This window comes from Ochotona princeps, chromosome 10 (genome assembly GCF_030435755.1).
Source record: "Ochotona princeps isolate mOchPri1 chromosome 10, mOchPri1.hap1, whole genome shotgun sequence".
Taxonomy (NCBI): Eukaryota; Metazoa; Chordata; class Mammalia; order Lagomorpha; family Ochotonidae; genus Ochotona; species Ochotona princeps.
The window spans coordinates 15,040,753-15,159,302 of NC_080841.1; the positions used below are offsets into that span (position 1 = coordinate 15,040,753).

The 118,550-nt window shown below is 56.1% G+C and overlaps 5 protein-coding genes across 18 annotated transcripts; 1 reads left to right on the top strand and 4 right to left on the bottom strand.

Moving 5' to 3' along the window:
* The first annotated feature begins 17,672 nt into the window (after positions 1–17,672).
* SOX13 (SRY-box transcription factor 13) lies at positions 17,673–55,072 on the top strand. 8 transcript variants are annotated; one of them, XM_058669056.1, is made up of 15 exons: positions 17,673–18,206; positions 45,390–45,594; positions 46,422–46,533; positions 46,804–46,890; positions 48,459–48,631; positions 48,921–48,989; positions 49,264–49,378; positions 51,412–51,497; positions 51,604–51,778; positions 52,111–52,220; positions 52,357–52,453; positions 52,606–52,749; positions 53,518–53,734; positions 54,010–54,137; positions 54,274–54,414. In XM_058669056.1, the coding sequence occupies exons 2-14, from the start codon at positions 45,391–45,393 to the stop codon at positions 54,092–54,094; spliced, it is 1,674 nt and encodes a 557-aa protein (XP_058525039.1). In that variant the 5' UTR covers positions 17,673–18,206; position 45,390; the 3' UTR covers positions 54,095–54,137; positions 54,274–54,414. The 8 variants fall into 8 exon arrangements, with proteins under 8 accessions (XP_058525039.1, XP_058525038.1, XP_058525035.1 ...); XM_058669055.1 differs by having other exon boundaries at positions 54,010–54,133; positions 54,274–54,410; XM_058669052.1 differs by lacking the exon at positions 54,010–54,137 and having other exon boundaries at positions 54,274–55,072.
* A 2,758-nt stretch (positions 55,073–57,830) lies between these two features.
* Positions 57,831–73,543, bottom strand: ETNK2 (ethanolamine kinase 2). Its single transcript, XM_004578734.3, has 8 exons — positions 73,013–73,543; positions 71,419–71,678; positions 68,861–68,983; positions 64,241–64,383; positions 63,096–63,179; positions 60,971–61,116; positions 59,515–59,588; positions 57,831–58,325 (listed from the first exon to the last, which is right to left on the bottom strand). Exons 1-8 carry the CDS (start codon positions 73,268–73,270, stop codon positions 58,253–58,255), a joined length of 1,161 nt encoding a protein of 386 aa, XP_004578791.1. The 5' UTR covers positions 73,271–73,543; the 3' UTR covers positions 57,831–58,252.
* A 1,748-nt stretch (positions 73,544–75,291) lies between these two features.
* REN (renin) lies at positions 75,292–82,805 on the bottom strand. Of its 2 annotated transcripts, XM_004578733.2 has the most exons (10): positions 82,726–82,805; positions 80,766–80,916; positions 80,169–80,292; positions 79,512–79,630; positions 78,750–78,950; positions 78,217–78,221; positions 76,590–76,709; positions 76,150–76,294; positions 75,908–76,006; positions 75,292–75,596 (listed from the first exon to the last, which is right to left on the bottom strand). In XM_004578733.2, exons 1-10 carry the CDS (start codon positions 82,803–82,805, stop codon positions 75,435–75,437), a joined length of 1,206 nt encoding a protein of 401 aa, XP_004578790.2. In that variant the 3' UTR covers positions 75,292–75,434. The 2 variants fall into 2 exon arrangements, with proteins under 2 accessions (XP_004578790.2, XP_004578789.2); XM_004578732.2 differs by lacking the exon at positions 78,217–78,221 and having other exon boundaries at positions 78,754–78,950.
* An 11,973-nt stretch (positions 82,806–94,778) lies between these two features.
* Positions 94,779–112,283, bottom strand: KISS1 (KiSS-1 metastasis suppressor). Of its 2 annotated transcripts, XM_058669067.1 has the most exons (5): positions 112,217–112,270; positions 101,451–101,518; positions 99,154–99,205; positions 97,046–97,189; positions 94,779–95,200 (listed from the first exon to the last, which is right to left on the bottom strand). In XM_058669067.1, exons 4-5 carry the CDS (start codon positions 97,146–97,148, stop codon positions 94,824–94,826), a joined length of 480 nt encoding a protein of 159 aa, XP_058525050.1. In that variant the 5' UTR covers positions 97,149–97,189; positions 99,154–99,205; positions 101,451–101,518; positions 112,217–112,270; the 3' UTR covers positions 94,779–94,823. The 2 variants fall into 2 exon arrangements, with proteins under 2 accessions (XP_058525050.1, XP_058525051.1); XM_058669068.1 differs by lacking the exon at positions 99,154–99,205 and having other exon boundaries at positions 97,046–97,149; positions 101,455–101,518; positions 112,217–112,283.
* On the bottom strand, positions 97,051–112,357 carry GOLT1A (golgi transport 1A). 5 transcript variants are annotated; one of them, XM_058669063.1, is made up of 6 exons: positions 112,217–112,357; positions 104,644–104,735; positions 103,562–103,740; positions 101,455–101,518; positions 99,154–99,280; positions 97,082–97,283 (listed from the first exon to the last, which is right to left on the bottom strand). In XM_058669063.1, exons 1-6 carry the CDS (start codon positions 112,239–112,241, stop codon positions 97,219–97,221), a joined length of 552 nt encoding a protein of 183 aa, XP_058525046.1. In that variant the 5' UTR covers positions 112,242–112,357; the 3' UTR covers positions 97,082–97,218. The 5 variants fall into 5 exon arrangements, with proteins under 5 accessions (XP_058525047.1, XP_058525046.1, XP_058525048.1 ...); XM_058669065.1 differs by having other exon boundaries at positions 97,110–97,231; positions 99,154–99,205; positions 101,451–101,518; XM_058669066.1 differs by having other exon boundaries at positions 97,198–97,283; positions 99,154–99,205; positions 101,451–101,518.
* Positions 112,358–118,550: the final 6,193 nt, after the last annotated feature.

A 118,550-nucleotide genomic window follows, 5' to 3' on the forward strand; every position in this document is an offset into this window, starting at 1 on the left:
GGCCAGGGACACAGGTGTGGCTGAGCAGAGCAGTTGTGGCTCAGACTTGTAACCGGGGTCTTTTCACAAAAGTCTCAGCCAAGGTTGCAGTCCCCAAAGACTCCACTGTGGCTTGGGGACCTGATTTTAAGCTCAGCCATGGGCAGAAGGCCTGCTCCTTCCATGAAGACCAAGGACTGCTTGATGTGGCAGAGTGAATGACCCAGCAACCCCTCTACATTGTGCAGCCAGACGTGCCACACACTGCAACTTTTGCCTTATTCTTTTCATTACAGCACAGTCTTGGGGCAGGTATTTAAAGTTGTGATGAAGACATTTCTAGAGATGCTTCCCTCCCCAGATTGGAGGATCTGGGTTCAAGTCCCTGCTTCACTTTGGATTCCAACTCATGCTCATTATAGGAGGCAGCAGTTGGTGTCTTAGGTGATGGGGCTCTGGCCACCCACGTGGGAGACCAAGATGGATTTCCTGGCTCCTGGCTTCAACCTGCCCTGCCCTGGCTGTTGTGGATTTTTGAGGAGTGAACCAACAGATGGAAGATCTCTGTTTTTTTTTGTTTGTTTGTTTGTTTGTTTTTTAAAGATTTATTTTATTTTTATTACAAAGTCAGATATACTGAGAGGAGGAGAGATAGAGAGAGGAAGTGGAGCTGCCGGGATTAGAACCAGCGGCCATATGGGATCAAGGCGAGGACCTTAGCCACTAGGCCACGCTGCCGAGCCCAAGATCTCTGTTTTTTAAAGACAGAGCAAAAAGCAACTAAAACCACAAACTGTCTTGATTCATTAGAATGGAGTCAATGATTCCAGTTCACACTCAGTGGAAAGGATTACACAGGGTCAAGGGCACAGGCATCAAGAGCCTGGGCTCATTGGGGGCCCTCTCAGGTATATTATAGATACCCTCCTAGACTGGGTACAGAGTTAATAATTAGGAAGCTTAAGGACATTGAGATAAAAAATGGCTACTTCAGGTCTGCGTTATGGTGTAGCCAAGGCATCAGCATCCCACATGGGTACCTGTTTGAGTCCCAGTTGTTCCACTTTCCATCTAGATCTAATGCACCTGGAAAAAAAGTAGAAGATGGGTCAAGTAGTGTTTGGGCACCTGCACACATGTGAGAGACCCAGCAAAAGCTTCTGGCTCCTGGCTTTGATCAGCACAATCCCAGCCATTGCAGCTAATATGCGCCCTGGGTGGAACCATGTATGGTGTTCAGGGCAGCCTTTATTCACAGAGGGGCAGAACTGATGGATGCTACCCGCCAGCCGCTAAAGCAGTTGCTGAGAACGTGGCTGGGGAGGGTGGAAATGAACATGGCAGGGGTTGACCTGAGCTCTAAACCAGTAGGTATAAATGTGAAAAGTAGTGTTGGTAGTAGCGGCTGCAGAGAGTGGCTGGTGGGAGGACTCCGCTACTGAAGGTGTGTCTTTGGCCACATATATTTTTCAGCTCACATGGGCAGATGGCCAGGAATGATGGGATCAAGAAAGGAGCAAGCACTGAGACACAAAGTCAGCGCTTCAGGGCTCCAGACGCTGGCCTTTGGCTTTAAGACAGACACCTGCAGGAGACTGCCTTAACATCTGGCAAGTGCCCAGGAGGATGTGCTGCCAGGGCTCCAGGCTTGGCTCTCCAAATGAGACACACCTAGGGGAGAAGGGGCTCAGCTGCTGTAGCAAAGGCAGGGCTGCCCACCATGCTTCTTGCAAGGTTACGGGTTATCTGTCTCTTGTGCTACTGGCTAAGTTTATGAGCACTGGAGGTCTTCCCCGGCACTCTCTGGCTTCAAGGACACAGACTCAGCACCCTGGTTTCTTTCTTCTTTAGCTTCTTTTCTTCTACTTGAGATGCAGAGAGAGAAAGAGAAAGCACTCCCACCCACAGATTCATTCCTCAGACACCTGCAACAGCGAGGGCTGGGGGAGGCTGAAGGCAGCAGACAGCAGGGCAGGAACCGACCATTTGAGTCATTACCTCTTGCCACCCAGGGTACATATTAGTGGGAATCTGAGGTTAGAAGAACTGGGTGGCTGGCATTGTGGGGTGGCTTAAGCCTCTGCCTGCGCCACTGGTGTCCTGTACAACTACTGCTTCAAGCCTCAGGTGGGGGTGAAGCTGGCACTGTGGTATAGTGGATGAAGCCACCATCTGTGGTACTAGCATCCCACATGGTTGCCAGTTCAGTCCCACGGCTCCTCTTCCGATCCAGCTCCCTGCTAATAGGCCTGGAAAAGCAGTGAAATATGGCCCAAGTGTTTGAACCCCGGGACTCATGTGGGAGACCCAGACAGAGTTCCTGGTTCCTGGTTTCAGTCTGGCCCAGTCCCGGTTGGTACCGCCATTCGGCAGATGATTAAGCAGAAGGAAAATCTCTCTCAACTCTGCCTTTTAAAAAAAAGAAATAAACCTTTAAAAAATGAAATGGGGGATTCTTCTTTTTTTTTTTTTTTTTTTTAAGATTTATTTATTTTTGGGCCTGGTGCCGTGGCCTAGCAGCTAAAGTCCTCTCCTTGAACGCACCAGGATCCCATATGGGCACCGGTTCTAATCCCAGCAGCTCTACTTCCCATCCAGCTCCCTGCTTGTGGCCTGGGAAAGCAGTCGAGGACGGCCCAATGCTTTGGGACCCTGCATCCGTGTGGGAGACCTGGAGGAGGTTCCTGGCTCCTGGCTTCAGACTAGCGCAACACCGACTGTTGAGGTCATTTGGGGAGCGAATCATTGGAAGGAAGATCTTCCTCTCTGTCTCTTCTCCTCTCTGTATATCTGACTTTGTAATAAAAATAAATAAATCTTTTTTTTTTTAAGATCTTCCTTCTGATGATTCGCTCCCCAAATGACCTCAACAGTTGGTGTTGCGCTAGTCTGAAGCCAGGAGCCAGGAACCTCCTCCAGGTCTCCCACACGGATGCAGGGTCCCAAGGCTTTGGGCCGTCCTCGACTGCTTTCCCAGGCCACAAGCAGAGAGCTGGATGGGAAGTAGAGCTGCCGGGATTAGAACCGGCACCCACATGGGATCTCAGCATGTTCAAGGCAAGGACTTTAGCCACTTGGCTACCGCACTGGGCCCAGGGGATTCTTTTTAAAGTGAAATTTCCTGCTACCACACTCATCCTGATGGGCAGGATGGTCACTGGCTTGGTCTAGGGTGTCTCAATGGGACTGTGAGACTTCCAAGTATGAACCCGCAGTGTTCCTGTGGACACACAGGCTGCCTAAGTTCTCTGCTGTCACATGGGAGGGCTGGCCTCTCTGGGCTGCCAGCAGTAGGGCCAGTAGGAGCAGACAGGGCATCCAGGTCCCTCAGGCAGGGGCCAGGCTCAGCCAGGAATCTCTTCCTTAAGGGCCTGCATTTCCAGCCTCCACTTGTAATAACAGAATTGAAAACAGTAAATAAATAAATAAATAAAAATTTAAAAAAATATCTGGAAGATAATACAACAGTCAATGAAAAGATAAATTGAGAAGAAATAAAATGATGGTTTTAAAAAAAAGACAATAAAAAACTAAAAAAGGAGGGGGCAGCAGGCAACCAAGTGATAATAGAGCTAAAAATAAACCAAATAAGCTAAAAAGAAATTAAAAGATAGAACAAAGACATGATAAGGCAAAGGTTAGAAATAAGAGAGAGAGCATGGAAGAGATAATACAATAACAATAAATCTACAAGATAACATGAGATAAAAGAAAATTGTATAAAATAGCTAGAAGACAGACAAAACTGAGATTAAAAATGACTGAGATAAGTAACATCGTTAAAACCAGAAAAATAAGAGACTAAGGGGATTAAAACAATAAAATGTGTTAAACCGATATAAGAAGAAATAAAAAATTTAGAACCCTGGGCTGTGAGGGGAAGCAGTAAGAGATCAATTTTATTTCAAGTTGCAATAACATTGCAGTGTGAGTACAGCATCACCCCCCAACACACGGCCGTGTTCTTTGAGTCAGGTGTTCCAGAAGACCAGCACACCTCCCAGCTCCTAAGCACGTGCATGATTTGCCAGGGACCCCCTAGCAAGGTACCACAGAGCAGGTGGTACTTTTTCTTCTTCCTTTTTTTTTTTTAACCAGAGCAGGTGCTTAGTGCAATGATTATGTCACCACTTGGGATGTCCGGGATGTCTGTGCCTCATCCCTAAGTGCCTGGTTCGAGTCCTGGCTCCTCTACTCCTGAACCTGTTTCTTGCTAATGCTTGCTCTGTGAGGCAGCAGATGGGGCTCAAGTACTTGGGTTCTTGCCCCCACACGGGAGATTCAGATGGAGCTTGGGGCTCCTGGCTCAGCCCAGGTTGTTCCAAGCATCCGGGACATGAACCAGTCAGCTGAAGATCTTTCTCTATGTCTCTCCGTTTTCCTGTATGTTTCTCTAACTTTTGGAATACAATGAAAACAAAGCCTTGATTTTTCTCACAGTTCTTTGGGCTGCCATGTTCACGACCAAGGTGAAACCCTGCTCTAGGCCCCTTCCCTAGGCTGGCGGAGGCTGTCACCCACACAACGCTCCACGCTGTGGTCTCTGTGGCCACATTTCCTCACCTTACAAGGATGAAGCAGGCCACACTGACCTCTATAAAGACCCCTGCAACCTGAAGTTGTTTAGTTAGGAGGTTAGGGTGCGGGGCACACAGTTCAGGCAGCTGGCGGGACCTTTGACCTCTGGCCTCTGATGCCGCAGGTTCTGCCCCTCTCCTTCACTTTAGTGTGGAATGAATCTTCTTCCTCTCACGTGGATCCAAGGGCGAGAAGGTCGGGCCCTACCAGGAGGCTCTGAAACCCTAACCCATTTTCCCCTTCAGCGCTTGAGTTGCTGGGAGCAAGACGGGGGCCGGCAGCAGGTAGGGAACCCCACCCTCACTCCCACCCCCCTAGGAGCTGTGGATAGAGGCGCCCGATGCAAGATCCTTCTGAGGCCCCCAAACTAACAAGATTCCCAGCAGGTCCGGGGGCTTAGGTGCCCCTTCTCCTAACTGGGTAGGCCCTCAGTTCGAGCCAGCATACAATGGTTTTCTTTTCTTTTTTATTGGCAAGGAAGATATTACAGAGAGGAGGAGAGACAGAGAGGAAGATATTCTGTCCGTTAATTCACTCCCCAAGTGATCACAATAGTCGGAGCTGAGCTGATCCAAAGCCAAGAGCCAGGTGCCTCTTCTGGGTCTCCCAAGCAGGTCCCAAGGCTTTCGGCCATCCTCAATTGCTTTACTAGGCACAAGCAGGGAGCTGGATGGGAAGCGGGACCTCTGGGACACGAATTGTCGCCAATATGGGATCCTGGTGGGTGCAAGGTGAGGACTTCAGCGGCTAGGATACCGTGCCAGGCCTTCCTTTCTTTGAAAGATTTATTTATTTACTTGAAAGGCAGTTACAGAGAGAGCTTTCATCCACTGATTGACTCCCCAAATGGCTGCAATGGCTGGGCCTACTGGTCCAAAGCCAGGAGCCAGGATTTCCTCCAGTTCCTTGAAAATGTGGGTGCAGGGACCCAAGGACTTGAGTCATCCTCACTGCTTCCCAGGCACATTAGCAGACAGCTGTACTAGAAGTGGAGCAGCCAGGACTTGAACTGGTGCCCACATGGGACGCAGACGTCGCACGTGGCTTCTTAATTTGCTGTACATTGGGCCTTCTCCCTCATAGTGCCTTCTGCATGTCCTCACATGGCAGAGCGACAGACAACTCCTGCGGCCCCTGCCCTCCCATCCCAATCGCTTCCTGAAGCCTCCGCCTCTTAACTACCCCCCCCCTTGGGGGATGCCAGCACACACACTTTGGGTTCACAGGAACATCAGATGAGAGCACGCAGATGTGTGTGCAGTGGAGACGGGCCTGCAAACCCTGTTCCTCTCACTCTGGAAGGCAGGGCAAGCTCAAGGTCATTTAGCTGAGGATGCAGAAGTCCAAAAAGGAAGCACTGACCCTACCGTGCGCCCCGTCCTCACCCCCACCCTACTGCCCCAGGTACACACACACACACACACACACACTGAACAGTCAAGCAGAGCCTGGGCCCACAGCTGCCCCCTCCAGGGCTAGCATTGTCGGGGTGTAGCCAGTGCACTGTACCCAGGAAGGCACTGCCCCTGACGGACAGCTCTGCTTTCATCATCCCGATGTTCTTGGTGGCACTGGAACTATGGGCTCCCCATTGCGTGTTGTGCTGGGGCGGGGATGTCGCCCAGGCAGCCCTGCCTCCAGGGCCAGCGGGGACATCAGCTCCACGGAGCTTTTTCTGACTCCCCTGCTCGTTGGGGCAGGTATGTGGGAGTTGGAGCATGGATCTGGGTATAGACAGGCTCTAAGGAAAAGGAGAAAAGGACAGACCCCAAGGCCTCCTCTCTGGCTGTGCTTGGAGTCAGCCCCTCAGCCTCAGGAAGTCTCAGCCCAGCCCTGCGGGAGCCCCCAGAGGGGAGGGAGGACAGGGGTGAGAGACAGGTGAACACAGCAAACCCCAGAGGCCTCTGATCTTCCTCCTCCTCCTCTGTCCGCCAACCCGCCCCGCCGTTGCCATGGAAACCAGAACAAAGCTGCCCTTTCCCCTTTTTTTCTGGATTGTTCATTGTCTTTACTGCATGGTGCCTTTGTTCACTATTGTCAGTCCCTCCCAGGATGGGGATCTAGATCTCCTCCAGACAGGAAGAAGGGTTTAAAAAAAAACAACTTCCGTGGTGGGGGTGGGGCATGATAAGCCAGGCTGAGGGTTGGTGGGAAGCTGCGCTGACCCAGGGGGACAGGTTCTGCAAGCATCAGGACTTGCTACTTTTTTTTTTAAAGGCATGTGCTGTATTTTCATTCTCACTTGAAAGAGATATTCCATCTGTTGGTTCACTCCCCAAAAGTCCACAATAGCTAGGACTGGACCAGGAGCCAGGGGTGGCAAGGACCAAGGTGCTTGAGCCATCACCCGCTGTCTCCCTCCCAGGGTGCATATGAGCAGGAAGCTGGATGAGAAGCAGGGCAGGCATGCGGGCACTCCCAACAGGGGGTGCAGGTGTTCCAAGCAGCAACCAAGCTGCTATGCCAAATACACACCCTGTGCTGCCCAGTTCCTGGGCCAAAGCCTTTTTCTCTGTACCTCGTCCTCCTCCCAGCTGGGTCCGAGAGTCCTGCTGTGAACCCCAGCATCTGGGACTACTGATGAGTAAAGAGTGTGCTGGAGGTTAGAATGACTACTCCAGCTCGCCCTTGGTCACCAAGACTGGAGTGGGGCAGTCAGAAAAGGACTGAAGGCCCCAGCATGAGAACAGCCCAGGCACAGGTGTGTATTGGAAGGGGGGTACTGTGGGTTGGGTCACCTGTCCTTGTGCCCCCACACCTGTCCAGCAGAGTGCAGGAGGCTGTCCCAAGAAAGCAAGGTGTTTGTGCTTCTGGGGTTTGGACTGCAGTTTGGGGTGTTGTGCACACTTGGGGGCTGGTTTTCAAGGCTCATGTTAGGGTCTCACACTCACACACCCACCCCATCTCCTCACTGGGAGGGACACAGTGTGGTACAGCAGCCAAAGCGTGCTTGTGAGGCCCAGAGAACCTGGGCTCAGGTCGCACCGTGCTGTGGGCTCACGTGGAAAGGCGCCCACCTTCACGAGGCTGCTGGCAGGGAGCTCTTGCTGTAATGTGCGGGCTTGGACACGACAGCCCTGCTCTCTGCCTTACTCTGTGCTGCTGCATGGGGCAGCGTGGGGGTTGGGGGGAGATGGTTCTAGAAGTCTGATTCCTTCCAAATCCAGGATTCGCAGATTCTAAGAGGCCAGCAAGCGTCCTTGTGATTCAACCTGCTCCCCTGTCGATTAGCTTCCCTACCTGAGGGGGACTCCAGAAACACCCACCTGGGGTCAGTCTAGGGGCAGCACCTGCCTCTGAAAAGTGGCCCAGGTGGGAGACACTTGGCTGGGGGAGCCTGTGAGCTGAGCACCTCCAGCTGCCATGTCTGGGAAAGCACCTGCTCTGTCAGGAGGACACAGGGCGCCACCCCACGAGGTCCACCAGGTGGGGCCTACCCTGACCTGACCTGACCCTTTCTGGACTGCATAGAGAAGGTGCAGGTGCAGGTGGTTACGGGGTGGGTGGGGCGCAGGCAGAGCCCTGAGGCCATCTGCCAAGGTGTCCTCCAGTGTCCCCAGTGCTGTTCAGTTTACTTTCTCTCTCCTCCCCTGCTCCTGGGCCAGGAACAGTCATTCCCACCATTCTGTGGAGGCAATCCTTTTACAACCTTCCCTTCCCTCCCTCTCCCCAGTATTTGCATTTTACACCTTGCCTTCACCTTGGAGGGGAAAGGGAAAATGGATCCCAGCACACCCAGCACGCCAGCCCTGCCACCCCCAACCAGGGCCTGACACTGGTCTGGGTTACTCTTCAGGGTTCCTGGGCATCTACTAGGGCAAGGAGATAAAGAACAGGGTAGAGGAACCTGGCCTCACTAAGCCTCCTGTGCGAAGGGGAGCAGGAAAAGACTCAGCAAACAGAATGGGCATTTGGCATAGGTTAAAATGCTGAGTGGGACAGAGTGCTTGGGTCTGAGTCCTGGCTCTGCTTCCAATAACCCAGCTTCCTGCTCAGGTGCGCCCTGGGAGCCAGCACATGACGGCTCACGGACTTGGGTCTTACTGCCCCTGTGGGAAACCTGGAGGAGACCTCGGCTCACTGCTTCTGTCGGAAAGTAAATCAGCAGATGGAAGATTTCTCTCTACCTTTCAAATAAAATAAATTTACTTTTTAAAAAGTTTATTATGTATTTGAAAGGCAGAACAACAGAGAAGGAGCTAGAGATTGTCTATCCACAGGTTCATTCCTCCCCTCAAATGGCCACAGTGTCCAGGGCTGGGCCATGCAGAAGTCAGGACATCTGAGTCGTCCCTGCTGAGAGCGGGTCCTAAGTAACTGGACTGTCATTTGCTGTCTTCCCAGTGCGTTATCACGATGCTAGATCAGGAAGCAAGAAGCCGAGACTCACACTGGCACTTGCATATGGGATGCTGGTGCCAAAGGTGGCGGCTTAACCTGTTGCCCCATAAAGCCTGCCCCCCAAATAAATTTTAAAAAAAATTTAAATTGAAATGGAGGATACAGTTGTGACAGTGGATCAGACCACTGAGACACCAGCATCCCTTAGGAGGGTCATTTTGAGATCTCAGCCATTCTGGTTCCTGCCCAGTTCCCTTCTAACATATATGGGAAAGCAGTAGAAGAGGACCCCTATACCCATGGGAGACCACATGGAGTTTCAGGTTCCTGGCTGTACCCTGGCCAGTGCTCTCCATTGTGAGCATTTGCAGGGAAATAAACCAGAGAATGGGAGGTCTCTCTCCCTCTAACTCTGCCTTTGAAACAAATAAATTTTAGGCCTGGCGCGATGGCTCAGTGGCTAAATGCTCACCTTCGCACACACCGGGATCCCATTTGGGCACCGGTTTGTGATCCAGCTCTTTCACTTCCAATCCAGCTCCCTGCTAGTGGTCTGGGAAAGCAATGGAGGATTACCTAAAGTCTTGGGACTCTACACCTATGTGAGAGACCTGGAAGAGGCTCAGGGCTCCTGGCTTCAGATCAGCTCAGCTCTAGCTGTTGCCATTACTTGGGAAGTAAACCAGCGGATGGAAGACCTTTCTCTCTGTTTCTCCTTCTCTCTGTAAATCTGCCTCTCCAATAAAAATAAATAAATATTTTTAAAGACCTTTAAAAAAAGAAAGAAATGTTGAAAGAGACAAAGAACCAATCCTATAATGTGCTACAAAGGAAGCAAATGGCAGGTGGAGGGGCGGGGTTTAAGAAATAAGGTGGGAGGAGGTGGAGAATAGAGAAAGTGATGTATCCGAAAGAAACCCTTTCCAAGATCTTTTTCTTGAATATAGAGATTAAAGGATGGGAAGGAGCTGGTTTTGGGAGAAACAGATGTGGGGACGCACTTTCCAGATGAAAAGATATTTATTTATAAGGTTTCAAGTCTAGTTTATTGCTGTCCCTTCAATATGAAAATTGATGGGACTGGGCAACATCTGTGCCATAAAGACTTAGGATTGCTGGACACAGCGAGGGGAGAGTCTTGGAAAATAAACAGTTGATAAGCTCATGGTTTGCCTAGTTAAACAAACTATTGTCCCGGGAAGGGGGCCATTTAAGCAGGCTATTGTTCAGATAAATTGATTTTCAAGAAGTTCCCAGGCAAATAATGAAGTTATTTATTGGTTTACAGTCTTATCTTCCTGGGCAAGAGGAAGGAATATTAGAGTCGTATGAATGTAACAGGCTTGGTTGCATGGTGTGGCTGCCCTAGTCTCGGCTCTTGGAGGAGGCAGCTGCTGCAACACAGTCCAGCAATGAGAGCAGCCATTGCTGGTGTGGGGACGCTGGGGACAGAGAATTGTATGGATCCAAATATATTTTTGGAATTGGATCAATGACAGTCACAAAACCGATCAGACAGGGAGCCAGGAGGAACCAAGGCTTGCCTGTGAGGCTTCTAGCTGGAGCCATGGTTAGCTGGGGTATCGTCTACTGACATAGGGAAAAGTGGGTACAGGTCATAGCCAGGCTTGCTGGGAAGCGGTCCAGGGTGCAGGGTGGGAGCCTGTTGGGGTCTGTGAGGACCTTAAGTGGAAATGCCGAATGCAAACAATCGTTAGAAGAATCATCAGCATAGAGCACCTAAAGCTGCAGGCACAGTAGAGGGACGCAGGGTTGGGGCAGAGTTACCTGTGAGGTCAGAGGGCACAGGAAACTGACAGGTGCTCCTGGGAAATGGGGTCGTGGTGTAGAAAGGTCTAGAATCTGCAGGCAGGAAGCTTCCTCCCTCTACCTACCACCCATGATCTTAAGCTTCATCTTCTCCCATCTCAGCTGGACAGATGACATCAGCTCACCACACTGGGGTAAGGTACAAATAGGTATGACTCAGGCCAATGGCACCTGACACACAGCAGGCAGACACCTGGCATCTTCATTCCGTGGCAGTGGCTGGGGAGGAGTGAGGAAGATGCTGGAGCAGCAGTGGAGAGAGGGGAAATCCTTCTCACTCCCCTGCTCTTCTGTCTCCTTCTGCTGTGGCCTGAAGGCTCCCCCTTGCTGACCAGGAACATGGCCCACGCCGCCAGGCCGTCCAGGAGGAGGTAAGGCATGGTGACCCCTAGTGACTCTTGTCCGTTTTCTGAAACACCTTTAGCCAGGTACCCAAACACCAGACCTTCCAGTGTGAATATAAACTGCCCCCACTACCTCTTCATCTGTTACTCTCCCGTCCCTAGTGTAGTCCAGCCTGCACCATTTCCTTTATTATTTTTAAGTGGGAGAAAGGTTGCAGAGACAATGGTGCAGCCTCACCACGGTAACACAGCAGGTGGAGAGTGGTGAGCCAAGAGCTGGGGCTGTGGAGACCACAGTGGAAATCTGACATAAGAACCCAGACCTGGAACTTGCTGGAGGTTGTGGCACAAGTGGCTGTAAGCAAAAAGTTGTGTACCAACAGCAATAAGTAAAATCACATTGTAGACCTGTGGCTGACACAGCTTAGAAACCTACCCCAAGGAGAAGACTCTGCTAACCAGAAGTACAATGACCAAGAGCAAAAGAAGAGACAAAGGCACAATGAATATTGCCGAAAACTCTCCTGCAAGGGAGCAAAACCCTATGCCAATCTCAGAGTTAACTGAGGAAGACATCGAGAAAATGGGGCACACAGAATCCATAAGACTCATTTTAAAGATTCTGATCAACAGGCCTGGCGGCGTGGCCTAGCAGCTAAAGTCCTCGCCTTGAAAGCCCCAGGATCCCATATGGGCGCCGGTTCTAATCCTGGCTGTTCCACTTCCCATCCAGCTCCCTGCTTGTGGCCTGGGAAAGCAGTGGAGGATGGCCCAATGCTTTGGGATCCTGCACCCACGTGGGAGACCCAGAAGAGTTCCTGGTCCCGGCATCGGATCGGCGTGTACTGGCCCGTTGCGGCTCACTTGGGGAGTAAAACATCGGATGGAAGGTCTTCCTCTCTGTCTCTCCTCCTCTCTGTATATCCGGCTTTCCAGTAATAATAAAATCTTTAAAAAAAAAAAAAAGATTCTGATCAACAATGAGAAGCTCATGCAAGAGTTCAAAGAATTTAAGGAAGCAATAAAGCAAATCAAGGCTGGTATATCAGAAATTAAGAACACAGTAGAGCAAATTAAGAGTACAGTGGAGAGTCTCCAAAATAGAATGAAGCAAGCAGAAGAAAGAATCTCAGAATTGGAAGGTATTTCCTGTCACCAGGGGGAAGTAAACAAAAAGCTGGAAGCAGAGCTGGATCAGGCCAAAAAAAGTATTCAAGAATTGAAAGACACTATTAAGAGGCCAAATCTAAGAGTTATGGGAGTCCCAGAAGGTGCAGAAAGAGAAGCTGAGTTTGCAAATGTATTTAATGAAATAATAAAGGAAAATTTCCCTAATCTAGAGGAAGAATTGGGAAACAAGTTCCAGGAGGGGCACAGAACTCCCAACAGGCTTGACCAAAAGCGATCTTCACCACGACATATGATCATCAAGCTCTCTTCAATTGAACATAAGGAAAAGATCTTTAAATGTGCACGTGAAAAAAATCAATTGACATATAAAGGAAAGCCAATTAAGCTCACAGGAGATCTCTCACAGGAAACTCTACAGGCAAGAAGAGAATGGAGTGACATATTCCAGATTCTAAAAGAAAAAAATTGTCGGCCTAGGATAACATATCCAGCAAAGCTTTCTTTTGTCTTTGAAAATGAAATAAAATTCTTCCACAGTCAAGAAAAGCCTTACAAATGATACTTCAAGATGTTCTCTTGACAGAGAAGAGGAATAGCACCTACCAAAACCAAAGGCAAACGGGAAGGACATCCCAGTAAAATGACAATAGAAGACTAAATCAATGAACAACCCATTCCTAAACTGACAGGACCAACGTAACACCCATGTATATTAAACTCTGAATGTAAATAGCTTAAGCTTAATCAAACATCATAGAGTAGTACACTTGATTAAAAGACAAAACCCATCTGCTTATTGTCTGGAGGAGACACACTTCAACAAAGATTAGTGGAAACTGTATCACATGGGTTTTGTTATTCTCTGTTAGTTTCATCTCTTCAAAACACTTCCTTCTGATTAAATCATTCAATGACTTGTATATCATACGGTAGCATCATTTTCTTCAAGAAGGTTCTTGATTTTCATTTCTTCATCAACACATTTAATAGCATGTTATTTAACATTTAATAGCATGTTATTTAACTTCTTGGTGTTGTAAATTTCTTTTTTCTTCCTGTTGTTGATTTTGTTTTGTGGCTCTTCATTTAAGGGGATGTATAGTAGCTGGGTAATGGAGACTGTCATATCTAGTAACATGTCATTTAACTTCAGGCATTGTAAATTTCTATTTGTTGATTTTGTATCATGACTTTTCATTTAAGCAGATGTACAGTAGTTGTGTAATGGAGACTGTCATATCTAGTAACATGTCATTTAACTTCATGGCATTGTAAATTTCCTCTTTTCTTTCTATTGTTGATTTTGAAACATGACTTTTCATTTAAGGGGATGTACAGTAGCTGTGAAATGGAGATTAACATTCAGATGTGAGGATGTAGTGTGGTATGCATTTCTGCTTCCAGACAAAGATGGACTTACAATGAAACTGTTTACTATATCTTGACAATAGGATTCTGGACTCTCTGCCATTGTCCAGGCCCGCAATGATGGACATATGACTGAGTGTGAAAAACTATATGTTAGTAATGATATAGAGGAACTGGGGGGGAGGGAACTAGGGAGGGGATACGGGAATATGGAACTGTATTATAAAATAATAAGAATAATAATAAAATGTATATAAAAAAGAAAAATAATAAATAAAAAGTGACAGCTCTACAAAAAAAAAGAAAAACTACACACTCAAAAAAAAATTTTTTAAAAATTGTTTTTCTTTAAAAAATGTATTTGAAAGGCAGAGTTACAGAGAAGGGGTAGAGACAGGTCTTCTCAGTGCTTACACCAACCTCTGCTGCTTCTGCAGGTGCATCAGCACGGAGTGGGATGCCAAATGCCAGCCCTAGGCTGCATGGTTTGTGTCCTGGTCCCCAGACCCCTCCTTGCTTTCGGTTGTTAGGCCAGTCTCCCAGGAGGCCTTGCTCAGAACCCCCTCAAAAGGAGCCGGTGCTGTGGCATAGCAAATTAAGTTGCAGCCTGTGCATCCCCCTTGGGCATCTGAGTCCCGGCTATTTCTCTGCCAATTCAGCTCTCTGTTAATACACCTAGGAAAGCAGCGGAAGCTGGCCCAAGTGCTAGCACACCCAAACCATGTGAGAGACCTGCAAGAAGCTCTGGTGGGCTCCTGGCTTCCTCCATTGTGACCATTTGGAGAGTGAACCAGCAGATGGAAGAGATCTCTTCCTCCCTCTCTCTAACTCTGTTTTTCAAATAAATAAAATAAATCCTTAAAATAATAAAAAATAAAAAGACACCTAACTCCTCTGTCATGATGCAGTCCCTTTAGGTGAGCACAAAAACCATGGAACAGCCAGACCAGGCCAGGTTATAGTACCTGCTGGCATAGTGTGTGGGTCAGGTCTGGGGTCAGGCCAGGCTGGCCAGTTCCTAACACTCACTGGCAGATGTGAGAACCAGGATTGGGTGCAGGTTAGGCCTGGTCGTGCTACACCACCAACCAGTTCACATTAGGACTGGGACTGGGGCCTGGCTGGGCTGGGCTAGGCTCCAGCACCCACCAGTAAGAGCTGGAATTGAGTGTAGACTAGGTGGGGCCAGGTTATAACACCTGCCAGCAAATGCTGCAATGAAGCAGGCCATGCCACATTGGACTGAAGTACCCATTAGTACATGTGAAACCCAGGGAAAGGGGTGCAACTATAGTAGGGGGGCAGTACAGGTTCCCCTGCTGGGCCACTGCTCCCCTTGGTGAGTATGAGAACAGGGACTGGGGGCAGACCAGGCTGGGCAGCGCTATAACACCTGTTGGCCTGCATGTGAACTGTGTTGGGGGAGAGCCAGGCTGGGCTAATCGGCTGTATCCACTAGTGCGTGCATGAGCCAGAGTAAGTGCAGGCTGCCTGGGCTTTGCCACAGCATCAGCTGGCAAGTACTGGAACTGGGGGCAAGTCTTGCTAAGCTATACTGCAGAACTACCTGGACAGTGCGGGATCTGGGAGTGGCCCCAGTGGGGAAACTGTGGGCACCTCTCTGATGGGTTTCAACTCCCACTGGTAAGCATGAGAACCATGGCTGAGGGAGGGCCTGGCTAGACAGGCAGTTGCACCCGCTGGCATGATGTGGGCTGGTTAGTGGGGTCGATTGGGTTGAACTAGGCTCCAATGCCCATTGATATGTATGAAAGCCGAACGGACTGGACTAGTCTGATGCACAGACTGGCAGGCACAGGAACCAGGGCTGGGGTTGGGCCTGGTGGGGGATAGTCGGGATCACTCTAACTGGTTGCAACTCCTGCTGGTGTATGTGAGAGCTGAATATGTAGTGGGCTAGGTAGATCTGGGCTACAGTAGTCACTGGATTGTGTAAGAGATGGGGCTGGAGACAAAACTGATCCAGTAATTGCAACTCCAGTGTGTATGTAGGTTGATATGGGTGACAGACAGAGCCGGATCCCATATTGACAAGCACACATAACAGTCAGGTCTGTTTGGGGATTCTCCCAACTGAACTGCTACACTCAGAATTCCAACCGTGAGGAGAACTGCAGGATTGGTGGACTAACCGTAGACTGCATGTGTCAGAACTGGGCCTCCTCAGTGGGAAAGACGGAGCAGTGGACGGCATGCCCAGAGGCACGTGGAGGATATGGCAGTCTATTGGGGCCTGCAGGGAACATCTAGTATCATAGTGGAGGAGAGATAGCAGAATGAATTGATCAACTACCATGTCCAAGCATTGACAGCAAGTGTCTGGGTGAATGGAGACTGAGGTGGACTGTCTCAGGCAATGGGCCTTAGAAGGATTTCCTTATCCAGTAAGATGGACAGCATTTCAGAACTATCGAAACCACTTGAGCAGAATCCTGAGAGCATGCTCCACATTGAGGATCCCGGGATGACAGCAGGTGGCTGTTCCCCATCCCCAGGTACTGAGGCAGTTGGGAGGCTGGGTGTGGCTTCTCCCTTCATCTGCCCATTTCCCCAAAATTAAGGAGAAAGAAAAAGAATATTTGGAAACAATGGTCTCACCCACTTTCCCCTGACCCTTGGTCCTTCCCACTCTGGTCAACTACGTAAACATCATCAAAAATAAAAATAAACTAAAAAAAAAAAAAACCCACTGTCCTTTCTCTTCAATTTACCAATCAATTAAAATGTGCTTAATTGGGGCCTGCAGGTGGCCATGTCCTGAACAGGCTCAGGGAGGGCACCAGCCACACCACTGTCCCCATGTGTGGAGTTCACGGTTATGGGATAGAGGGAGGCAAGTGGTAGCAAATGGGAACCACAGCACCTCGCACTGGGACTTCCAGAACACTTGACCCAGACATGGCCATTAAGGAAGACGCCCGGAGGATCGGAAACTCAGGCTGGAACCCAAAGCCTGTATTAGGCCAAAGGAGGCCTTGGGAGGCATCCTAACCACCACGCTGGCCACTCACACCAAGGAACGGGGACAGGTGCAGTTCCCGGCCGTTGTCCCCGGTCCTCCCAGACTCGGTTCAGGTAGGCTAATTTCCAACCTGGTGCCCCTGGTGGTGGTCCCCGCAACTCCCCGTGCCTGGTCTACAGGTGCACACACCTGGAGTTGTGTGTCCCCATTCCTCCCCACCAAGAAGAATGTAGGAAGAGCCCAGCTGATCCTGGCATCCTCAGCACCCATCCACACAGGCCTGGCATATGGTGGATGTTAAATATTACCATATGTTGCCAGCTAACTGCAAGAAAACAGGGCTGGGGAGAACACAGGACTTGCCCAGGAGACTGCACGTGGCGGACCTAGGGAGTGGCCTGGGCCTCTGCGACGGCAGGAAGCTGCACAACTGCAGGTGGAATAGTTTCCTAAAGGAGAATCAGATTCAGGGTTTTTGTAAACCTCAGATCCAGGTTGGTGCTGGGCTTTTTTCTTCCTTAAGATTTATTTGTTTAACTTGAAAGTAAAAAAGTTAAGAGATCTTTCCATCTGCTAGTTTACTCCTCAAACAGCCACAAGAACGGCTGGAGCTGAGCTGATTCGGAGCCAGGAGCTTCTTCCGGTTCTCCCATTTGGGTGCAGGGGCTCAAGGACTTGAGCCATCCTTGGCTGCTTTCCCAAGTAATAAGCAGGGAGCTGGATCGGGAAATGGAGCAGCAAGACTTGAACCGGATGCCGACATTGCAAGCAGAGGGTTAGGCTGATTTGTCACCCGCGCCGACCTAAGATCCCCTGCACCCGCCTTAGGGCCTGAGCTGCGACAGCAAGCAGGATCCACCTGCTCCCTTCTGCCTTCTCCACCCCAAACTTTACCGCCGACTGCTCCACTCGCGCACGCGCGCGTGCCCGCTCACCCGGCAACCCAGGCTCAGCCGGTCCCAGCGAGGCTTCCAGCTGCTGATGCCTGGCCGGACCCGGCGGCAGGCAGGAGGAGGAAACTCTCCGGCCCTCCCTCCTCTCGCGTCTCCCCACCCTCCCTCCTTCCCTCCTCCCCCTCCCCGCCCGCTCTCGGTCTCCCTCTTTCTCCTCCGAGGCTGTCGAGTGGCCTCGCAGCAGCGAGCAGCGAGCGCCCTGCTTCAGTCCCGGCTCGGAACTTAAGTGTGCGAGCGCGGCTCCAGGAGCCGGACGCGGGGTTGGCGAGCCTGGGGGTACTGCACCCCGAGTGCAGGGGCTAGCTCCGGAGGCCCGATCCGAGGCGCGGAGCCGCAGCCAGCCGAGCGGGCCGGGCGCAGCGTCCGGGCGGTCCCGGAGCGCGGCCGCGGAAGGCGGGGAGACGGCAGCGAGCCGGGGCAGAGGGCAGAGTGCAGAGAGCGGCCTGGCCCGGCGGAGGGCGCCGCCCGGCCGGAACACAGATCGCTGCCCGGGACGGCGGCCCCAGCGTGGGGTGCGCAGACCCGGGGTGGCTGCGGGGCGGGAGCGATTCCTTGCCGACGGCGGGGGCGTGCCCCCTCCCAGCCCGGCCCGCCCGCCGGCCGCGTCGCCGGGGTATGTGAGCGCCCAGCCCAGGCTGCCAGCCGCGAGGACCGCCCGCAGCGGGAGCAGGAGCCGCGAGCCCAGCGCCCGGCGGAGTAGTAAGTGCGCCCTAGCGCGCCGTCGCGCCCCTCTCCTCCCATACCCTCCCAAGTTTGACACTGACGCCCCCACGGACCCCGGCACGCGCCGGCTCTCTTCCCTCCGAGTTCTTTTCCTCGGCAAAGTTTTCCGAGCGGGGACAGACCCTCACCTGTCCCCGACAACGCCAGCGGACCCAGTTTCTGGTGGAGAGGGGTGGCGCCCCCAAAGCCGTGGGTGGCTTCACGGGCGCGCGCCACGCGAGCCCTGCTGGCGGCCCCCCTCCACGTCCGTCTCTTGCCTATCCTGCTGCCTTGGGTCTTTCTGGCCAGCCCGGATCCTGCGCGTCGGGGGCGACGTGGGCGCGCCCCGGTTTGGGGATCGGGTCGCATAGCTCTGGTCCTCGGGTGGGTGGGCGCTGGGGACTCGCCGTTCACCCCTCCCCAGGTTCCAGGTTTATTTTCCGGCGGAGCTGCTGGGCGCCGCCTCCTGTTTGTTTTCTGCCCGCGCCGCTCGGGTTCCACCCCCGCCCCCACAGTGGCTTCCTCTAGCCCCCCCACCTCCGGCCGGCCACAGTGAGGGCAAGCATTTCTCCCCATCCCCTGGAGGAGTAAATCGCATCCAGAGGCAGCGGACACAGAGGGGCCGCGCGGCGTTTGGCCGCTCGCCATTGTTGTCGCGCCCCGCACGTTCCGGACGTAAACACACACACACACACACCCGCGCACGCCGTGCACACGTGTGTGCCGCCCGCGTCCCGCAGGAGGAGCTGGGCTACCTCCGAGCTGCGCCTGGGGGAAGACTAACACCAGGCTGCGGGAGTCCCGGGAGGGGCCGTGAGCCGGCCGGGCGGGTAGTGGACATGCAAGTTCAGTCCCTGGACCTTTCCGGGAGGACTCGGGGCGCTCGCGCTACCATTCCGCCCCCGCGGCAGCTTTGAGCACTCGGCCGGCGCGCTTGGCAACCGCCTTCGTGACAGGAGCTTGGAGGAAGCCGTAGTTTTCCTGGGAAGTTTGCTTGGGTTTGGTGGGAATTTCCGGGCAAGGCTCTTTGGCGCGGAGCGCGCTGCCAGGGAAGTCGCGGCTGCTCAGGGTGGCTTTTGCAGAACCCCTGGCGCTCACCATGCTCCTTGTGAATTGCCAAGCCCGGGTGCTTGGACACAACATCTGCGAGGTCTCAGTCCCTCCCATGGGTGATGTGAGTGCGGGCCAGTGCCCAGACTTCTCCTCAAGGCTTACCTCCCCGCCCCATGGTAGGGGGTCCAGTGGGCAGGATATGAGCCTGCTGTAGAGTGACGCGTGAGGGGGGCTGTTTCTCAGAGCTGGAGCCGTAAAATGGGAAACCGCTTGCTGAGCCCAGTGAGAGCCAGGTACAGTGCAAGGAATCCGAGTTGCATTCCAGCTGCTGCTGCTGACTTTGTAACTCTGGGCTCCGTCCCTCCATTTCCCGGTCAGCGGGGTTAGTGAGCCCAGTACTGACCTTGCGGAGCTGTCCTGAAGTTGTAGTGTTCACGTGATGCCTTGCACACACAGGTGCACCTGTGGCTGAGCTCAGAGCGTTTGGGCATTGTGCCCCCTCGGGTAGGATAGGTGTCCATTCTGCTAGGGGAGGGGAGAAGTCACATCGCGCACTTCTTGTCTACTTCCTACTGCATAGTCTTTTCCTTCCTCTCGCCCTTGGATTTTGTGAAAGTGCTTCACTGTTGCCTTTCCTCATTGTCAAAAATCACTCTCAAGGCCCAGCTGCAAGTGGCTCGGGTGGAAGTCAGATCCCGGAAGGAAGTGTCCGGCTGGGTGGCTGCTGGCTGCAGATTGGGTGTGCATTTGCGTCTCTGGGGTGGTGGGGTTTCCACAGCCAGGTGTCTGGGCCTCCCCCTGGGGAAAGTAGCAGGTGGGACCGGCCGGGCTGTTCCTGGAGAAACACCTACCAGTCGCTCTCCCTGGGTGGTGTCTGCTGGTTGCGGCTGCTCTAGACTGGTTGTAGGATTTGGGGTAAGTGGGGAGCAAGGGTTGGGTTGTGTCCCAAGTGCCAGAAATTGATTGTGGACCCTGCAGATGCACCTGTAGGATGGGCTGCCCTGTCCCTGCCCAGCCCTGTGCTCCTTCAGCTGATCCTCTAACCCCCGCCCTGGGGCTGGGTTTTGGTGCTTGGAGTTTCTGCAAGGGGGCAACTTTGCCTGATGACCCGCATGTTCATCCCTGAGCAGCCCTCGTGTGCCCGGCCCTGTGCTATGTAGTGTGACTATGGATGGAGAGACAGACAGGTGGCACCCCAGTGGTCTAGCGGTTGTCTTTCTAATGGGGAGTAGAAGCCCAGGAAGTGAAGTAATCCTAGTGCTGTCCGCCCCTGCTTGGTGCTTAGAGACAACCCAGGGAGTGTGTGGCGCTGGGGGGGTTGGGAGGGGCCTGTGTTAGGGAGGGGACAGCATTGCAGGGGGGCTCTCTAGGTAGAGCCCCGAGGCCACAACACAGGCTGCTGGGGAGAAATCCCAGGCGGTCAGGCCCTGGTGTGGCCGCACCCACCCAGTAGGACTGGTTAGGGTTTTTAGTGCAGGGGATGGGAAGCCATTGGTCAGTGATGCGATGTGATAGATGGTTCTGCAAGATTACTTGGTGCGTAAGAGGCGGTGGCCTTAGGTGCCGTAGGGAAGGGCGGCGGTGACCTTGGGATGCGATGTGGACCCTTATATTTGTTCCCAGTGTAAAACCTCATGCGGGTATAAACTGGATGGAGGAACCAAAGCTTGTAATTAGCTCGGAATGGCTTCTGTCCTAGGAAATAATTTCTGAAAAGGAGAGAGGAGGCAGGATCTAAGGCCACTGTGTGATTCATTGAGAGAATCCCAAGTGTGCACATGCCCGTTGGTGACAGATACAGAAAGAAGGCCAGGAGGGTGCCTCGCAGTGGTCACAGGGGTTGACTCTGGATGCTGGGCACACGGACGACTTTTATTTCCTGCTTTATCTTCTGTTTATTTCCCCACACTTCTCTCATGACCACTTCTCTCATGAATTACTTTTATACGTGAAGAAAGAAGGCTGTAAAAAAATTAGAGAGAGAGAGAGAGAGAGATGGCTTTGGCTGCTGGGTGGATTGGCTTGCAGGGGAGCAAGACTGGCTCAGAATAGACCAGGGGCTGGCTAAAGAGGGTCGGGGAGCGGGGGGCTTCTTAGGAGGCTGTTTGGGAGCTGGAGTCCCACTGTCTCCCTGTTGCCTCCCTCAGGAGGACACTATAGCTGTGGTGGGCAGTGCCAGCGTTAGAAATGCACAAGGAGCAGGTTTCAGTGCTTTGGGCTGGGATGACCAGGAGATTCAGAGACAAGATAAGGAGTTGGCAGAGAGGTTCCTTAAAGCAGGTTCTCTGCGTGTCCATTTTCCCATCTGCACAATGGAATGGCAGGAAGCTCCCTCTGAAAAACTAGGGCTCTGTGGGATGGAGGCTGGACCTGTGACCTCCCCTCACCCCCATCCCCCAGGGAGCTAGGTGTTCTGACCTTGAGAGCCTGGCATGGGTGTAGGGGGGTCTGCAAAGTCCTTCTTTCCAGAGTGCTGCCTCGTACTGCATCTGTGTCCAGGAAGTAGGCAGTGGCTCCCAGGCAGCTGGGCTGGTGTGCCCCCGCCCCCAGCCACATTCAAGGGTGAAGCTGTGCATGTGAAAAGAGCTGTGTGCTGGGGAGGCCGGCCAGGCCCCCAACGAGTGGCGCTCTGAATGGGAGTTATTTTTGTGTACTGTGTTTGCTTAAGAGGGCCGGCTCCTGCCTGAACTCGCCGCGCCATTCTCACCCTCGGCTAGTCCCTTTCTGGAACCCGGATGTGTTAGCCCAGGAGGCTGTCACAGTGCCTGTCACCCGCTGGGGAAACGTCGCCCTCCCAGAGGATAGCTGCCCCGTCCCTGGCCACCTCCCTGGGATCTGGGTGGTGGGCCTTGCCACCCCACCCCCAACCAGGGATCCTAGTTTGAACTGCCCCTTCCTCACCTCGGTCAGGCAGGTGACTGGGAGAGCTGCTAAGGCCAGCCCCGCAGGCCACCGCCTGCCTTTCCCATTGAGGGGGTGGAGTGGCTGTGATCCTTTTTAGATGCAAATGCTTTGAGCACCTGGTCTGTGGTGGTGCCCTCCTCGGAGGGTCTGTTCAGTGCCAGGAAGCCAAGGAGACACGTGAGTCTGCCCTGTTCTGCATCCCCATCTTGCAGGAGCTGCCACCTGCACCCCTGTGCTCCCTGGAGGCAAGGACCCCAAGCCCTGAGCACCACCACCCCTCACTGCTGGGGAGAGCTGAGGGGTGAGGTCAGGGAGGCCTTGGCTGGTCACAGAGATGGGACAGTGGGGGAGAAGGGGAGAGGCTGGCGTGTCCCCAGCTTGCTCCCAGGGTCGTCGTGGGTGAACCGGGGGCTGGGATGTGCTGGGTAGTGGGGGAGGGCGTGAACTAGGACAGGAGCTGGAGCTACTCAGATGGGAGAGGGGAGGAAGGCAGGCAGGCGTTGGGATGGACTCCCCAGCTGCCACCCTTCCCCCAACTGAAATGGCCTTCCCTGCCCAGATCCTTGGGTCGCTGGGCAGCCATCAGATCTGGAATAGTCATGTGCCCCTGGAGGGAACAGTATCCACAGGCACGCCACTGCCCTCCCCCAGCCAGGGCCTTAGCATTTAAATGGCCTTGGCACAAAGCCCCACAAACTGCCCTGGAGTTGGGGGAGGGGTCCTGGTATGGCCCCCTACAGTTTCTCTTGTATTTTCTAGGGCCAGCCTGGGCCAGCAAGGAGCCTGAGGGAAGAGAGTGGGTGGCTGGGCAGGGGTACTTCTGGCTCCCTGTCCCTGCGGTTTTGGTCCTGTCGCCCCTGCCAGGCCTGCAGCTCCCTGGGGGATCCGCCCCAGAGGCCGTTGGACTCCTTCCTCCTCCTCTTCTTACCTCCCCCAGCTCGGGATGGAATGTGCGGACTGAGGACTGCCCTGGGTGAGAATGGCTCCCAGAGGGCCATGCTCTGGCACCCCCATCCCCGACAGAGGAACCCTGTGCTGCCTGAGTGGGGCACAGCCGGTGCCCTGGGCTCTGGATCTGCCAGGCACAGTACCAGAGGGCAGCTTCCCACCAGGTCCTGTCCTGGGCCAGGGCCCTGCAGACAGAGTAGCCACAGGCCCTTTTCTCTCTGAATCATAGTGTTATTTTGTAAATTGGGGCACCTATTTACTTCTTCATGCAACAGCCAGTGTTGCCTCCAATCACAGGAAAGGGGAAAAGCATTTAGAATAACCCAGAATCTGGCCGGCGATGTCAGGTTTGTTCCGCTGGAAGAGTAACTGGGGAGCTGTGAGCCCACCCTGGCTCCCTGGGATGTGGGGGCCTGTGCCTAGGGCTAGGTGGGAAGGAATCCGACTTTGGACTGGAATGAACCTTTGTCTGGACCCCCAGGTGGCCGGGGCAGCGCCCAGGGCTGGTGTGTGGGCTGCATGCTTTCAGGCAGACCCAAGCCCTGTTGCAGGAGCCTGAAGTCACCCAAGTGTGACTGGAGACTCTGGAGCCAGGGCTGCGCCCATAGGGCTTGGCATGGGTGAGGGCAGCAGCGGAGTGACAGGTGAGAGGAGGGGTTGCAGGAGCCAACCTGGCCCTGCTCTGCCGCGTTGGGACTGGGGGGATGGATTAAGAGCCACTGGAGGTTCCGGGAGCAGCTGGCCAGGTTCTCCAGGGTGTACACACACAGGTGGCAGCCCTGGGGAAGCAGATGGGGCCTGTGGGAACTTTGGGGAGACCTGGAAAACTTCAGGCCAAAGTCAGGAAGGCAAGAGTGGTTTGGGAGCCGAGCTCACCAGCAGTGCAGTGGGGAGGAGCCTCCTCTCCTGCCCAGCCTCCTTCCTCCAGTGCCCCAAGCAGGCTGGAGTTTCAGTTCCCGGCTACCTGGGTGGGGCGCCTGGGTTGGCCTTCCGCCCTCCCTTGTGTGTTCACTTTCTCTGCTGCTCATGGAGAGCTCAGCCACCCTCTTACCCTGGAGGAGGAGAGGAGTGGGCCCAGCACCCATGGTGGGTCCCCTAGCTGAGCTAAAACCTCTACCACCTAGGTACCCTAAGCCAAAACTTCTAGGGACCAGCACAAGAAATGAGGTTGGAGAAGAGGAAGGAGGGGGTCACACCTTGGCTTGGGGAGAGAGGTAGGCAAGGCAGTCCAGGACCTTTTCTGGTTGCTGAGGAGTGGACTCGACAGCTGTCGGCCAGAGAACGGTAATGAATGCTTAAGTGCAAGCGAAGGGTGCAGCGCGCAGACTGTGTGACTGCTCGGAATGGTCTCTTCTCTCCCACCATCTCTGCCTGTCGTCAGGCCCATATTCCCCACCATGGTGCCCCTCTCGTGGCTACTGCTATTACTTTCTTCTGGGCGCTGATGCAGGTGGAGCTTGGGGAACCGGAGATGAGGGCCTATGGGTGTGTTGGGTGCTTTGTAGGGAGAGTTTTTTTGGAGCCGCTGTGTCCTATTTAGTCACAGGTGATGTGGGTCTTGCTGCATTTGAGTCTGGCTGGGCTCTCACCTAGGGCAGACCCGGAAGCAGGCAAGGTTCTACCTCACCTGCCCCCTGCCCTCTGCCCAGGGCAGGACATGTCTACCTGTGCCTGGCCTCTGCTTTGTGGTGGCCACCATTTTCCTGCCCGTGTTCTTCAGGGGTCTCCCTGTTCTTCATGGTCCAGGAGATCCTCGTTGTTCCATTTGAACTCAGCTAGGTGTGTGGCGAGTTAACGGGTGGTCCCAGATGTGCGTTAGCCCTTTCCCAGCCACGGGCCTTGTTAGTCCAGGGATGGTTTAAAGATGAGCTTGTGCGGATGGAGAGAAGTCAGTTGGCTATTCGGTCATCTGCTCTGTAGCTCCCTGGCGCAGTGCTGGGCAGCGAGGCCAGGAGGCCACACTACAGGTATGTGTGGAAGTCGGATGCCTGGAGCTGGTACTTGAGGAAACATACAGGAAGGACACCCAAGCCAGGCTTGGGCAGAAGGGGAAGACTCCCTATAAGAGGACAGACATAGTGGCTTGAGGATGGTGAGGACATCTGTTGGGAAAAGAATGCGGTAAGGGCAGACCCTACCCCTGCCCCCGCCCCCAGCTCCCACATCTTCTCGTGGGGCACCCTCACCCCTGATCCAGGGCACATCATGGTTGCTTGGGAAGAGTGACTGGTGAGTGTTAGAAGACAGGTATGGGTCTCCACAGGATGTGGGGAACACACAGGTGTGCTGCCGCAGGTGCAGTGCGCAGAAGCTGGGGTGGTCTGTGTGGCCCGAGCCATGTGGGCTTGACACCCCGAGCCCCTGGCAGCAGCTTCCAGGGGTGCCGGTGGCCAAAGCCCCTTGTGAGTGACTCAGGCTGGTGGCATTAGCTGGTGCAGCCTCCCCCACCCCAGCCCTCCCGAAGACCGACAACTGTGTCAACAGCAGGCTGATTGTGCTTGGCCTGTGGCCTCTGGGGCTGCCAGCATCGGGCAGGTGCTGGCAGGGGCTGCGGGAGCCCCACGCTGGGTGCAGGCCGGGCCTGGCTGCCAGGGCTGTGCAGAAACAAGGCCGCACACAGGCCGGGCCTGGGTGGGAGGGGAGAACAGGTGTCTCAGGAGCTCTGTGGACACAAAAGGCTCCTTGTCCCCCCCACCCCCATCCCTGGGCCCTGGTGTTGCTCCTCTCCGGCCAGCGGCCAGGTTGGGGAGGGGTTGGCGGGCTGGTGGTAGAGGGAAGCTTGTAGACTTTGCTGCCTTGGGAGATTTATTTCTTGATTGGGGGTGTGGGGTTAAAGCAGCCTGTGCAGGGTCTGAGGGAAGAGGACCTGTGAGCAGGTCCCCTGCTGGCCCCCTGGCCTCTGGGACACTCAGTTTCTCTGCTGGAGAGAGAGATTGGCCTGCCCTGCTGGGGCACTGAAGCCAGAAGTGGGTGGCAACTGGGAAGAGCACCTGTGGCTTCTGGGCAGGAAGAAGGGCGAGATGGCAGGAGCCATGGCAGGTGAGGTGGCCAGCAGGGAGCCCTGGTGGTGTGTGTGTGCGTGTGTGTATGTAGGGCAGCCCTCTTCTGCCCCATTTGTAACACAGGCCTTCTGTGTTACGTGGTACCTGCCGTGTGCCTCCCACTGCCCTGGGGACTGGGCGGCTGAGCCCTGAGGAGCCCGATCGCCTGTCTGAGTTTCTGTCTCATCCAGATGTTGTGGGTTACAGCTCATGGGATGTTGTAATGATGAAACATGAAAGTGAAAGTGATGTCTGATGTGGAAGAAGGACGGAAGAGGTGCCCACTGCTCTCCCTGTTCCCCAGAGAGTGACAGGGGCTCAAACCCAACCAGAGCCAGGGAGGTAGCGGGGGAGTGAGCTGCAGTCTACCGCAGGGCCTGACCAGACACGTGCAGGTTCTCCAGGGTAGCCTGAGATCACCAAAAAGGGATTTCCTTGTTAATGATATGTTGTATTTTCATTTGAAAGGCAGAGTTAAGAGAAAAATGATGAGACAGATAGATCTGTTCACTGATTCGTTGCCCAAATGGTCACAACAACCAGAGCTGAACTGATCAGGAGCCAGGCGTTTCTTCCTAGGCTCCCACAAGGGTACAGGGGCCCATGGGCTTGAGCTATCATCTGCTGCTTTCCCAGGCCATAAGCAGGGAGCTGGATCAGAAGTGGAGCAACTGGGGTTTGAACTAGCACCTAACAGTAGCTTTACCTACAACATCACCACACTGGCCCCAAGTGGGGTCACGTTTGAAGTAGGAGTGCAGGCAGAGCTTTCCAGGGAGGTAGTTGTGAAGGGGCATGTTGGTGCCTAAAGCCAGGACAGTGAGGGCGAGACTGATGCTGTGGCCCTGACCCTCTGGGCACACCAGGAGTTTCACAGCAGTTTTGGTCTCTCTCTCTCTCTTTTTTTTTTTAAAAGATTTATTTATTTTATTACAAAGTCATATAGAGAGGAGGAGAGACAGAGAGGAAGATCTTCCGTCCGATGATTCACTCCCCAAGTGACCATAACGGCCGGTGCTGCAGTGATCTGAAGCCGGGAACCAGGAACCTCTTCTGGGTCTCCCACGTGGGTGCAGGGTCCCAAAGCTTTGGGCCGTCCTCGACCGCTTTCCCAGGCCACAAGCAGGGAGCTGGATGGGAAGTGGAGCTGCTGGGACTAGAACCGGCACCCATATGGGATCCCGGGGCTTTCAAGGCGAGGACTTTAGCCGCTAGGCCACGGCCCAGTTTTGGTCTCTTGATGTCCCTGACCGTTTACACATACACACACACACTCACTCACACCCTGGGAGCTGTGAGCAGCTCAGCCTTATCAACTCTGGAATATTCTTCAGTTTATAGGGGGTAAGTGGAATGAAAGCTCTGTGGGGATTATTAAGAAAACTCCAGATTGAAGCTGCTTGGTTTTGAGTCCTGATACTTCAGCCGTTTTGGCCTTCCCTCCCACTCCCATGCTGCCCTCTGGGTTCCTCGGGCAAGTGGTTTGGTGAGGCTGTGGTGGCAGCCCTCATTCCAGTTTCTACTGTGGCTTGAGAATTCAGCTGTGGAGTCAGGTGCATTGCCACCCTCCCGCATTGGTGCCTTGCTGTGGCTGCCATGGCCACTCCTAGTGAGTCCTAGTGAGAACACCTGTTGCTCACTCCCCACCCTGCCATTCTACAGATGACGGTGTTGAGGCTCCCAGACGTGGGCTTCTGTAGTTACACTGGCTGTGGATCTCTTGGGTTATGCAATGCGTCTGAGTGACTGCTCTCGGAGCCCCTGGGTCAGCTGCCCTGTCATTGTGCAAAGATGGCTGGCATGGGGAGTGTCCATTGGGTCTCAGATGGCCACCAGGTGAGCCAAGAACCGGAGAGCAGTCAGTGCCAAGGGAGATACTGAGAGATAGGGGTGGGTCCACCCAGCCAAGTGGTCAGATGCCTCCCCACCATCCCAGGTCATCCTGGGGACTGCCAGAGCGAGAGCAAGCCAGTGAGTGCAATAGGGTGGTTTGGTTTTCCCCAGGCCCTTGGGCATGTTTACATGCCAATTTCCATATCACCAACACACTGAACACAGTTTGATCATCTGTCCCCAGGCACATGCAGATTTGCCTTTTATTATTATTGGTTGTGTGCGTGTTATTTGAGAGGCAGACTGGGGGAAAAAAAAGAGCATCCACTGGTTCAGTTTCCAGACGCCCACTCCTGCTGGGCTGCGGATAGAGCCAGCAGCCAGGAATGAAATCCAGGTCTCTCCTGTAGGGACAGAACCCCAGTCCCTGGAGCCATCCCTGCTGCCTATCAGGGTGGGCGCTGGCAGGAGGGTGGCAGCTGGAGCTGGTGCTGGGAACTGAACCCGGGCAGTTGGGGGCACGCAGGTGTCTTAACCCAGGAGGTCGAATGAATGTGTGCATTTGTCCTGATTTGCCTTTGGGTGTTATCTTTCTAAATGTGGCTGCTTCAGGCTTCAGGACTTTTGTCTGTATCTTCATTCCTGTCCCATTTCTCTCCTTGTGAAACGTGTGTGGTGGGGTGGGTGACTAGGAGCAGGGTCAGCTTGGAATTGTCCTGGGGTTAGCACAGAGGACTGAACCAACTGAGGATACCACAACTTGTCAACAGGAACATGCTGGCCCACCCCAACAGCCGCCTCTTTTTCACCTGTGTGTTGGAGTGCAGGCATAGGTGTGCGACCCTCAGCAAGGTACTTTGAGAATAAAGCACAATTAGAACTGGGCATGTTGATAACACAGGCTCACCGGATGCCCTCCTGGGGACTTGCTGGCTTTTGTGCCCAGGCAGGGGGCAGCTGGGTATGGGTGGGGTGGGCCGGAGTCCTGAGGAGGCCTTTCAGGAAACGGTGTCAAGGCTGAGAGGAACAGAAAGGAAGAGGCAGGCCACTGCGATGTTGATTTCAGGTCGAGGTTGTGGTGTTAACAATTTATTGCATCCGGGTCTTCAGCCAAGCACGTTCTGTTGTCTAGTGCTGGAGGCAAGCTCTTGGTGAACACAGCAGGTGGCTGGACAGGGCAGAGATGCGCAGTTAGGGTCCACTGGGTGGTACCGTGGCCCATGCTGTGGGCACTGTGTGCCCAGCTCTGAGTGGCTAGGGCCTTCTGAATGGCACATGGCCCTGGAAAGCAGGCATTCCTCCCACACTTAGCCTGTTGTCCTTCCTTCCCACACCCCCAATCTTGAGCTCCAGATCCCCATCTGTGAAATGGGGTCAGGGCAGTGGCTCTTCAACAGAATCGTATTTCTTGAGACAGAGGACCTGGGAAGGGGATGGGGGTGGGGGAGCGGAGGCAGGATGACCTCCCCTGTTGAAAGAGTGGTGTGGGAGTGAGATGGCGAGTCTTCAGGAGTGCTGACCCGGTGGGATTTCCCTGGCTGGCAGTGAGATTGGGGCAGCTGATAGACCTGCACAGACACGGGCTGTACGTGGCAGGCAGGGGCAGGTCCAGGAAGAGAACAGAGAGGGCAGGGCTGGCCCCTCTCTGCCAGGCTGGCCCTCATGTTTCCCAGCACTCCTTGCTGTTCCCAGTTCCCAGGGGGGTGAGTCTCCCTCCTCAAGGCATTTCTCAAGTGCATTGGCCTTGTCCTTCCCATTTCACCTTGTTTTGCCGACTGCTCCATGTGGACAAATAGTTTCCTTCTCTGGGGCCAGCATCCCCCAAGGCCCTGGTGCCACAGGGCAGGTGGAGCCTGGACTGGCTTCCCTCGATGAGGCTTGGGACCCTCATTTGTGTTTTTCACCTGGCCCTGCAGCCAGCCCGCTTACCCCTACAGCTGGATATTGGGGTCCACTTCACCTTCTTGTTCAAGACTCCTGGCAGGGGTTCCCAAAAGGATGAGTAGCTGTGTGTGTGAGCAGGTTTCTGGGATCCCTCCTCAACTTACATGGGTGGGATGTGGGGGTCCTCTGTGCTAGCCTGGGGAGCCCTGCTGGGATGGGGACCCCTCCAGACTGTGGAGCTAGGCACCTCCATTGACAGTTGGGTGTTGTGATGTTCCCAGAACCTTCAGAATAGCTGGCTGCTTCATTCCGGCCCTGGCATTGTCCTCGGAGATGTCCCAGCAGAACCCTTTCTGGTGCTGTCCATTCAAAGACCTGTTTGCCATCTTCAGATGGTGCTGAACTGCCTGGTACCTGAGATCAGTTGGTCTGCCCCACGGGGCCTGTGGGCTCCCTGGAGCATGGCAGAGATGAACAGCCAAGGCTACTTGTTGTACTGCAGGTCCCTGTGGAGGGAGCTGACCTCTGTGGTTGAGATGGAGACCACGACTGTTCGCCAATGCCTTTTGGAAGGCTTCGGTTGGGTGTACTTTTTGTTTTTAATATTTATTTTTATTGGAAAGGCCTTTCCAGTTTAAGAGAACCCTGTGGGGCAATAGGATATGTAAGCGGCCTTGCCTTGGGGGCCTGCAGTCTTTTTTTTTTTTTAAAGATTTATTCATTTTATTACAGCCAGATATACACAGAGGAGGAGAGACAGAGAGGAAGATCTTCCGTCCGATGATTCACTCCCCAAGTGACCATAACGGCCGGTGCTGCAGTGATCTGAAGCCGGGAACCAGGAACCTCTTCTGGGTCTCCCACGTGGGTGCAGGGTCCCAAAGCTTTGGGCCATCCTCGACTGCTTTCCCAGGCCACAAGCAGGGAGCTGGATGGGAAGTGGAGCTGCCGGGATTAGAACCGGCGCCCATATGGGATCCCGGGGCTTTCAAGGCGAGGACTTTAGCTGCTAGGCCACGCCGCCAGGCCCGGGGCCTGCAGTCTTAGAAGGCGCCAGGGAGAAATCCTTCATGTGGAAGGTTTGTTGAGGCTTCTCCTGGGGTGTGTATGGCTATGTGAGGGGCAGCCTCTCTGTGGGGTTATGAATGTGGCCCCTAGGGCTGACCTGAGCAAGGAGGAGAACCTCCAGGGCTCTGGGGTAAGGTGGGAACATACATCCCTGCCTGGGGTGCCTCCCTCAGCCTCCCACAGTTTTCTGTTGCAACAGAAAGTGACTAGGTCACTGGCCTATTGCATCGCCCTGGCCCTGTGACTTGGTATCCCCAGGCTGTGGTTTTCAGAGCTGTCACTTGTGACTGATCACAGCACGTTGGGTTGGGCTAGTGTTTTGGCATGTGAGGCTTTACCCAGGTATGTGCTGTAGGCTGGACTCACACCAGGGTAGGAACTGCTGTCCCTGGGGCAGGTGTGTGTGCTGGGGGTACCTCCCTGGTGCTAGTTCCTGGAAAGCTGCTTCTTCCTTCACCCTTGGTGATGATGCTGGGCTTGCTGGCTGTCCCCTGGGCTCCAGCTCCCATGGGCCACCAGAGGAGGTCAGTGGGAGTTTGGTGTGTTCAAGGCAAGTATTGTATTCTCAGAGACCCCTGTGCTATGGTTTTATGTTCATTTCATTTGAGAGACAGAGAGAGAGAGAGAGAGAGACAGAGAGAGAGAGACAGAGAGAGAGAGAGCGAGCGAGCTAATGTCCATCTACTGGTTCACTCCCCAAATGCCCATGCCATGCTGTGCTTGACCAGACTAAAGCCAGGAGCTCTGTCCGAGTCCTTCCTTGTGTGTGACAGGGATTCGGTATTGGTACCGTCCCCTGCTACCCACCTGGGGAGGGAGGATGACACGGGATGGGGAGGACTAGAACCCTGGCTCACCGAGGGTGTTGGTCCAACAGTAGTCTTGGCCCCCTGTACTGACCATCTGCTCCTGTGCAACGGTTTTGGACTTGGCACCTGGCAGTCTTTGAGCTCAATTCCAGCCTTTTTTATTGTTTTATTTTCTTTAAAAGGCAGAGATGTCTTTCCTCTGCTGGTTCAATTCCCCACATGGCCTCAAGCTGCAGAGCTAGGGTCACGGCCCACCCTGTGGTGGTTTGTCTCTGCAGGGAAGGAGAGGGTTAAATTCTTCCAAAGCAGCAGAGCTGGTTTGAGCCGGGAGCCTCTGGTGACCCTGTAGCTGACCCCCCTTCCCTTGGGTCAGGTCTGCAGGCTGTGGGGGAGGGGAAGCAGGCAGTGAGTGCTGCTGGCCCAGTGGGGGCTGGGGCAGGCCTCTGCCTCGCCAACCCCCCCTTAGGATAAAGATGAACAAAGACCTTGCTGGCTCCAAGGGAGACTCCAAGGCCCCCTCCAGTGGGTGGTGTCCACCACAGCCTCTGTGCACAAGAGGGCCGGTGGGATTAGGGCAGGCCAGCCATGCCTCCAAGGGGAGATGGCCACAGAAACCAGGGTCTGGGCCCTCTGGTGGAGCCTCCCCTGCACCCCCGCCCTGGGGTGGGGAGTTGTGCTGCACTCCCCTCTGGGAGGGACTGGACCAGAGCACCTCCAGGAGCCAGGCGCCCACCACCTGGGGCCATCTGGGAAGACCGTGAAAAGCCAAGGGATTTTTTTTTTTTTTTTAGAAAGATTTGTATGTTTAGGAAGAGGGAGATTGTCCATCTGCTGGTTTATTCCCTAGATGCTGGCAGACAGCTAGGACTGGGAGAGGTCAAAGCAGGAGCCAGGAACTCCATCCGGGACTCCCATGTGAGTGCAGGGGTCCAAGCACTTTGGGCCATCCTCTGCTGCTTTCCCAAGTGCATAGCAGAGAGCTGGGTGGGAAGCAGAGCAGCTGGATTCCAACCAGCGCTCTGATGTGGGCTGCCTGCTTCCGGTCTGTGCACCACAGCACCGGTTTTTAACGGAAGATGGCACCTCTTTCTCTGGCTTCTTGCCCCTGAGGTCCATCATACTCCCTGCTGAGGGCCCATCAGTGCCCTTTGTCTCTCTTGTGCAGGTGGAAGTCTTGAATTTTTGCAGGGCACAGCCTAGATACTTGAGTTTGGCTGGTGATTACAGTCCTGTGAGCCTGGCTCTGCTGGGCCAGCCAGGCTGCAGCCCTGCTGCGTTGCCCCCTTCCTCTTCAGGCCCCTTCCTCCTCGCACACCCTTTGTTTTGCTCTTATCTGTGAAGGGTTCCACACACCTGTAGATTACTCGTGGTTTCCTGCTGTCCATTATAAAGGGTACTGTGTTAGAGCGCATGCAATGGAAAGCATTCTAACCAATTTATAGCGTGCAGCTCAAGATGGTCTGTGTGGTCACTGTGTCATGCAGCAGTCACCCCACTCACCCACCCACGGGAGTCAAGAGTCCTGCCCTGGAACTCTGCACTCGCTAAAACAACCTCTCCCGGTCCCCGGCTGCTTTCTCCCACTACCTGTTTCTGTGCCTGACCTTGGTCTGAGGACCTTGGTGGCTCGCATGGGGCAGCGGCTGTCCTTCTGTCTCAGCTCATCTCCCTTGGCAGAATGCCAGGTGTCCCCAGGCATCGTCTGTGTCATAGCTGGTGGCAGGATTTGTTCCTGGTCAGCTGATTGTACTCACGCCTTCTCTGTATGTGTGCATGCACGTGCACACAATAAACACATCTCATTGATTCATTCGTCTCTTGGTGGACAACTGGCCATTTCCATCTCTTGGCTGGGTGAGTGAACAGAGAGCACCTCAAGATGCTCCCTTCCATCTGGGTTCCCACACAGAACTGGGATTGCCGGGTCCTAGGGCAGGTTTAGGGTTAAGTTTCCCGGGAGCCACCTTGCTGTTCTCCACAGTGGCCATACCATCTTACCGTCTCAGCATCACAGTCTTAGTATGGTGTCTACATTATTTTTTTTCTCTCTAATTTTTTTTTCTTCGATTTGAGACCCCAGCACAATGGCTCAATTGGCTAATCATCTACCTCCAAGCACTAGGATCCCATATGGGCACCTGTTCATATCCTAGCTGCTCCTCTTCCTATTCAGCAGCCTGCTTGTGGCCTGGGAAAGTAGTGAAGGATGGCTCAAAGCATTTGGGACCACGTACTTATGTGGGAAACCCGAAAGAAGCCCTTGGCTCCTATTTTTAGGTTGACTCAGCTCCAGCCATCGCAGCCATTTGGGGAATGAATCAGTGGATGGAAGATCTTTCTCTCTGTCTCTCCTCTCTGTAAAGCTGACTTTCCAATTAAAAATAAATAAATCTTTTGTTGTTGTTGTTGTTGTTGGAGAGGCTGAGAAAGGGGAAAAAAAAACCCAAACTCTGCTTTCTCACTCCTCAAGTACCAATAATGACCAGGAGTCCGGGTCTCCTCTGGGGTGGCAGGGATCCAGCTGCTGGAGCCTCGTTGTTGCTTCGCAGGTAGCTGGAATTGGGAGCCAGGGCTGGGTATAAGACCCAGGTACTCTGCTATTGGATCCATGCATCTAAATTGGTATCTCACCCACTAAATGCTCACTCTACTTTCTTGCTTTTCATGTTCTGCTCAACAATGGGAAAGAAAACCTGGAAGAGGAGGGTTGACAGGAAGCTGCCACATGGTTGTCAGTGGCCCCCTCCAGCTTGCTGGGAAAGGGATGCCTTCTTCTTCCTCCTTAGGCGATTTTAAACTTTGCAGATTTTCTGCCGTGAGCACACACTGCTCTCCTGTTTTAGCAGATAAGACTGAGGCTGTGCCTTGGGTACATGTGTCACAAGCATGCAGCTCTCTGCACCTTGCTGCTGAAGGGTCAGGGGTGGCGGCTGGGAGCAGGTGGCATGGAGGACTGGCAGGAAAACAAAGACATCGGAAGCATGTGGCAGGTCAGGGCCCAGTCAGCCTTGTGCCCTCTGGAGCGCCTTACCTCAACTGCACCAGGACCCTTGACCCTCAGCGTGAGAACATCACTGGCCACCCAGAGGAGAGAGCTGTGTGAGAGGCAGGTGACTCCCGCCACCCTTGTGACAGGTGGAAGAGAAGCTGGTGTCATCTGGCATTTCAATGAAGGGACTCATCCTTCAGTCTGTGGATTCAGGTTCTTGGTCACTATTCCCTGGCCATGACTTTGGGCAGTGGCCCAGCCACCTGCAGCTCCCAGGGAGTAGTAACCATTTTCCCTGGTCTGATGATGAAACTAGAAGGTCTGGAGCACTGTGGATGGCCCCTGGCAGGCTGTGTTGAGCTTGGCTGTTGTCTGGGTGGGAGTCGAGTTCTGTGCTTGATGGTCCAGCTCACAGCTTGGCCCATGGGGTGACAGTTTTGCACATTGGTGCAGCTCAGCCGGTTGTCAGTGGCTGGCATCTGCCACCTCCAGTCATGTGTTCGGCACCTGTTCTGCCTTTACTGACGCCTTCCTTCCTGCCCTCAGTCACCTGCAGCAAGAACACGGAGCCCCAGTCTGCTGTGCACCTGGCTCTGTGCTAAGCAGTTCCAAGGTGCTGCATCCTATAGGGAAGATGAGCAGTTTGTATGAAGAGGTCGTGCCTCATCCTTCCTCCTCCTGAAATGAAATACAAAACCATCATCGTCACGGGGCAGGACGAGAGAGCCGAGGATGGTAGCCAGTCAAGGAAACCAGCTGGGGTTTCTGGGCCTGCTCCAGGGTCAACTTGTGTTCCCATGGTGCAGTCCACGTGGGCTGGGTAGACTCCCTGACACTGGGGAGGGAGGGAATCCTGGCATAGGATGACTGCTGTCCAGCCTAGGGGAGCTATACTATGGTCTGTCATCCTTCAGCCTGTCTGTAGTCACCTCTCCAGTCTAGGGGACCACAGGGGGCAGTCAGAGCTCCCCACTGAGGAAAGAGGGGGCCTGTGAGTCCTGCAGCACTTGTGCTTGTCAGCAGGGAAGGGAAGGGAAGGGAAGCGACGGCACCATGGCATGTGGGGGGCCAAGCTGTCCCCCCTTCATTCACTCTGTCTACATTGCCTGGGGCCTGAGTACCCAACTCCAGAGGAGAGACCAGGGTCGTGGGGTGGATACTGCAAGAACAGGGGATGGCAGTAGTCTTCCAGAGAGCGTGGGGAAGCTTCATGGGGCAGACAGAGAGGGTGGTATGCCCATTTGTCCTTTGGGTGTGGATCTGCAGCTCATCTGTCTGTGGCAGGGTGTGGGCGGCAGGGACTGACTTCAGGGTTGGCTCTTTACAGACATTTGCTGTCAGTGAGCTTGGTGAGGCTACAGGTGTTATGGTCCCATTTAGAGATGGGGAGGTTGAGGCTTCAAGCACAGGTGCACATGATGATGAATCTCCACTCTCTGATAACATCAGAAGACCACCCCACCTCACCCCACTCATCCCCAGCCTCACCCTCAGAAGGGGCTGGAGGACTGCAGACAGAGGAATGAACCTGCTAGTCTCACAGGCCTGTGGTCCCCAGGGCAAGGGCGCAGCACTGCCTCTCCACACACATGCTTCAGGTACCTTTGGTGAGCCCCAGGTGGTTCTCCCTGTGTCTCCTGACCCCCTCTTTTCACATTGCATTTCTTTTTTCTTTTTTTTGTTTTTATCTGAGAGACAGATAAAACTCTCCCACTGCTTGCAGGGGGCTAGGCCTGGGCTGACACTGAGGTGGAAGCATCCCTGCGGTCTCCTGGGGTGCGCCTTCGTGAGCAGGGAGCAGGGTTCAGCACCGGAACCCAGGCACTGTGACCCGAGATGTGGATGTATGAGCTGGAGGCCCAGCACTTAATCTGTTGTGATGGACTTGCTATAGCCGCTCATGGGGTTCTAAGAAATGCTCTTTATAAATGACATCCCGTAGGGTACAAGGGACCAGAGCACAGAGCAAGGTGGGGTGGAGCTTGGGGCTTCCTGCTCTCTCAGGCTCTCAACCCCCATGCTCTTGGTGTTGACTGATGTCCTTTGGTGATCCTTGGGCCTTCCCTCACTCTCCCTTCCCCGGGGGTGAGGTGGGGAGTGGAGCCTTGGTCTTCCTGGTATGCTAGCTCATTAGCATAAGGCAGGAAGAGGATTTTTAATGGGAGACCCAGTCTGCATATCACTGGAAGGGAGAAGGATCCCTGCTTCCCTGTAACCACACTTGGATTGATTAATTTGAAAGGCATAGTTCCAGAGATGGAGACAGCACTATCTTCTGTCTACTAGTTTACTGCCTAAATGACCACAACGGTGAGTGCTGGCCAGGCCAGAGCCAGAGCCAAGAGCTTTGTCCAGGTTTCCCACACCGGCGGCAGGAACCAAACACTTTGGGCATTTTCTGCTGCTTTTTAGCACAGAGCTAGATAGGAAGTGGAACCTGGGAACTGGAACTGGCATGCACACGGGATGCCTGTGTTGCAGGGGTTGGCCCAAGTTGCTGTTCCAGGGCACCGGCTGCTAGCTGACTCGTCTGATCACAGAGCAGGTGTTGGAAGCTGAGGTCTAAAGATGGGCTCTTTCCCCCACAAGCTTTGCTTTCTTCTGGCTGATTTTTGCCTTGGCCATGGACTTAATTCAGAAACATTTGGAATCCTGAGGGTGGGGGCAGTGGGTTGTCAATCACTGCTGGTCCGTTTCCTGTAACAGGTCAGGGGAGGATGGGCTGGGCTCAGACCCTCCTCCCTGGTCCAGGCTAGGTTGGGCATTGCCTCTGAAGGTGGGGGAGGCCAGGCTCACTCCCTGTTTTTGGCTCCAGGCTTAGATCTGATCCTTGAGACACCAAGGCTGGAGGTGGAGGTGGAGGTGGGGGTGGGGGGTTGACACCTGCCTCCTTGCAACAGAGGGGCACGGAGTGCCTGTGGACCTTAGGAGATGCCCATGGTGCTGGCTACCCCAGCAGCCCTTTGGAGCTGTTTCTATCCTGACAGCTTTAGAGGCCGAGGCCCAGGCGGGAGCAGCTGAGTCCTCCCTGGGCCCTCCTTCCTTCCTACCTGTGGTCTGGGAGGAGTCTCCTTGTCCCAGCTGCTGTCTGCTGCTGTGTCTACAAGGTGAATGTCATCTTGGCCCATCTGCAAATAGCCTTGGGAGTGGGAGGGTTGGTGTGGTTCCCCTCCTGGGCTAGATCAGACCCAGTCAAGCCGATTCTGATAGGCGTGCCTCCCTCCTCCTCCCCGCCAGGCTGGAAGCCATGAGGGTGACTCCAGAGAAGCTCTGGAACCCGCAGCCAGCCTAGCTCCCAGCTCTGAATAAACATTAGTGATAGGATCGGGCGTAGCCAGGAAGGGTGGCAGGGTGCGGCCTGTGAGAAGAATGGCAGGATGTGGCACCGGGGCACCGTTCTGGGCACCCACGCCTTGGGCCATTGTTCAGAGCAGCCTGGGGCTCTGGGACTCTCTGGGGCTTTGGGAGGAAGTGACATTCCCAGGAGACTCAGAGCCCTGTCCCGCCCAGTTTGGGATCATGTTCCAGGCCACACCTCCTTGCGCAGTCCATTCTGGGCAGGCTTGCCGGGGAGGTAACAGTGGCAGTGGAGGGGGTTCCTTACGTGCCCAGCGGTCCTCCCTGAGGGCCTCCCTGCTTGCACTGGTGGACCTGAGCCACCATTGTGCTGTGATGACTGGGGCTTATCTGTCTTCACTTACATCTCAGTGTTGGGGAGGAGAGGATTGAGGCTAGGAGGGGTTAGGCTGGAATTAGTAGGGGCTCCTGTCATTGTGTATCCAGCAGTGTTGAGGCAGTGGCCCATGATTTAAGAGTAGAGGGGCTCAGTGAGTGAGTGTGCGCCCATGGGCAGGTGAAGGTCGGGCTCAGAGAGAGAGAATGCACCTGCCTTTAGCTTTGTGGCACCTGGTGGTGCTTTGAGCACTGGCCTTGGGCAAGGCAGGTGTCTCTCTGTACCCCATCTTAGACGCAAGATTTAGGGGCTCCAGGACCTAGCAGGTACCACGTCAGAGACTATAGGCTCAGCCCACCAAGGGTGAGGATGGAGCTCCGTCCTTAGGCGCCTGTCACCTGGAGGGATGCTTGAGGCTTGGGGGAGGGCAGGTCACGGGGTGGGGGGTACCTGCTCATATCCTCCACCTGCTGTGAAAAGCTCCTCTAACTCTACCCTCCCCAGCTGACCTTTGCTGGAACTCAGTTTCTCTGTAAAATACCGGTAAGGTTGGACCTGAGCCAGGAGGCAGGGCCTGCTAGAACACTTTGTGCCTGGGGGCTGCAGGGGGGTGAGAGCTGGCAGGCTGACCTCTAGACGGGGACTTGGGGCTTCAGATAGGGGTATAATGCAGCTGGAGGAGGCAGGGGGCTGGGGAGTAAGAGGGGAAACTGGGGGCAGGTTTAGGGCACTATAGGTGCCACAGGTGGGAGCCTGCAAATGCCAGGAGCAGCATTTGTCTGATAATGTTGGTGATGATGAAGATGGCTGTCCCCCCTGCTAGGCCCCATGTCTGCTCCTGGTCCCTTCTCTCATTGTACAAATGCTTATTAAGCAGCTTGGATGTGCCAGGCACTGTGCTGCCTCCAAGATGCTCCGGCTAGGCTCCCTGGTGAGTCAGAGAGAAATCCAGCAGGTGGGAGTATCATTACCAGCCAAGATAAGGCGTTTGAAGGTCAGGTGCAAGATGCCAGTGAACCTGTAAAGCAGGTGCACCTTAGAGAGTCTGGGCGGAAGTCCACCTCTTCATGTTGGGATTTGGAGATCAAGTGTGTCTGAGCCCTCTCGGCACCTCCCGGTCCCTGTGGAGCTTCATGGACCCCTGTGAGGTGGGTTACTGTGCCCACTCTGTGGATGAGGAGACTGAGGGTTAGTTTACTCACCTGGGTTCACATGAGTCTGGAGGTGGTAGGGACCAGTGCTATTGCGTCTCAAATTAATCCTTCTTCTGTGGCACCAGCATCCCGCAGCAGTGCTGTGCGATTCTGGCTACTCCACTTCCAACCCAGCTCTCTGCTAGTGGCCTGGGAAGGCAATAGAAGAGGGAGTCTGCCTCTTGTGCCCATGAGGGAACCTCAGAAGGTCCTTGCTTTGCACTGGCCCAGCTCTGGCTGTTGCTACTTAGCTGCCCATTTGAGGAGTGAGCCAGCAAATGGAAGATCTCTCTGTAATTTTGCCTTTCAAATAAAAAAGGTTTATATATTTGAAAGGCAGAATGACATGTGGGGAGGAGGATTCCAGTTGCCTGTGTCCCTCAAAATACCCGGGGAAGCCCATCTAGGTGTCCTTTGTTGGTGACGGGGGCCCAGCGACCCAGCCATCATCTGCTGCCTCCTAGGTGTGCATTTAGAAGGAAGCTGGATCTGAAATGGAACCAGTTCTCATACACAGGATGCTGGCATCCCAAGTGGCAGCTTGCGTGCTTTGCCAGAGCCCCTGCCCAGGGACCTCGTGGTCTGTGAGTTTGTCCTCTTGACCTTCCCCAGTATCCTTGCTTTTCAGACAAAGCCTGCAGGGGTGAGCAACCAGTGCTGGACACAGGGCTGCAGGGTGACCGCACAGGGACCCCTTCCCAACTACTCCCACTTCCTCCAGGTGACTGTTCCTCCCCCTCCTATTTCTGCAAGGTTGGGATGCAGAGACCGGCCCCCTCTCCCCGGAGAGATGTAGGGCCCGTGGTCCTAGGCAGGGTGTGGGCAGGGTGGCTTGGAAGGGCTACTCTTTTCAAACAGGCCTGTGCTAGACAAAGCAGGGAGGGCAGCAAAAGAGGTGCCCATGAGCTGAGCTGTCACCCCTCCCTCCACAAATGGGACCTGTGCCCAGTGCCTGCAGCTGAGTCAGGCGGCCGTGCCAATGGTAGGCCCCTCATCTGGGCTCAGAGTCTGGCAGGGTTATCTGGTGGTCACCAGGTGCCCCATGTTTCCTTTGTGCCTGGTGCTGTGCTCAAGGCTGGCAAGCTCCCCCACAGTACCTGCTGGACAAACCCGGGCACAGGGCAGACAGAAGATGCCCTGTCTGCTGGAGAGCCCGGGGATGAGGGTGCGGGGGGGGCGGGTGGGGAGGTGGAGAGGGAGGCGCGGGAGGTCGAGGCAGGTACTTAGCAAAGTGTGGCAAGAAACAGGTGTGGGGGATTTTCCTGATCAGCGTTTCCTCCAACCAGGCCCATCTCAAACGCTGCCATTCCAACCTTGTGGTGAGGAAGCAGAGGGTCAAGGCCTGTCCCTGGGGCTTCTTGCGGTGGGTGAGCCTTCCCCTTGGTCTCCCCCTGGGCTGGAGGTGGACAGACGCCCGTGCTCCCCGCGGCTGCCACCAGGGAGGTCTGGGGCCTCGGTGGGAAGAAGAGTTTGGAGGTGGGAGCTGTGAAGGCTGTGGAGCTGGGGCTGAACCGGAGGAGGGAGTGTTCAGGACCCGAGCCGGTGGCCCGCGGCCCGGTGGGTGTGGGACGAGGCCGTGCGCAGCAGCCTTGGATCAGAAGCCCGCAGGCCGCATTGTGTGGCTGTCACACTTCCTTTGGCTTTATTGCTTTTGTCCAGCACCCTATTGTCTGGCTTCCTTTGTCCCCCTTTCAGGGCTGCTGCCTTTTATTTTCCAGCCAGCCTGGTTGTTTTCATTTCTTTTGTCTGAAGTTCCTGAGAGGAAGGTTTTATTTTCAGCGGTTTGATTAATTCACAGCTTGAGCCGGGGTTGGTTGGTTATGTAATTGCTGCTCTCAGCTTCAGGATAATACCCCCTCCCTGTCTCCCCAGCCCTCCACCCCTGTCCTTACCCTGGGGGTGGGAGTCTGGCTCCTGCCCCTCCCAAGCCACAGAAGGGAAGGGCTGAGCCACCTCCTCCAAGAGGCACTCCAGGAACCACCCCCATCAACTCTCCTCCTCACTGTGGTAGTTGAAGACCCCCTCTTTTCCTCTAAGTGGGGTGGGGCCGACATTCTCAGGGTCACTCTGCAGTGCCTGGCCTGAGTTCCATGCTGAAAGTTGGGTGGACAGCAGAATTAGTCTGATGGGTTCTGTGGGTGGAATCAAGTGGAATAGCTGTGCTGACCTCATGTGGTAACAGCACACAGAGTTACTGCCTCCAAAATGCCAAGTGTGTGCTCTTGGTGCTGGGTGCTGTGACCACACAGGGCACACATCTTAGGCAGCATTTGGCAGGCCTTATGTCTACCCAGCTGCCTCTGTACCCCAGTGGGTCCCATGCCCATGGAGTAAAACTAGACCCAGTGACAGCGTGTACTCAGCAGGTACAGAATTGCCCTTATTCCCTAAGCCAGGGAATGTAGCTTTCTACAGGGCAGCTATGCTGTGTGGGACATTAGAAATAATCTAGAAGAGAGAGGCCTGCTTGGGATGCCACATCTCATATTAGAGGCCTGGGTTTGAGTCCCAGCTGCTCCACTTCCAATCCAGTTTCCTGCCAGTGCACCTGGGGAGGCAGTGGATGATGAGTTTAATACATGGGTTTCTGCCACCCATGTGGGGGATCTGGGTGGAGTTCAGGGCTTCTGACTTCAGCCTGGCCCAGTCTTGACCGTTGCACTATTCAGGGAGTGAGCCAGCAGATGGAAGATTCCCCACCACCACCAATACCACAACTCACCATTCAAATAAATGAGAAAAGAGGACATGAGGCATACAGAAGGCTACATGGGAATACCATGTGTTTTATAAAGAACCTAAATGGCTGCAGATTTTGGTGTGCGCAGGATACCGTGGATGGCTACACATTCATCTAGTCCCCGCCTTGTGTGAGATTTAGTTACCTGTGGGCCACTTGGGACAAAAACATGAAACGGAAAGTCCCAGAAGTAACTCTCAAGTTTTATGTTTCACACTGTCCTGGGCAGCGTGGTGAAACCTCACACTGTGCCTGCTCCATTCCACCTGGGATGCCACCCTTCCTGTATTGGAACACCTGCTACCCACACCCTCCTGCCACCATTGCCACGTCCCTCGGTGGCCCTGTTGGTTTTCAGACCCTCTGTGGTGGTGGTGGTGGTACAGAGTGTATGTTCTAGCAGCTGATGCTTTACTTGGCAAGGGTGCTGAGCACTGCCAGGGAGAAGCTCTGAAGGGCTTCCTGCCCATGGCAGGTGGAGGTTCTGGCCCTTGTGGATGACGAGGTTGCTAAGATCTACAGAAAGAGTAAGAAGGGGAAGGGAGGCCAAGCCAGTGTGGCAGGTCTGTTTCAGACTGTGGCAGTTTCGGCCCAGTCTGGGATGTGTGCTGGGGTGGCATGGGACAGGTGTGCCGTCTGTGGGCAAAGAGCTGGGAGCAGCATGCACTGCTACTCAGTTTTGCCCAAAGGGGCACCGACTCCACTGCACCCAGCCTGTGGTTTCACTCAAAATCAGACCCGATGTGATCTGGATCTGATGTTTCCCCAGAAGCTGGAACCCCTGGGCGCCTCACTCCTTTTTGTGCTTTATTGCGGAATAGGCCAGACAGGACATCTTTAAAATTGTACCTGTGTGTCTTTGAGGGGCACGCTGGGGTAGAAGATGGCTGTGGCGTCCAGGTGTGAAAAAGCCCACGGCCACCAGTGTCTGGGGACAGCAGCCCTCTGCCTTGGTGCACTGCCTTGGCCTGACTGGGCAGTGTAGGGAGAGCAGATGTCTGCTTAGCGTCCTTCAGGCATCGGGCAAGGATCTTACTGACTCATTCTGGGACAGAAAGGGGGAAGGGCAAGGAGTGCATGCCCCTTCTCAGCATAGCCCACTTGCTGACCTTGCTGCCCTGAGAAACCCCAGTTAAGGGTGTTAAACTGTGCCAAGTGGGGGCACAGGGACAGAACCCTCTAACCTGATCACCACTCATCAGGCTCCGCTGCCCTACAGCCTGGCATTGTGGGTTAAATTTCCAGCATGTCAGAGTTGAGGGACACATTCAAACTACAAGATTGTGAGCAACTCCTTACATGACACTTGAATGGTTTGTATAAGGTATTGGGGATTATGTGTAGGGGGTACTATAGCATTGTACTTCTACACAGTGGCATCCTTGGGGGTGGGAGGCTTAGAATCCGTCTCCACAGATACCGGGGACTACGGCCTGCAAGTCCAACAAATGCCAAGTGCCTCAGGTTCCCCTCTCCCCCACCACAGGTTTATTTGTTTGAAAGGCAGAATTACTGAGAGAGGGAAAAATACAGAGGTGTCTTCATCTACTGGTTCACTGCTCAAATGACCACAATGGCCGGAGCCGGCCAGGCCAAAGCCAGGAGCTGGGACTCCATCCAGGACCCCAGATGGGTGGCAGGGGAGCAAGTACTTGGGCCATCTGCTGCTGTTTTCCCAGGCGCATTATTAGCAGGGAGCTGGATCAGAAGTAGAGCTGCTGGGACTCACAGCGGTATCCATATGGGGTGCTGGCACTGCAGGTGGCAGCTTTACCTGCCCAGCCTCAGACCCATGCCTTAGGCTTTCTACTCGTAGTCCTCACAATCTTCCTGTAAGATTAGGTCTCTTGTGCTGATTTTATAAATGGGGAAGCTGAGGTGTAGAGGGGCTAAGCAACTTGCCAGAGGTCATGTTGTTGGTCCAACAGCCAAGGCAGGAGGCACGTGTAGCCACTCCTGCTGCAGCCCTGAGCCTGTGTAACCCTATTTGGAAACGACTCCCTGAGATGCTGAGGCTGCTCAGCTCCTGTCTGTGTCCCAGTGATGAATGCAGCAGGTGCAGTCTGAGGAGCCTCTTCCAGGTGCCTTGATGCTTAAAGAAGGGGCTGCAAATTCAGGCGGCCACAGAGCCAGACATCAGAAAATGGCTTTCTTAAAGCTAGTCATCTCTTAGCCTGTTACTTTTTTTCTTGCTTTTGGTAGCAATATGTAGGCAACATTTCACTTTTATCTTTAAGACCAAGGGAAAGAAAAATAAATCAGTGGCTCATAGAGGGTAGTGGATCCCCTCAGCTTCCTTGGGGGAGCAAGGCCTGCCAGCCTGTAGCTGCTACTAGTTCTAGCCAACGTTTGCAACAGTATGGATCTTGTTTAGCTTGCTCTTGGCATCTGTGCTTGCCAGTTGAGATTGACTGCCACAGGGCAGATGTTTGGTGCTGTGGTTCAGGCACCACTTAAGAGTGGACGTATCACATGTGAAGGTGCCTGACTTCAAGTCCAGGCCCTGCTCCAGATCCCAGCTCCTTGTTAATACACACCCCAGCAGGCAGCAGGTGGTGGCTCAAGTACTTGGGGTCCTTGTCACCCAAGTGGAAAACCTGGATAGAGTTCATGGCTCCAGCCTGGACCAACCTTCACTGTTAGGGGCATTTGGGAGTAAGCCAGAAGATGGAAGATCTCTCTCTGCATGCACGTGCACACACATGCCATATTTCAAATAAGTGAACAGATCAGATAAAATTCAACAAGCAGGATAATCCCTAGCTTTCTTGTTGTCTCCTGCAGCCTGACATCCCCACATTGCAAACAAACAGGGGCCTCTATTTAATCACCCACACAGCCTGAGGGACAGAAGGGCCTTGGCTGGTTTTTCTGCATCTTCCCCTCCCAACAGTTCTATCTGATGAAGCCTGCTCGAGGGGGAAAGAAGTGTGTGCCAGGAGGCACTGGTGCAGAGGGAGGCTTGCTGCCCTGTCCTGGGACCCCTGGGGTGGATGTCTGTACTTGACCACAGGTCCTGCTCACTCTGCCCTCCCCCGCCCCTAGGATGTCCATGAGGAGCCCCATCTCTGCCCAGCTGGCCCTGGATGGCGTTGGCACCATGGTGAACTGCACCATCAAGTCAGAGGAGAGAAAGGAGCCTAGCCACGAAGTCCCCCAGGGTTTGGCCCCTGAGGAGGAGCCCCAGCCTGCAGACCCAGCCCGGCCCCCACAGCCACAGGACTCTGTTGATCCCCAACCTCCAGCCCAGGTACTCCCCCCCAGCCCTGCTTCTATGGCTTCCCTGCATCATGCACCATCACCGACCTCTCCCCAACTGGGGATGAACTGGGAGCAGGTGCAGCCAGATGTGAGCCTCGTTGGAGGCATGAGGCTGGAAGCCAGGTGGCCTGTTAGGTCCAGAAGGAAACTGCTCTTGCCCTGCCCCCACCTGCTAGTGCCAGGTCACTCCCATGTCCCAGTCCCTGCTCCTGAGGTCTCATGGGGTGGGTCGGGGTACACGTGCTAGAAGGCTGGTCTTGGAAGCATCTCCATAGGGTTTGAGAAGAGCCAGCTCTGTAACGCACCCAGTGAAGGAATTGGATTCTGTGTCCCATCCAGAATTCTGTGATGCCAGGCAGGAGGTAGAGGAGAGCAGGGCATGAATAAAAGCCAAGTGAGTGAATATGTGGGTCTGGGACTCCCAGAGGAGTCTGGCTTAGATGGAGGGGAGTTGCGGGGGGCGGAGAGAGAGTGTTGGAGGTGACCAGGAAGGCTTCCTAGAGGAGGAAGACCTCAAGCGAGGCCTTACAGATAGGGGAGCCTGGTCCTGCCCCCACAGCCGTGCCTATGGTTCTGTTTTCAGAAGAATGAAGGAGGAGGGGCTCATATGGGCTCAGGCACCTGTGAGTCATTGAGCCTGCACTTGAGGACCAGGGTTCTACCGGGAAATACAAAGCTGAAGCTGGGCAGGTGGACACCTGTGGCCCTGCCTGGTGGAGTCAGGGTCCCCAGGGTGAGCAGCTGGGGTGCTTGGCCCTCCCTGTGGTCTGTCCCCTTTTCTCTCATGGCACCAGCGATCTTCACTGTGTTTTGCAGGACAGTGGTTCCCAAGAGAGCAATGGGTCCCCAGAGCCCAAGAGACCAGCAGCCTCGGAGGTTGCATCTGGAAGCCAGGAGAAGCTGGACTTCAGCCAGAACTTGAAAGAAGGTGAGATGTGGGGCAGGGCCAGGCAGATGGGTGGGACCAGGGCAGGATGGGGTAGGCAGAGCTGGGCAGGATGGGATGGGTGGGGGCCAGGGAAAGGTAGCATAGGTGGGGTCAGGGCAGGATGGGATGGGTGGGGGTGAGGGAGGGGGACCAGGGTAGGATGAGGTGGGCAGGGTTGGGTCAGGATGCCATTGGATGAGGGAAGGGGGCAGGGCAAAGTGGGGTGGGTGGGGCCAGGCCCTGACTGCTTATCCCTTTGCGGCCTGGCAGTGGTACCAGCCATCGAGAAGCTGCTGTCCGGTGACTGGAAGGAGAGGTTTCTGGGAAGGAGCTCCATGGAAGCCAAAGATGTTAAAGGTGAAGGCTGGGAGGAGGGGCAGGGGGAGATGCTTGAACCCCATTCTCACTGCTAGGCCCAGCCAGGCAGACTGGGGGCTGTGGGCTGGTCTGGGGCATGTGACCATGTCCCTGGGCCATGGGACTCCTGCCTGGCTTTCATTACCATCATTCTGGCACATGCCCATGGCAGTGGGGAGGAGGGGGGGTGGAATGAACTTCCCTGGGTCTGGTTCTGGCCTCTTACTGACCAGGGACCTGTGGCTTTGGCTATGTCACTGCTGTTTCCCGGGCCAGCTGGAAAACGAGTAGCCCACTACCATTCCGTTCCAGGAAGGAGGCCTAGGCCACCAGGGCACCCCCGAGGAATCAGGATGTGGTGACACAAGGCCTGTAGCCTGTGTGGTCAGTCACAGCCACAGAGGGACTTTGCCATAATGCAGATGCCCAGGCCACTCCCTACACGCCGAATGAGAACCCCAAAGGTTGGGGGCTCCTCCTGCGTTGCCCAAGAGCTGTGCTGTGGCATGGGGCCATGACCTGGCATTTGCTACCTGGAGACTGAGCCTTCCAGCTTTTAGCACCTTTATCCCCTGCGCTGATGCTGTATGGTGCTTACAAAGCTACTGCAAAAAGTGCTTCAAAATGGAATGAAGATGTATACATATTTTATATGCATATTTTGCATACTTCTTCCATAACACGCAATTCCCCTGAACTTGTGGAAAGTCACTTACAGGCATGAATTCCTAACATCTTTGCCCACCTCTTATCTTGATAGTGCAGCAGGTTAAGCTGCTGCCTGTAATGCTGGCATTCCGTATGAATGCCGATTTGAGTCCCGGCTGCTCCACTTCCAATCCAGCTCCCTGCTAATGCTCCTGGGAAAGCAGCAGAGAATGCCCAAGTGTTTAGGTGCTGAGCTCTCCTGTGGGAGACCCAGATGGGAGTTCCTGGTTCCTGCCTTTAACCTGGTTCAGCCCTGGCTGTTGCAGCCATTTGGAGAATGAGCTTGCAGATGGAAGATCTTGTTCTGTCTCTCCCTGTCTCTTTCTCACGGTAACCCTCCCTTTCAGAATTAATGAATCAGTCGTAAAATTCTTGCCTCCAGACAGGCTTTTCTATTTCCCACAAGTTTTTAACGTGTTTCCTATTATTGTGCCTGCTTGTGTGTTTAAAAACGCGGGCATGTGGACAGCTATAGCTCATCTCACACCTCTCTGACAGGGCGGGTTTGTGTGGGAGTTTGAACCCAGACCCGTCAGACTGCAAAGCCTGAGGGTGCCCCGCTGGCCCCCACTATGGGACAGGTGTCCACCTCAACCTTGTGGAACTGGGCACTTGGGAAATGGAGCTGAGATGCCCACTGCTGCCCTCTTCAGGGCCTGAGGTCATGAGTGAATGGTGGGGACTTTATAGGCCAGCTTTTTGTGCTGTAGCAGGATGAACTCCCTGCCAGGAAGTGAATCGGGGGTTGTCATCTCTGTCGCTGAGCCCCTAACAGGCATCTAGGATGCAGCAGGTGCTCAGTAAATGTGGGATGGACAGGTGGCCAAGTGAAGCAACCTGGTACTTTGGCCGTGGAGCAGGGACCCAGGAGAGCCTGGCGGAGAAGGAGCTGCAGCTCCTGGTCATGATCCATCAGCTGTCCACCCTGCGCGACCAGCTGCTGACCGCCCACTCGGAGCAGAAGAACATGGCGGCCATGCTGTTCGAGAAGCAGCAGCAGCAGATGGAGCTGGCCCGGCAGCAGCAGGAGCAGGTGGGCCCTGTGCAGCCATTGGCTTCCCTCCTGGGAGGGGCAGTAGGTGGGGACATTTGGGGTCCCCGTGCAGTCATCGGCTTCCCTCCCGGGAGGGGAGGCAGGCAGGGACATCAGGGGCACCTACCTGAGGCAGGCCCAGGAGCTCCCAGGAGAAGGTGATCTGGGCTGGTGCTGAAGGGAACTGGGGGACGAAGCTGCTGCTCCCTGCTTCCTGCCTGGGTTTCTTGGAGGCTGGGTGCTCGTCTTGGAAAGCCGAGCCCCCTGCCCACCGATCACTCTCTTCCAGATTGCCAAGCAGCAGCAGCAGCTGGTCCAGCAGCAGCACAAGATTAACCTCCTCCAGCAGCAGATCCAGGTGACTCGCGGGGTCCCAAGGGACACAGGCCTGCAGAGGCACTGGCACGGGGAAGGCTCAGGGGGACCAGACTGCTCAGGCCTGCCTTTGAGGCAGGGGGCTTTGGTTTGTGCTTCTCTTTAAATGGAGGGTTCCAGAACATTCTCCTCCCCAGCTAAGACCCGTGGGCAGGTACACAGGGGCCTGTGGAAGTGGCAGTGGGTCAGGTTGGCCCCATGGACACCGTGCGCTGGCCCCAATTGTGGGAACTCACCCAGGTTTTCTCTGCCTTCAGCAGGTCAACATGCCTTATGTCATGATCCCAGCGTTCCCCCCAAGCCACCAGCCTCTGCCTGTCGCTCCCGATTCTCAGCTGGCCTTGCCCATCCAGCCCATCCCCTGCAAACCAGGTGAGTATGGGGCTGGAGGTTCAGCCACAGAGACCAGGGAGGGAAAAAGAGGTAGTGATCACCAGAGAATCCAGGAAAGCCTCCCGAGGTGGCATATGGCCAAATGCTGGGAGAACAGATGGTTAGATCAGGGGTGCTCACAGGCCAGCCCCACTGCCTCTTGTCCCTGCCTGGTGACAACCAGGTACTGCAGGGAGGGCTGGAGGGGTCAAGTGTGGCTCACCGTGGGCCAGGAGATCTATTGATGAGGGACCAGTGTTTGTGACAGTTGTGGCAGCTGGGAAGTGCACAGTCAGGGTGCAGGGCATGCCTCCTGCTCCATGGTCTGGCATGATCTAGCTGGGCCTCTTAATTAGACAGGGATAAGGCTCCTGCAGGCCACTTTGTAAGAGGACCAGCTCCTGGCCCCTGGCCACCTCCCAGAGGCCCCATCTCCTATCACATCACCTCGAACAGTAGTAACCTTCCACATGGGGATTTTAAGGAGACTCCCATGGTGTAGGGTCTCTGCCCCCAACCTCGAATCCTCATATGTAAATCACACTTCATCCTTCTCAATAACTCCCAAAGTCTTTTAAAAAAATGATTGGTTTTTAATGGTTTGAAAGGCAGAAAGAGAATCCTTCATCTGCTAGTTCACTCTCCAAATATTTTCATCAGCTAATGCTGGGCCAGGCAGAAGGTGGGAGCTCACCCCTGGCCCAGGTGTTCCCAATGCATGGCAGGGACCCAAGACCTTGAATGTAGCCCACTGCCTCCCAGGGTGTTGCCTTAGCAGGCAGCTGGAAATCTGCAGCCAAGCCGGACATTCTGATTTGGGATGCAGTCTGGGCCAGACACCTGTTTGCTCTCCCTTCCTCCCAAGGTTTGCAGGTGCCAGGCTCCAACATCTACTCCGTGTAGATGGGCCAAGTCTTCTCTTGGGATCTCCATGATCTGATGTGGGGGAGACCATGTATGCGGGGCAGCCGGGCTGTGCTGTGTTCAATGGCCTAGCGAGGGCTCTGCACCAGCCCTTAAGAAAGCTCTTCCAGTAAGGTGGGATTGGGGTAGGGATGGGAGCCTGGTGGGCAAGGAGGCGGCAGCTCAAGAGCCCAGAGCCAGTGGGGCAGAGGCCTCCCAGATGTGGGGGACAGCATAGCGCCTTCAGGAGCAGCAGACAGGAGATAAGCTGGCACTGCCACCTGCTTGCTTACTCTCTCTTGAATCCTGGCAGGAAGGGTCCTGTGGTGTGTCCCTCATTCCTCCCTCAGCCACTGTGACCACATAGAGGCTGAGTTAGACAGGGGCCTTGGGGCCTTGGGGCTTTGGGGCTTTGGGGCTTTGGGCTATCATGCTCCCTCCTTTCCGCCTGTCTGAAGCTGTACTATCCTGTGCCCACCCTCCCCCCCTGCCCACTTTCCCAAGGAAACTTGCCCTCGGCACTCTGAGCAAAGTCCTCGGGCACACTGCCCTGGGCATCACCTGCCATGTACCCAGGCTTATCTCACTACCTGAACTGTCAACTCCTGGATGCTGAGCCTGGTGGGGGAGGGGCAGCGGGGGGTGGGGCTGGGCCAGGTGGAAGGGAGAGGGAGGAGGGGGAGGTTGGGCTGTGGAGGCCGGAAGACGTGGGTTTGAATCCCAGTGCCATGTTCACTGTCTCCTCTGGCAACCCACTAACACCTAAGGTCTTGGTTTCTTTATTGGCACAGAGGGTTGGTGCTGTGGTGGGCACCACACACAGGCCAGATGGCTGCTTAAGTGCTCTGGGTGCAGCAGGCCTGCCTTGGATACATGGGCTGTGCCTACTCCCCCCAGTATCATTAGCAGCCGCTTCAGAGTGGGCTGGGAAGTGCAGGGCCAGGTTAAAGGTGGCTGCTCCTCAGTGGGCCGGTGGACAAGCAGGTGCAGGAGGCCCCCCAGCAGGGTTTTGGGGTGTAGAATGTGACTCCCAGCCTCTGCTGGCCTTCAAGGCCGGGGCCTGGTCCAGCGGCCTCTGCTGTTTTGTGCTCACCCATCCAGGACTTCTCTCCCTGCCACCCTTTCCACAGTGGAGTACCCGCTGCAGCTGCTGCACAGCCCGCCTGCCCCAACCATGAAGAGACCCTCGGCCGTGGCTGCCCACCTCCCCATGCAGGTATCATGGACAGGCAGGTGGATGGGGAGGGGAGCCTGCTTTTCCTTCTGGCCCCGGGAGGGCCGGGCTCAGGTTCTGTCTGTCCCTCCATGCTCCCTAACCTCAGGGTCTCCCCCAGGAGCCCTCCCAGCCTCTGAACCTCACAGCCAAACCCAAGGTCCCTGAGCTGCCTGGCACCTCCAGCTCCCCCAGCCTGAAGCTGAGCAGCTGTGGACCTCGTCCGCCCAGCCACGGGGCCCCCACGCGGGACCTGCAGGCCAGTCCCCCCAGCCTGCCTCTTGGTAAGCATCCGACAGGGCACATGATGGGACCTTCCTGTCTCTGGCGTCCGGGTTAATAGAATGAGGGACTAGACTATGTGCTGGTCTCAGGATCAGGGTTGCAGGCTGCTGGGTCGCACAGAGTCCTGGGATTGCAAACTGTTTCTAGACTGCATGCTCACCCCAACCCCCAGATGTGCACGTTCCAGCCACTGAGCATGCACATGCCCCTGCTTCCCGTGGGTGTGCTGTAGTTGCTCCTGGAGCCACTAACTCCTAGCTCCCGGGAATGGTGAAGCGAGTTCAGGCTGAGACCCTGTCACCCCTCAGCTCTCTGACCCCCTCCTCCACAGGCTTTCTTGGAGAAGGGGATGCAGTCACCAAAGCCATCCAGGATGCCCGGCAGCTGCTGCATGGCCACCCCGGGGCCTTGGAAAGTGCCCCTGGAGCTCCCTTCCGTAAGGTATGGGTTTCCACAGCCTTCCCACCCCCATTGTGAGCAGGAATAGATGTGGCAGGGAGGCAGGATACCAAGCAAGGGGCAGGGCTGGGGGAGGCCTAGGGCTGCTGCAACACCTCACCCCTGCTGCTGTCCACAGGACCTCATCAGCCTGGACTCATCCCCAGCCAAGGAGCGGCTGGAGGAGAGCTGTGGGCATCCCTTGGAGGAAGCCATGTTGAGCTGTGACTTGGACGGTGAGCGTTCCTGCACCCTGCCTGCTCTTGTCTGCTAGGGCTCCCACCTCCCTTCCCCTGGCTGCCAGCTGTGGGCACCTCCTAGTGGTCAAATAGCACATAGCTCTCTGGCGGCCCCAGAGGACTTTGCTACCCCAGGCTTCTGTCCCCAGGCTCCCGCCCCTTCCCGGAGTCCCGCAACAGCAGCCACATCAAGAGGCCCATGAATGCCTTCATGGTGTGGGCCAAAGATGAGCGCCGGAAGATCCTCCAAGCCTTCCCGGACATGCACAACTCCAGTATCAGCAAGATCCTCGGTAAGGGCCGGGGAATGGGCCCTCCGGGTGGCCAACAGGACCTGGCTGGCTGCACTTGGGGACTTGCCTGGTGATGTCCCTCACCAAGCAGCACTCCCGTGGAGTCTAATGGGGGTTGGAGTTGGGCAGGAGGGGACAGTTGGGCTCTGGGGTCTTGCAGTATGGCTAGGTACCTGTTCTTAAGATTTCATGGGGGAGGGAAGGGAAGAGAATGTACAGCCTGATCTTTCCCTAGCCCCATCCCACCTGCCTGGACCCATACAACTGGCCCTGGCAGCAAATGGAAGAGAAGCTAGTATTCTTGGTCTGACAGTGGCAAGGTGTTTAACACCCCAGATGGGAGGCTGGAGAAGAGAAGGGAGGGAGGACGGAGCAGGCAAAGACAAGGCCAGCTGTTTTCAAAGCTGGGCTCTTGGTGACTGAGCCACCAGGTGTCTTGTTCTGGGCACGGAGCCCTGCCTGGGGGTATGGGGGAACTGCTCTTTTGTTCATGCAAATCGGGCAGGCCAGGGACCTCTGTGGTTTGGGATGTGGGTGACTGCTGAGCCCTGTGCTGGCAACGGGGTATCTCCTGTACAGGCTGACTTCGTTCATGTATCTGCTCACCAACCAAGGCGTATGCCCCCGGGAGTCAATCCCTTACTAAGTGCTTGCATTTTTACTGTCTTGGAATCCCCTCCTGGGGCACGCCAAGGGGGCTGCAGCTGGTCCTCAGAGGGCAGCACTGACTACCTGTCCTCTCCCACCCCCTCCCTGGCATGGGGCCAGGCTCCCGCTGGAAGTCCATGACCAACCAGGAGAAGCAGCCTTACTACGAGGAGCAGGCACGGCTGAGCCGGCAGCACCTGGAGAAGTACCCTGACTACAAGTACAAGCCGCGGCCCAAGCGCACCTGCATCGTGGAGGGCAAGCGGCTGCGTGTGGGCGAGTACAAGGCCCTGATGCGTACGCGGCGCCAGGACGCCCGTCAGAGCTACGTGATCCCGTGAGCAGGCCCTCCCTGCCCACCTGCTACAAGGCCTCTGTGTGTGTGCGTGCACATGGCTTCTGGGGGAGAGGGGAGGGGATGGTGTGTGTGATGGCAGAGCCTGGCCCAATTCGCACACCTGGGATCCCAGTTCCTGGCAGACTCAGTAACCACAGAGGGTCTAAACACTAGGGTACTTATGTACTCAGAGTGACCACCGCATTTGACCCCCAGTGACTTCCTTTAAATCGAAGTCCACAGGGCATTTAAAATATGCAATTTTTGAAAATCAGATTGATGTGCAATCCTCCGAGACTCCTCCCTCTTGCACGCCCCACCCCCGGCCCTGGGTCTGCCGAGCCGTCTCCGCGGCTGTAGCTGAATCTGGCAAGTGGAGAGCAGAGCAGGAGACCCGGGGTGTGTGAGTCCTCCTGGAGCCAAGAGGAGGGGGTCGGTGGGGGGAGCCCGCCCGAGGGAGGCCCGGCAGGGGCAGGGCTGGGGTGCCAGTCAGGCCCCTGGACCTGTCTGTGACCACACCCCTTTCTCTGTCCCTGCAGGCCACAGGCCGGCCAGGTGCCGGTGAGCTCCCCTGAAGCCCTGTACCCACGGGCGGCTGGCATGCCCCTGGCACAGTCACTGGTAGAGCACTACGTCCCCCCGAGCCTGGATCCCAACATGCCCGTCATCGTGAACACGTGCAGCCTCCGGGAGGAGGGGGAGGTGGCTGATGACCGGCACTCGCTGGCCGAGGGCGAGGCATTCCGGTACAGCGAGGAGGAGGACTCCGAGGGTGAGGCCAAGAGTGATGGGGAGCTGGTGGTGCTCACAGACTGACCTCCTCCCAAGCCACACAGCTGGCCACCCCAGGCCACGCTGCCACCTGGGCGGAGCTGTGGTTGTAGATAAGTTCACAAGGGAGACCCTTCCCCACCACGCCTCCCAGCACCCCCAGGGAGGCCTGTTGGCCCAGGTAGGCAGGGCCTGCCACGTGGGCCAGGGCCCAAGGGGCTGAGCCTCTGACCCCTGGGGGCTCATGGCCAGGACAAGCCAGAGGGTCTGCCCACCTGCGCCTCTGACAACCGCATCGCCGGCACCCTGGGTCACTGCTTTGCTTCCTCTTGTCCAGGCTGCCCCTGGCTGGTGGGCTGTCTGCCAAGGCTGCTGTGTGATGTGTGTGTGTGTGTGTTCTGTCCATTCATTGCACAAGATATTTATTGCGTGTGTGCTGTGGGACAGGCGCCTTGCTGGCTTCTGGGTGGAGAGCCTGGGACCTGTCTCCGTGCTCCTCTTTGTCCCAATGCCTACCTCCTTGTGGGTCTGGGATCTCAGGTTCCGTGGTCCTGTGTGTCTCCCTTGTCCCTGTGCGGCTCTCCCCTACCCCTCCCTCCTGGATTCCCAGCCCCCTCAGCCTTCCCGGCCTTCCCTTCACCCCCTCGCGGCTCTGCCAGCCAGTTCCCAAGGAGCCATTTTTAGCCCAACCTGAGTCCCAAGAGTGGGACTGGGAGGATTCCTGGTGACCCCCCCAATCCCCACCCCGCTTTCTGGGAGTGGCAAGGGGCTGCAGGGCAGCTGGTCTCCACTGCTCCCCCTGGGCACGGGGTGGGGGGTCCACATCCACCGAAAGGGGTGAGCTTTGTCCTGAGACTGGGCTCGAGTTCTTTCAAAGCCCCTGGCACCAACTCCAGGGTCGGGGAGGGGACTTGGGAACTGAGGTCTGTTAGTAGGGAGGGGGCAAGGGGTGGAGTCAGCCTGCCCCTCCCACCCACTGCTCTACACTTTTCTACACTGTAAACATAGATAGTGCTTTATTTTGTTAATAAGATGATGAGTAACTTAACCAGCACCTCTCTCCTGTTTACACTGTCCGGTGGGGTGGTAGGGGAGGGACCTACGACGTTTTGTTTTCTGATGATGAAATAAAGACAGCTCTTTTGGACTTGAATGGGGAGCAAAGAAGCTGGGCTTCACCTGCCCCCTTCTGGTGGCCTGCAGGAACTTCAAGCGTGGGCCTGGGCGGAAGGGGGCAGCTGGGTAGACCCAGGCCCAGTCCTGCGTGGAGCCCAGGGCCAGCAAGGGAGGGAAGGGGGGGGCGGGCCTGGAGGAGCCATCCAGCCCCACCGGCAGTGGGGAGCACTCTGGCTGGTGGGGGTGGGAGGGGAGGTCACTGATCTACCCTGTCTGCATGTGGTGTGAAGGGGCATGAAGCCCATGCCCTGAACTTATCCTGTCATGGGATTCCTGAAGACACCCCCAGGGGTTCTCAGGTGCACTTTAGGTGCCACTGGATATTCGGAGCATCAGGAGGCCCAACAGGGACAAACTCTAGCAATGCCCTGGACACATGGGAGCCCCTGTGACCATGTGAGGCTGGCCCTAGTCCCAAAAAGGCCACCTCTAGCCTGGAGGGGCCCGGGGTAGGGCCTGCTTGGAGCATGGGTCCTCAGGCACCAGGGCCCAGTCTGCAAAGTTGCCAGCCAGCCAGGTGCCCTGGGTGGCCCCCGAGGCAGACTGTGGCTGAGCTGATCCCTCTAGGGCCAGCGTTTCTCCGAACATGAAGGACAAGGTTGGAACAAGGCCTGGGAAGGACGGGACCCTCTCCACCAAGGGATTCAGGCCACGAAGCATGCACTCATGACCACAACCTTGGGAGGCCATGCGAGTGAAGACTCCCCAAGAGCTGGAGGTTGTGCCGCTCCAGCTGTTTCCAGCCCCAGGCCCTAGTGCCTTGGGCCTGCCGGGGCAGCTGGAAAGCGCCCCTGTGGGGAGGACTCTGGCTGTCCATGCGCCAGCCCTCTAGTGGCCACCCAAGGGAATGGCTCGCTTCAGCTCCTGCCCTGGGCTCCTCCACCATGCTCCCTCCGCCCCACCCTCTGGCCCCTGGGAGGCACAACAGGGACACAGTGTCCCAGCCACTATTAGGAAGGCTGGGCGGCAGAGGCCAAGGGTCAGGTGCAGGGGGCTGAGCTCCTGCAGAGGGTCCAGGGAGGGCCGGCAAGGGGGGAGCCCAACCGCACTGGGACTCTGGGCCTAGAAGAAATTGAGAATGGGGACTCCAGGCTGTGTGCCTGTCCCCCTCCCCCCAACCCCACACACCTGCCCACTCACGGGCTGCCTGCTCGGTGACTCCTGTACATATAGTGGCCTGTGTCTTGAGGGCCCTGTCCCCGACTCCTGCCTCAGTTGCAAAGCCCTAAACTCCAGGAGGCTGGACAGGAAGCTAACTTTGCCACTCGGCTGCCGTGGCTTCCCCCCACCACCACCCATGCAGCACTGCCACCTGACCCCATGAATGACCCCTGGGGGCTGCCTACCTGCCTTCTCTGTGTGCACCTCCCCCTCCAGAGGGTCATCATGACCTCGAAAGCTCCAGCCGCTGGTGCCTGCTCCCATGGTTGCCATGACGCCCTGGCACTTAAGCAGACCAACAGCAAACAGCCAGAGTTCACTGGGCACGCTTCTGCTCCCTGCCTTTCTGAGAAAGGGACCGCCGGGCTCCAGAGGTCCCCGCGTCTGCCCGTGTCTGGCCCCGCAGCCACCTCTCCCTCCCTCCGGAGCTAGCACTGCTCTCGGGGCAGCAATGCCAAAGGCACGGGAGCCATGAAAGGGCAGGCCTCCCCACCCAAATACCCCCCCAGACGACTCACCCTCCCCACCAAGTCCAAATCTTGGCCATCAGCAGGGGCACACACAGCAGTTCAGAAGTGAGCATCTTAATGCAGAAAACCACGATAATTTACAAATGAATCATGTGACAGAGACCAGAGCCAGTTACCCACCCCTGTGCCCCTCCCAGGAGCTGTGAGGACAGAGGAGGAGGGGGCTGGTGCCCACCCCAGAGGCAGTACACTGTCAGTACTGTCACAGAGCCTGCCCCTTGACTCCTGGTCACCCCCACTGCAGGAAGACCATGGGGTCCACATCAAAACAAAGTAGAGGTGTAGATGCTTGGGCAGGAGGCTACTGGCACGAGCCGCCATTCCCTCCCCAGTCTCTGCACGGACCTGCAGGGGAAGGGGTGTACTGGATCTGGCTTAGAGAAAAGTGAGGGGGCTGCTGGGGAAGCCAGGATGTCCCATCCCAGCCCCCACCCTCCCCCAGGATTGGTACATCCGTTGGTCAGAGCTGGCTGATGCTGGTGTGGGCCACGTGGGGTGGGGGTGGGGACAGACTGGAGGCTCAAGGCGCTAGAGGTAGAACGGAGCCCTGTCCCCAAGCCAGGAAGGGTCAGAGACACGTCTAAGGCAGCCCAAGTTCCAGCAAGGGCTGGGATGGGGAGTGGATTGGGCCTGGCCCTGGCCGGCTGCAGGCACTTCCTCCTAGCCCTGGTGAGGAGACGGGGACTCCCAGAGCTGGGCCCTTCCAGTCCCTCCCAACAGGAGAATGAGGTCTTCCAAGGCAGCCCATGGGGGCTGTTGGCAGGGGGCCCAGCCTTCTCCCCAGACACCCACTGTGCCCCCCACTCCGACCTTGTCCAAGGGTGAGGGGCCCAGGGCCCGGTTCTGCTGGACGGGTGTGGCCAGGCAGGGCAAGAGGTGGTCACTTTGGCATCTCCAAGGCCAACACTTGAGGCTTCACCTTGAAGTACTGGTTGAATCGGATCACCGCGTACCTGCAGGGAGGGAGGGAAGGGGAGCTGGGAAGGAGCAGGGGGACCAGGGCAACATCCCACCTACTCCAAGCCTGTCCAGTTTGAAGTTTTCAGCTGAAATTTTTCTGAGAGTGGAATACTACTCTTGGAAACATTTGATTCTAGTGAAATGTATTCACCATGTTGTGCATGGAGGGCCGGAGCGATTCCATAAACTGTACTCAGCCCCACACCCCATCTCCCCTCTCCCTGCCCTGAAAGAATCTCCGTGCTACTTTCTGTGACTGCAGATTTGACTACCCTTTGTTAGCAAACGCCGTACGCTCAGTAACATCCTCAAGGGACAGGCCCGCCAAGGGCAGGAAAGCTCGACTGTTGGTTGTACCCAGGTGTCTGTCATTCATTCTTTCATCTGGCTGTGCCTTTTGGCTGCTATGAATGTTGTTGCTACGAATGTGAGTACAGAGAGCTCTGAGGAACCCCTATTCCAGCCTTCCAGATGGGTACCAGATGCAGGACCGCTGAGCCACACAGAAATAAGAGTGTTAAGTCTTTGAGGGACCATCCTACCCAGGTGCTTCGATTTGTGGGAAAATACAATGAGAAGTTCATGTTGCTGCAAGGATTATAATCTGTGTACATGGAGGAAATGCACAATTTCATATCTCCAAACCATTTTTTCCCCATGAAATTTCAAAGTCTCTGGTGCTGTCTGCCACAGCGGCTGCCCCATTAGACACTGACCATTAGCAGACCCAGGAGTTCTGAATCCTCTGCATGCTCGTCAACACCTGTGTCCGTTAACAGCCACCCTGACAGATGGGGAGAACGGAAAGGTGCCCCATCTCAAGCTGTTCAAGTCAGATGCAGTCTGAGGGTGCTCCCTGTGGAGCCCCAGAAGCTGGCTGACTCCCAGGCAGCAGGACAGTGCTAAACAGCAAGCTGCCTCAGGAGGGTGCCCCTGTTCGCTGGGTGACCCCCTACTGCAGACCAAAGGCAGGACTCACCTGCTGACCGCCACCATGTGCTAGGACCGGGACTGGACACAGAAGCTGGGGGAAGGTGTGCCTTAAGTGACAGGTGGCTCTGCCCCACCGGGAAGGGGATGCATTTAGAGGGAGAGGGTTTGGCTGGCTTTGACATGACAGCCTGGATAGGCTCAAGGCTCTTTGATCTCCACTCCCCCATGTCAACTGGGCCCTGCACCCACCTGAGGAAGTCAAAGTCGATGGTGGAGTACTGGTTCTGGATGAGAGCCCAGAGTGCCCAGAAGAAGTGAGATGCCTGGAACCAGAGCAGAGAGGGTCAGCCTGCTGTGACACCGCACCTGCTGGAGACCCTGTAGAACTGGTGGGATGTGCAGGTGCCTGGGTGGGCACCACAGGGATACCGAGGCCAGCTTGTGGGGCCTGTGAAACTGCTCAACCCAGGTCCCCAGCCCCAGCCCGGGCAGCCCTGGCCACTCCTTTCCCAAGGGTATCTTTAGACCAAGATGAAACCCTGGGAGAGCGCTCATGTCTAGGACAGGAGAGGGGATGGCACTGCCCAGCAGGGAGGAGGAGGAGCGACAAGTTGCAGTGAGTGCCAGAGCCCGGGGCCTCCTGGATGATCCTTCAGCTGGCTTTTGCCATTCTGCCCCTGCCTCCTGGATCACATCTGGGCACAAACAGCCCTGAGTGTGGCATTCACTGAGAACTAAACTGCACTGTTTCTGTCAAAGTACCCAGGGGATCGGAACACCCATCAGCAGCACCCTCCACTCCCAGGTGAGGGTCCCCCACATTGCAGCTCCCCATCCCACCCACTGCTCATTCAGGTTGGGGGCAGACTGCCCAATGAGGAACAGCCTAACTTTGCTCATGAGGGAAGTACAGGCATGGGGGAGTCGGCCACTGAAGGCCACAGCAGCCACTCACATGTGGCTAGACATTAGTGAGTCTGGCCAGTGAAACTGTGGGCGGCACTCAGCTGACGGTGCAGCCCTACTGAAGGTAGGCAGTCAAGGAAGGCCTGGAAGAGAGTTGAGGCTGCAGCGGGAGGTCAAAGGAGGACTTGACATTCTCTAGCTCCTCCAAAGGCCAAGGATGAAAAAAGAGAGTTTCATGAAAGGCTGAGGTCAGAGCGTGGGAAGGATAAACAGGAGGCCTGCTGAGATAGGAGCTGGCATCTGCGTAAAGGCGAGGGGCCTCTCCACGGGCCACGGAAGGAAAGCACGTCCATTTCAGAGCAAGAAGACCCTGAAGCCTGTGCATGGGACAGCTGTCATAGTGGTGGGGGACACTCATGTCGCTGCTGAGGGCTCCACTCCATTCCAGCTTCCTGCGGATGCTTGGACTGTGTGGGTCCCTGCCACCCATGCAGGAGACCCGGATGGGGTTCTGAGTCCCTAGCTTTGCCTTGGCCCAGCCTTGACTGTTGAGGACACTGGGGGAGTGCACCAGCAGATAGAAATACTGATCTTTTTCTGCTTTCCAAATAAATAGGGATTTAAAAAAAAAATCATGCAGTGTTTTCTCCCAAGACATTTTCTATGAGCTTTTTTTCTTTTTTTTGACAATCCTTTTCATGAGTGGATTTCAAAAAGCACCAAAATAAAACTCTTGCAATTCCCTCTTCTGTGATCTCAGCCCTGCCCTGAGGCTGGGCCCCGAGGCCCGGCCACTCACCAGCGCAAACTTGTTGACTTGCACGTAGAGCCTCTCCACCTCCCTGGGGGTCACGGCTGAGCCCTTCTGTGCCTGCAGGTAGTAGCGCAGCCACTGCAGCTGGGTCTCCCGGGCCGGGTACCGGCAGTAATCCACCTCATTCACACCTGCCATGGGAGGACACAGCACATGGAAGAGAGAAGGGGACCGCTCGGAGGGGCTCCTCCAGTTCAGCAAGGACTCTGCCTTCAGTACACCCCGCGTCCTTCCACCTACAGGCGGCCCATGGCGTATGGTTCTCCCTGTGCCCCAGCTGGGGTCACTGCCACCGTGTGGCATGGAGAAAAGCGGAGAAGGGTACAAGCTGTGTGAGGGTTGGGGGTGATGCAGTGACCTGGGAGTGTCAGGACCCTCTCCCCACACACACCTTGTCCAGACAATGGCACAGAGAAAGCCCTTGTTGAAACCACAGCCTCAGCAGCCCTGGGCTCTAGTTAGCCTTGGAAATGCCCCCCTTCCTCTCCCTGGCCTACAGGTCTCCATTTATCAATGGGGAATGGGTGGGTCCTGGAGCTGCCTACACTGTCAACCATGTCCTGGCCACCTATGACAGGACTAGGACTGGGCTACTGTCCCCAAGCTCACTTCCTCCCTCTCCTCTTGTCTGGAAGGACAGCAGAGAATGGCCCAACATCTCGGGACCCTGCACCCACGTGGAAGGTCTGAAAGGCTCCAGATTTCGGATCGGCTCAGCTCCCACCACTGTGACTATTTGGGGAATGACCCAGTGAATGGAAGATTTTTCTCTTGTCTTCTCTTTAAATCTGCCTTTCCAATAAAAGTAAATAAATCTTAAAAAGAAGAATCTTCCCTCCTGTGTTCCCAGCTTGGGAGCTGGATCAGGCTGCCCCCTGAAGATCTTCCACTTACATTTTGTGCAGCAGGCAAGGAGGACTAAACATGAATTATTCCTTCCAGAGTGACTAGTGGGGCCCCCCCACCAGGTTCCTGGATGCAGCTGGTGGCTAAGAACACAATTAGGGTTTTGGAGCCTTGCTCACCTGGGGTTCTAGAAGGGATAGGAGTGGCCTGGTACAGGCTATGGCTGGCCTGGACCTGCCTCACCTGTCCTAGTCCACAGGGGCCAAGCATCTTACATCAGCTGCCTGGGGGCCAGCAGGCTGGACAATTCTACCAACACTTGCTTTACACAAAGGTCTCCCCTGCCTAACCAAGCCCCTTCCATCTTGGTGACTGGCTCCTCAGTTGCTGCAGGAAAGCACCCCTGCCTGATACTGTGTGTGCTGCCCTCCTGTGTCTGGTTTACGGGAGCACAGAGAGGGAGGCAGCCTGCCCCAGGGTCACACAGCCACAGTTCAGGTGCGAGGCACACACACGTATCCACTGTCCTTGAGGCTGTCTTCAGGCCACTAGGCACGCAGCTGCTTGGAGCCTGATCTACACCACATCCACAGCCAGAGGCCTCACGAATGACCCTGCAGAGTGGCTTAACAATGGGATGACTGGGGCCACACTGGCACAAGCCATGTAGGCCCAGGGAAAGGGTTTTTTTAAACCCACATGCTGAGGGGGCCGCCAGCATTGTGGCCTGGTAGATTAAACAGCTGCTTGTGATGATGCGAGCATCCCGCATCAGAGCATGGGTTTAAGTCCCATTGTTCCACTTCCAATCCAGCTCTCTGCTAAGGCGCTTGGGAAAACAGCAGAAAGTGGTTTAAGTGTTTGGACCCTAGCCACCCACGTGGGAGCCTTCAGAATTCCTGGCTTCCTGCCTGACCTAGCCTCGGGCTGTAGTGGCCATCTTGTGAGTGAATCAGTGGATATAAGTTCAGAGAGAGAGAGAGAGAGAGAGAGAGAGTGTGTGTGTGTGTGTGTGTGTGTGTGTGTGTGTGTGTGAGACTCTACCTTGCAAATATATATATGTGTGTGTGTGTATATATATATATATATTTTTTTTTTACTGTACATGCCAAGCCCAGTACTCTCAGGCACATGTAGCTTTCCCACTTCATACCAGGGCACCAACGTGGGCTGTAGCCAACATCTGCCAAGTCCACAGCCATCCTGACCTTACCCGAGACCTCAGGGTGACTTGAACATGGGCACACCAGCATTGCCCCCTCACCTGCAAACTCATTGAAATGGTTGCCAATGTCGAAAGCCTGGTAGTTGTAGCCAGCATACTCATAGTCGATGAACCGCACGTGACCTGTGAGGTAGAGGACAGGCAGTGGGATCTGGAAATAGCTTGTGGGCCCCTCTGGGGCACACGGTTGGCCACTGCAGCCCACCCTCCCCTTCTAAGCTACTTCCTTCCACTTGGCCATCTGTCCGTCCCCCTAGTCCCCACCAACCCCTCACATGGCTGGACCCCAGCGTGGCCATGGATCAGAATAAAGCTCAGGAGAGGAAGCCCTACAAATCCAAGGGCCCTACAGCCACAGAATCACCCAACCACGGCTGGAAAGTATGTGGGGGAAAGAACACTGCATCTGTAGACTGAACAAGTGCAGATTTTGTCTCCTGTCATGGTTTCTGCACAAGATAGGGTGACAGCTTGAAGTGCCAGCAAAGTCATCCAGAGACAATCCATGGGAAACAGGGGGGCCCGGTGCTGGACACAGTAGTTAAGACACGGCTGGGGACGAGTGCAGCTGGGTCTAAGTCCAGCCTCCACTTCCAATGCCAGCTTCCTATACTTCCGGGGAAGCAGGTGGTGGCTCAATCCTTTGGTCCCTTCACCCGCACGCAAGATAAACTGAACTGCTGCCTTCTGGCCTCAACCTGGCCCACTCCCAGCTGGTGCAGACACTTCAGAAGTGAACCAGCAGGTTAAAAAGAAAAGTAATCAATGTTTCTCAAATTTGTTAAAAGCATGTGGCAGGTGGTGCACAGGTTAACACAGCTACGCCTCCATGTTACACAAGGCACTTGAGTAACCTTGGTGTTTGGCATCTGAATATGGTCCCAGAGCCAGGGCCTGTGGATTTTGCAGGGCAGCCAAGCTCCCTGGGGGTGACACCGTTCCCAGGAGAAACAGCAGCTCTGGGCAGCCCTGATGTCTGTCACCCTGCGGCATGGCACAGGTGCCCAAAGGTGCAGCACCTCCACAAACCAGGATTTTGAGTTTTTCCCTGCAATGGATTTTTCTAAGTTTTTCTAGGTTCCCTTTCCTTCTTCCCCTACACATTAACTTAAGGCCTAAACCCCTTGGCTTGTTGGTGCAGCAGCCTGAAGGTGAGAGTCTGCAGGAGGTGGGAGAGGCCGTACCTTTGGCTCTGTCATAGATGATGTTCTTGCAGAGCAGGTCGTTGTGACAGAACACTACCGGGGAATCCAGCTGGCACAGGTGCTCCTTCAGCCAGGCTAGCTCCCACTCCAGCGCCTCCACCTTAGGGACATCTGCAGAGAGGCTAGACAGTGGCAAAAAGGCGGCTGGTGTGGGGAGAGGGCTGCTGGAGGACAGGCAGGTGCTCAGCTCCACATCCCTGAGCTCTGGCCTTGCCGTCCCCCCACCCCACCCCAACACACATGCTGTAGGGGGACCTTGGGTAAGCAGTCCACCTATCCAGTCCTCATCATTTGAGACCTGACTCTAAGGCTTCAGGAACTTCTGACTCCTGTGGCTGTACCACAAAGCCGACGGAAACAAGGCCATGAAAGCAACTGGCAGAGCATAAAGCTGTCAGGAGTGGGGCAGGTGTTTCCAGGTCAAGGAGCTGCTTGGGACACCCGCATTCCATCCTGGAGTGCCTGGTGCAAGTCCTGACTCCACTACGGACTCCAGGTTCCTGTTAATGCACACCTGGGGAGGCAGCAGGTCAAGCAGTCAGTTCCCACACCTGGGTCAAGCTTCTAGCCTGTGGCTTTGGCCCCAGTAGGGCCATCAGGGGCATTTGGGAAGCGAAAAAAGAGGATGGGAGCTCTCTCTATCCCCCCTCCCCCTAAAAAAAGAAAAGGCAAGGCCATTTTCCAATGACATCCCGGCCACTCTGTGGAAGGGACAAGAAGGGAAGGGCAGCGGAGGCGAGAACCAGCATACAGTCAACCCCAGGCAGAGCAACAAAGCCGACAGAAGGGGTGGGGAGGTGCACTCGGCAAGCCGTGGTCTTAGGTGTCACCCTCCAAGATAAGCCTCTCCTGTGGAGAGGAGTAGCACCCCAGAGGCACCGGAGGCCACACAGCTTCATCCAGGCATGCCTTCCTCCCACACCTGCAGCTGACAGCGTCACAGGTGGAAAAAGGGGCCAGAAACTCTCACCCTGCAAGCAGACCAGGCTCGCCCACGCTGGGCCACACACTAACATGTCCTGGGCTCGCCACAGGGACACCAAGAACTACCAAGGCTCAAGCCTGTGCAGCTGCTGCTCCCAGGCTACTGTTTGGGTTAGAAGCCATGTGTCCCCCTGACCCCAGGTCCCAGCCAGACTGTGCACAGGCAACATGAGAGCGAGAACAAAAGGGCACAGCGGCCACCTCTCCCCCTGGCCCCCAGCCCATGCTCACAGCAGCTACTGCGGCTCCACGCATTGAAGATGACTGGCTTGGCCAATCGATGACGCCATCAGGGGCTGCGTGGACATCTGACACAGACATGCTGTGCTGGCAGGCCTTGCACTTTGTCCCCAAGGATGCACACAGCTCTGTATGCACTGAAAAAAGTCAAACAGCCAGTATAGCCCTCACAGGCCAAGGACTGGCAGGGGAAGGGGCCAGCATTTCATCAGGGACAGTGGTAACATACACAGGAGGGAGGGAGGCCTGCCCTCTCCCACCGCCCATGGACAGAGTGTGGGTGGAGTTCAGCCATCGCAGCATGCTCTGGCCCCTCTGGACAGGGAAGGATAGTCTGGCTTCATAGGCTCCAAGGAGACCAAGGCCATGGCAGTCTTAGGTCATCTGGACCTACCCCATGGGGACACTGAGGCTCAAGGAAGCGGAGGAACTTCAGTGGAACCCCCAGCTTGAGAATCCAACACTGGACCAAGGCTCCCCAAACATCCTGGGCCCCTAGAGGCTCCTCCCCAACTGCGGGGAGGGTGGCACAGGACACGCCCCCAACCTCCTCTCTAGAAGTTTATCTGCACTACCCCCCCCCACCCCACCAGAGCACCCGCCACCTCCCCCAGGTAGTGTCTCTTCTTTCACCGCTCCCTTTCCTCTTGGCCTGAAACCAAGGAGAGATAAGAATTTGAAGGCCTCCTCTGCTTTGTCCAGGCCCAGGCCTTGACATCCCAGAAGCCTGCGGCTCAGTCCCTGACCTCTGTCCGACCCCGGTACCGCCCACCCCAGGCCATGGAGCTGCTTACTGTGGGAACACACCAGGCCTGCTCTCCAGTTGGCCACTCCTCCTACCTCCTTCACTATGTGCACTTGGAATGTGGCCAGTGGCCAGCCCTGAGGTCCCTGGCACTTCCGAGGCTAAGGAGTTGGCAGAAGGGTGGCCGCAGCTCTAGAGATGGCAGGAGGGGGTGAAAGGGCTGGGGACTCCTCAGGGAACTCTTGGCGAAGGGTGAGTTCTTGAGGTTTAGGATGGGTAAAAGGTTCGTCTCCCCACAGGACACTTCCCAGCCCAGCACCTCCTGGCCACTGCATACACCTCCAGGCAGCTAGCCGAACCTCCAGACTACTGGATGTGCCTGCAGGGGTCTCAGCACATCTCCCAGCCCCTTCCCAGCCTGAAGGCAAGGCTCCTTGACAGGGGGTCCTCAGTTAACTGCCTCAGAGTCACCAGGGGAGCCCATCAAGATGCAGATTCCCAGGGCTCAAATTCAAGACCTGCCAAACCGTCCCCAGGGCTGGGCTATGCTGGGCTCTTAGACCCCAGTCTTAGTCCATTTCATGGCAACAGTCTCCCAGCTGTTCTGGTCCCCTCAGATCCACCACCTGCTTACTGTTCCACCAAACTCTCCCTTCCTGTACTAGATAAGCTACCTTCCCAAAACACAGGCCTGGGCAGGCTCCTGACCTGAGGCCTTGGCTCAAACATCGTCACGACTTCCTTCTACTACTGCCACTATTAAATCCTGGCTCCTTGGCCTGGCACTCAAGGTTCCTCACCCACCAAGGAGTGGCAACGCAGCCCTCCAGCTCTGTCTCCCACAGTCTTTCCCAGGTTCCCTGAAGATATACCCCAGCCAAAGTCATCCCCAGAAGCACACCTCCTGCCCCACCTGCCCCAAGCTATCATACACCTCTGCCAGTGAGACTTGCCCAGCTGTCCCACACAAGCACCCCCACCTTGTCCAGCTATGTATGGGCATGGCTTGTGTACTCAGCCAGCCCCTAAGCTTCCTGAGGGCAGGCATACATCAAGCTGACCTTGCACCTGAAGAATGGAGTGATTCAGGGTTATGAGGCAATGTGTGCAGCCCAGGCGCTCCCCTGCCTGGACTAAGTGACTGCCCGTCATCGCCCCACTGTAGGTGGCTTAGGGCAGGAACCAACCTCCAGAGAGAGTCCAAGGGAAACCAAGGTTCAAAAGTATGGCCAGCTTGGTTCTTCCCCAGGGTTACCCAGGGCCAGTGCCCTGAGAGGAGCGGCAATGGCCAGGATCATGCCAGAGCATCAGGGGGCATCCGAGGTGTCCCTGGCATGGGACAAGTCCCATCTCCTGCCTGCCTGGGTGTCAGTTTTCCTATCTGTCAACTGAAGGAGTTGTGGGGATGAGAGGGTCCCATTTCCCACATGCCACTCTAATCCAAGGGAGGTGGCACTGCCCATCCCAGAAAACACATGGCACAGGAAGCCTGAACGTGGTCACCATGGGGGCAGGCGTGGGCAGTGCTGGACAAACAGTCCTGGGCACAGATAGCAGGGTACATCCTGAAGCTTTCCAACCCAAAACAACAACCTGTGCGTGGGCTGCCGTGGATTCACTACCGCCCTGGCCTGACAGTTACACACTGCACACGTGCATGGAAACCTCAGGCTGTGCCCACACATGCATGATGCATTTATCCAGGGGAAGTTCAAACCCAGTGTGATACAGAGGGCACAGCCTCACCAGGGTCTCTTTCAGGGGGTGACAATGATCCTCCCCCATGCCTCCAGCCACCTGACTCGGATGTGGAGTCTGGCTTCTGGCAGGCTGGCAGGGATCTTGGGGTGCTGGCCAGGGGGGCAGGATGGAGGCACCTCACTCCTCTGCCAAGGGCCATGTAGGAAAATAGTAAAGTTGTAGGTTGGTGTGGAGCTGGGGGACAGGCCCAAGAGCACAAGAGGACATTGGGTAGGGGAGGTGTTTCAGGGCTGCCCAAGGGCTCCCTGGCTGCAGAGTGCATTCTGAGTCTGACCACGGGCCCACCCCATTCCCAGGGGACCTGGCCTTTCTCATTGTTCCAGAGGCAGCTCGGATGGAAAGAGCCAAGGTCTGAGAAACACACACCCTGTGGAGTCCCATGACATGGGATTAAACTCCCTCATGGAGCCTCAGCATTAGGGACAAGTCCGTGCCACCATCAGAAAGCATGTGAGGTGGGCTCGGCACCGTAGCCTAGTGGCTGAAGTCCTCGCCTTGCATGTGCCAGGATTCCATATGGGCATCGGTTCATATCCTGGCTGCTCCACTTCCCATCCAGCTCCCTGTTTGTGGCCTGGGAAAGCAGTCGAGGACAACCCAAAGCCTTGGGACCCCGCACCCACGTGGGAGAAGCTCCCGGCTTCGGATTAGCTTAGCTCCTGGCCGATGTGGCCACTTGGGGAGTGAAACAGTGGATGGAAGATCTTTCTGTAAATCTGACTTTCCCAAAGATTGAAAAGAAAAAGTGTGTGAGGCCTGAAGCTGCTCACATGGCTCAGGCCCAGTTCTACTAGCAGGGGGTGGAGCTGAAGGAGGAGCTGGCCAGCTCCCCCCACACAGCAGCCTTGGACCCTCCCAGACCCTGGTACCTCGGGTTGATCTCATTCTTCACAAGCGTGAAATAATGATGCATCTTGTGCCAGAGGGTGGGCTTGGGCAGGCTGCCGTTGGCGTGGATCATGTGAATCTTTGCCATCTCTAAAGCAATTAACCTGCAGCAGAAAACAGGAGAGCATCAGTGCCAGGCTAGGAGGAGGCCCAGGCCAGAGGGCTGGGTGTGGGTGCTCATGAGCCGGGCAACTCTCAGCCTCAGGTCTCTCTCCAGTCTCAGAGATGAGGTCCCTCCAGGGAGCACAGCAGAGCCATGGGCTGCTGGCCACAGGTCGATGTGGTGGCCTTGTCCCACACCAGTGTACCCACAGCAAGCCCCAAAGATAGAGGGGCACCCAGAACAGGGCAGGGAGCAGTGCAGGCGTCTTTCCTGTCCCCTGGACTTTGATCCATTCTCAGAGAGACATGATGAGCTCAGGCCACTTTGTTTTGAGAGACTAGGGGGTGGGGAAGAAATGCCCACCTCTTATCAGCTTTGGCCAAGGTGGGGAGGGAAGCCAGCAGGCTGGCCCTGGGCAGCCCCTTCCTCAGCCATGGGGAGTTGATGCTGGCGGCTGGGTGCCAAGGACGCAAAACAAGCCAGCTTTCTATTTTCAAGTTCTCCAGTGGACACTATCCAAGGTCCCAGGAGAGGAGAAGTGGGCGGTAGGGAAGGCTTCTGAGAGAGGGTGGGGGCGGACGGAGGACCAACCGGTCAGAGGGTGTGTGTGTTGGTGGGGGCAGGGGGGTAGCTTGATAAGGACCCCAGCGCCCAGAAGACCCAGCTGGACTCTCCCAGCCCTCCCCCAAGTCATCAGCCAGGCCTCTAGCATTCAAGCTCCCTCGCTTCCTCTGCCCCTGCTTATGGCTCAAAGCAACATCGCCCGCAGAGACAACAAAGGCACCGGTGTTTGAAATCATGTTCCTGAGCAGCCCCAGAAACAACCTCCCTTGCCAGGCTCCCCACCCCAGAGACCTGGGGGCAGTTTCTGGCTCCCATCTCCTAAAGGGCGGAGGGAGCAGAGGGCAGCCACGGGTCAGAGAGGGCAGAATCAGGCTTGCAGGGGCCAGTGGCCTGGAGGGAGCCAGCTGGCCAGGGCTTGGGCCAGGCAGACAATCAGACCTGAGCTTTAGGCCTTCCCTTCCCAGAGGGAAGATTGGGACCAGAGCAGGAGCACAGCGTTCCCTTGAATATCAATAGGACTGTTGTCTGGAATAGCAATGACAGTAACCTCAAGACTCAGCAGTTTTACACCCGGAAGCCTCAGCAGGATCAGGCAAGGGGTGGGTTCAGGGGACCCCCTCCAAGGTGTTTCCCTCTGATCTCTACCTTCCCTAGCAGGATCCCCATCAGACTGCTTCCCTTTGCTAGCTCTACTCCCAGATGCTAAGTTCTGCTCGTCAAACTGAAATCCATCTTTGATCTTCCTGACAATAGTAATTGTTTCCACGGGAGGATGAGTGACAGCCAGGGATTCAGAAGGGAGGGAGACTGGGAGTGGCAGGAACCTGCCAAGATGTGAGCTTATGTGAGAAGGCGGGGAGCTGGGAGAGGCCAGCACAGGACAGGGCCTCCGACCTCATGTCCCCAGACCTGGTGCACTTGGACTTGCTCACCTGGAGCCTGAACAGCCCCCCGCACACGTGCATCCGCCTCCCCCAGGTGCAACACACATCTCAAAGTGAATACAGGACCTCCCAGGCCCTAGGGCCTGCAGCGGCCAGGTGCACTGGCTTAGAGTTAACTGAGTGGCAGCTGAGGAGGCAGAGTTTCCAGGTCCAGCCCAGCACACAGAGGTCGACTTCCCCTCAGACTACACAGGGCAGAATCCGAGGGTCTCAGACAGATGCCAGGCTGCTGGCCCCAGTGTGGGCCGCAGACCTCAGCTGAAGTCCGAATACCCTCCCTGCGGGTCAGCATCATGACCCACATGGGGAAAGAGGCAAATGTCTGCCTCTTGACATGCCTGCCCTGGCCTAGCAGAGTGCAGAGTCCACTCAATGCCCTTCTTTCTTCTCACCTGGGCCCGACAGAGGGTCCACAAAGCTTAAAGGTGAAGCCTGGGGTCTGAGCCCAACACAGCCAGGCATTATTCCTCTGCAGGGGTGCGCCAAACAAGCTCCCCAAAACTGGATACCCGAAGCAGTGGAGACTAGCAGCCATCTCGTTTGGGTTGGCAAAACCACACACAGGCTGGATAGGGCCCACTGGCCTTGCACTTGGCAGGTGGGGAGACACACCTGTGTGTCCTGAGGACTGGTCTCAGGTTCTACCTCCCAGGCCCTAGGATTCTTCCCGATCAGACTTGGGGCGAGCAGAGGTTGGAGGCATGGAGACAAGAGGCAGACTTCTGTACCTCAGGAGCCAGGCATGACAGTTCCACATTCACCAACAAACTCAGTCTCTCACCCCACCCCCACCCCGGGCCTCCTCCCACTGGCCAAGCCTTGGCAGGTAGCTACAGCCTCTCCCGCAGAGCAGCGCCCGCCAACACACACATCCCTACCACATGGCCATGAGCTACAGTGAACCCAGGACCGCCACGCCCCTCCTCACCTGAACAGCCGGGGCTCCCGGATGTGCTCAGGCCCCAGGGCCACACCTTGCATGTACTCGTAGCACAGCCCGTTCTGGAAGGTGCAGTAGAGCTTGGGGGCACAGCCGTGGGCCCGCAGCAGCTGGAAGTTCCTGACCTCATTCTCCCGGTCCACCAGCAGCTCCGTGCGCTCCCCATACACCCGGACCAACACACAGTCCTGCATGTCCTCCTCCACGTAGCAGGCCACCAGCTTGTTGGTGATGCCATCAGTGAAGCGCTAGGGTGGGGAGGGGCAGTGTGTGGGTGGGGGGAAGGGAGGGAGGGGCTCCTCCTTGGAGAAGGAACACAAACCACCCAGAAACAGCCCCCTCCCCAGTCCCCATCTCTCCCTTGCACAACTCAGCACTGTTCCAACTTCAGTGGGTAGAGACTCAGACACAACATTGGCAGCCTGGGTACAATGCAGGTACACACCTGCTCCTCTGGGCTCTACCTCCCAGTGCTGCGATTTGGTAGCGGGAGAACATACTTGGGTGGGGTGGGAAGATCAGGAGCCTCCTCCTCCTCCTCTCCTTCCATCCTGGCCCTGAGATAAACTGCTGTGGATCAGACGGCAACAGAGCACGGCTGTACCTCTCAGAGGGCCGGGCCCTGAGGTAGCACGTGGCCCAGGACTCCAAGGGGTCAGAGGTCCTTTGGGCCTTCCAGAAGACACAGCTGGGCTGGGGAGCACTGACTCTCCCACCAAGGTGATAATGAAGAGGGAGCCACCCACTTTTTGGGGAGCACAGCTGCAGCCAATCTAGCAGGGGAAATGAGGCCCAGCGAAGGGAGGCACTTGCTGGTGGATGCCCTGACCTAAGGCGGGCCTTTCACCCACAAAATGCTACCCCCTCCCCCAGCAGGCATCAGCAGCCTGGGCACTTGCTCCAGAACTTTGCCTTCCCTTTCTCCTTACCCAGCAAGGCATGGAGGAAGACCCCTTCCTTGCCCCACCAGCCTAAGTTGCAAGCACACAACTCAGCCACTTCCTCTCCAGGCAGCCAGCTCAAGGCACAGGGTGGGCGGGCAGGTGAAAGCTCTTTCTGCTCTTGGGAAGGCAGAGCAGCTGGGGGCGTCAGCCAGGGGCTCCTTCGGGGGAGGCGCGGCCCAGGGGTGTATGTTGGAGATTGTGCCCAGCTGGAAAGGCAAAGGCGTCCTGGAGAGGGTTCTGAGATCTCCAGGCTGTTTTGCTCCCACCTTAGGAAGAAGAGCCCGAAATGCATGCGTGCGTTTTTTTTGGGGGGGGGTTCCCTTAAAAGTTCCTATCTCCTCGCGTTTCAGAGTGGGCTGAGTCGCGAGGGGCACCAGCCCGAAGCGACAAGGAGGAGGGGCACGGGCGCGCCGTGTGCTGACAGTAGGCAGGTGGCCCTGGGCGCTGAGCGAGGGTTGGGGGGGCTGCGCCCAGCTTTGCAGCTGGAAACCCCAACAAGCGCACACAGCCCGCCTTCCTATCTCTCCCCCGCCGCCACAGCCACGTACCCGTGGGACCCGCGCCCGGAAGGATGCACGCACACACGGCCCCACGGCCCCGCACCACCCCGCAGGGCCCAGCCGGGCCCACTCGGTTACCTTGGTACGAACTTGTTCGGGCTTCCAGTGTGGTCGTAGCTCCCGGATGAGGCGCAGGGCGCCGGGCAGGATGTGGTCCTGGTCCACCGAGATGCCAAAACACGGGACGGAGGCGGCCCGCTGGGGGCCCAGAAGCTCCGCGCAGCCCGCGCCGACCGCCGCCTCCTCCTCCATGCCCCATGGGCAGCTCGGGCTCGGCTCCTGCCCCCGCAGGTAAAAAGGCGAGCACGGCAGTGGAGCCGACGGGGGCGCAGCCATGCCCGGCAGCCCCACCCCCTGGGCGCCCGAGCGCCGCGCCCGCCTCAGCCCCGGCGGGCGGGCCCGGCGAGGGAGGGGCGGCGGCAGAGGAGGGGCCAGGGGAAGTCCATGACTCAGGCGCCCGCCGCTCGCTCCGACCGCCGGCCTGGGGACGCCGCGGCCCGCCGCAGCTGTGACATCACGGGCGCCGGCCTCGGGAACGCCCCCCGACCGCCGGGGAGCACCGCTTGCCCCCGCGGGCAGCCACGCCAGCCGCTACCTGGAGCGCGGAGTGGGCGGTGCCCCCGGAGCCCGTGACGCAGCGAGGGGCGGGAGCTGCGGACGTCCCGCCCCGCCCCGGGTCCCGCCTTGGGGATCGGGGGGCGCGCACTCCGGCTGCTGCTTGCTCTTCCTGCGCCCCCACCTGGTGCCAGAATGTGGAGACCCGCAGATCCCAAGACTGCAGCCTAGGCGCGCCCCTCTGCGTCACTGTCCCGGGCAGCGGTCAGCGGCCCAGGGAGCACCTCCAAGGCTGTACCCAGGAGAGGGTCTCCGAGCAACCCCACCCCCTCAACACACACCTACACACTCCCTGTGCTAGAGTGGACTGTCGGCAGGCAGGACAACCGGGCATGCCAGCGTGCCAGAATCTTGAGCAAGAGTGAGCTTTGGTCATTAAAGACTCTTTAAAATGTGATTGGCAGTGAGCACCCGGTGTCCGGAACTCCGGCCACATGGGTATTCGTAGTGGGAGGAGGACAAGCCCTGTGCTGACTCTTGGGAAGCAGTTCAAGGATTCTGCTTAGCATTTCAGACTAACCCTTACCCCCCAGCCCTCCTCACCACCACAAGGTCCCCATCACTGCTGCCGTCCAGGACCAGCTCTGCCTGATCAAGCTACTGTGCTGACACATGTATCTATGCTGCCCCAGCAGTGGCCCCTGGCCACGTGTGGCGTCCTACTTAACTATGATTGAGTTTCAGCATAGCCATGTGGGGCTGCCACTCTGTGAAGTGAAGTCACCAGCCCGAGGGCATGTGACCAGTCGGTGGCAGCCCAGGGTCCTGAAGCCCAAGTCCATGCTTTGCCCCAGCAGGCGGTGGGCGTGAGACACTACTGACAGCTCCTGTTGCAACAATGCTGGCTGCTGGCCTGTGGCCTCCCCTGTGATCTAGGCTCACCAGTCACAGTCCCGCTGCTCCACTTCCTATCAAACTCCCTGCTAAGCAACAGAAGGAGGCTCAGGTGCCTGGGTTCCTTGCACTCTTGTGGGAGACCTGGATGGAGTTCCAGGCTCCTGACTTAGCTTCAGTCTGGCCCAACAATGCCGGTTGTGCACATCTGGGCAGTAAACCAACAGCTGAAAGAGCTCTCTCTGTCTTTTTGCCTTTCAAATGAAAATAAGCAAAATTTTTAAAAAGAGAAACAGAGCCAAGCTGCCGTGGGGAAGAGAGACACTTTCACTGGCCTCGGGTAGAGAGCTGCTTTCTCAGTCTTATCCTCAGTCTATCCAGTGTGGGGGTGTGTCCGTGGAGTCCTCATTACTTGTGTCTTTACTGTGTGATTCTGGGCAAAGGCCTCCTGCTTTCTGGGCCCCCGCTTCCCCACATGTGAAGTGGGCGTGTTAGCTGGGGCTCTGATGTTCTGCCTTTTGGGGTGCCGCTGCCAAAGGCTGCCTGTGTGGGTGGGGCTCCATGGGGCAGGGGCCTGTGCCGAGGATGAGGAGCAGGGCAGGTGGGAGTCTGGCAGGTGCAGAGGTAGGGCTGGCAGGCTCAGCATTGCAAAGCTTAAGCTGGGAGCTAATGCATCCCAGCACTGGCTTGGTCCCCCAGGGGCTCGGGGCTCCCCTCAACTGGCTGTCTGCATCTCCCCACTCCAGGCTGACAGCAGGAGGTGGCATCGCCTCTGCAGGCAGGGACCTGTCGTGTGGTTTGTCAGTCTGTGTGTCACATTCTTATCCACACAGGATCCTGCAGCCGCCTCTCCCTCTGTTCCAAACCCTAGTGAACCCAGGTGCAACGGGTTGTGAACACGAAGTCTTTATTCTTGGTCCTTAAAGAAGGGCAGGGCTGGTGCAGCGTGCAGGGGGATGCCGGGCAAGTGTCCAGCCGCAGTTCTGCGCCCAGTGTCCCTTGTAAGAGCATAAGCCCAAGCAGCGGGGTGTGGTGCGCTCCAGCTCTGGCCTCAACGGGCCAAGGCAAAACCAATGCGATTATTATGCCGATCAAACTCGGTGTAGAACTTGCGGATGAAGCTGGCACCTAGCACCCACACAGGTCCGGTGGGAGGGGGGATGTCCAAGCCATGAAGGGCCAGGGTGCACAGGTCATCATGACTGTAGGGGTCCTAGCAGGAAACAGAGGGCAGGGGTTCCCCAGTGCCCGGAATGAGAGTGTCACCCCTTCACCTGGCCTCACCCCTACCTCCTTAGTCCATTCCCTTCCCCCACGGGACTTCCATATCCCCCTCCCCTCCCGTCCTTTTCACCCCTCATAGACTATGCCCTTCGTGGGGACAAGCAAGCAAAGAAACAAACGATGCCATGGCCCCTGGTGCTGCCTCTGGGGGCTTGAAGTCACCTTAGCTGCTGACCCCAGACAGGCACAGCTCTCAGCCTGGCACAGAACCTGCACCTGCCCGTCCTTGTTGCAGCTCACCTGTAGCACATAGTCCGCACTCGTGAGCGTATAGGCCCTGCCTCCCAGGTGGAAGGAAACATCGGGGAGCATGTGCACTTGGTTGCAATTCACCACATACTAGAGGACAAAGGGGTGGAGGTGGACAGGGTGAGGGGTGAGGAGGAGGACCCAGTGTTTCTCCCAGGGTGATTTGGGGGGCTTGGACCAGAGGATACCCACCTCAGGTTCCTCCCTCCCACCCCCTCGCCTCTGTGTCTTACTTCATCCGAGCTCTGTTCCTTGGCTCCCAGGGCGTCCATGAGAAGCCTCAGGGAGCCGGTGGGCCCCGAGATGTAGGATGCTCCAGTGTCCACCACCGCCATGCAGCCCTCCTCACACAGCAAGGTGGCTGACCCCACAGACACCCTGGGTAGGCCAAGGATGGGCTGATGGGCACCTCTGGGTTCTAGAGATTTCCCAAGTGGGGGCCGGTGATGGGAGGCTACGTTGGTGGTCCCGTGATGCATTGGGGTGAGGTATATGGTGAGTAGGGGAGGGAAAGTGCTTGGTGGCCCTTCCCCCACCTGGACAGAGCAATAGAGAGGCTGTGCTTTACAGAATGGCTGCATCTGGAGGGGGGTTGGATGATACCCTCCCTCCTCCCCAGCACCCCAGGAGAAGCTGCATTGGTGGGGGTATGGGGAAGGTTGCAATTCCTGACCCCTTCATGGTGATCTGCCAGGAACCGCTCTTGCTGATGCTCACGTAGTGGAAGTTGCCTTGGTAATACTGAGGGTCGCTGCCTCCCAGCACAATCTCTCCCCCCAGCAGGTGGGAATTCCTGAAGGAAAGATTCGAATCTCCTGGAGACTGGTAACCAGGCTTTGGCAACCAGTGTGTGGTGGGCCTCTGCGCTGTTGGCTATCACCAGAAGCTGGGCAGAGCCTTCTGCCTCTCTGCTGGGCTGGCTCCTCCCAGAGCCTCTTCCAGGATAGTCTTGCCATGCCCAAACAAGCGTCCCCAGAGAGGCCAGGGAACAAGAACAGGCATGGGGACAGTAGAGGTAAATGGGACATAAGCCACAGCCCTTGGTTGAGCAGGTGCACGGGGAGGGGCAGCAAGGAAAGGCAGGGAGTGGAGCTCAGGCACCCCGTGGAGCTGAGGTGGGCTTTGGGGGACCCTGTGTGTGTGTGTGCGCGTGTCTGGGTAAGGGGATGCTGAGGGTCGGGGTGCATGAGGGGGTTTTCCAGCTTGGTATTTCTGCAGAAAATGAGCAGAGACAAAGGAAGCAAGCTCCCCTCCTCCCCCTCATCTCCCCACACCCCCAGGGCTGATTGCTGGCAGCGTGGGTCTTGTGCACTTCTGCTCTTCAAGCCACAGAGTCACCAACAGGTGAAGTTGCCTTGCCCTCAAGTCACCCAGGCCATGAGCTGACCAGCTGGGGACTGGATCCAGGACTCTCCCTGGCCTTACGGCTCGCCTTTCCCTCCTCCACCCTGCATAACTCTCCCATCACACGGCTTGAGGGCTAGCCCAGGGCTGTTTTCCAGAGCTTGCGTGCCAGCTTGCAAGTGATGTGGTTTTGCAGAATTCACAACAAAGGCATGTGCATGAGTGTACGTGAGCGTCCGTGTGTGTAGGTGTGCACGTGGTGTGCTGCACAGATGTGAATTCGTGCTGTTTATGGCTAGCCAGTACTGGGCGCTTGTGTTAACAGAGGCCCTCCTGTCCCTCTCCCCACAGGGCAGGGTCTCTCAGGAGCCACCCTCCTCCCTGGCGGAGATGGAGGAAGGGGCCCGCCTTCTTCCTGTCTGCTGGGTCCTTGGCCCTTCCATGTTCCCAGGCTCCTGTGCCCCCTACTTATCTCCTCTTTTTTTTCCACATTTCCAATCTCCAGCTTCCCACCGGCTTCTTCCTCCACCCTCGGGCTTGGCTCCCGCAGCCTCCAGCACAATGACCACACCCACCCTTCCTTCCCCTGCCTGGGTCTGGATCTCACCCTACATTCCCATCTCTTCCATTTCCCAGGGCAGCCCGCATTGTGTGACCTCCACTTCCCCACACTGTCTGTCACCTCTTAGAAGCTGGTCATGAGACCTTGCCCCTGCTTCCTCCTCGGGGGCACTTTCTAGGACCACCCCTGACTGCCAGCCACCAGCCTGCCCAGGCCTTTTCTCAATGCCTCCTTGCCAGGTTTCCTCCTGGTCTCACCCTTGAGAGACGCCCCCGGCATTCTCACTGCCAGCAGCCTCAAGTCCCCTCCCTGTGACCTTCTGTCTGCCGTCATTGCCTGTAAGCCCAGCAGCCTGGGGCAGGTCATAAACCCACCCAGGAACTGACAGGATAACTCAGCCTAGAATCAGGCTCCCACCCACTCCCTGCGTGTCTGCAACATGCATCACCTTGCAACATTTCTTGTCTCCTGTGTCCATTTCTGTGAGAGAGGGGGAGGGCAGGGATTGTGTTTTCTGCTTTGCCCCCAATGCCTAATGCGCCACTTGGCACAACACATCCATTCAGCTAATGAGGGAGCAAATGGACCTTTGAAGGTGTGAGTGAATGAAGGACGTCCATGGGGTGTGGCCCTCCCATGGAAAGGCCTTCTCTCCCAGCAACCCCTCTTGTGTCCTCCTGTGTCCCTGAGCTGCTGGGCTCTCCGGATTGGGCGGCCACCATCCACCACCACAGTTCAGGAGCCCTTGCAATGGCTGGTGTGACCAAGGAACTGACTGACCGCTTCGTTTCATCTCATTGTGATGAGCTGCAATTCGCACAGTGGATCTAGGGCACTTGGCCGGAGCAGCTCTGCTATCCACTGAACACCACACACGCATTTCAACCCTGCCCCGACTCTCCTGTGAGCCCCCATCTCTCCTGGCACCCACCTGCTGTAGTAGACAGAGAAGACGTCCTCCTTTAGCACCCGCTGGGAGAGGATGTGGTCAAAGACAGGGGTGACCCCGCCGACGGCCTGCGCGGGGAAGCCCATGCCCAGGACGCCGTCGAATTTGGCCAGCATGAAGGGTATCAGCGGCAGCTCCGTGACTTCTCCAAACGTCTGGGTCACCATGATCCCGCCTACCTGTGGGAGGAAGCTCCTAATGGGGAGAAGCCCTGAGTTCCCACCTCTGCCTGGGGTCTGCTCTGGGTGAGGGGTTCCCCTTTCAGGACACACCCTCTTGGGGTACAGATGGTGTGGAGAAGATGTGGTTTTGCTAATTCTGCAGGCATTGCCCCTTTCTCAACATGCACCTGAGAAGTGGCCAGGTGCTCTCATAGCCAGGTCCTCATGGGTCAGCCATGTCCCAGCCTGTTGGGGCTGAAGGCACATCCAGGCCCCTTCCCTGCTTTGGCAGACAAGCAGGGGCAAAGGGTGAAGCCCCACATTGATTTCCTCTTAGGCTCCTAGGCTATGACTCTGATTCCAGCGCTGGCTTTCAGTCTCGCATGTGGCCTAGAGCCTTGTGGGCTGTGGGGACTTGGGGCTAGCACAGCACACTGGGCACCTGCAGAAGCTGTGCCACCCTTCCTGGAAGTCGGCTTTGCACCTTTGCAGCCCCCACTGGAGCCAGCAGAACAGGGGTCCAGGCTCCTGGTCAGGCACAAATGCACACTGCCCACACTTCTGGGAGGCCCCACTTACGGTCACTATGTCCTGGCTCAGGAAGCCCTTGACCTTCCCGGATCCATAGTGGATGGTGAACTCCGTCCCATTTTCCAGGTAGCTGGAGGATTCCGCTGAGTCGTAGAGGTTGTGAATTTCTGCCCCAGGGGTAGATGTGGACTTGAGGGTGACCCAGTCAGGGGAAAGGAGGATGGGGCAGACAGGGCAGGTGTGGCTGGGGACTCAGGTGCGGGGCCAGGTGACTCTGAGGGTGGGAGCTTGGGAAATGTGCTTCCTGTATCAGGGTCTGTATTTCTGGGGTTCCTTGTATTTGTTCCCATGTCTCTGAGAAATCTGTTTCTTAGCATTTGGAGGGAATCGCTACATCTGTGCCAGAGATGGTTCTAGGCCCAGGGTTGTACTCAGAAAGAGGTTGTTGACTGAAAAAGAGGCTGGGATGAAAGGGCCCAAGGGTCAGGGCTGAGTGTGGGGATTCAGTACTGTCCGCCCCAGGGGGAGTTGGGGGTGGGGGTGGCAGCTCTGGAACTTGCTCCCCACCTCATTGCTGGTCACATCAGGAGAACGGGGACAGCTTCCCCATTCCTCTTAGGGTCAGGGGGCACAGAAGCGAGAGGAAGCTGCTCAGTGGCAGCCGGAGGGGTGTATGTGGGGGAAGGATGGGGTGCAGGGACTCACCACAGGCGGTGTAGAGAGGGCTGCACTTGGTGGAGGGCACCCAGAGGTTGGCCGAGCCTGTATCGAAGATGACCTTGAAGACCTGGGGCGGGGTGCCGATGCCCACCTCGCCATAGTACTGGGTCTGCAGAGGCAGAGAGCAAGAGGCAGTGGAGGGAGGGTGCTGCAGGACCTTGGGTCTTGGGGTCCTGGGGTGTTACCTGGCTGCACCGCAGCTCTTAGGGTGAGCTTGGGGATCCACACAACCCCTCTGGGTCTATTTTCCTACAGGGGCAGGGCAGGAGGCCCAGCACTGCCCTGTGACATTCCCAGGAAGTAGGAAATTAGCACAGAAGCATGGGCAAGGAAGTGGGGAGGTGCCGGGCCCTCGATGAGTCCCTGGGAGACAGGAGGCCCACTCTCCTCCCAACCCTCACCTGGAGTGCCTGGCTGAAGCCAGGCTCAGTTCCAAGCTCAGCCTGTATCCGGCTGGTCCCTGAGCGCCTCCTGCCCTCTGTGCCACTGATAAAATGGGACTTCTGTAGGGTGCTTCTGTGACCCTTGGCTCCCCGGGGAGACCCAGCATGGGGAGGTGACGGGGAGAGCACAGGCACTCACGTCCAGGTAGTTGGTGAGGACCACGGGCATGGTGCCATTGCCCAGCGAGAGTCTTTTTGCAAATTGATTCCACTCAGCCCCCAGCCTGGCCATGTCTACTCCTCGCTCCTTCAGGACGTCACGGACAGAAGGCATCTTCTTGAGCAGGATTCTGGCCAGGGTGGAGGAAACAAAAGCAAGGTCTGTGTACTTGCCCAGCATCCTGGTGCCTTTCCCTGGTGCCATGGCTAACCTCAACCCACGCACCACAGGGTCACTTTACTTAGATAACTTGTCCCTGCTATCTGATTACATGAGGCTGTTTTGGTGTTGGTCCATTTATTCGCTCACTCTTCCCATAACCCTGCGTTGAACACCTGCTCTGAGATACAGTGTGCTGCATCCTAGAGACAGACAGGTAAAGATCATGCTGCCCTCAACGAAGTCTAGCAGGCTGGAGACAGATGCACGCAGACCGGGGACAGAGGGAAGCAGTGCCATAGATGGCCTCTAGGTGGCAGCAGACACACGAGCACTCTGCTGGGTCTGGAGGACCCCCTGGAGGGCAGGCACCCGGCCAGGGCGGGAGAGGGGTGGACCCAGCATGGTACCTCATTCTAGGGAAGATGTGTCTTGGGGCCTAAGTCCCTTTCCCTGGGCTTCTTTTCCAGACACTTTCCCATCACCTTTGGGAGGCCCAGTGGAAGAGACCCAGGGAACTTGCAGAGTGCTTTGCTGGTACCCAGTACAGACTTGAAACTGCACGCTCACCCATCCCAGCCACTCAGCAACAGCCCTGCAAACTGCTGTCCTCATCCCATCCCCGCAGGAGGGGACAGTGATAGCAAGGCAGGGATTCACAACACGGGGCCGATTCTCTTCTCCCTGGAAGATGCCCAGGCTCTGCCAGCTAGAGCCTGAAGGAAGCCAGCCAGGAGGCCCCAGGACTGAAGTGCCCCCGGAATCTTCTGGTAGATTTTTCTATGTGTGGCAGAGTGCTCCTCTTTCTCCTTAAGGGCTGGTTCTCCTGTACCCTACGTCAGCTTTCCTTTCTCTCGGCCCCATCTGTTCATGAACTCCAAGGCCACTTGCCTGCCTGTCCTCACCATATTGTGGGAATAACTGACAAAATATTTTCACAGTAATGCTTTCATCGCATTCCCAGTCATCCCCCAGGGAAGGTGACTTTATTATTCTCATTATGCAAGTGGGAAAATGGGGCATCAGAGAAGGTTGGACCCCAAGAGTGAGTCCTTCCAACTCTACTCAAAACAGCCTCTTCTGGGGACCTTGTCATGGCCACCACTCCATGTTCTAAAACCCCTCCGTCTCCCTACGGTTTCAACTCCTTAAAGCTCAGCATACACCCTCCGCTTTGGAAGTTTGCTAGTGCTGATGCTGTGGTGAAGTGGGCTCAGTCACTGCTTGCTCCACTGGCATCTTACATGCTCACTGGTTCAAGTCCCAGCTGCTCCACTTCCAATCCAGCTCGCAGATGTTGGCTTAAGTGGTTGAACCCCTGTGCCCCCGTGGGAGACCCAGATGAAGCTTCTGCCTTCAGCCTGGTCTAGCCTTGATTGTGGCAGGCATTTGGGGAGTGAACCAGAGGATGGAAGATCTCTCTCTCCATTTTCTCTCTCTGTAACTCTTCTGATGGTAAAAGGAGACTTGAGGAGGTTAAATAACCTGCCATGACCCCAGAGTTAGCTGGTCATGCAGGTGGAGGAGAATCTGACCTAGACGGGCTGCCCTTGCATTCAGCCATGGCACTGCCCTGCTGCCTGGCACAGCTTATACTCCCTGTGCCTTTCCTAACACCAGTCTGTGTGACACTGGGCATGATGCTTGCCCTCTCTTACCAGGACACACCTCCTTGCCCAACTGGTCATGAGGACAGGATGGAGTCAAGTATCTAAAGTCAGAGTGCTAGGAAGGTGGGAGCCCCGAGTCCCACCCACCCCTTTTTCCCTGCCCAGGTTACCTTCGGAAGGCGTTGGTGTCAGCGGGGAGGCCAAAGGTGCAGGAGCTCCACAGTACCAGCAGGAGGCCCCACCGAGGCATTCTGCTCTGGAGGTCTGTGCTGGCTTGCTGTCTGGGATTCGTGCTGGGTCCTCTGCAGTCCCGGGGGCTCCTCCAGTTGCCTCCTTTATACACGGGGCACCAGGAGAGGCCATTGTCCTGTGGGGCCCTGATTTATGATGCTGGGGGTAAAGGCAGGGCAGCCACTCGTAAATTCCACCCGTGGGAGCAGGTTTCCTGGCTGTGGAGCAGGACCCTGGGCCCAGTGACGCCAACAGCCCCTCGCCTGGCCTAGCCCTATGACCCCAGACCCCTGATGTGGGCAGGCGGAGGCTGATGGGGAGCAGCTGAGCTCAGGACCTTGGCTTGTCTGGGACAGGCAGAAAAGCTGGTTCCCAATACTCCCGAGCCCAGCACCCAGCCCCTGTGGCCCTGGGACGCCCTCCTCTGCCTTAACTTTGGCTTTGTTCCTCTTGGCTCTTCCCAGGCCGAGATTTTGTTTTCTTATCTGGGACACCGGTATCTTCATTTGGTTTAATTCCTGAGATGCAGGCAAGGGTACGGATCAGTCATGGCTGTCTGGAAGGGCAGAGAGCGGAGGGCAGCCCTTGGGTCCTGGGGGGCTCCCCGACCCCTGCTTTCCCACTCTTTAATCTCTTTCTACATGGTCTAAGCACCCATTTGCCCATGAGTAAGCTTTATGTGCAGCTTCGGGACAGAGTTGCAAACATACACCTGGCCCCTATATCTATGGGGGTGGGGAAGGGATTGTGGCTTTTTCGGGGTATCCCTGGGCTCAGCCTGGGACACTTCTCTGCTCTAGGCACCATTCGGGGCTCCTGCTCAGAGGCTCTTGAGCCATCACAAGCTACCTCCCAGGCCATGAGCAGGAAGCTGGATCCGAACATAGATGGAACTTAACTGCGAGCACTCTGATATGGTACATGGGCATCGTAAGAGTCTTAGCTCCTCGAGTCACAACAGCCACTCCCCAGGGGCTCTTTCTACCCTGGTTCATTCACCAGTAAGTGCTCACTGAGCATTTGTGAGGCAACAGGTGCATGACCTCTCTGCCCCAGCAGAGTCCACAAGCTGGAGGATGGAGGAAAACAGGCTGCTATTATTACACATAAGCATAAAACAGTGGTGATGGCCAGTCCCAGGCAGGGCTGCCAGGTGGGTCCCCTCAAGGAAATTACACTAATGGCTGTATTGCCTGGGCAGTGAGTTGCTGAAGAGGGAACTAGAACAGTACATGCAAAGGTCCTGGGGTGAGACCAACATGCCCAGGACAGACAGATGAGTGGCTCACAGCAACACTGACTGACTGTTTACCATGTGGCCGGCTCCATTCTGGGTGCCCAATGTGTGTAATTCTCTCAGCACTCACACAGGGTGTTGTCATCTAGGGATCCCAAGGCCCGAGGCCATATGAGCAATGATTGACTAAGGTAGACCACCTACATGTGTGGTCTGCCTGCAGTTTGTAGTTTGTGTGCCCCCACTAAGGATGCTATTTGGGGGGGGGTCACAAGATCCTGGAAGAGGTCCTCGCAGTGGGCTCTGTGACCTCCATGGAGGAGCTAGCGTAGCCTTGCTCCTCCCCTCTGGTGAGGACCTGGGGGACGCCTTAGCCAGATGCCCCTCAGGCACCTACTTCTGGCTCACCTCCCTCCAGGGCTGCGAATGATGCACTCCCGGTCACTGTTTCAACCACGTGAGACATGTCTTTCTCCTGAAAGTCAGCTTCTGTCTTAACTCTGTCTTCCAGAACAGGTTCCATGGCCCCCCAAATAGTAAAAGTGGACTTTTGAAGCAGCTGGACTGTACCTAGAAGGAGGCCAGGACCAAGGCAGGAGTTCCCTCTCTCCCTTCCTTCCTCTCCCTGCCCTCTTCCTCAATATGGGCAGGGTTGGACCTATTTAAAGGCACCGAAAGCACTCAATTGGCGGGAAAGGCTCCTCCCCTACAGCAAGATTCCTTGCAGGTGGGAGAGGTGGGGTGACACAGGCGTAACAAGTGAGTGGGGGCCCTCTGCTGGAGCAGGAGAAAGGAGCGCAGGCCGCTGGGCTCAGCACTTTGTTTACTGGTGGTCACTGTTGACATCTCTGACAAACAGATGCCAGGGACTCTGCTAAGAGCAGGGATGGGAGCAGGTGGGAAGTAATTCTACAAAGCAGAGAGAGGGTTTCTGTGCTGGATAAAGACACTCAATGGGCAGAGAGCAGAGGTTGGCAGGACACTAGCTGGCCCTGCTCTTGAACTCTGCCCCTCTATAGTGCTGAGCCCTAGGGTCTGGATGCAGAGGAAGGGCCTGGCTGGCTCTGTCCAGGGTTGCTGCGGCCAGAGACAAGGGGCAAGGAGACTTGTACAGCTGTTAGGAATGAATGATGGTGCTGGAGAGAGGACAGGGCAGAGCAGGGTGAATGAACTGGAGCAAAGGACTGTGGATCACGGGAGAAGCCAGGGGCTAGCAAGGCGGCCCGTATGATGTGGCCGGGAGGTGGAGCTGGTGAGGTCATCAACAGTGGAGTGCCCCAGAAGTGAGAGGCCAGGGCAACCTGGCATCACCCTCTGAATGTTGATAATGTCATCCAAGAAACTGGCAGAAGTGTGTGGCTGCAAGCCAAGATCTTTGACAAATGAGAGGTGGGTCCTATGGGGCCAGCAATGGCAACAGAGGATGGGGGGAGAGGGCACAGACATGAGAGGAAGTGACCGTTCCCCCATGTCCCTCTTGGTCTGAGGGGCCAGGAGCCGACATCCCCAGAACACATGTCCTTATTTGCACAGCCAGATGTGTGTCTCCTTGGGGTTGCTGCTGTGTGTGGCCACAGAGGAGGTGGGTGCTGGGCCCACTCCCACTTCTCCCCAGCTCGAGAGTCACTGCTTGGGAAGGGGCTCTCTGGGTTGAATCTCAGGGGCCTTGGCTGTGGCCTAGTGGCCTGTGGTGGCCAGTGACAGTGAATGCCCAGCACTCCAATCCCTGGTGGGGAGGGACAAGGAGCAGGGAGAGGACAGTGGGGAGGGCCTGGGGGGGGGTCAGAACACAAGTCTATGGCATTCAACAGACATGGAGCTGAGTTGGGGGCAGCTTCACTGCTTTCTAGCGTCAGGGAGCTTTTAAAGCCACACGTCTGGTACAGCCGGGTTGTGGATCTGCGGGTTCTGTATGCACAGGTTCAGTGTGTGGGAAATATTCAGGAGGAAAAACACTCCTCAAGGACCAGACGCAGTAGCCTAGTGGCTAGAGTCCTCGCCTTGCACCTGCCAGGATCCCACATGGGTGCCAGTTCATATCGTGGCTGCTCTGCTTCCCTTCTAGCTTGTGGCCTTGGAGGGTGGTGGAGGACAGCCCAAGGACTTGGGAGATCTAGAAGAGGCTCCTGGTCCCTGGCTTCAGATCGGCTCAGCTCCCATTGCGGCTACTTGAGGAGTGGACCAGTGAATGGAAGATCTGTCTCTCCTTCTCTCTGTAAGCCTGACTTTCCAATAAAAAATAAATCATGTTTTTAAAAGAACCTCACGTGAACATGCAGATTTGTAGTAGTCCTCCCCTAAACAGCATAGTGTAATAACTATGCCAACCTCGAGTTCAGGATGGTGAATAATCCAGAGATAATGTAAGGTGTATGGGAGGGTGTGCACAGCTTCTATGCAGACAGTAGGCCATTTTCCAGAGGGGGACCTCAAAACCCAGCCCCTTGGAGACAGAAGGATGGCTGAGCAGTGAGAACCCGCTCTGAACAGGAAGGCCTCTCTGTGCTTTTCAGCTTGAGATTCAGGACCCTCCCTACAACTACGGCCAGATGTGGGGTGCTGAGCAGCCGCTGGGAATCCAGCCCTGCAGCCCCAGCCTCCTGCCAGCCCTTTGCAGTCCATCTGCACCTGGCCTTGGGATGCACATTTCACCGCAGTGGGCTTGGAGCACCGGGGGGCCGGAGCATTGGCGGGGGCGGGGCATGCACAACAGGCAAGATCAACTTGGGGAAGAATAGGGTGTACTTCTGTGGGAGTCCCCTGCAGCACAGTGCCGGGGTGCAAAGGGAAGGAAGTCTGAGAGCAGACTCAAACAGGGTCCTCCAGGTCTGGGGCAAGCACAAGCAAACTGGCTGCAGGACCAAGCCCCAAAGGGCCACCAGGGCCCCTAAGAAGCTTGATTGGAAGAGGGAAGCCTCAGGGTGCCACAAAACCTCTCAGAGGGGGCAGAAGTAGGCCTGCCTTGTACAGCCCCCTGGGTCGGCAATAGGGTGGCGGGGGTGAGGGTAAGGAAGAAAGAGCTGCCGAGCAGACCACCCTGCCCAGCCACAAAGTGATCGGCGGTCAGCTGCCTGTCCTGGGACAGTCATGCTGCAGCCAGAACTGGACAGTCAGGAACTTCCCAGCTGATCCAGGGCCCAGCCCTCCCTGAAGTTCTAGGATTCTGGCGCTCCTGACCCTGTGCCTGGTGGCTGCACTGTTCTGCTGCATGTCTTCTGGGCTGGGGCTCATCCAGGAGATAGGCAGAGCTGCCAGGAGCCAGAGCTCCTCTCCTGGCCCTGGAACATGGCCTTCCAGAGTCCTGGGCCATGGGATGGGGAGGACAGTGTGTGGGGACCCTTATCAGGGCATCTACCAGGTCCTTGAGTCCAAGGGTCCAGCTGTTCTCATGGAGGCCCCCAGAATGTCTGGCCCTGGGGTCAGGGAAGCCAAGTGGGCAGGGGTGGGGGGAGAAGGCTGCGTTGCCCCAGCCCTTCCCAGTGGGGCCAATGCGGTCATGAGAACCTGTCAGGGGAAGCATAAATCAGGTGAAGGCCGCCACCCCCTCACCTTTCTTTAGCTGCTGAGGCCACCCAGGGTGAGATCTCAGGCTGAGGCCTCCCCAAAGGAGGACCTCTAATCCTACTCCTTTCTGTGCCAATTACCCCAAGGAGCTTTGGGGTGCCCCATGGGTCTGGGGTGGTTGGGGGAGGTCAAGGGTAGAGGGTAGGGAAGCCTGGAAATCACAGTCTGATTGTGTTGCCTCTTCCCAGCCTGTCACTGTGGGCTCTGCCGTGGGACTAGGCTCCAGGGTGGAAACGGGACTCATGGGGCTCATCTTTGGGGGCTGAACTTTGGGTCAATCAGCTTCTGCATGGAGATGCTATGGAGGCACCAAGAGCTGAAGTGGGAGCTTCTCCCCGACCTGCCTTTCCCCAGCATGCTCTGCGGCCTATCCCTGCAGGGCCCCAGCTGGCTCCCAAAGAATTTTTTAATCAGAGGGGGCGGGAGTCCAGCAGCTGAGGCCTTGAGCTGGGAGAAGCAAGGCCCCTGGCTGCCTCTGTGGGCGGTGGCAGTGAGAGGCAGGGTTAGTGAGCTGCTCTGGGGAAGGGGCTGGGGCTGGGAGAGGAGAGCCTGGGAGTTGAGGGTAGGGGCGGGTAGGAGAGAACCAAGTGTCCCGATATTTGCTCTGGAGCCTTGGGAGAGCAGGAGTTTGGCTCGAGAGGCCACCTTGGACAAGCCAAGGTTCTGGGGCTGCCAGGGCCCCTGGGGGAGGAGGGTATTGGTGAGGAGCCCAGGGGTCCAGCAGGAGCCTAGTTGAAGGGCTGTGGCTGGAAGGAGATACACCTGCACCGCGTATAGGAACCCAACCAAGTGTCTTGAGGCTGAAGGCCAGAGACAAAGCGACCGCACCCCAGTGGCGCCCCGGTCTGTTTTTATATGAGAAATGCTGAAGCAGGGTGTGTGTTGAACGAGTATCTAAGACCCTAGAGGCCCACGACAAAGTAACCGAGTTCCAGCTCCAGCTCCCCGCTGATGCAGACCTGGGAGACAGCCAGGGCTTGCATTTGGCTTCTGTGGCCCATACAGGAGACCTAGCTTGGAGTCCCAGCTCTTGGGGTTGGCAGGTGTTTGCAAATTGTATGCATTTCCTCTGCTATGGTGTCAAGTTTTTCTCTTTTACTCTCCCCCCAACCCAATCCAGGGCTCACATCACTGGGATGATGCTACTCTTCCCTGAGGTCTGGCTATATCTCCTTTCCTGCTCATCACTGCCTCCCTCTCCGTGGCCCCCCCCCCATTTCTCCAGTGATTTTTTTAATATTTATTTTTATTTTGAATTTTTGAATTTTGCAGTACAATTTCGTATAGACTGGATTCTCCTGTGATTTTGGCCAGGATGGTCCGCATCCCTGTGATACCTGCTCTCACTCCGGGAATGGAGCCCAGGGGCTTTTCTGCTGGGCACCCCAGCCTCACTGTGCTCCCCTGGGCCATTCCTGCCGTTGTCCTCTCTGGCTTGGGAGCATCCTTGCTCAGATCACACATGTAACCATGCTTCCCGAGAAAAGGTGTGTGAGAAGCAATTTTAGTCCTGGCAGGTCCACAACCATCTCCCTTTGAAGCAGGCTTTTGCCCATTCCAATGTTGCCTGGGATGCCAGCATCCCATGTTGAATCTCGGCTCCACTCCTGACCCCCCGAAAATGCCACCTTGGGAGGCAGCAGGTGGTGGCTCAGGTGGTCCCCTGTGCTGACAGAGCACCTTGCAGTCATGCTTTGGTCATCTCTACCCTTTGCCTACCACTCCCCTCTCTACTCGCAGCCCACGTTAGAAGCAGGTTCTCATTTCTGCTTGTTCGTTTCTGCTTCTCGTATTTTTTCTCTCATGCTTTCTTTTTACTTTATGTTCTAGATGTCCTTAACAACATGTTCCAACTCTTTTATTTCTTTTTAAAATTGTTGCTCTTCCACTTTGCACTCCTGCAGTTCCTTTTGAATTCTCCTATTCCCAGTTTACTGCACTTGCTAAGTTTGTGGGGGGGGGCACAAGTGTTCCCTAATTCTCCCTAATTCCCAGTATACTAATTACAAATGAATTTTTAAAAATATTTTTTTAATTTGAGAGTCAGATTTACAGAGAACAGGAGAGACAAAGAGGGAGATCTTCCATCTGCTGGTCACTCCTCAAGGAGCCACAGCTGGACTTGGCCAATCCGAAGCCAGGAGGAGCCAAGAACTTCATCTGGGGTTCCCACATGGCTGCAGGGGCCCAAGGTCCTGGGTGATCTTTCACTGTTTTCCCAGGCCACAAGCAGGGAGCTGAATGGGAAGTGGAGCAGCTAGGACACGGACTGACCCCCACATGGGATCTCAGTACATGCAAGGGGAGAATTAGCCAATTGAGCCATCACATTGGACCCCAGACTAATTTTTTAAAATGTTGTTTCTGAGATGAAAATGTTCTGGAAGCCTACAGGACACTTGTTCTGAACTGAGGGCTTTCCTAGCCTGCTATGACCAACCCCTCTCAAAGTGGAAGGGCCTGGAAACAGAGTGTGAGGGGTAGGGCTCACAGGCTGGGCTCCCGCTGCAGATGGGGGCTCTCCAGGGTGCAAACCTGAAGGCCTGGGCTCCACACACTGCTGCTGCCTTCAGGCCTGGCTCCTGGGCAAGGGAAGGGGTTGGGGGCTCGCTTACAAGCTGCCCTCTGTGCCTGCATCCTTGTTGACCCTGCAGCCTCTCTGCAGGGGTCTGGCTATTTCCTGGGACCAGCCTGGCTGTGCTGCTGGCAGCAGAGTGGAAGTGGCAAGCACAACCCACAAGTGCAAGGAATTTTTGCCACAGCCCTGACTTCAGCCCGGACTTGAACCTGGCCAAGGCACTCCATGCCTGGGCATGTCCTGGATGGGATCAGCCACGCCCTTCAGGAGCCCCTCTGAGGTCAGTGGTCCCTTGGCTCTGCCAAGACCTCTGTATAGTTTTTCATCTCCAAATTCTTGCTGTCATTTCTCACCTGCTTCACCCCTCTCTTTGTCCTTGAGGTTTATGTCTTTCTTGTTTCGTGGCTCTCTCTAAGAAGCTTGGGGTGCTTTGGAACACAAGTGCCAAGGGGATGTGCTGGAGGGACAGGTGTAAGGGCGTGATGAGACGGGGCCATGTAGCATGTCTTTGCTCTGCCCTCACCTCAGACAAGCCTTGACCCAGGCTCCCCATCCTCAGCCAAGTAAGGTAATGTCTTGAGCTACAGAATCTTCTTCTTTTTCTTTTTAAGATTTATTTATTTTTATTGGTAAGTCAGATATACAGAGAGGAGGAGAGACAGGGAGGAAGATCTTCTGTCCACTGATTCACTCCACAAGCGACCGCAACAGCCTGAGCTGAGCCAATCCGAAGCCAGGAGCCTCCTCTGGGTCTCCCACGCAGCTGCAGCCATCCTCAACTGCTTTCCCAGGCCACAAGCAGGGAGGTAGGTGGGAACTGAAGCAGCTAGGATGAGAATTGGCACCCATATGGGATCCCTACGCTCTCAAGGCAAGGACTTTAACCACTATGCTATCACGGCTGGCCCACAGAATCTTCTAAGACATCAGAAGGATGGCAAGGTCCTTTTTTCTTTTTTTTTTTTTTTTTAAATTTTTTTATTTTTTTAAATATTCATTTATTCATTAATTACATTGCATTACATGACACAATTTCATAGGTACTGGGATTCCCCCCCTTCACCCCAAACCCTTCCCCCATCATGAATTCCTTCACCTTGATGCATAACCACAGCTCAAGTTCCGTTGAGATTCCCTAATTAAAAGTTTACACCATACAGAGTCCAGCATCCCACTTGTCCAGTTCAAGTTCAACCGCCTCTTAGGGAGGCCCTCTCAGGTTTGTAGGCAGAGCTAGCAGAGCATCACCTCGATCAATTAGAAGCACCAACATATCATCAGCAACAGTCCAGGTATGATGAGGCTGGTGCAGAGTCCACTGATTGACATAGTCCGTCTTAGGGTTTCCCCTTGTCCAGTTTTCCGCTGCAAGCATAAAGCTGAGGTGGTTGATTCATCTACTCCATTTTCCATCTTTTTTTGATTAATGCTTTGATTCCTCCATTTTGTTCAGGGGAATCCCCCTAAAAAAAACTTTGAGGCATTCCCAGTCCAGGCTCCTACATGTACTACTAGTAAGCACAGTGCCCGCCACCGTCCATCACTCCGATCAGCTGATGGTTTTAACCCCTGGGTTGGTTCTCTTCTGAGCCCCGACCTCTATTGGAACCAATGAGTATCGCATCTCTCCCCGGCTCTGCCCATCACACTCTTGTCCCTCACCTAAACCAGTGGGAGGAGTGCTGGTCGGGTGTTGCATTCCCTACTAGCACAGGCCATTTCACCTTGGCATTTTGTGTTTTGTACTTTTTTTTTTTTTTTTTTTTTTTATCGCAACCAAACACGGCCAGGCCCCCACACAGTTTCAGCACTTGGGCTTGCCAGTGGATGACGTGAACTGACTCAGCCTGGTCTGCCCCACCCGAGCCAAGTGTATTCCAGTGGGTCACATTCCAAAGCCTCTTCTGGGTTATTTACCTCCATGCTTCTTGCGTTTATTTGCAGAGTCAGTGTCCTGTCAGAGGATCTGTTCAGGTTCCTCCCTCCGACTCCTTCATGGTGTCGGGCTTCACATATTCCAGCAGGTCCTTCGGCCAGCTCCGCTCTTCAATCCATTCTGGTTCCTGCTGTTGAGAGTTTCAGCCCAGCCACGGCTCATCCATACCCACGCATATCTCATATATGGCTCAGATGGGGTTGAGGCCTAGCCGAGCCCGTCCAACGTCTATCCTGGTCCTCCAGAGCACCAAACTGTGCTGTGGTCTAATCCGGCATGGTGCGTCAAAGCCGAATTGATATTTGTGCCAAGGGATTACAACTGTGACCCGACCAGAACTCAGCCTCCCTCCAGTTCCTGTGCCCCTTAGTGGTAGGCTCCACGCAGCCAAGGCCTCCACCACGCTCTCCAACCAGGCCTGTTGCCAGCCAGTGTTAACTATGCCAGAGGTTGCTCTGGTCAGCCCAGAGCGTCCTATAGACTGTCATGCCTCCTGCATAGACTCCACCGGCCCTTCTAAACCGTCCAATGGGGTCAGAGTGTCAGGGCATTGGTCCACGTATGCCTTACACATTCTAGCCCCGAGTATGGTTCTTGAATGCCAGTCAGTGTCATAGTAATGCCTTCTGTGACCCCTCTGCTGATCCCTCATCCTATCAGGTAATGGGGCATCAGAAGGATGGCAAGGTCCTTTTTTCTGTGTCACATGTGGGCCTGGGGGAGGTGGGGAGCGGGAGAGGGAAGGCTGGGGGTCAGGGATGGGAGGATGGGGACTGAGGACCTCATCTATGTGGTCGCTGAAGGAATCTGGGGAGGGATTAGGTCCATGGCTGCCAGAGTCACCAAGACAAAACATTCTGGAGTGGAGAGGGTGGGGTTTGCCACCTAATAGGTTCCTGGGAGGGTGGCTTTCCAGAGAGGAGACTACAAGGTATGGGGTCAGGGCATTCAGGGTTAGAAGGAGGAGGGTCTGCCTCTTGGCTCTGAAGCTGCCAGCTTCCTGCTGCTGGGTCCACCACGGAGCCCCTTGTGGCCTCAGTGTCCTGTTCTGTACAACGGGGACAGTGCTGTCCCTCACAGGCCTGTGTGAGGGTGCAATGGATGGCCCTGTGCCCCACACGCTCCAGGTGTCTCAGGTATCAGCAAATCCATGACACCTTGCAGCCCTCTTTCCCTGCTGCTCATACGGGCCTTTTTTTTTTTTTTTTTTGTCTTCTGAGAAGCAGAGGCTGGCAGGTAGCAGTTGCGTGGGTGAACACCAGGCCCCCTGTGTGAGCCAGCACAGAGATGGGCAGGACCCCCAGGGTGGCAGGGAGGGCTGGTAGGGCTGCACTGCACACAAGGTCACAGCCTCTTCCAGCCCACAGGCAAACTCTGTGTGCTCCCATCCCTGCAGTCTGGAGGCAGGTGCGGCTGAGAGGGATGGCTGGCTAGATGGAATCATGGGGAGTTTTGTAAACATGAGGCTGCCTGGAAGCTCATCACCAGCCTCTTCCCACACATAGGCCTTCCTGGAGAAAGTTCTCAGTGCAAGGGAAGTCACTTAAAAGGACAGAGGCATGCCCTTCCCATAGCGTCAGCAGCAGGCCCGAGTTCACAGCCTTCAGATAAACTGACCTCCTAGAGGGCAGAGGTGGGGGGTGGGACCGGTTGCTGCGTTCCCATGACAACCCATCTCGCTGCCATAGCAACGCAGCTCTGCCTGGTCTTGTGCAGCGCTGGTTGCCAGAGCCAGTGGCCACACCACGCTGCCTGCCTCGCGTTATGGGCATTGGTGGAGCCCTCCCAGCCCAGGAAAGTCCAGTCCTTTCTTACACAGATCTGGATGGGGTGCCCAGGGCTGGCACGGTGAATGTCTTATTAGTTTTCCTCCTGGCAGAGTCTCCTCCACCCTGGTACTAGGGCCCCCAGGAACACCCCGCTAGGTTGAGTAAAGAGTGGAGATGTGGGGGCCATTGACCCAGGCGTCGCTAGAGTGAGGAGGTTTGCCACACCCCGGGCTGAGTGCCTGGAGTGAGTTGTCTGGACTTCAGGTTCCATGAGTGAGGATGTGAGTGAGGGGTGCCCATCCCTAGGGCGGGTGTCACAGAAGAGAGCAGTAGCAGTCTCAGTGTGGGATGCTGCTGGAAGGGGAGTGCCCGCCCTTCTGAGCCACAGCTGGGGACTGTGGTCCAGGCACTTGTTGGTCAGGGTGGACCGCATGCCCCTCCTGAGGGGGCTGCCCACCTGTCTGAGCACCTGTTTGGAATCCCAGAGGGAATTTAAGGGCCTGTTCCCTCCCTCCTACCCAGGGGCTGCCCAAAACATGAGCTGAGGTCCACTCGGCCTCAGATTACTAGGACCTCAGGACCACAGGAAGCAAGGCATTGGGATGAAGAACGAATTTGTGTAGGCGTTTGCTAGGGTGGAAATGTCCAATCAGAGGTTTCTTTTTTTTACTAAAAAAAAAACCAAAAAACCAAAAACACGGACTTTTGGTGTTGCCTTTTAAACGTGTGTGCGTGTGAGCATCTGTGTACGTGGATGAGGTGTGTACTGATTTGCAATGGGTGGAGGAAGCTTAGACTGTGCCCTGGCTGCCTTACATCCAACTGGGGGAGCAAAGTACCTGGATGATCCCAGGAGTGACCCAAAGCCAGCTGCGAAGCGCTCACACCACCAATGCCACTCCGGCCACTAGGCTGCATTGCCTTTATTGCTTCAGGCCAGAAGCACCCCACTATCAGCCTTCGCGCAACCTCGTGCGGTAGAGTGTCAGTCTGTCACCGCGCGTCACCTGGGCCTCAGCCCCGCCGCGCCCGCCGGGTTCTTGTCCGGGCACCGCCCGCCGCCGGCCGTAGCGCAGACCGAAGGAGTTCCAGTTGTAGGCTGACAGGTCCTTCTCGCGCTGCACCAGCACCGCGCCCCTCGGGGCGGGGATGAGGCGGCTGCCGGAGGCGCACGGGCCGGGCCTCTGGGGCTCCGTGGAACCCTCAGAGGGCGGGCATAGGGAGGCTCCCCGAGGACTCAGCCTGGCCGAGGAGGGCTGCTTCTCCTCCGAGCATCGCAGGCCCTGCTCCCAAGGGTCTGGGAGGGTCGCCGGGGGTCCCGGCCGCTGGTCTAGAATGGAAAGCATAGGGAGTAAGGCCGAGAGGGTAGTGAACACGGCTTGGGAACACCCACTCTCACCCGCTCACCCACATCCTATGCTTCCCTACTCTCTGTTAAAGCGGGCTGTGGCAGTGGCTCAGCAAGCTAAGCTGCCCTCCATACGTATATGCTGGCTCCAGTCCCAGCTGCTCCACTCCAATACAGCTCTCTGCTAATGCTCCTGGGAAAGCAGCAGTGGATGGCTGGAGTATTTGGTCCTTGTCTTTACTTGGGAAACCTGAATGAAACTCCAGGCTCCTGGTTTCAGCCTGGCCAGGAGCAGTTGGTTGGAAAGTGGACCAGCAGTGGATGGAACATCTATCTGTCTGTCTGTCTCTCTCTGTAACTCTGCCTTGCAAACAAATAAATCTTTAAATAAACAAAAGGAAGTGTAAGGAGCAACTCGAACAGTGACCCTGAAGACTGAGGATATCCCAACATCCTGGACCCAGCATCACCTTAAATCCCGTTAAGGCCAGTTCACCTAAGTAAGCTCTGTGCCCTTTAGGATTAAACTGTGCTCTTACTCACCAGTCCCCTGAGGCACTCATCCCGGTGGTGGAGTTGAAAACATTTTATGGTAAATGTAACATTCTGTTTTAATGGTCAAGTGGATACAACACCCATGTCCACTCAGAGCACATCTGCCAGTCCCTAACTCTGCATTGCTAATATCCACCCCTAGGCTATAAAGGTGCCTCTTCCCTTTGTGTTCTCTCTCTCTCTCTCTCTTTCTCTCTCTCTCCCTCTCTCTCTCTCAGCACCTGCTTTCTCCCTGCCCTACAGTTACCTCTCGTATGGCTTGCTCAGTGTGTCTGGTATCTTTGAGTTTGTGGTGAAAATAGCTAACAGGAAGTGGGGCCTATGCCTCATGCCCCCAGAGCCCTGTGGTCCAGCCCTGCGCTCTGCCAGCTGGCCCAGGGTTCAGTGATAAAGGGGAAGTGACCAGGCCGTGCCCATCAGCACACCTACAGCAGGGCTGATCTTGCCCCTTCTCTCAGGGGATGCAGAACGCTAATCAGAGAGCCCTTCACAGGCCAGACCAGCTAAGCTCCCTGCACTTTGTGGCAGTCAAAGTGGGGAGAGGGGGCAGGCATCAATGCCAGCCAGCCGGGGCATGAAATTCAGAGTGTGTTGGGGACAGGAATAGCTTGGAGTGTGGCTCCTCCGCACCCTGACATTCTGAGTGCCCAGCTCAGGGTGAGTGGCAGTCGGCCTTGCAGGCCACCCCCACCTTGCCCAGGTACCACTCTGCCCGCAGTGGGAGGTCTGGAGCTAGCTGCTCCGGGGAACACCTGATGAAGCCCCACTCCCAATGAAGGCAGTGTCCTTGGCCAAGACCACCTTGGGCTGTGCCCTCTGGGAGGGAGCTCTTAGGGGTATGTGTCCTGACTTCCATAGCACATGGAGTAAGGGCCGGTGAGGCTGAGCCACAGGGGTCCACTTGCCCAGGGGGCTGCTCTCCAAAGACATGGCCTCTGGCCGAGATCTGGTGCTGCTCCCATTAGCGCTCTGGGGGCCCTGGCGTCTGCTCGACCCAGTGACTTAGGTCATGTCTCACGACTGACCCCTATAGCCCTCAGTGTCTCCAGCTCAGCCATTCCCCCACGAATCCTTTGCTTTAGGGTTTTGAGGTTCCCCCACCCCATATCCAGATTCCTCGTATGGGCCCTGGAGTCCCTGATAACAGAATCCTACACACCAATCTCCTTCTCAGACAGCACAGTGGGAGGAAGGCACAACAGAATGAGGGCATGGAAAAGCGCCCGAGCCTGGGCGAGCCCCCTAGCCCCCAGCTTCCCTGATAAGGCCCACCTGTGGCACCAGGCGTCTCCATGGCTGCCACTTCTCCAGGTCTTTCCCTGAAACAGGTGGCACAGAGGGACAGCAGCAGCGGCCACCAAGCCAGTGAGCGCATCCTGGTGAGGAGAGGCAGTCCTAGCTCTGGGCGTCCTGAGGCTGAGACGGGAGAGGGATGCAGGAGCAGGTCAGCCACGGGGCCTGTGCAAGATGGAGGCCAGGGTCAAAGGGTTGAGGCCTTGAAGGGATGAATCTGGAAAAAGTACATCAGCAAAGCGAGATGGGGACCACTCGCCCGGTGTATTTAACAGCTGAGTTTCTGCTAGGTGAAAACATCCAGGAGGGCTTCCTGGAGGAAGCTTAGGCAGGATCCCACTGGTGGGAGAGGGGATGGGCCTTTTGGGTTTCGAGCCTTAGGTTTGATGGAGAAAGGCGGGGTCAGATGCCGTGAGGGGAGCTCTCGGGGCCTGGGAGTGGATGCTGCTTCCCCTTGGCACTGACTTGTGCCTCTCTGAGTGGTGGTAATGGAAATTTAATGCTTCCTCTCTTTCAGGAAGAAGGGAAGAGAGAGGCAATCATCTTGTGCACTCTCCCAGCTTGGTCGTGACCTTGTTGGACGTCATTCAATGATTTTACCATGAGCCAGGGACAAGGGAAACCTTGGTGGATTTATGGAGTCAGTGGTCTCACAGACGCCCTCGGGGCATGGGTGGACTGGGACTCCTCAGAGTTGGCTGGCTGCCCAGGTGGGAGCTGTGTGCCCTGACCTGCGCAACCCTTCAACCTCTGCCCCCTTGTCTTATCAATGAAGGAAGCCCCGAGGTATGCAGAGGTTGCCCCAGAAACAGGATGAAAGAGCAACACCTGGGAGGCTGGGGCCCTGAGGCTGAGCCCCAGGCAGGGGGTCCCACCTGACCACTCCCCACCTCCCAGACCCTCCCCCTGCACGGGTGTGGGGAAGGGGATCCTGGTAGATGGCCCCATGAGTCCCTCTGCTCCTGTTCCCTCCTCTCCCTCACCACACACTCCCAGCAGGGCTTAGGCGTGGGGTCTTGGGTAACACCTGCCACAGGGCATGGAGCACTTGTGCGGGCTCTGTGTTTGTTCCTGATGAGATGAGAGCCAGTCACTTCTCCGCTCTTGCCCCACCCTCCATCTCCAGGTCTTCCTGGCAGCATGCACAGTGCGCTGGCTCATGTGGCCACCAGATGCCTGCCTGCTCTGACTGGCTCCCGAGCTTGCAGACAGCCTCTGTGGTAACCTGGGCCGTTTGCCACCTGCCTCACGACCTAGGGATGGAGCATCGTGGAGTAGCAGTGGAAGAGACCTCTGTAGAAGCAGCTCAGGCGTTCGGCATTCGGGAGCGGGCCGGCAGGGAGATCACTCCCTGAGCATTTCAAAATGACACCGCTGATGGCACCGTCGGCACAGGTGAGTCCTTTGGGGAGCCCTACTTAGAGGGTCCAGCATCCCTGCATGGGATGGCACTGGGTTGCTGAGTGTGTGTGCCCTGGGAGAACTCTACCTGTTGTTTCTCTCTCTCTCTCTCTCTCTCTCTCTCTCTCTCACACACACACACACACACACACACACACACACACACACACACACACCTATCTCCCCCCACCCCCAGCCACTCTGTTTCCTCTCCCTTCCCCAGTTCATAGCCACTGTGCACTAGCACTTGACCTGTGTGGTAGAATTGTGGCAGGGACCCTGGGTGCTGATGTGCACCTGCTGTCAGCTCCAGCCCAGGGAAATGCTGTGCTCAGTGCTCATCAGGAAGTTGGGCGTGGGAGCAAAGCTTTGCAAGTAGGGTGGCTTCCTTCTTGGGGTGATCTCAGTTCTCAGGTGCCTTCTAGTTAAGCTTGGGTTTGTCACCCATCACTTGGGAGCTCCCAGTGCCCTCTAACCCTGGCACAGTGTCCATTCCTTGCACGTCTTTCTTCTACAGCCCAACAGGGACCTGGGTCTTGCCCTCCACATGCGGTCCCTTGGGCATCCCACCCAACAGCCTTCTGGATGCACCTGTTGGTCTCAGAATGAATTCCCCGTGCCCCTTCCAGCACCTCTCACCAGCAGGGAGGGTACTCTGCAGCACGGGGGCCACTGCGTTCACCTACCTTGCTTCCGTGGGCCAAGTGGGAGCTCCGTGGGGTCTCTAAGGTGGTGAGACTCTTTGGAAGTGAACAGGAACTCAGCAGGGAACAGAGTTCCTGGGCTCACTCTCCCAGCTCCCTGGTCACGGCCCTTTTATAAAGATGGGTGACGTGTCCAGATCCGAGGCCACTTCTGCTGCCTGTCCCCCTCCCCTCGGGCCCTCTGTGGAGAGCTCACTGCCCCCTCCGCCTTCCCCAGCATCCCCACTTCCTCCAAGGATACTGCCCTCTACTTCTCACAGGTCCTGCCGACCTCAGCCCTCTCCCCACTGCCTATCCTCACCCACTCACATGAGTCCCATTCTGCCCCAGACAAAGAGGGAAGAAGTGTGGTGGGAGCCGTGGGAGGGGTGTCAGGGTGACACATCTAGCTTCTTTCTGACAGCACCGCACACACCCCGGGTCTAGAGGGAGCATGAGTGGAGGGCGTGGGCACAGGCTGACCCCAGGGCTGTGTTGTGCCACCCGGTGGGGGGCAGAGTGAGGACGTGGGGTTTCGCTCCCCTCTGCTTGCCTCAATTCCTGAGCACTTGCTCAGCAGGATTCTTTTTTAAATAAACTTTTTTTTCTGGTTTATTTGAAAGGCAGAGAAACTGGATGAGAGGGACAGAGAAGGAGATATTCCATCCTGATTCACTCCCCAAATGTCCACAATTGCTGAGGCTTTACAAACCAAAGTCAGGTGACTGAACTCAATCCAGGGCTTCCCCGTGGCTGTCAGGGGTCCCCAGTACTTGGGCTGTCACCTGCTGTCTCCCAGGATATGCACTCGCAGGAAGCTGGCCAGGCAGTGGGGGATGCAGGAGTACCAAGGGGGGATGTCCCTGCGGGGCCACGTCCTGCCCTGGTATTGCGGGGAACGTGACACTGTCATGAAGGCAGTTCAGTTCTGGCACCTGCTGGCCTTTGAGTGCAGAACTGTGTGCTGGAAAGGCGGCCGTGTCAGCGAAGCACTAGGGAACCCGGACACATGGATCCCAGTGGCCACACATCTGAAGATGCCGCTCCAGTGACCTCTCCTCCTGCTGCCATGGTCTTGTGACTGGTGCTAGGGGGGTACAACACTCCGAGGGCAGGGGCAGACCTCCTAGCCTTGACCTCAGCCTTGCTTGGGGCAGCAGGATGAGAGGAGGGGATAGGTGTTCACAAGTGCCTGTTCTGTGGGTGATTCTTGTTCCCGGGTCCCAGCACAGGGGAACTCTACAGACATCAGGAGGCCCCACCTCCTGGGTACTATGTCTAGGACTGACAGCTCATGGTGGAGGTCCAATGTGTCAGAGCCCAGCACCTATGGAACGCCCATGGCTACCAGGGACTGCAGGCAATGGCATCCCTTACTGGTGTGGATGTTATAGCTGGGAGGACAGGGCTGGCTCCAAGAGGCCACTGTTATGCCCCCTGGCAGCAGCCATGTATTGAGATGGAAGGCAGACACTGACTGAGTCCCAGATGCACTCACTGTGTGGGGATTTAATCTTCGTGTTTCTGCACACGAACACGGAGTGGGGCTATGATGCCTGCCCCAGCCACTGTCTCCTTGGCCCTTTGGCCCAGGTCTCTGTTCCCAATCCTCTTGAGCTGGCCGGGAGGTCTGGGACTCGGCTCCATCATTCCTTCCGGACTTGGGGGAAGGCCTGAGTCAGTGCTCTGTGTGTGTGTGTGTGGCGGGGGTGGCCCCCATTTTCCTTCCAGCTCCCTCTGCCTGTGATCCAAGTTCAAGGAGTTCATCTCTGTGGCTCAGACCATTGAACTGGTGCCTTGAAGCCTCCGGAACAGCTGTGGGAGCCAAGAGTCATTTACTGCAGACAAAGCACTGAGGGCAGATGTAATATCCAGGTTATTACAGGGCCACCCTTGAGAACTGGGAACAGCGCCAAGTACGGCCGTGCACGGGAGCTGCGGGGGGAATGTGTACAGCTGGCTGGCTGTGAGGTGCTGGCCAGGGGAGGTCTCCCTGCACTAACTGGGAGCTCCTGCTCTTACAGGCGCTTCAGGGAATCACAGGGAGTGGTAGGGCCTGAGGACCCCAGCTCTTGCATGCACCAAGCAGAAGTTAGGAACTGCCTCTCCCTTTTATTGCTGTCACTGGCTGTGGCACATACTCCTCCAAACCAGAGCCTAGGCCTGGCTTGGCTGGCTTAGGCATTCTGGCCAAGTGGACAAGGTGCAGGAAGGGGGAGGGGAGCTGAAGGGGGATGGGGCACCTGTGTTCCTCCTTCCCCTTGGCATCACAGCCCAGCTAAGCTGCAGGTGCAATCTACTTACCGCGCTCAGAAAGGGAATGTTGGCGACATTACCCAGGAAGCCAAAGGCCACAGGGAAAAAACCCCTAGAAGTAGAAGGGAGACAGGTATGGCAGTGATGCCCGGGAGGGCAGGGGAGAGGGCAGCAGATAGCCAGGCTTTTCATGGCTCCTGGGAGAACCCGGCCCCTTGGACATGGTGGCAGGCAGGGCTTGACAACCCCATCTCAGGAGAAGCAACTGAATCAAGTTTAAGAAGGAAGGAGGCTAGGTCAGATGTCTACCCTGGCCTCACTCCCTGCTAGCACTGTATAACCTCAGGCAAATTCCTGTCCTTTGCTGAATACCCAGGTTCAGCTGTAAAGTGGACGCCATGGCCTTAGGATCCATATTTAGGGCCTTCCCACAAAGCAATGCTCAAGGAATGGTTCTTGCCTTTTTCCTCTTCCTCTGCCCTGGAAACCTTCTGCTGTCCCCGGCTGAACGTGAGGCACCTGCTCCGGCTTTTGGGGCTGGGAGTGTCGAAGGTCATGTTCACACTACCCAAGCCCGGTTTGCCTGTGAATCCCACTCATCCTGGAGAGGCAAGCTGGGGACATGTGTGTGGTCCGTCGCTGACTTGCGGTGCCCTGACCTGCGTGGGAATGGGACCCCTGCACAGTGGACGAGTCGGGGGAGGGGAGAAGTCTGACTTCTGGCTGAGCCCTGTCTCCCTTTGTGCCTTCATCTTCTGAGGCTGCCCTGCACTCCTGAGCTTCTCCATGGCTCTGGCAGGCAACAGCCCAACCTCTTGTCAGTTTTATTTTTGAAATTTACAGTCTGCAACAAGTCCACCTTCCCCTACTTCTGAGTTCCCCATGAACTATGTGGACCATGGTCCAGACTGACATCCTGTCTTCCCTCCTGAAATGCAAATTCTTGAGCACACTTCTCCCTTCCTGCCCAGTCCCCACACCTAGCCCCGTCTGGGCACAAAGCAGGTGCTCTGATGCTTTGGAGAAGTGACCCCAGAGGTCCGCACAGCATCTGGCAGAGAATTCATCCAGGACCCACCTAGGGCCATGGAGCTGCGGGTGCTCTGGGCTCTTCTAGGAACTGGGCTGACAACTGACACACGGCCTCCCACACAGCTCGGTTCATGTTGGGTTACTGACGTTGCCTAATACAACATCAACGATTACTGGTAGATGCGCGGTACTGTTTAGAGGATACTGATGAGAAGCATCCATACGTGTGCAGCACAGAGGCGCGTTTTCTCCCTACTGTCTTCCACCCACAGCTGGGTCTGCAGCTGTGGGATCCGTGGATATGGACAGCAGTCTGGATTCCAGCTGTGGTGGGTTAAGCAGACGGCGGACATAGCTGAAGCTACACTACATACTGTGAAGCCTGGGGCACTCAAGCGTACCCTAAGCAAACTAGGGTTCCTTTCCTCTCCTTCCCACCCTAGCATGTGCCAGGAACCTTCCAGTCCCCATTGCCCATCCATCTCAACTCTCTGTGCAGTGCTCCATATACTCTCTGAGTCCTCTCTCTCCAGCCTGCTGTGCCCAATCTCTTTGCCCTTCTCCTGGACCCTGCCCACCCTGAAAGGCCTGTCCAAGTCACCTCCCTGACCTCTCTTCTGGGCTGTTTCAGCCCTGACTGCATATGACCACACATCATCTCTCATGTCCACCTTGCCTGCTCCCAGCCCAGAGCTAACACAGCACAGCCCAAGAGCCAGAACTCCTGGATCCTGTTTGGGTCTTTTATGCAGTCCTCTTGAGGCCCCTGGTGGGTATGGGGACTTTCCCCTGAGCACTACTGGTTTTCTTGTGTGTGTCAGGTTGTGGGGATAAGATGTGTGCCTAGCAAATGCCGGCCCTTGCCCTTTCTCCCCTGGCTGGGTCTCCTGTGGACCTGGGGACAGGCCCTGTGCAGGAGTCACAGACAATGCAGTGCTTGCTGAGGTCTCCTTCCGCCGACCCCTCAAGATGCCAGCCTCAGTCCCCCTGCCCATTCCGCATCCTCCCAGGGCGCTCAGCTCAAGCAGCACAGAGTCCCTCCTCCCACACATGGCGTGACACAGCTGCCTGGCTGGGCCGTTGGGAAGGTGGGGTGGTGGTGCTGGCTGAGGTCTACACTCACTTGAAAAGGCGGAAGAATCCATAGGCTTCCAGGAGCATGCCCAGGAGAGGCCAGCGCATGAGCACCAGGAGCACGCCCCCCAGGAAGAAGCTGGTGCCGTCAAGTTTGTGCCTCTGGAAGAAGAAGGCTGAAGTCTTCCTCACGCCGATGATGAAGGAGAGGCCGGTCAGGAACAGCAGCTGTGGGGAGGGCGACGGGAGGGGAAGGAGGCTTAGGCGGGGGGGGGGAGGGATGGGGCAGGACTTGCGTGGTCTTCTGGGTAGGGCAATAGCAGCAGGGTAGGGGGTGAAGGGGGTGGTGGTGATCCAGTTACGTGGCAGAAGCCTAGGTCCAGAGGTGGGGTGTGGCCAGGCAGAACTAGGGGGGCTGGGGTGGGGGAGTCTCTGGAATCCAACCCAATTCCATGGCACCCCTGTGTGTCTTCCTGTCTGGCTCCGTTGCTCGTCAGCTTCCCAGGAAAGATGGGTGGAATGGAAAATGCTCTCCACGTGACAGAAGAGGTGAGGAAGACTGAGGTAACCCAGCCAAGGTCACGGGCACCCTCAGGGCTATGTTGCCTGGGATCTGACCCTCCATGCCTCCACCCTGAGGCTCCGTCCCTGTCTCCAGGTTGGCTAGGGCCTTCAGAACGCCCAGCTGAGTGCGCCAGCTCCTCGCCAGTCCGGGCTTACCCTCTCTTTCTCTGCACCTTTCTTCCCCCTGCCACTGCTTTGCCCATCTTTGCATCCAATTCCTTTCCAAATTGCTTCTCATCCTTTTTCCAGTTGGGCGTGCCCTTGTTTCATAGCAAGCGTGATGAGCACCTGACTATGCCTTTACCACAGCCCCTGCCTTGTGTGCGTGCTACACCCTTCAGGGCATGGAGACAGCACCTGGCTCAGCCTGGTCCTTGCCCTCATGCAGCAAAACAGGGAGCCTCCGTTGCCCCAGCAGGGCCTGGTCATCCATCCCCAGCAGCCTTCGTTGGCCCATGCCCTGGATGGGCATGGCCTGGATGAACTTGGGGCAGGTCCTCCTAGCAGTGGAGCCCTCAGGAAGGTTGGGGCATGATGGTAGTGTGTGGGGGGGGAGTGAGGACTCACGTTTCCAAAGGCCATGAGCACCGAATCAAAGTACAGGAGTATTCCGAAGAGGATGAAGAAGATGCCGAAGCCAGTGATGCCCACACCGAGCTCTGCAACGGGCAGGGGAGGAGGGTGGGCTGGACTGGGAACCTCTGGACTTGCCCCATCACCATAGGACAGGTGCCTTTGGGGGCAGGGCAGCTCCATTTCACCCAGGGATGAGGTGGGGTGGGCAGGAAAAAAAGGCTGGGCACCCAGGCACTATGATGACCACATGCCATCCTTACAGAAACTGAGAAGAGGCGGCTGCTACCCTCCCTGCTTACTCTTGTCTTCAAATACCATACTGCCAAGGTCACAATCAGGATCTCATCCCACTGGCTTGCTCTGTTCCTGTCCTGGTGCGGCCGAACCCCCCTGCAGCCTCTGCCCCGCCCCACCCCTAGTGGGCAGAGGGGCCCAAGGGGACCACAGCTCCTATGAGCATGAAGGCTGCCCAGCCATCCCACTCAACTTCTCACAAGGATCTCCCGTCTAAACACCTCTCCACGCTGTCCCCTGCCTGGGAAAGCAGAGGGCACTGGTCTTCCCGGCTGGACCTTGGTGTCGTCCCTTTCTCCCGCAGCCTCTGGACAGGTATGATTTGCTGTGTGTCCCATGTGCAGTCTGCAAGCATCTCAGGGCCTCCTTGGGCACTGGCAGAGTTTGCTTGCAGTCAGCAAGCCCAGCAGAGCAGTGCCGTGTTCAGATGTGCACACATATTTCCTCTCCCCTTAGGAAGAAGTGAACCAGCCCAGCTTCCTGGTTCCTCCAATGTCACTGAGGTCATCAGTGTCACCTCTCCTTGCCACCGCGACAGCCAACAAACGACCCCGCATTGTGACGCTTCTGCACCCCTAGGCAGTGACGGCCATGCCTCCGCCCCAGCCTGTTACCACTGTTCTCTATGGCTATGCCAACCTGATTCGATACTTCATGCAAGCAGGGTCAGATTGCTTTGGCTTCCTAATGTGCTTTAAAAAAAATGTAACAAAACCTTTACTAACATTTTGAACAGATTCAGCTCTCACTGGAAGCAAATGGCTATATGCCACAGTGGGATGCTGGGATCAGGAAGACTGATGTGTTAACAGCCATCCCTCGGATGGAGGGCCAGGCGCAGAGTGGACTCCTGGATGTTGTAATCACAGAGGTGGCCATCTGCAGAGGCTTGCCTGCAGAGATGAGCCTCTGCTGGTCAACAGGGATGTCTTTGTTCTGCTGGGCACCACCGCTAGGGTGATGGTCTTGCCCGTCAGGGTCTTCACAAAGATTTGCATCTAGAGCTTTCAGCAAACGCTGGAATCTTCTGAAACACCAGTTAGGGTGGAGCCGCCAAAGAGTCAGCACATACCTCTTGATAAGGCTGCTGGCCACTGGACCCTCTCTAATGTTTTTTTTTTTTTTAATTTATTTATTATGAGAAAGTTGGATTTGCAGAAAGAAGGAGCTATAGAATGGAAGATTTTCCATCTGCTGGTTCACTCCCCAGGTGGCCACAACAGTCAGAGCTAAGCTGATCCAAAGCCAGGAGCTTCTTCTGGATCTCTTGCATGGGTGCAGGGTCCCAAGGCTTTGGGCCGTCCTCGATTGCTTTCCCAGGCCACAAGCAGGGAGCTGGGTGGGAAGCGGGGCTGCTGGGATACAAACCTGTGCCCATAGGGGAACCCGGCTTGTGCAAGGCCAGGACTTCAGCCACTAGGCTACCACACTGGGGCCCTCTCTGATGTTCTTAAGGCTCCTTGCCACGGTAGCAGGTGCCAGGAGCCTCTTCCTCCACACTGAGTACCATCCCACTGCCTACACTGATCACATTTTTTAGCCCTTGCCTGAGTTGATGGGCATCTGAGCTGCCCCCAGCTTCTGCCCGTGGTGACCAAGGCTGCCAGGATGTGGCAGTGATAACAGCTCTTTGAGCCCCTCCCTCAGTTCTTTTGGGGGAAGTAGAATTGCTGGGTCAGAAAGTAACTCCATTTTTAGTGTTCTGAGGACCCACTGCACTTTCCCACAGTGGCAGTTAGGACTTCTCCACATCCGTGACAATCCTCATTCCTTTCTATCTTCCTAGCCTCCCTCCTTGCTTGGCTGACGGCAGCCACACGAAAGGGCTCACACTGTGGCCCGACTGTATCCCCCAGTGGTTAGCAAGGCATCGTGTCCTGTGCTGTTGGCCGGTTACACACCTTTTGTGGATTAGTGCCTGTCTAAGCCCTTGGACCATTCCTCATTGCGTTGTGCTGTTTGCTACTGATTTGACAGAGCTCTATTTCTGTACTGTAGGGGTTAACCCATCAACAAATGGATGACTTGCAAATATTTTCTACAGCTTTCCTTTTTATAAAAAGATTTATTGAATATTGATTTAACGAGAGGCAGATTATATGTAAAGAGAGATCTTCCATCCACGGACCGACTCCCCAAACGGCTGCAATGGCTGGGGCTGGGACTTGAACCAGCGCCCACACAGGATGCTTCACCACTGTGCAAAATGCTGGCCCTATTCTCTATTCTCCTTTTCATTCTGGGGGTTGTGTCCTTTGATGCCACACGTTTTAAATTTGATGCACTTTGATGGATGTTTTCTTTTGTAATCTGCGCTCTTGGTATCATAGCCAGTCATTGCCAAACCCAGAGTCCTGGTGCTCTTCCCCTTGGTTCTTCCTATGATTTGTGTATGGGTTTAGTTAGGCACTTGGTCCATTTTGCCTTAATGTTTGCTTGTGGTGTAAGAGAAGGACCCAGCCTCATTCTTTTACATGTAGATATACAGTTTTTTTAAAAAGATTTATTTATTTTTATTACGAAGTTGGATCTACAGAGAGGAGGAGAGACAGAGAGGAAGATCTTCCGTCTGATGATTCACTCCCCAAGTGAGCACAACGGCCGGTGCTGCGCCAATCCGAAGCCGGGAACCAGGAACCAGCAGACGGAAGATCTTCCTCTCTGTCCTCCTCTCCATATATCTGACTTTCCAATAAAAAGAAATAAATCTTTTCAAAAAGTTATTTCAAAGGAAGAGAAACAGAGGGAGAAAGATTGTCCACCAGCAAATTCACTCCCCGAATGGCCACAACAGCCAAGGCTGAGTCAGGCCAGGCCAGGAGCTCCGTCTGGGTCTCCCATGGGAGTGGCAGGAGCTCAAGCGCTTCAGCCTTCATCTGCTGCCTGCCAGGATGCATGTCATTATTTCATTTAAAATTTTTTTATTTGAAAAACAGAGTAACAAAGAGAGAGATCTATTGGGTCACTCCCCGAATGCCACGATGGCCAGAACTTAGCTGGTCCAAAGCCAGGAGCTGCTTCTTCCCGTCTCCCACATAGATGCAGGGGCCCGAGGACTTGAGCCGTCCTCCGCTACCTTCCCAGGCCACAAGCCGGGAGCTGGAAGGGAAGTGGAGCAGCCGGGACATGAACCGGCGCCCATGTGGGATCCTGGTGCATGCAAGGTGATGATTTAGCCACTGGGCCATCAAGACGGGTCCTTATTTGCGTTTTTTATGCATGCCGTGGGAACACCTGCTACTAGCTTAATAGCGATGGTGCGAACACTTGACACTTTTCTGGGTCTGACCACGTAGCTCCCTCCCACACTTCCCTTAGGTCACACAGAAACACCACATGAACAACGTATAGGGGTTCCATTTGCTTTGTGCAAACATTTCCCATCTGTCACCCTCAAGAATAGCCTGGAGCTTGCTCAAGCCCCCACTTCTTCCCATCCTCTCCCTGGCTATGGGGTGCTGGCTCCCACAGTTCTCGCTCAGCCTACTTGGAGAGCTGACCCCTGGTGTGGCACAGAGACTCAGAGCTGGGCATCTGGAGCCACCATGCTCTGGCCTGTTACAGACCTTGCTCACATTACACATGTCTCTTGCTAGCCCCCCTGCAGGCCTGCACCCACCCTGTAAGAACAGCCTCGGAGCTGTGCCCAGACCCAGGTGACCTCCATTTGGGTTGAATCAACTTAAACTTTGGCTCAGTGTGCAAGTGTGGAATACAAGAGCTGGGAGGAGAAGGTCAGAAACCTATTTTGGGGTGTTACTTTGCAAGGCAATTCTTACCTAAGGACAGAAGTCCCCACCACACCTCCAGTTCTCTGCTCCTGACACGAGGCAGAGCACCCCCTGCTGGAGGCACTGGTGGAGGCCTGGTCACCTAGTGCAAAGAAGGGATGGCCCCAGACCTCAAACACTGACAAGGGTCAGGTGTCCCTGGCAAGCACACTGATCACCTGCTCTGGCCCTGTTCAGCCTCTGCCCTGGAAGTGTTCACGCCTGCAGCCTGCTACCCATGGGAGGATGTCCTCACTGCCCACTGGGCAGCTCGCATTGAGGGAAGCCAGAGTCCAGGTCTTCGTTTTTCTAAGGCAGCCGCAGCCGTGGTCAGCCTGCATCCCCTGGAGTAGGCTGGGGTGGGGTGGGGTGCAGGTGGCTGTGGCCTCGGCCTGGGCAGGAGGTCTCAGAACAGCATTTACTCTTCCATCACGAGCACACTTATTTGGGGCAAAGAATCTTCTTCTGGAGCCACTTGGAGTAGGAGCCACTTGATAACTCATCACCCCCCGATGGCCAACACAGTCACTCAAACTGGGAAGTTAACCCAGACACAGTCCTATCAGCGTTTGTTCACTGACCCAGTAGCATCATTCAAGCAGAAGAACCGAGTTCCTTATCACGGGCGGCACTTCCTGGTGCTGCCTCCTCAGCTAACACAACCTTGACTTTGGATGGTTGTAGCTGGTTATTCTGTAGCATTTCCACCAATCTGCTTCCCGTGACCGGATGCAGGCTCTGCATCTCAGGCAGAAACACCAAGGGACACCTCTTCTCTTCCCATCCTGGTCAGGGGCTCACTGTGCCAACCTGAGCCATTCTCTACTCCCACGGTGGTGTCTTCTGAGCCCCGCCATTACAACATGACCCCCTCCACGCCTCTCCCAGCCCTTAACATGCCCTTCTTGCCCTGGTCTGGTCATGGCAACTGGCACCAGACCACCACCCCGCCAGGATCTTATCTCACGTCATTCCCATCACCACCCACAAGGTGGGTCCATGATTGACCCCCATTTCACACTCCAAACACCCAGAGGTCGAGACACCTGCCCATGGGCACACAGCCAGCAGGCAGGAGCTGGATTGGGACTCGCTCTCACAAGGGCCCTTCTAGTCCCCTTCTGCTGCAATTTCTCTTGCTTTGACCGCTCACTACCCCACGTAATGAAGCCCGATGGTCAGACAGGCGTCACTCTTCACTCAGCCACGTTTCGGTGGCTGACCACTCCCTGCTAATGCAATTTTCTGTGGGGGTCTATGGCACCATGCCCCAACTGCTCTCACCCTCTCTTTGTGACCCCCTACTGCTTGCTCTCTCTCTCTCTTCCTCTTGGGACTTGCATGGCTTAGGGTTCGACTGCAGCTCCCTTCTCTTTCCTACCATTCCCCACTTCCAGGGTCTCCCCCAGTGAACACAGCGCCTCTTCTCCTTGCTGTCCATGCCAGCCACCTCCCCTTTAGCCTGCAGCTTCTCCCCAGTGCAGCTGCTGTGTGTCTGTCCCCTTCTCTCCACTCTGCCTGACCACTGTCACCTCTCTGCTAGGCCTTTGCACCTGACCCCTCTACTCTCCCACCACAGTTGTGCCACCCAGGGCCAGTCCCACATCACTCAGGAATTTGACAGCCCTCTCCTCTGAGGGAACGCCCTCTAGTGGCCGGCGTTGTGGCGCAGCGGCTAAAGCCTCGGTTGGCTGCACTTCCCATCCAGCTCCTAGCAGCCAAGGGTGGCCCAAGTTCTTGGGTCCCTGCAATCATGCGGGAGCCCCAGATGAAGCTCCTGGCATGGGTCTGAGCTTTAGCTGTTGCAGCCCTTTGGGGAGTGAACCAGTGGTTAGAAGATCCATCTTTGTCATTCTGCATTTCAAATAAATAAACAACCCTGACAGTTCTCCCATCTACCCCACAGCGACACACGTGTGACAGGGCCTAGGCCTGCAGACAGGATATACCTTGCCCTCCTGCCATACTCCTCACAGGTTCCACCAAGGCCAGGAGCACAGCCCGGTTCTCCCAAGGCGTGCTCATGGCCTGGCTTCTGCTGCCTCGGAAGCTAGGGCCTGTGTGCTCTCTGACCCACAGTGCTGTCACTTGCAGGCAGCTGGCTTAGTGCACTGCCAGCTCGCGGCTGTGCCAGACCGTCTAGATTACCACCAATGGTGGTGGAAGAGTGTCCGGGGCAACCAGTGGAGCATAGTACGGCCCCATCCAGTGGTGACCCTGCACCTGGTTGCCGGAAGTGTAGGGGTGATCCTCATCCCTTGTTCCCCATCCTGCCCAGGCCTCTGCACGTCTGACTCATGTGCTCCGGCTCTCACCTGCCTGCCAGGTGTGCACCTGGACCAGGAGCCACAAGGGCAGACGCAGCACCTGAGAGAGCCGACTCTGCTCCGTTCCCGCTCAACCCTGTCAGCTGCCCAAGCTAACACCCTGGAGGCTTCTGGGCTTCTTCTGGCAAATCCTTCCAAAAATTTCCTCAAAACACTCCAAGGATGACCCTCTTCCAGCCTCTTCATGGCCAACTCCCTGGCCTTCTCCTCCTCCAACCCTTCCCTTGGCACTGGTCTCCCTGCTGCCCTCACCCCTGTGTGGCCTCTTTTCAGCCCAATGTCTACAATAGTCTTTTATAAACAGAAACCAAGTGACTTTCCTGCACAGAACCCAGCCAGTGATTCCCCCTGGCCTGAACTGCCTCCCCGTGACCTCTCCTCCGCTTACTCCTCCAGCCACACCAGCTGTGCTGGCCCCAGGGCCTTTGCAAGGCCTTCTCTTCATGCACCGTTTCCTCCTGCAGATGTCTGCATAGCACTGCTTCCTGATTTCCTGAAGTTCTCTCCCAAGGACCCCTCCTCAGGGAAGCCTGCCCTGACTGCTCTGGACTAGTCCAAGCCCCTCAGCCTCCTGGCCCTGTCATACTGTCACCCAGAGCACTAGACATGATGGGACACACAGCAACATTTCTCTGTGAGGCTGCATCCCGTACACCCCCAGACATAAGCAGGGGGTCACAGATGCAGCCTACCCTCTGCCCAACACACAGGGACAGGCTCACTTGTCCCGCAGGGCCACCTCATTTAGCAGAAGAAGCTTGGAGGGAGCATTAGGTGGTCAGGCAGGGTACAGTGGGTGGGAGGGCCTGGCAGGCCCTGGGGGTCTACACACACAGAGGCCTCCTGAGCCCACACCTGTGGCACCTTGGTCTGAGCAGCCCCAGGTGGGAAAGGCTGAGCTTGCCAAATGAGTGTGCCCGTGCCTCCAGTCCCAGCCTGTGTCTCCCTGCAGGCCCCAGGAGACCTCCTACCCCCACAAGGCAGGGACCACACCCCACTGGGTGTCTGCTGTCACGCCGGTGCCAACACCGCAGCTCCCAGCCACTGGCTCCAGAGGTCAAGGGCGCAGGTGCCTCAGGACGGCCAAGCTGGCAGGGCTCGCCTCCTCCCCACTCTGGCCCTGAAGCCCGGTCTGGGCCAGCTCCCACCTAAGCCCAGTTCCCCCATACTCACTCTGCCACTCGGTGATGGAGATCATGTCTCCGGCAGCCTGGGGGGGATTTCCTGCAGGTTGGCTGGCAGGTGGTGAGTGGCCCAGAGTGACAGACCTGTGCCTGCTGACAGAAACTGACCCTTGGTGGTTGTGAAAGGAACTGTGGTAAATCATTAACCATCCCAACCCCTCAGCTCTTCCCAGGGCTCCTGCCCACCTGGTCCTTTCTGCGCCCCTTCCTCCCAGCCAGGTCTTCTCTACGCCCCTGGGATGGCACAGGGCAGCACGAGGGCATCTGGGGGCAGGGGCAGGTATGGAGGCTCCTGTAGGTTTGGTGGAGGGTGTGGAAGGAGTTGGAATCTGGGCTTCTCCGGAAATGCACCTTGTGTGTTCCTGTTCTGTGCTAAGACCACTGACAACCACTAGAGGACGACAAGCAGCTGAAGAAAACCTGCCTGTGCCCCAACTGGGCAGCCAAGCACAGAGGAATTGGACCTCCTTCCACAGCCATATGAAGACCATGAGGCCAGGGCAAGACACAGCAGGCTAAGCTTGGGGCGTCAGCCCTCTCTCAGATCAGAGCGCCCCGCTGCAGCCTGGCTCCTCCACTTTCAATCCAGCTCCTTGCCTGTGTCGCAGGGAGGTGGCAGGTGATGGTCTGGGAGTCACTGCCACCCACACTGGAGGTCTGGATTTAGCCTGGCCCTGACCCAGCTGATGCAGGAATTTGGAGAGTGAGCCAGAGAAAGGGATATCTTTCTGATCTCTCTATGGCTTTTACATGTTTTAAAAATATAAATAATACATAGAAGTGTGTAGGCTTCATCCCGGCTCCATGAACCCTTCCAGATTGTTCTTAGCTGTGCCGTACCACGGGCCCTGGGATCCCAGCAGCAGCTGTGGCATTGGGGGCATATACTCAGGGGGAGTGTGTGTGTCCAACCGGGCAGCTGGTGCACGGCCAGCACCTGCAGAGCAGCGGGTAATGGACTTGCGGTGTAGCCGCAGGGGTGACTGCACATGGCTGTGGTTTGCAGGGGAAGATGTCTGGGCTCATCCCCAGGTGCTCAGCTGCTCCCTGACACTGTCCAACAGCAGCCAGAAGCACCCCAATTCCCACCCTGTGTGTCCAGGATTCCTGAGCTCTCCGAGGCCCTTGTCCACAGCCCTAGGGACAGTCCCAGGGTGGTTCTCTGTACCTCTGTCTGTTACTCTGCCCTGTTTTAAGTCTCCAGTTGGGACCTCTGCACCCCATGTCCTGGTTCTGCCCCTCTGGCCCTGTCCCCCGCCCAACTCCAGCTTACCTGCACGAGTGTTCTGGGAGATGGCAGGTTCAAGTCCTTGGGTTCCTCTGCCCGGCTTGGCTCAGCGCTGCCCTTTAAAGACATTTGCAGAGTAAACCAGTGGCTAGGAGATCTCTGCCTGCTTCTCAGAGAAAACCCACATAAATAAAAGATTGGATAGAACAATGACTCAGTCATAATTTTAGTTTTACGAAAAGATAATAAATGATCACTTCGTCCTAGAGCTCCCGTCCTCCTGGGCTGGCCATGAAGTGATTTTTAACGTACATTTTCCCTTCCTTGATATTTTTCTAAACTACAAGCTGACTCCACCAGAGGCTGTATTGGCTGGCTCCGGGGGGAGCAGGCAGTGTCCTGCAGCACCCTCTGCGGGCAGCGCTGGTCCATGTGCTTGGACACAGAGCCACCCAGTGACGTGCTGCAACCTCACAGTCCTCTCCAGCACACCCCTGCTGAGCCTCAGGGGTCACGTCTGGTCCCAGTGTCCTTGAGAAGCCAAAGATATCAGGGCTTCTAGCTGTCCTTGGGATGTCACAGGTTCTCAGATGGCCACGACCAGTGCCCTGCTGGCCCTTCAGTGAGAACAGGGCTCTGGGGTCCTACAGCAGCTACAGACACCAAACTGGAGCACCCTCAGGAGTCAGAAGTTGCACCCACCTGCCCCTCCCCTCACCCCCAAAGCACCTGCTGGCAAGCCATTTCCTCAGTGCACTCCTCTCTCCACCACCTACCTGGAGCATCCCGGGCTTCTGCTCTCTCTCCTCAGGGTGAGGTTTCCACGGCAAAGCCCTGACCTGGTCCTCCCCGGAGCTCCAAAGGTTGTGCATCAATAGGCACCTTCCAGCGGAAGTATGTCAAGTGTCTGGGGCTGCAGGCGCCTGGGAGGCTGTTGTGGTGATGCTGGTGATGAAATGCAGAATGCAGGGCATTGTGTAGTCATCAGGAAAGGCTGCTGTGGGGACCCAGCATGATGGCTCAATGGCTAAATCCTCATTTTGTGAGTGCCAGGATCCCATATGGGCACCAGTTTGTACCCTAGCTGCTCCACTTCCCAGCCAACTCCCTGCTCATGGCCTGGGAAACAGCAGAGGATGGCCAACATGGGAGACCCAAAGAGGGCTCCTGGCTCCCAGCTTCTGCTCAGCTCAGCTCCAGCATTGAGGCCACTTGGGGAATGAACGAGCAGATGGAAGATCTTCCTATCTCCCCTTCTTTATAAAATATGCCTTTCCAATACATAATAAATAATAATTTAAAAAAGGCTGGGTGGGGACTGACTTTGCCTCCCACCACCCTACCCCTGGCTCAATGACAAACCCAGGTTGCTTTGGGCCCTGAACGTCCAACTCTTCTATTCCATGGTGTGCAGCCATAGAACCGAGCATTGTAACATCCTGGTTGTGGGGGGCATGGTGATAGTCCCAGCTGCCAGGAAGGCCAGGCCTTCTGGGAGATGCCAGGACTCCGGCTGGATAACCAATACTGAGCCACAGGGGCAGTGGGGGCATCGTACCCAGCCCGGCCCCTTACCCCTTCACCTTCGCTGCCGCCTTTCCCACCACAGCTGTGGACCCACAGAGAAACACACGCACACCATGAGTACAAACCATCCCTTTTATTTCCTGTATTGCGTTCATACAAACTCGTGAGATAACAAATGCAGGGCTGACTGGGATTCTTCAATGCTGAAGTTTCCATGGGTGTGCTGCGATGCCACCTGCTAAGGGGGCGGGGCCGCTGGCTGCCAAAGACACCAGAGGCTGCCAAAGACACCGAGGGGTGCAACGGCCATGCAGCCCCTCCCATGTGTCTCTAACCATGGCGCTTCTTCTAAGGCCACTTTACTAAAGAAAGACACTGAGATCAAACATGTCCTTGTAGGTTTTATTGTCTAATACTAGCAAGTCAAATTGGCCCTCGGATGTGCATAAATAGATATATGTATGTATGTATATATATATATTTCATATTTTCTGTATGAGCTGCCAGGTGGAAGGGGCACAAGGGAAAGGAATGACCTCCATTGTACTGTCCTCAGCCCTGCCCCCCAAGAACAGGCCTCTCACAAAGGAAGTGGACTGAGTGTGCATGCGGCTTGCAACCTCGTTTAAAGTGACAGTAGCAGGGTTTGAGGGCAGCCTGGTGGTTGGTGACCAGGGAGGTATGTGCTAACAGGAAGGTCTCAGCCTGAGCCACTGGGGCTTCCCCTCAGGTGGGTTACTCAGCTCTGTCCTGTCCATAACTTGCAGCATGCTCTAGGCTGGGAGCAGGGTGGCAGAGAGAGCCAGGGTCGTGAGGTTGGCCCCAAACCTTTGATTTTGGATCGGGACAGACTCTTCCTGCTGCCCCAAGCCTCGCAAGGCAGCTGCCCTCCTCAGCCCCCTCAGCGGTCCACCAGCAATTTGGAGGGCAAAGAGTACTGGGCCAGTCTGAAGCTGCCCCTGAACTACCCCTCCCAAGGAGAAGGGACACAAAGGGAGGTGGGCGGCACATGTGTGACCCAGACCAGGGAGGGACCAATGGGAGAACAGGTGAAAGACCCACGAGTCAGTGCCGAAGCACCAGGGATGGCTCAGCGGCGCCACAGTGCTGCCTCTGGGCTTCGCAACATCATGGGTCTAGCGGGAGTGCAGGCATCCTGTCCTTCCCAACAGGGGGAGGAGGGTGGTGCAGGAGCCTGGTGGGGGGTGTGCCCACTGCCCGTTGGCATTTGTAAACATTTGCTCTGGGAGCAATGCATCTTTTCTGGGAGCCCCGGAGTAGACAGTGTTGCCATATCCTGATGTTTGCAAACTGGTGCCCTGGGTGAGCCCTGGGGACCATCCGAGGGCAGAACATGATGAGGGAAAGGCAGCGGGGGGGCAGGGGGACCCGGAGGCAGCCACCTCCCCGTCTCCTCACCCCTCCACCCATCCCACCCAGACATTGCACATCTTGAAAATAAATTTGCTTTTCTAACAAAAGCATAAAATAGATCTGTCTTAAAATAAGTCTTTCCTCTCCCCTTCTTTGGGATCAAAATGGCACGGGGTACAGATAGCTGTGACACGCCAGTAAACGTACTGGGAAATCTAGGAGTGACAAGGGGCAGGGCAGAAGGCAGGGATCAGACATCCGAATGAACATTTCTATATATTACATATATATCTGGATGTTTTCATCTCCATCAAACATATATTAAGGCATGTGAAGCAACATAAAGAGCCAGCTTTATGGAGTAGGAGGGGAGAGAGAGGGGGCAGCATGTCCCGGCATGTCACACACGTATTTCTAAAAACATCACTATAAAAAAGGGGGGGTAGAGACAAAGGGAAAAAGCGTGTTGGGGGTCCTGCTTCTTGTGGCAGGATAAGGGGTATGGGGGGCAGGGACCTGGAGCCAGCCACACCCATCAGTCTACACGGAGGGGAGACTTGAGCCAATCCAACAGCGCAGGTGGCAGATGGAGACACGGAGGCTTCACTCAGCCTGGGAGGGGCGAAGGTCAAAGGTCATAGAAGCCCCTCATTCTGCAGCGTGAGAATATCCTAGGCACCTAGAACAGTGCCTGGAGATCCCAGGTGTGCGACCACTAGTTGTTGAACCAACCATCATCTTTACTTGCATATGAACCAGCAATGGTCCTGGCCACAACTGGTGGGAGAGAAAGTAGCTGTTCTTGGAGCTGCTGGAAGTCGGGTGGAAGGTCCCGGGCAACCGCTCTGGCAAACAAAAGGCCAAGGGGCGTGACATCTTCCTCCCAGGCAATCTCTGGCCTGCGCTGGCTAGGTATAGTGGCTGCCACAAAGCCCCCTTCTCCCCTCACCAGCCTCACTTCCTTCCCCAGGCCACACTCTCAGCTGGACTACAGGACACTCCATCAGCAACGGGTTAGAGGCGGCTCAGGCGAGGCCCCAGGCCGGCTGTACCCTGCACCACACAGGTCCTGTTTCTGCCCCTAACCTGTACCTAGACAGAGTCAAATGGCTGCTCTCTGCCTCTCTCCCTCATCTCAGTCCCTGCTCCACTGTGGAGCACCCCAGGTGGCCCCCCCATCCCACCCCATCCTGTGGATGAAGAGGGAAGGGGGTGTGGCTGGGCAGGCCATCTGGATCAAACCCAGCCTCCTCCCTGGACAACCAATCCTGCCATCTTCTCCCGGCCTCTCCGTATCCCTCTGGCCCTCGGCACTTGCAAACATCTCTGGCTCTGTCCCTGCCCCTCACTCTCCCAGTTCCTCTCCTGTCTCTGACACCATTGCCCTCAGACACTGTTCCACCTGCTGTTCCCTGTCCTCAGCCAGCACTGGCTCCTCTGGGACCCCGGGAGCCTGTCCTCATCTCTCCTCCTCTGGTCTTTGGCTCAAGCAGGTGGTCAGTCTCCGCTGGGCCCCTGGGGAGTATCCTACAGTTGGAATACATCACCGCCCCGAGGGGGCCAGGCACAGGGCGGGACCCAAGGTAGGTGGCAGGCTCTGTCCTTGGTGTCAGCCACAACTGTGAGACACACAGCACAGCCCCGGCCTCCTCTCACCCACACAGTCGAAGGTCTGCTGCTCCCTGGCCAGGCGCCCCATCAGGGAGTGTTCCAGTAGGACCAACATGGCCCCAGCCAGGCGGAAGCTCCCGGTGACCTGGGCATCACCCAGCGCAGTACTCCCCACTGCGCCACCTCCAGCCAGCCCAGGATCGCAGACAGCATGAGCAGCAGCGAGGGCGTCAGGGAGGGGTGCCATGGGGGTGTGGACTTCGGGCATCCACGCTCCTCCTGGTCGCAGCCCGGCCCCAGCAGGGCTCCCCGGAGCATCCCTTGGCAGCACAGCAATAAGGGGCCGGGTGGAGAACCAGGACCTCCGCAGGCAGCCTCAGAACGTGGCTCTGTGGAGCTTCGCAGCATTGGCCTGGGCCAGGGCTTGTACTGCAGGAAAGAGAAGTAGGTTGAGAACAGCTGGGCCCCTTTGGAGGTGGGGGGACCCACCTACTCCCTCCAGCCCAGAGGTCAGTGGCTCTTTCACTCCTAGCTGACACTGAGCTCTCAGGGAAGGGGCATGTATGGCCTTGGCTGTCAGTGA

What these genes read in the sequence shown, in the direction of transcription:
- SOX13 (XM_058669052.1), top strand. Translation starts at nt 45,391, where the DNA reads ATGTCCATGAGGAGCCCCATCTCTGCCCAGCTGGCCCTGGATGGCGTT. An exon ending in CAGCCAGAACTTGAAAGAAG is followed by an intron (nt 46,534 to 46,803) that starts GTGAGATGTGGG and finishes GCGGCCTGGCAG; the next exon opens with TGGTACCAGCCATCGAGAAG. An exon ending in TCCCCCCAGCCTGCCTCTTG is followed by an intron (nt 51,779 to 52,110) that starts GTAAGCATCCGA and finishes CCTCCTCCACAG; the next exon opens with GCTTTCTTGGAGAAGGGGAT.
- ETNK2 (XM_004578734.3), bottom strand. Translation starts at nt 73,270, where the DNA reads ATGGCTGCGCCCCCGTCGGCTCCACTGCCGTGCTCGCCTTTTTACCTG. An exon ending in CCGAACAAGTTCGTACCAAG is followed by an intron (nt 71,679 to 73,012) that starts GTAACCGAGTGG and finishes TCCCCACCCTAG; the next exon opens with CGCTTCACTGATGGCATCAC. An exon ending in CATCTATGACAGAGCCAAAG is followed by an intron (nt 63,180 to 64,240) that starts GTACGGCCTCTC and finishes TCTACCTCACAG; the next exon opens with GTCACGTGCGGTTCATCGAC.
- REN (XM_004578733.2), bottom strand. Translation starts at nt 82,805, where the DNA reads ATGCCTCGGTGGGGCCTCCTGCTGGTACTGTGGAGCTCCTGCACCTTT. An exon ending in GACACCAACGCCTTCCGAAG is followed by an intron (nt 80,917 to 82,725) that starts GTAACCTGGGCA and finishes CACCCTGGCCAG; the next exon opens with AATCCTGCTCAAGAAGATGC. An exon ending in AGGAACAGAGCTCGGATGAA is followed by an intron (nt 76,007 to 76,149) that starts GTAAGACACAGA and finishes TTTGTCCTCTAG; the next exon opens with TATGTGGTGAATTGCAACCA.
- KISS1 (XM_058669068.1), bottom strand. Translation starts at nt 97,148, where the DNA reads ATGCGCTCACTGGCTTGGTGGCCGCTGCTGCTGTCCCTCTGTGCCACC. An exon ending in GGAGACGCCTGGTGCCACAG is followed by an intron (nt 95,201 to 97,045) that starts GTGGGCCTTATC and finishes TTTCCATTCTAG; the next exon opens with ACCAGCGGCCGGGACCCCCG.
- GOLT1A (XM_058669063.1), bottom strand. Translation starts at nt 112,241, where the DNA reads ATGATCTCCATCACCGAGTGGCAGA. An exon ending in CTCCATCACCGAGTGGCAGA is followed by an intron (nt 104,736 to 112,216) that starts GTGAGTATGGGG and finishes TGCCCGTTGCAG; the next exon opens with AGCTCGGTGTGGGCATCACT. An exon ending in TGCTCATGGCCTTTGGAAAC is followed by an intron (nt 103,741 to 104,643) that starts GTGAGTCCTCAC and finishes CCCTCCCCACAG; the next exon opens with CTGCTGTTCCTGACCGGCCT.